This window comes from Rattus norvegicus, chromosome 9 (assembly GCF_036323735.1).
Source record: "Rattus norvegicus strain BN/NHsdMcwi chromosome 9, GRCr8, whole genome shotgun sequence".
NCBI lineage: Eukaryota > Metazoa > Chordata > Mammalia > Rodentia > Muridae > Rattus > Rattus norvegicus.
This window is the reverse complement of record NC_086027.1, coordinates 73,383,072-73,517,791: the sequence shown is the minus strand read 5'-3', so window position 1 is coordinate 73,517,791 and position 134,720 is coordinate 73,383,072. Positions and strand designations below refer to the sequence as shown.

The window sequence follows — 134,720 nt, the reverse complement described above, 5'->3', positions numbered from 1 at the left end:
ACAGGGTCTCTTTCTATAGCTTTGGCTGACCTGGAACTCACTATGTAGACCAGGCTGGCCTTGAATTCATAGAGATCCACCTGCCACTGCCTCCTGAGCGCTGTTAAAAGTGTAGGCCACTACATCCGGTCACGTTCGATTTTTAAGTTAAAAAAGTGAAAAATTCAATGCTAAAATAAAACTCTCTTATTCCACCTCTGCTGACGTGTTGATTATCATGGTTGCTTTTTGCTGTTTGTCCAAGTGTGTGTGATTGAACCATTGGAATTGGTATTTTAAGTTCCCAGTACATATTGCCCAATTATTTTGTAGCTTTATTCTAATTTAAACACATTAGCATCACTGAGTGAGAACGATTACCACAGTATCTTCAGATTCTTGCAAAAACTCGATTATCTTAAATTGAATTAAAAGAATAAAAGTGTTAGATAAAGAAGAGCCTCAAGTGAAAGCTGCAGCAGAGATGGAGGGAGCATCTCTTGTAATCTGGGTTTTTGTCTCTTTATTTCCCAAGTTCTCTCAAAGGGAAAACCCACAGCAAAATACACTGAGCACAGAGTATAGGGCAAAGCTCTCAGATCCCAATGACTTCTTAAATACTTAGGCGTTCTTTAGAACCACTGCCCATTTGGAGGGGTATACTCCATCAACAGGATCCAAAGACCGCCGAATGTTGAAGCTAATCTCATGAAACAGTTAATTCTTAGTTCTCTGACTGCCCTCCTAAGGCTTGCTGTGAAGACACACACGCCATGCATGACCAGGGTCACACTTATGAAAGAAAGCGTTTAACTGGGGGCTTGCTTACACTTTTTCTTAGAGGGTTAGTCTATGATCTTGGTGGGAAGTGGACAGGCGTGGCACTGGAGTAGTAGCTGAGAGCTTTATATCCTGATCCACAGGCAGCAGGCAAAGAGAGACACAGGGCCATGCGTGGGCTTTTGAAACCTCAAGACCCACCACCAGTGACACCTCTCTTCCAGCAAGGCCATACCTCCTGATCCTTCTCAAACAGTTTCACTCACTGGTGATAAAACATTCAAAATATGAGCGTATGGGGCCATTCTCCTTCAAACCACCACCAGCTCCCCAGCACTGATGTTTGTGCTGCCTTTGTTACTTTGGGTCTAAAAATTTTTAAGTAAATAATAACATGGATTAAATAACCAATGTGAATCATACACAGTAATACTGGGACTGCACTGTTGAGGGGGAAGGAAAATCACATTAATGGAATGTTGGTAGAGGCATAGAGTTCACAGCCCTTAGTAGGTTTCTCTTTCCTAGTGAAGGGGTGGCATGGTTAGTATGTGATATCAGCATGAAAGGCTAGCTCTGCTATCTCTAGATAACTGAGTGATAGCCCTGGGAGAAATGGAGCAAGCGTGGAGTGGAAATCCCTGGGTTGTGTTTCATGAACATCAGGGTGCGTGGGAACAAGTATAAAATTCCGTTAGATAACGATGCTGCCACTGGCGGTACTGTTCGAGAAGTGGAATTCCTTCATGCTGAATGCATTTGCTGGTCTCTGACTGTTACTTGTTCAGTAACAATCAATGCTGCATTGTTCTGAAGCCTTTGAGTTAAAATATGCATAAAAACCTTAGTAATGGCAGAGTGGAAATCAAAATCTCCTGACATTAAAGGTCTTAGATACCAGGTCGCTCGGTACCTTTGAAGCCTGATCCCTCCCCTAGGCAGAGCTTTGCTGCAGGGTAACTGGGTGTACAGCATTCCTTCCCATGGCCTTATGAGTGCATCTCAGCGATCTGTGGGTTAGGACAAATGAGTGATGTCTTGTAGCCACCACTACAGCTTCTTTAAAAGCATCTTCACCGACATCTGTAGCACATCAAGTCAATGCAGACTGCACATCTCCCACTGAATGAAATGGGATACACAGGCAGGCAACAAAGTCAGGGACAGTCCCCATTCTTGCTGTTGGGGAACCCACATGAAGACCAAACTGCACATCTGCCTATGTGCCTGGAGCCTTGGTCCAGACTGTGTATGTTCTTTAGTTGATAGCTCGGTCTCTGGGAGCCCCCAGGAGTCCAGGTTAGCTGACTCTGTTGGTCTTTTGAAGTCCCTATGCCCTCCAGGTCCCTCAATTCTTTCCCCTACTCTTCCATAAGACTCCCTGAGTTCCATCCAATGATCGGCTGTGGGTCTCTTCTGTGGTTGTTTCAGCCAGTTGCTGGGTGGAGCCTCTCAGAGGACAGTTATGCTAGGCCCCTGTCTGCAAGCATAGCAGAGTATCATTAATAGTGTCAGGGACTGGTTTTTGCCCATGGGATGGGTCTCAAGTTGTGCTGGTTACTGGTTGACTATTTCCTCAGTCTCTGCTTCGTCTTCATCCTTACACTTCTTAGAGCTGTGGGGGGCTCCCCCTTATCAGAGGAGAAGAGGTGGGGGAGGGGGCTATGTGAAGGGCCTGGGAGTAATGGGGGCTGCAACCAGGATGTAAAGTGAATAAAAACAAATTAATGGACACACACCCCAAAGTATTCTCTCTGTGCTGAAAATCTCTTGTAATCCCTAGTTGGTCTATCCCACCTACCTGTCACCTACCATTGGCAGCCATAGGTCTTTTTGCTGTATTCATAGTTTTCCCTTTTCTGGTATACCAAGTAGTAAAAACTTATACAGCACACATTCGTTTTAGATTGGCTTTCTCTCCTGCCAACCTCCTCTTCTGTGTGTGTGTTATGCATGTGTACATATACATGTATTAGGCACATGTACATGTACATGTGTTAAGCATGTGTGTATGTTTGTGAGTGTACATGTGTACATGTATATGTATTATGCATGTGTGTGTTCTTGAGTGTACATGTACTTGTGTTATGCGTGTATACATGTACATGTGTTATGCATGTGTATGTGTACATGTGTTATACATGTGTTCATGAACATGTGGTATGCATGTATACATGTACATGTGTTATGCACGTGTATGTGTACATGTGTTATACATGTGTTCATGTACATGTGTTATGCATGTATGAGTGTGGATGTGGGCTCATGTGGGGACTAGAGGTTGAGTTTAGGTGTCTTTCTTTATCATGCTCCACCTTAGCTCGAGGCACGGTTTCTCATTGTTCAGAGCTCATCAGTTAAGCAAGATTCACCTCGTGTGCTCCGAGGATCCTGTCTCCACTTCCTTAGCACCAGGGCAACAGGCTCAGACCTCCATGCCTGGAGAGCTTTTTACATTAATGCTGGAGATCTGATTTCCGATTCTCACACTTGGGCAGCAAACACTTACCAACTGAACTGTCTCCCAACTCAGGCTGGCTTCTTGCTCTCAGTAATAATATGAGGTTAATTTTTCAAGGCTTTAAAATATTGGTTCTGAATTTTATTCCACTGTCTGGTTACAATAGAGTTTGTTTATTAATTCACCCTCTGAAGATTGATTCCAAGCTCTGGCAATTCTGAGCTAGGCTGTGGGTTTGTGTAAACACATGCTTTTAGATCTCATGGAAAATTCCAGGGCATGTAATCATGGGATCATGGGATGAGTGTGTATGGATTTTGACATGTTATCAAATTGTCTACCGAGCTGACTGTCTTGTCATTTTACACCCTCAGCAGGAGTGTTAGCTCCTCTCTTAGCTTTTGTTATTGTCGTTGTTCAGAATTTTGAACATATCAGTAATGGTATCTTACTGTTTTAATTTATATTTACTTGTTTCTTATGCAGAATGAACTTTACGTGGGTACGTAGTCTCTTTGATGAGGTATTTGTCAAGGCTTTCAGCCTATTTTTCTGTTGGCTTGTCTGTTTCCTTATTATTTTTGTTTCTTAGATCCATGTAATCTCCAGCACCCCACCTCAGTGAATTAGAGTCAGCCTTATGTTCAAATAATCACTTGTCACGTGTGGGCTTTGAAAATACCCTCTGGAGCTGAGATGCAGCTCTGGCTTAGTGGTAGAACATTTCAGAGGCCCTGGGTTCGATACCTAGCACTGCAGGAGAAGAGAGTACTTCCCCCAGTCTGCCCTCTTGTTGTCTTCACACACATATTGTTAATGCTGATGAAGTCTAGCATGTCCACTGTCTTGTAGATTGTACTTTTGGTGTTTGTATAAACAGAACCATCACATTCAAGGCCGTCTAGCTTGTTTTGTGTCATCTCTAGGAGATTTATAGTGTCATGTTTTAAATTTTGGCATATGAATCATTTTGAGTGTTTTTTTTTGTTGTTTTTTTTTTTTTTTGTTTTGTTTTTGTCAAAGAGGTAAGGCCTGTGTCTAGGTTTTTTTCCTTTTCAGAGCGATGACGTTAATTGGTGATAGCACTACTTGTGAAAAATGACCTTTTTCCCCTTCTCCATTACATTGTCTTTGTTCATTTATCAAAATCCTCTGAGGACTGGGGATATGGAGCCACCAGTAAGGTGCTTGCCTTGTGGACAGAAGGACCTGCTTTGATTTCCAGACCACACAGAATGCCAGGTCAAGCCTGGAGTCATGCTTGTGGAGTGGGTGGAGACAGGAGGATCTCTGGGGCTTGCTGCCCAGACAGATTAGGTGTAGCCTAATCGACAAGCTTCAGGTCTGGTGTGGGGGGAGGCTCCCTCAAAGGAAGTCGGCAGTTTTCCTGGAAATAACAAGAGATACTATTCTCAGCTTCCACATGTACACACACACACACACACACACACACACACACACACACACACACACACACACACACACTTGCAAGCAGACTCATAAATGATCAGTTGACTATGTTTTTACTATATTGTTTCCGGTCCATTGACCTGATTTTCTAGTCTGGCACGTGTACTGTTGCTGCCTTGATTATGCAGCCTTACAGTAAGTCATGAGGCCAGGTAACGTCAGTCCTGTAGCATTTCAATATTGTGTTGACATTGCAAGTTCATCTGCTTCTCCTTGTGCATTAGTCTAGGATGTTCGTTATACCACGAAGTAACTTTCTAGATTTTGACTGGGGTCACACTGAATCCGTGAATCAAGTTGTGAGGAAATGACATACTGACCAATTTGTGTCTACCTGCCCATGAACATAGAATGCCTTTCCATTTATCAGATTCCTCTTTAAACCTTAATTTGTAAAGTTAATGCATATATTCTACCATAACATTCAATTCCTTTGGTGGATGTTTTTGACAATGGAAGCCGGCTTTAGACAATATGGATGTCAGAGTCCCCCAATTTGTTCCTGCACCTCTCTACTGGGTATTTGTTGTAGAGAAACGGCCATCTTGGCAGGGATAGCTCTCATGTAGACATGGCTGTGTGAGCTCCTGGTACCAGCAGAACTTAAAAAGGTAACCAGTGTCACTTCTGGGCGAGTATTCAGGGGATGGCCGTGTGATCTCATGCCCTCCAAGACAGGAGCTCGAGAGGGAGCTAGAGCACCACAAGGAGCTCATGTGCGAAACTTGCTGTCTTACTGGGAAGGCCTGAGAAGGCAGTAGTTGCTCCATTGAAGGGGGTGAAGTAAACCCTAAACCCCAACATTCTCTTTCTATGTGCACTAGAGCCCTTCCCTGACTAATACACCTCAAGGTCCCTTTAGTGCCTGTGCCATTTCATATAACGGGGGTCATGTGTTAAATCCCAATGGATGTTTGGTGACAATAAAGTAACTTTACTGAAGAAATATACTTTGAGCTTATATGGTAACACCAAAATAGTCTTTCTGCCCTATTTTCGAATAGTATCTCTGAAGGATAAAACCCTCCTCCTCCAAGTATGAAGTATTAAAGTCATTTACTTTGTAAGTACTTATATACTTTGAAATCAGTTGTCACTTCATTCTTGGCAAAGAAAAAATAAGATGTTTTGCAAATTGGCAGTCATTCTGGCAAATGTAGGTGCCAACACTTCTTCTGGCTATATAAGCCAGATGGTGTGACTCTGAGAAACAACGACGGGTGGAGGAAACTCCTCTTTGATTGTCAGACTTCCAGATGAGGCATAATTAGTAAACAGGGGCCCTTAGCCAACCAGCATTTCCAATCGGTTGTTCTTCGCAAACTGATGGTGTTTTCATTGCTGATATTAGTTCTGAGTTAAAGGAGGGTCTAAAGAGGAGAGCTAAGTGTTAGCCCCAAAGTATCCTCAGTCAAAAGAAGGTTGGCTCTTTAGTCCTTCAATTCCAGCTTTGGAATAATTCAGTATGGTTGAGCATTATTCTAGGCTACCAGGATCTAGGGCTGGGGAGATGGCTTCTGTTATAGAGGATCTCTTGGTCGCTAGCAGGATTACAAGTGTGAACCACAACACCTGGATCCTTTTTAAAAAATGTCTGATATGGGAATGGAACCCAGGACCTCATGCTTACGACAAAAGCATTCTGCCAAACAGCCTTCGTCTCTCCAGCCCCTAAGCCCAAATTTTTTGGTAGTAATCACACTGCCTTAGTTCCTTTTTCTTTTGCTGTGTTAAACCACTCTGACAAAAACAACTTATGGGAAGGAGAAGAGGTTTATTTTAGGTCCCACTTTCAAGTAGAGTGTATCATGGTGGAGTGAAGACAGTAGGAGTCTGAAGTGTTCAATCAGACAAGAGAGCGGTGAGTGCCTGTTACTGATGCTCAGGCCCCTCTCTGCTTACATAGTCTAGGATCTCTGGTCTAAGGCATGGTCCTGATCACAGTTAAGATGACTCTTTCCACTGCAATCAACATAATCAAGCATGCTCAGAGCCTCATGTCCCTGCCAAGACGACAGTAGTAACAATCACATGGCCCAGTGACGACTTGTACCTATTTGGAAAACTTACTAATGAATATTAAAACAAATTAATGTATTGAACCACAGCACACTTTCAGATTATCAGAGTATATTATAGAAGCAATATATAAGTTGGTAAATATTAATTCATGAGCCTTCCATTAATATTTAAATTACTCTTATAATACTAAGTTGCTCTAAAGCAGGCAAAGTAAAATACTTCTTAATGTGGGTAAAAAAAATTGAGAGTCATTAATTTGGCAAATATTTTTCTGGTTATTATTGAATTTATAATTTAACCATATTATTTGTATTTCTTAGAAAGTAAAGATAAAGGTCAAGTTTTTAGTAATTAGTATCATTCCTTAAAGTAAAAAGAAGATGTAGAGATAATTTCTCTTTGAAAGCATAGGCAAAACATTATGGTAAAATTATTTTACAGTGGAAACTTTGAAACCTGTTTCCTAAACCACAAGATTGATAATAAGGTTGTCATATATTTATTTGCCTGATTATTAACTTTAAAGATTTAATGCCTTGCTTTCTTCTTTTCCTCCTGGAGATTGAATTCAGAGCCTTGCATTCATGAGAGAATTCAGAGCCTCAAGCAGCTAAGCAAGCACCTTCTCACTGCGTTACATCTAAGTCTAAGGTTGACTCTTGAAAAAATAGCTTTAGTGACATAAAAGCAACATATTATAACATTCACCCAGAGGAAGGACACATTGGTTCTTAGCATGTTCACAGAACTACACAACCATCCTCTGAGAAAGAAATCTCATGCTCATGAGACAACGGCTCCTCATTCTCTGACATTCCACGCCCACCCGGCCAGTTCTTTCTTCTGTCTCTAGAGGTTTATCTGTCCTGAGCACTTCCACAAACATACATTATCAGATGTGTGCAGGTGCACATATGTGCCTGCAGTATTCAGAGGTTCACTAAGCATGCTGTTTTCAAGGTTAATCCATATTGTAATGGCCTTCTCTTCTGTGGATAAGTAAGCTATTCTATCATGATCCATCTAGATGAACTGTGTTCATCTATCAGCTTTGAGGGTATTGCCTACCTATCATCCCGGGAAAATACAGTATAAGAAACGGTGGCATACTTCCCAGGGCCCTTTGTCTGTTGTGTTTGGTTTTGTTTCTCCCTAAAGGAAATATGTCCATTCTGTTTCCCCTGCCTCACATGCTGGACTGAACTGTCACACTTCCCTGATTATTCAAGACTATTAGCATGACTATATTTTATAAACAGTTTCATTAAATACATGCTCCCATTTATTCCCTTAATGTGAATATTTTCTAGAGTCTCTCACAATATAACTTATGATGGCTACATGGTGATTTATAACTGCAAAGGAAACATTGATTTTGATCACCAGGTTGAATCCTACATTTCTGTATTATAAATAACACTTCAGTGACTATTAATACATTCTGAGAGACCACAAAACCTGTTTATTTTGTCCTTTAGTTTAGTTTTGTTTTTTTTTTTTGAGACAGGATTTCACTGCACACAGCCTTGTACACAGTCTTGGCTGTGCTAGAACTTGCTCTATAGACCAGGCTGCCCCAGAACTTAAAGAGATCTGCCTGCCTCTGCCTCCGAAGTACTGGCACTTTTCTTTCTCTCTTTCTCTCTTTCTTACTTTCTCTCTCTCTCTCTCTCTCTCTCTCTCTCTCTCTCTCTCTCTCTCTCTCTTTCTTTCTTTCTTTTATTGGATATTTTTTATTTACATTTTAAATGTTATTTCCTTTCCCGGTTTCCCGTCCATAAGTCCCCTATCCCATCCCCCTTCCCTTCTTCTATAAGGATGTTCTCCCTCCCCAACCACCCCCGAACATTCCCCTACACTGGGGTGTCCAGCCTTGGGAGGACCAAGGGCTTCTCCTCCCATTGGTGCCCCAAAAGGCCATGCTCTGCTACATATGCAGCTGGAGCCGTGGGTCTGTCCATGTATAGTCTTTGGGTAGTGGTTTAGTCCCTGGGAGCTCTGATTGGTTGGTATTGTTGTTCTTATGGAGTTGCAAGCCCCTTCAAGCTCTTTCAGTCCTTTCTCTGATTCCTTCAACGGGGAGCCTGTTCTCAGTTCAGTGGTTTCCTGCTATCCTTTGCCGCTATCATTTGCCTGTGTATTTGTCATGCTCGGACTGAGTCTTTCAGGAGACAGCTATATCAAGCTTCTGTCAGCATGCACTTCTTGGCTTCATCAATATTGTCTAGGTTTGGTGGCGCTATATATATATATATATGGGATGGATCCCCAGGTGAGGCAGACTCTGAATGGCCATTCCTTCTGTCTCTGCTCCAAAATTTATCTCCATATCCCCTCCTATGAGTATTTCTTTTCCTCCTTTGAAGAAGGAGTGAAGCATTTGCACTTTGGTCATCCTTCTTCTTGAGCTTCGTGTGGTCTGTGGATGGTATCTTGGGTAATTCGAGATTTTGGGCTAATATCCACTTATCAGTGAGTGCATACCATGTGTGTTATTTTGTGACTAGTTACCTCACTCAGGACGATATTTTCTAGTTCCATTCATTTGCCTAAGAATTTCATGAAGTCATTGTTTTCGATAGCTGAGTAGTACTCCATTGTGTAGATGTACCACATTTTCTGTATCCATTCCTCTGTTGAAGGACATCTGGGTTCTTTCCAGCTTTTGGCTATTATAAATAAGGCTGCTATGAACATAGTGGAGCATGTGTCTTTGTTGTATGTTGGGGCATCATTTGGGTATATGCCCAGGAGTGGTGGTATAGCTGGGTCCTCAGGTAATGCAATGTCCAATTTTCTGAGGAACCTCCAGACTGATTTCCAGAATGGTTGTACCAGTCTACAATCCCACCAACAATGGAGGAGTGTTCCTCTTTCTCCACATCCTCACCAGCATCTGCTGTCATCTGAGTTTTTGATCTTAGTCATTTTCACTGGTGTGAGGTGAGATCTCATGGTTGTTTTGATTTGCATTTCCCTGATGACTAAGGATACTGAACATTTCTTCAGGTGCTTCTCAGACATTCATTATTGGAGTACTGGGATAAAGGTCATGAACCAGCACTGCCACCCAGCTGATTTTGTCTTTTTGATATATTGTGTCGCATTATCATCGAGTAGAGTTTGTCTCACAAGAGACACCATATGTACAAAGTCAATGTGTTTGACTAAGAAGCTTTTAAGTATTTAAGTCTTTTTTTTAAAAGTCTTTATAAACTTGTGAAAAATCCCTAAAGAAAAAACTGATTGAGATTGATTTTGAACCCTCGCTCTGTATTTTCAAATTACCAAGATGTTTTGTTAATTTCCATCCTTACTAGATATACATGGGGATTCCTGGCCATTACTTCAAGCAAGTACTGATTTGTTTAAATATTTGGAATTGCTTGCTGAAGAAAGTGGTGTTTTTGCAGCTTACATGTTCAACGTCTTCTGTGGAACAAATGTGTTGAACTGAGATTTCCCCTGAGTTTCATCTCGCCCTGCAGAGCGTGTTGGTGTGGGAAGGAGAGAGTCTGGGGCCCCGGCCTGGTGCTGCTGAGGCGTAAAAGGGCCTCTCTGAAGAAACATCTAACAGGGTGGCTTAGCTCCACAGTGTAGAGCTGTACCCCAGCATTAGATTTTGCTTCATAGTGATCCAATTGAGTATCCATTATACAATATAAACATGTAGGTCGTTGAATAAGGGAAATGTATACAAAATAATGTAAGTACTTAAACTAAAATAGTTATATGACTTCTCCTGGAGAGATGGGAACAGATATAAGGGCCTTGATGACAGATCAAAGAAAGTCCGGCTTAGTGAACTAATGGGTTTATTGGAGGTTACTTTCAGAACCATATGGGAGGAATTGTTTACAAGGCACGAATGACTTAAAACTAGCCCAGCACGAGCAGTGATGCCAGGAAAGCTGTACCCCTGGAGAGCCTGTAGAACTCGAAGTCCGCTCTTCCCAGCAACTGTTACTGCCTAGACAGTGCTAGGGAGGGGGGCGTTTTGAGTCTTGTAATTCTTATATTTTTCCTGGGCCTCGTAAGGGGTATTATTTCCTGGATCTTACAAGCCAGGAAGGAATATTTGAATTTGGAGGAAACAACTATACGACAAAACTGATAAAAATAAGACACAATCCAGGTGTGGAGGTGCACACCTTTGACCCTACACTCAGGAGGTAGCAGGGAGAGATGAGTTCTAGGCCAGCCAGGGAAACTCCAACAGCTTTTTCCCATCTTTGAATCCTCTCCCAATTCTTAGGAGTTTCTCTTCATGAATTTCTCTTTCCTGTGATAGTTCTTGGTAAAGTTTTCTACTTGGCTTACTTCCACCTGAGTCCACACCTTTAACTCTCGTTGGCATGAGCTGTGAGCATAGGAACCGCTGTCCTGAGTCAATCTTTGATGACCATGAGTATCCATCCCATTTCCTAGGCTCTTGTGTGATATACAACTGGACCACGAAAGGCCCCGTCACTCTCAGAAACCTGGGATTGTCAGTGATCAGATTCAATGTGATAGCTTCATAATATAGGGAGTCTACTCATCCATGTTTTATGGAATAATTGTGGAGTAATTGCCTCCCAGTATCAGAGTAGTGATGGTGACAATTTGGACATGACAAAGAGAAGACAAAGGACTTCCTGTGAGATAGAGGACAACGGTAGTACAGATATTAAGAGACCATATTCTTGTGAATTTCATTAGAGCATGCTGTTATAATAATTGTTCTATTGTGTCTAATTCATGAATTCATCTTTGTTATACATATGCAAATACATACGGGGGAGGGAGAGAGAGAGAGAGAGAGAGAGAGAGAGAGAGAGAGAGAGAGAGAGAGAGAGAGGTAAGATTTAATACTTTCCAAAGTTCTAAGCATCTGCTGATCACAATGAAGCATGTTCCCTGATGGCTAGTGTGTGTGCGCGCGCGCGCTCGCGTGTGTGTGTGTGTGTGTGTGTGTGTGTGTGTGTGTGTGTCTGTGTCTGTGTGTGTGTGTGTCTGTGTAAGTGCCAGGGATCAAAACCCTGCTCTTGTACATAGTAGGGAAGTGCTGTAATCCTCCCTTCTTTCTGCCATTGCTGTCCTATCGTCACTGATAACATAGCTATCTCTCCCAGTGTCTTTAACTTGACAGAGATGGAGCTCTTGCCCTCAGCTCTAAGAAAGGACCTTGCTCTGTAACTCACACCTGCTTGAAACTTACTTTGGGATCCAAGGTGTCTCAAACTTGCAGTCAACTTCTCTCTGCCTCCCCTCCTGGGGGCTGCCTTTACAGGCATATGCCACTCTGCTTAGCACTAAAGGCAGTCTTAATGTTGAGATATGTCACTGAACAGTCTGAGCTCTTTGATCAGCTTCAAGCCCATAATGAAAGAAAGAGGGCATCTTCTGAGGAAGCCAGTGGAGAGAGCCTTAGCTCTTCTGTAATGTGACTGGCATTAAATCTGTCCTTGGCTCCAGAAGATGCTTTTCTTGGTTTTCACCTTTAATTATATGTCACTTTCCTGTTGTATAAATCCATATATTCAGCAAAACACATGCACTCCCACGAAAAAGCCTGTTTTGAGAGAAAGCTTCTCTATCCAGCTCTTTCTGTTCAAACCTTCTTTGCTCCTGATTCAGCCCTGTGAATGCAGGTTTATATTTAGCCCCACTTGGAGTCTCCATATGTTCCTTCTAAAAACATTTCCTATTAAGGAACTTCCAGTTTTGCTCTCTTAGAGAAATGCTGAGTGAACATGACCGAGGTGGGTCATGTGTTTGGTATCATGTCTGGCTGAAGCAGACATCAAGGAATACCTCACAGAAAGTTCTCCTGCCTGCCACATGAGTTCATCTTCCTGAGTACTTGTCTATTTCTTGTCTTTACCCAGAATCTGGGCACTACTCTGCTGTGAGGTGTGGAGAGGCCAGAGACCAGAAGACGTCACAACATGAGGGGAAACAGGAAGAGACAAATGAGCTCTTGTTGGTCTAGAGATGTTTGGGCTAACAGGGCAGAGTTAGCTTGGAGTTCTCTGGCAAAACCAAGCATCTAGCCTCCAAGCACTGGCCGTTTTGTTTCTTAATCTTCTCTCTTTTTCTTTTTAATTACTCAAAGCGATTTTATTGCTTGTGTACATAACATTTATGCCACTAGAGCAGAGGCTGTGGACGACTCATATTTCCAATTGGGTGGGGGAACCCACTTGGTCTTATAGTAGCGATCCAACTGGTGAATTCTGCTCTCTATCAGTAGAGACAGCCAGGACTCACCCTCAGCACAAGTCAGCAGGAGGAACTGGAGAAGTTCTTGGCCAACTTGTAAATTTGTTCCTTCATGTTATGAGACGTCAACTTCAACCACGTGGGGACGCTACCGCAGTAGGGCAGCGCTGACTGGGACAGGCCCTTCCTACTAACCCTTAAATGGCCCTTAATTTAGGTTGTCTCTCCTATATTCCCTTCCTTGACACTGTCTCCCACTGGAGCCTTCCGTTCCAGCTCCCTATACATTCCATCCATGACTATACTATTCTTCTTTCCTAGGAAGATCTATTTGTCCCCTCTAGTTCCTTACTATAACTAATCTCAGTGGTTCTATAGACTGTACTTGGTTATCAGTGACTCAACAGCTAATATCCACATATAAGCAAATGTCTAATATATTTGTCTTTCTGTATACATGTTGTCTCACTTAGAGTGACCTTTCCTAGTTCCCTCTATTTACTTGCAAAGTTCTATTTTTTTTAAACAGTTGAGTAATACTCCATTGTATAAACATGTCATAGTTTCTTTTATCACTTCTTCTGTTGATGAACATCTAGGCTGTTTCCAATTTTTGGCTATTATGATTAGAGCCAAAATAAATAAATATGGTTGAACAAGTGTCTCTGTGGTCAGATGAAGTGTCCTTTGGGTATATGCCTAAGAATGATATAGCTGGATCTTGAGGTACATGGACTCTCATCTTCCTGAGGAAACACCACACTGATTTCCACAATGGCTGGGCAAGTTTGCACTCTCATCAGCAATGGATGGGTGCTTCCTCTACCCCACATCTTCATCAGCATAGGCTGTTGCCTGTTTTATTTAATCTTAGCCATTCTGACAGGAGTAAAATGAAATCTCAAAGTAGCTTTGATTTGCATTTCACTGATGACTAATGTTGTCGAATGTTTCTTTAAGTGTTTCTCAGCCATTTGAGTTTCCTCTTTTAAGAATTATTCCCTGTTTAGATCTGCACTACATTTTTAATTGGGCTGTTGGCTTTCTTGATACCTAGGGTTTTTGGTTTTTTTTTTGAGTTCTCTTATATATTTTGGACATTAGTCCTCTATTGGTGGGGAGTTGATAAAAACCCTTGCCCATTCTGTAGGCTCCCACTTTGTCCAAATGGCAGTGTCCTTTGTCACTGTTTCTCAACTTCTCTTCATCAGGTTCAGTGTGTATAGTTTTATGTTGAGGTCTTTGATCCATTTGGAGTTGAGTTTGTGCAGGGTAGTAAGTGTGGTCTATTTGGGTTCTTCTACATGCAGCCATCCAGTGAGATCAGTACAATTTGTTGAAGATAATGTCTTTATTCCAGGTGTGTTTCTGGCTTCTTTATCAAAAGTCAGGTGTCCATTGGTGTGTGGATTGATGTCTGGGACATTGATTTCAAATCTGTCACTCAGTGTACCTGTTCTTGTGCCACTACCATGCTGTTTTTATTACTGTAGCTCTATGGGGGCTACAGTAAGGTTGGGGATAGCGATATCCCCTGCCACAGTTATTTTATTACTCAGGCTTCTTCTAGATTTTTGTTGTTTCCACATGAAGTTGAAAATTGTCCTTTTAAGGTCTGTGTAGATTTGTATTGGAATTTTGATGGGGATTGCATTCAATCTATAGATTTCTTTTGGTAGGATGGCCATTTTTACTGTGTTACTCCTACTGATCCATGAGCATGGGAGATCTTTCCATCTTCTGATTTCTTCTTCATTGTCTTTCTTCAGTGTCTTAAAGTTTTTATCACTTATGTCTTTCACATTATTGTAAAATTTCACATACCCCAAGATATTGTACATTATTTGAGGCAATCATGAAAGGTGTTGGATCCCTGATTTCTTTTTCAGCCCATTTGCCGTTTGTATATGGGAGAACTACTGATTTGTGTGAGTTAATTTTGTATCCAACTACTTTGCTGAAAGTGTCTCTCAGCTCCAGGAGTTTCCTGGTGGAATTTTTAGGGATGCTTATGTATGCTATCATATCTTCTTTCTTCCCAACTTGTTGGTCACCTTCACTTGCCTTATTGCCTTAGCTAAGGCTTCAGGTACTAACTGAATAGGCAGGAAGAGAGTGAACAACCTTGTCTTGTTCCTGATTATAGTAGAACGTACTTGCATTTCCCTTCATTAGAATTGGTGTTGGAGATTGGGAAAAGATCTTTACCAATCCTACAACAGATAGAGGCCTTATATCCAAAATATACAAAGAACTCAAGAAGTTAGACCGCAGGGAGACAAATAACCCTATTAAAAATGGGGTTCAGACCTTAGCCAGACTAACAAGAGGACACAGAGAGTGCGTCCAAATTAACAAAATCAGAAATGAAAAGGGAGACATAACAACAGATCCAGAGGAAATTCAAAAAATCATCAGATCTTACTATAAAAACCTATATTCAACAAAACTTGAAAATCTTCAGGAAATGGACAATTTCCTAGACAGATACCAGGTACCGAAGTTAAATCAGGAACAGATAAACCAGTTAAACAACCCCATAACTCCTAAGGAAATAGAAGCAGTCATTAAAGGTCTCCCAACCAAAAAGAGCCCAGGTCCAGACGGGTTTAGTGCAGAATTCTATCAAACCTTCATAGAAGACGTCATACCAATATTATCCAAACTATTCCACAAAATTGAAACAGATGGATCACTACCAAATACCTTCTACGAAGCCACAATTACTCTTATACCTAAACCACACAAAGACACAACAAAGAAAGAGAACTTCAGACCAATTTCCCTTATGAATATCGACGCAAAAATACTCAACAAAATTCTGGCAAACCGAATCCAAGAGCACATCAAAACAATCATCCACCATGACCAAGTAGGCTTCATCCCAGGCATGCAGGGATGGTTTAATATACGGAAAACCATCAACGTGATCCATTATATAAACAAACTGAAAGAACAAAACCACATGATCATTTCATTAGACGCTGAGAAAGCATTTGACAAAATTCAACACCCCTTCATGATAAAAGTCCTGGAAAGTATAGGAATTCAAGGCCCATACCTGAACATAGTAAAAGCCATATACAGCAAACCAGTTGCTAACATTAAACTAAATGGAGAGAAACTTGAAGCAATCCCACTAAAATCAGGGACTAGACAAGGCTGCCCACTCTCTCCCTACTTATTCAATATAGTTCTTGAAGTTCTAGCCAGAGCAATCAGACAACAAAAGGAGGTCAAGGGGATACAGATCGGAAAAGAAGAAGTCAAAATATCACTATTTGCAGATGATATGATAGTATATTTAAGTGATCCCAAAAGTTCCACCAGAGAACTACTAAAGCTGATAGACAACTTCAGCAAAGTGGCTGGGTATAAAATTAACTCAAATAAATCAGTTGCCTTCCTCTATACAAAAGAGAAACAAGCCAAGAAAGAAATTAGGGAAACGACACCCTTCATAATAGACCCAAATAATATAAAGTACCTCGGTGTGACTTTAACAAAGCAAGTAAAAGATCTGTACAATAAGAACTTCAAGACACTGAAGAAGGAAATTGAAGAAGACCTCAGAAGATGGAAAGATCTCCCATGCTCATGGATTGGCAGGATTAATATAGTAAAAATGGCCATTTTACCAAAGCAATCTACAGATTCAATGCAATCCCCATCAAAATACCAATCCAATTCTTCAAAGAGTTAGACAGAACAATTTGCAAATTCATCTGGAATAACAAAAAACCCAGGATAGCTAAAGCTATCCTCAACAATAAAAGGACTTCAGGGGGAATCACTATCCCTGAACTCAAGCAGTATTACAGAGCAATAGTGATAAAAACTGCATGGTATTGGTACAGAGACAGACAGATAGACCAATGGAATAGAATTGAAGACCCAGAAATGAACCCACACACCTATGGTCACTTGATTTTTGACAAAGGAGCCAAAACCATCAAATGGAAAAAAGATAGCATTTTCAGCAAATGGTGCTGGTTCAACTGGAGGTCAACATGTAGAAGAATGCAGATCGATCCATGCTTATCACCCTGTACAAAGCTTAAGTCCAAGTGGATCAAGGACCTCCACATCAAACCAGACACACTCAAACTAATAGAAGAAAAACTAGGGAAGCATCTGGAACACATGGGCACTGGAAAAATTTTCCTAAACAAAACACCAATGGCTTACGCTCTAAGATCAAGAATCGACAAATGGGATCTCATAAAACTGCAAAGCTTCTGTAAGGCAAAGGACACTGTGGTTAGGACAAAACGGCAACCAACAGATTGGGAAAAGATCTTTACCAATCCTACAACAGATAGAGGCCTTATATCCAAAATATACAAAGAACTCAAGAAGTTAGACCGCAGGGAAACAAATAACCCTATTAAAAAATGGGGTTCACCCAAAAGTACAACAATGTCAAGCAACCAGAGCTTCCAGGGACTAAACCACTACCTAAAGACTATACATGGACTGACCCTGAACTCTGTCCCCATAGGTAGCAATGAATATCCTAGTAAGAGCACCAGTGGAAGGGGAAGCCCTGGGTCCTGCTAAGACTGAACCCCCAGTGAACTAGACTATGCGGGGAGGGTGGCAATGGGGGGAGGTTTGGGAGGGGAACACCCACAAGGAAGGGGGGGGAGGGTGATGTCTGTTCGGAAACCGGGAAAGGGAATAACACTTGAAATGTATATAAGAAATACTCAAGATAATAAAAAAAATAAAATAAAATAAAAAAAATGGGGTTCAGAGCTAAACAAAGAATTCACAGCTGAGGAATGCCAAATGGCTGAGAAACACCTAAAGAAATGTTCAACAGCTTTAGTCATAAGGGAAATGCAAATCAAAACAACCCTGAGATTTCACCTCACACCAGTGAGAATGGCTATGATCAAAAACTCAGGGGACAACAGATGCTGGCGAGGATGTGGAGAAAGAGGAACACTCCTCCATTGTTGGTGGGATTGCAAACTGGTACAACCATTCTGGAAATCAGTCTGGAGGATCCTCAGAAAATTGGACATTGAACTGCCTGAGGATCCAGCTATACCTCTCTTGGGCATATACCCAAAAGATGCCCCAACATATAAAAGAGACACGTGCTCCACTATGTTCATCGCAGCCTTATTTATAATAACCAGAAGCTGGAAAGAACCCAGATGCCCTTCAACAGAGGAATGGATACAGAAAATGTGGTACATCTACACAATGGAATATTACTCAGCTATCAAAAACAACGACTTTATGAAATTCGTAGGCAAATGGTTGGAACTGGAAAACATCATCCTGAGTGAGCTAACCCAAACACAGAAAGACATACATGGTATGCACTCATTGATAAGTGGCTATTAGCCCAAATGCTTGAATTACCCTAGATGTCTAGAACAAATGAAACTCAAGATGGATGATCAAAATGTGAATGCTTCACTCCTTCTTTAAAAGGGGAACAAGAGGGGCTGGGGATTTAGCTCAGTGGTAGAGCGCTTACCTAGGAAGTGCAAGGCCCTGGGTTCGGTCCCCAGCTCCGAAAAAAAAGAACCAAAAAAAAAGGGGGGGGGGGATAAGAATACCCTTGGCAGGGAATAGAGAGGCAAAGATTAAAACAGACACAGAAGGAACACCCATTCAGAGCCTGCCCCACATGTGGCCCATACATATACAGCCATCCAATTAGACAAGATGGATGAAGCAAAGAAGTGCAGGCCGACAGGAGCCGGATGTAGATCGCTCCTGAGAGACACAGCCAGAATACAGCAAACACAGAGGCGAATGCCAGCAGCAAACCACTGAACTGAGAATAGGACCCCCGTTGAAGGAATCAGAGAAAGAACTGGAAGAGCTTGAAGAGGCTCGAGACCCCATATGTACAACAATGCCAAGCAACCAGAGCTTCCAGGGACTAAGCCACTACCTAAAGACTATACATGGACTGACCCTGGACTCTGACCTCATAGGTAGCAATGAATATCCTAGTAAGAGCACCAGGGGAAGGGGAAGTCCTGGGTCCTGCTAAGACTGAACCCCCAGTGAACTAGATTGTTGGGGGGAGGGCGGCAATGGGGGGAGGATGGGGAGGGGAGCACCGATAAGAAAGGGGAGGGGGGAGGGGGATGTTTGCCCGGAAACCGGGAAAGGGAATAACACTCGAAATGTATATAAGAAATACTCAAGTTAATAAAAAAAAAAAAAAGAATTGGTGTTGGCTACGGGCTTGTGGTAAACTGCCTTTATTGGATTAAGGTATAGCCCTTGTAATCCTAATCTCTGCATGATTTTTATCATGAAGAGAAGTTGGATTTTATCAACTGTGTTTGTACATCTAATGAAAATACTATGTGTCTTTTGTCTTTTAGTTTATTTTTAACTATGGTGTATTACATTTATCAATTTATATATGTTGACCTATCCCTGCATCTCCGAGATGAAGCCTATTTGATCATGGTGGATGATATCTTTGATTTAGTTTTGGATTGACTTTGCAAATATTTTATTGAGAATTTTGGGAAATTGGTCTGTAATTCTCTTTCTTTGTTGAAAGATGCCAGGATACCAAGGCCACTGTAGTCTTGTAAACCAAATTTGGCAATGTTTCTCCTGTTTCTCTTTTGTGGAATAATTTGAGAAGTATTGGCATTAATTCTTCTTTGAAAGTCTAGTAAAATTTTGTGCTAAAATTATCTGGCACTTGACTTTTTTATTTTTTTGGTTGAAATACATTTAATGGATGAGTCTATTTCACTAGGAGTTATAGGTCTATTGAAATTGTTTATCTGATTTTGACTTAATTTTGTTAAGTACAGTTCTTTGAAGTATATCCTTATGATTCTCAGGATTTTCTTGTGGTCTGTTGTTATGCCTTACTTTTCATTATTAACTTTGCTCTTTTTAAAATTTGGATAAAGGTTTGTCAATCTTACTGATTTTTCTCAAAGAACCAACCCTTTGTTTCCTTGATTCTGTATCTTTTTGCTTTTTTCTATTTTATTGATTTCAGCACTGAGTTTTATTATTATTCCCTCTTCTGTTATGGGTATGATCTATCTATCTTTTCTTTCTTTCTTTCTTTCTTTCTTTCTTTCTTTCTTTCTTTCTTCCTTTCTTTCTAAATAAGTCTTTTTAAAGACTTATTTATTTTATTTATATGAGTAATTTATTTTGAGTTCACTGTTGCTCTCTTCAGACACACCAGAAGAGGGCATTGGATCCCATTGCAGATAGTTCTGAGCCACCATGTGGTTGCTGGGAATTGAACTCAGGACTTCTGGAAGAGCGGTCAGTGCTCTTAACTGCTGAGCCACCCTTTTGTTCTAAGTGATCACATGTGCTGTCAAGTTACTGAGATTTCTTCATTTTTTTCATGTAGGCACTTAATGCTATGAACTCACCTCCGAGAACCACCTTCATTGTGTTCTATAAGTTTGGTATGTTGTGTATTCACTCTCATTCAACTCTAGAACGTCTTTCATTTGTTTCTTAATTTCTGTCTTGACCCAATTTTCATTCTGCAGTGCATTGTTCAGTTTCCATGAATTTGTAGCACATACAATTTTCTTGTATCTGTTGAGATTTGCTTCGTGTCCAAGTACGTGGTCAGTACTGGGGAATGTTCCATGAGGTGCTGAGAAGGTATATTTTTTTGTGTTTGGGTGGAATCGTCTGTAAATTAGGTCCATTTGGCTTATTTTTTTTAAAGGTTTCGTTTATTTTTTAATACGTGCATTACAAGAAACAAAACACAAGAGGGCAAGAACAAAGACACCCAGTCACAAGCAGCTCAGCTCGATGTGTCGTTCTAGATCCTGCAAGTGTACATACACTTGGGTAATGGAGATTATATACTATGTACCATGCTTTCCCCACATTGTGAATATTCACCAACTAAAAACCCCACGCTACACGAGGACTTTGATAACCAAGAATGCACCATGCCATCTCAATCTGTCAGACAAAATTGTAATCCTGTCTTCCTTGGCAAAAGAAATTTCATAGAAGACAAAAACGGCAGCAGGCCTCTCGATAGACGTACTGGCAAAGTTACAACTGAATTCTGCATTCGCTCAGTGCTCAGCTCACAAGGAAACACAAAGCAACAGACCACACTAAGTCTAGCATTCCTAAGCTCATCATCAGATCTAGACACTAACATATGCAGAAGGGGTGTTCCCCGATCAAGAAATGTATTCCTATGGAGCAGCTGGGAGATGCATCCACAGTGGGGGGCTCTCAGGATGTCTCCACACAGCTGCAGACCTCACCCCGAGAGCCTCTCTGCCCCTCCAGTCATCCTAGCAACATGAATTTCCCCACACTGTTCAGACATGGCCTAACAGTTCCATGTTCAAGAGGAACCCTCTTGTCAGTTCTGCCATATCACTAGCTGTACTTTTAGCCATGTATTCTCCTTTAGGACATAACGTTCAGATGACGAGGAATGAACTGTGCAGAACGAACACAAGTATTTTCCCGAGATGCACATAGGGCCCCTGGGTACAGACAGCTGTCTTTTGGATGTAGTAGACTACAGTCTCTCCCTCTCCCATCCTCTTCTCTGCACAACTCCTAAGCGCAGATGATGCTAGTGAGACATTAACAAAAGCCACGCCCAGACAGCCCTCCCCAAAGACCAGCCTGACTTTTAGTGACTCTTTTGCTACTGCTAACATCCTTTAGGCACTGGGACTATTTCTAATGTCTGGCAACTGATTAACTGAAATGCAAATCTAACCGATGGCTAGACAGCTTGAACCAACAGCTACGGTGCTTTTTTCTCAGCACTAGTCTTTGCCCTAGCCCACCTCACACCTGGTAACAGCATCTGCTCAAAGGCCAAGTTTAACCTCCACTTCCCCAGTGTGACCATTCCTATGAAATAAAACAATCCAAAAAGTGGTGTCAGCCCTCTTATTTTTACCATGGTGTGCAGTTTCACATTTATGCATTACTGTATGCATGCGTGCACACTGGCTAATCTTGCATTACCAAACTTACATTAGCATTGGGCCCTTCATTTCTCTTCTTTCTCCCTCCTCCCAAACCCTCGAAAGCAAGGCTACATTGGTCAGAAGTGGTTTTCTTTCTAGTTTCAAAAGACAGCATTTCATGAGTTTAAACAGGAGAAGCTACAACATGTGTTATTTACTATGTCTACTTTAACATACTTTGTGCACTTCTAAACACCTAGAAGGACTAGATGTTTCAGATGAGGACTTAAATTTGTCCCCTATATACATAATAGTGTTGAAACCACACACATGTAACTTGTTAGGTCTCAAAGTGTCTTCTGGTGAGAATATTCTGGTCTCCGACCTTTCTTCCCCTCCAGCCCCTCTCCTGTGTCCTGTGACACGGGCACCTGTCACTTGGATGATACACTTTCACAACTCTTCAGAAGACAACCTTGCTATGACTAACAGTATACAGAATGTGTGAGGTGACGAACTAGTTTTGTCATACATTGGCAACCTCTTTAATACCTAGAGACTAGACATCCTAGGACTCATTTGTCCAGTATGTACAATATATACAGTATACCAGTTACATGAGATGCACACAGTATACAGGGTGACGGGTAAGCTAGGAATGTCTAGCACTAATGGAATCTTTTTGCAGTTTCTTCCCTCCCACTTCCTCAATCCACTAAACAAGTACAGCCAGTACCCTGTTCTCAGAGGTGGGTTAACAATTCTATTTCTACACACACTATTTCTCCAGTTTTAAAAAACTATATACACAAAATATTTTACTACTTGTACTTTTAAATGTATCAAGCACTTTCAAATATCTGGATGCTTCATGTAAGAACTTATCTGCTACTCACATGGCATTGGTAAATAAAACTGTATGCAAAGCAATGGATATTATCTGAGGTATCTTCTAAATATAACCATTTGGGCTTCGACCCACTTTCTTCTCCCTTCTCTCTGCCTTCAAACCAGTAGACTAATATAGGCATGTATAATATCAGAAACAGCTGAACAAATTCTTAACCCCAAGCCATTTACAGAACAGTATTTTCTATGAATTCTAACCGGGCACACTATGTGCTAATTTTACTACCTTGTAAACCTCTTTAACATCTAAAGTCTAGATGTTGAAAACTTTAGACATATTTGTCCATTATATACAGTCTATATACAGCAAAACAAAATGCAAGTATATAGAAATGGCATCTGAAAAGGTCCCATAAACACTCACTGCTACATGACTGCTGTCACTGCCTCCCAGCACCTCCTCCAAACCGGAAAACAGTACTGGTCAGAGGGGCTCATCACTCCACTCCCAAAAGACGACGATTCATGAGTTTTTGCAAAAAGATATTTACAAAGTGGTATTTCACTACCTCTACATTTAACATACGTTGGGCACTTCTAAACATCTGGATGGACCAGATGTTTCAATAAGGACTGTTGTCCACTATGTACACAGCAGTCCAGTAAACAGCACACATGTAACAAGAGTAATTAAAAATTCTTTAACACAAAATGTAAAAAAAAAAAAAGTGCATTGTTCCACTAATTCTACTTTGTCCTACACTGGCAACCTCTTTAACATCTCGTGACTAGATGTTGTAAATTAGGACTCTTTTGTCCTTTACCCACACTATGTACAGAGCAAAGCCAAACAAAACGGGACAGTGGTTCCTTTTCCACCCACGGACCACAATGGCTTAGAACCTTTTGGATTTCCTTCTGGGAACCAGGGCAAACACAATGTAGTCAACTCAGGAGAGGTTGGGCTATTCCTCTCCAAACACTATTTCAAATGAACCCTAACTAAAAGGTATTTAAAGAAAATGTTTTACTACTACTTATAAAATATGTCAGGCACTTCAGAGCAGCTAGAAAAACATTTCCAAAAAAACTCGCATTCTCAAACACTCTCAAACACACACACACATACATAAACATGGTGGGGGGAGCGCGTAAGAAATGAGGAATAAAATGCATACACAATACAATAGGAGAGGGAGGGAGGGAGGGAGGGAGGGAGGGAGGGAGAGAGAGAGAGAGAGAGAGAGAGAGAGAGAGAGAGAGAGAGAGAGAGAGAGAGAGAGAGAGAGAGAGACCTTCACAGGACCAATCTCGCTCCGGACCTCCTCTTCCTCCTGCTGGGTCCTCTAAACTACTGAACAAACAGGAACCAGTGTCGCTCCTGGGTCTTTCTAGAGGCGGTCTCAACAATTCCATTTCAAAATCCCTTGTAGAAGACGAGTCGAGTCTCTGATCTTCTTTTTATGACGCCTGGGTACACGCGTGTATTTTTTTTTTTTTTTTTGGTTCTTTTTTTTCGGAGCTGGGGACCGAACCCAGGGCCTTGCGCTTCCTAGGTAAGTGCTCTACCACTGAGCTAAATCCCCAGCCCCGCGTGTATTCTACCTCTACCCTATGTCGTCAATCTCTACAGCTACATGTGCAGATTTAGCCAATAGTCTAAAAAGGGTCGGGGGAAAGGTTGAGAGCAGCTTTTCATATTATATACACAGGCCTTCTACGGCGGCAGGTAAGTCTTCACCAGCATTTCCGATTGGCCCCAGGCGATTGTCGCATCCCGGCTTCTCTTGGATGGAAGGAAGACCCGCGGCCCAACAATCGATCGTTCCTCTTGCCGCTATTCGGGGCCCTCTCACCTTCGTCCAGTCCAATCGAGGCCTCTGTCATCCAGGTCTGAGAGCTCGTTCAGGATCGGTCCCCTCCCAGGGATGGCCGAGTGTTCTTGGCGCAGACCCGCCGCCTCAGGCCGCAGAAGCCCTAAAGGGCTAGCCTTGGCTTTCAGGTGATAGCCATTCTCTTCCCGCCATGCCACGCTCCCCGTCACCCGGAGATGTCTTCGAAGGCCTAGCAGGAACTTCACTGTGGCCCGACCCTGGGGAGGAGGGGGCCGGTGGAGTAGTGCAGGCCGCGCGCAGAGGCCGCCGCCATCCAGGCGCATCTTTGGCTAAAGAGTCCCTGCAGAATCGCCGCGTGGACCGGCCCGTGGCTGCCGCGAGGGCGAGGGCTCCTAGGGTCTGCAGGACCAGGAATGAGGCACCCGGCACAGGCTGAGGCCATGGAGGGCCCGGGTGGAACCGAGCTCGACGTGCCCTATGCCGGAACTCCCATTTGGTTTATGATGTCAGTTGTCTCCAATATTTTTCTTGTAGTTCTTGTCTGGATGATCTGTTGGCTAAAATTGTGTATTGAAGTCTCCCATTACCACTGTGTGAGGATCAATCAGTTTGTGGTTTAAGCTGGGTAGTGTTTCTTTTATGAACTTGAGTACCCTTGTATTTGGTGCATAGATGTAAAGAATTGAAATGTCATTTTGGTGAATTTTTCTTGGTATGTAGTCTTCTTCCCTATCTCTTCTGATTAGTTCTGGTTCGAAGTCTATTTTGTCAGATATTAAAATGGCTACACAGCTTACTCATATCTGCTGGGAATGCCTTTTCCCATCTTTTTACCCTAAGGTGTTGTCCATTCTTAATGCCAAAATATGTTTCTTGGATTCCACAGAAGAATGGGTTCTGTTTTTGGATTCATTCTGTTATTCTGTGTTTTTGTTGGGGAATTGAGACCATTGATGTTGAGAAATATCAATGAGGCTTACTTGTTTATTCATGTTATTTAATTTTAAAACATTTATTTTATTTTATTTACATTGGTGTTTTGCCTGCATCTGTGTGAGGATGTCAGATTCCCTGGAAGAGGAGTTACAGACTGTTGTGAGCTGCTATGTGGGTGCTGGGAATTGAACCCAGGTCCTCTAGAAGAGCAAACAGTGCTCTTAACTCCTAAGCCATCTCTTCATCCTGATTCATGCTATTTGAAGTATTTTTGTGGGATGTATGCATGTGTGTGTGTGTGTGTGTGTGTGTGTGTGTGTGTGTGTGTGTGTGTGTCCTGTTTTGATTTGCTGGTCTCAGATTATTTATTCCTTTTGTTTTCTTGGGTGTGATCAATTCCTTTATGTTGGAGTTTTCATTGTAGTGTCTTTTGGAGGGCTGGATTTGTAGAGATATTGATCAAAATTTTTTTATCATGGATTGTTTTATTTTTTATTTTTATTTTTTTAAAATTCTTTTCGATCCGTTCTGACTAAGTTTTGCTGGGTATAGTAGTCTGGACTGGCATATGTGGTCTCTTAGGGTCTTCAGAACTCTGTTCAGGCCCTTGTGGTTTTTTGAGTTTCCATTGAGAAGTCAGGGTTATTCTAATAGGTCTGTCTTTATATGTTACTTGGTCTTTTTCTTTGCATCTTTTATTATCTCTTTGTTCTGTATGTTTAGTTGTTTTTCTGGTCCAGTCTATTTGGTGTATGCTTCTTACCTTGATAGGCATCTTCTTTAGGTTATGGGCATTTTCTTCTATGATTTTGCTGAAAATATTTTCTATGCCTTTGACCTGGGTTTTCTTCTTTTTCCTCTACTTTTATTATTCTTAGATTTGGTCTTTTTGTAGTATCTCAGATCTCCTGGACATTTCATGTCAGTATTTTTTTTTCTTTCAGATTTAACATTTTCTTTGGGCAATGTATCTGCTATATAGCTGAGAATGAGTGTTGAATTTGGAGACAGGAAGGGAGAGGTGGGGATCTGCAGTTAGTTTACCTGTGTCTCTGGTAGAGTGACTTGTGGATTCTCAGGGAGAGCCTGTTGTGGGCTAGGATAAAGTGATGAGAATGTGTATGGGAAGACTTGTGTGATCCAGCGGAGGCCAGAGCAGTGGAGGAGGGGAGGTCTCAGTATGTGTTCTACAGATTGGATTTGGAAGAGAGGAAGAAGAGAATAAAATCTGCAATTAGTTTACCAAGCAGGGAATCTTGGCCAGAGTGTGCTCTTTGTGTGTATGTGTGAGCGCGTGCGTGCACATGTGACTCTGCACTTGTGCACATGCATGTGGAGGCCAGAGCTCTACATCCGAGCTCTACATCTGTTTCCTTCTCTTTGCTTCCCAACTTATTGTCTTGAGACATTTCTCTCAAAGGACTTGAAGTTTGCCATTTAGGGTAGGATGGCTAGAAACTAGCTCTCAGAATTAGCCTGTCTCTGTTTCCCAATCTGGAGTTAAGCATGCATAGCAGTGCCATGGGTGCTGGAGATTCAAACCCAGTCACCATACTTGCAAAACAAGCCATCTCTCCATTCCCTACATATTAACTTTAAACTGAATAAATGGTTTATTGTTTTAAGTTTAACACTGCTGGTATAAAAAAATCTATAGTTATGACTCACATAAATAAAAGCCCGTTAGACTCCTCAATAATTTTACAATTTAGTGGATTCCTAGACCAAAGAGTAGAAGTGAAACATTTAAACAGTTACCTTAAATAATCTTTTTAAAAGGTTGATATCTCAATATATTTGTCTTTAACTTGAGATTACAGAATACTCTTTATCCTAACTACACTGCAGGCTACTGTCAATAAAGACACACCAATATCAGTAGCATGGATTATAATTCTGAAACACAGCAACTCAAGGACATGTCCTTACTTTCTGTGTATTGGAGATTCATAGCCTAGCCAGTTTCCTTTGGATTGCACTGAGGAAAGTTCACCACAGCCAGAATTTTTTGATAACAAAACTAATTTTGGATTCCATGCCATGTAAACAGTTCTTGAACTTTGACAGATGGTGTTTCTTGGTAAGTTTAAGGGGTTAGGGAGATAGCTCACTCGTCAGTAAAACACGAGCATTGCAAGTGTCAGGACCTAAGTTTGGTCCTCAGCATCCATAGAGAGCAATGGTATGGTAGTGTGCACTTGTGATCCCAGTGATGGGGGGGTGGGCTCAGAGCAGGACCCCTGGAACTCCATATCTGGTTAGCCTGGCCTCTGTGGAGAAGATCCAGGTCAATGAGAGACTGTCTCAAACAAAAGTGGAAAGTGCCTCAGGATTGCCACCTGGTCACCACATGCATATAGGGAAACTTGTGCATACACATAAGAACACGCACACATGCACATACACACATATACACACATACACACATTGGTGTAAGTAAAATTACTTTCTTCTATCCCACTGCAGTAACTTGCCACAGTAACATGATATTATCATGTGACCCTAACCTAAAAAGTAAGCTATGGGTGCAAAGTTTATAGTTTATAGAATTACAGCTGAGTTTTGCCCACATATACCACCATGCTTGATTTAGGGTTCACAAGGGGTTTATTTAAAGTATTCTAGTTTTTTCAAAGCTCTGATTCTAAGTGACAAATTAAAAACAAATAAAACAAAACAGAAAATGAGCATTATTATCCAATAATGCTATGACTTAATAATTACAGAGTCCAGGGGAATAAGTGACCATTGTGAGTAGTTGTTCCTTGTGGCAACTGACATGTTCTCATTCGTCATCACTCCCCAGTTCTTCAACGATGTAGATGTTACTATCTCAGCTTTTACATAGGTATAGAAGTGATCTTGACCATTTAAACTCAGATACTGTCCCATGTATTTGAACTCTGGCCCATGCCTGTTTCAGTATAAAGTTGTGGACTTTAAACTTCATAGTTTACAAATTCATAGTTTAAAAATATTTTCATTGAATTGTTGTCCTTATTTGTTTGTCTTAGCAGTTTGGGTTACTGGCTGTTTTGTCTCCCTGCCTCACAGAGATACTTGAAGTCCTAAGAACGTTATGTTTCTGTTGCTGTGATAAAATATCATGACCAAAGCAACTTATGAAAGAAGGATTATGTGGGCTTATGGTTCCAGAGGAAGAACCCATAATGGTAGGGGAAACATGGCCACTGGCAGCTAGAGAAGCTGACAGAGCATGACTCTATCATAGATAGGAAGTGGAGAGAGCAAACTGGGGGCAAGGCTATAAACTCTCTAAGCCAGCCCCCAGTGGCCTAGGGGACATATTTCCTCCAGCAAGGCTGATCCTCTTAACAGTTCCAATGCCTCCCCCAAACCGCATCACTAACTGGAGGCCAAGTTAAATGTCTGAACCTATAGGGAGCTTTTCTCATTCAAACCACCACACACTCAAATCTGTGAACAAGGCATTATCTACAAATACAGATATTTCATAATGTGTGGGGTTTGCTCCCTATATAAATCAGTCATAAGTTGAAAATGTTTTAAGTCAAACTGCATTGAAGAGATGACATGGTGGTACAGGCCTGGGGTCTCAGTAGCATGAGAGGCTGAGGGCACGAAGCTCAAGTACAAGGCCAGCCAGGCTTACAGAGTCAGTCTGAGGCTGACCTAGGCAACTCAGTGAGACGTCTCCACGTCCCCAAAAAGTAAAAAGAGGTCTGGAATACAGCCCAGCAGTGGAGTGCTTGCCTTAGTAAAGTACCCAACCTATGAACATCATAGCTTGCAGTACACACACAGTAGCATGTGCACTGTTTCTCCTTAAGTTCAAGATGTTGACTTCGAGACACTGGCCAGCATCGCAAGGTACTTACCAAATACAGTTAGCCTGGGAAAGGATGACTTGCCAATGGAAGTAGTTTCCACTGCATGCATGCTGCTGTCCCCACTGCTGTACCTGAATCATTGTAAGTCAGGGATCAGCTATACTTATCTGCAGATATAATCAAGTAAAAATGAGATAATATGGAGTTTGGGTGGGTCTGAAACCCAGTGACTGGTGTCCTATAAAAAGAGGGGGCTTTGGAGACAGATGCAGAGGGAGAACATGCATGTGAAATTAGAGATAGAGCCTGGGTTTCTCTTGCTACAGCCAAGGGACACATGGAAGGCCACCAGAGGCAAGGGAGAACCCTTTTCTGGAACCTATGGAGAAAACATGGCCCTGCTGATTGTGACATCCAAAATTCTTTGTGTGTACTTGTACATGTTTTAAGCTAACTAGTTTGTTGTCCTTTTTTTTCAAAGCAGCCCTGGAAATTCATACAGTGGCTTGCTATCCTGGAGCCCGCTGGACATAAGACCTAGGGAACATGGTCATGACCATTGGTGTCCTGCTGTGGCAGGATCAAGTAAGATCCTCTGGACCGATTGTCATGAAATGAACAGGAACTAGAATGAGCTGAACTCATAATCTGATACTGTATGGTTTTTCTGGGAAGATGTAAACACCCCAGATAGGGCACTGACAATAGATACCAAGAATGATTCCACCCAAGTTCAGGGTAGTGAGGCAGTGAGTTTTTTTGAGGTTACAGGAGTGTTGGTGACTCAAAGGCAGCTGCATCACTCGAAGGCCCACCCAAGCCTGAGTGGTGATTTATGAAAGCCATCTCCTTGGAGGTGGCTGTCCAGCTAGATGCAGCACCCTGCTGCTCTCCTAAGCAACTCTCGCTGCTTTTATTTTTATAACCTCGAGAAGGGGCCTTTACTAATTTTGTAAGTTTTGCTTGCTTTCTGGGTCTTACTAGGTCCCAGGAGGGAACTGGGAATGTCTCGTTTTGGAGGAAAGAGCTGCCTAGCATCTGGTCCTGACTGAGCAGATTTTAATGGTTTAGTTATGGAGTGAGGTCATTGAGACTCTTAAAACAGTAATGAGATACTGTATTGCCTCGGGTGTAAGGTAAAGAATGGTGTAGCAAGTTCTTAAATTTGAAAAGAACGTAGGGTTCCCCATTACACTCATGCTTGTTTTGTCAAAGGTTGCACAATGAGAAAAGGAGAGCCAGTTGTTTAAACGTGTTTCCCTAATTTTTACTTCTGGCGTGTGTTAGGATCAGTATGCGTTGTGCTGTCCGGCCGGCTTTCCTTACATTGCAAGATGGACCTCATCACCCACCATCCTTCCCAGATCAGGAGACAAGCTCAGGGAGCTATAGTGACTATTAGAGAACAGCGCAAGTTCAGGCCCTGTCACATCAAATTCCCTGCTCTTCCCAAGGCATCACTGGCTGCCGCAGAGGACTTGGGTTGCTTTAAGAGGTGCCTTTGAACAAACTGGATTCGGGATCACAGTAAGTGGCCAAGTTTGCAGGGCTGTAGGAAATAATGAAAAGCAAGCTTCCTGAGACCAGCAGTAGCCTAGGGAAAACCTAGTGGCAGCACCAAGGAAGCAGGAAAAAGACAACACCAGAGACAGCTGCTCCTGATGTCCTAGGAGGAAAACCATGAGGCCAGAAGGACCCCTTTAAGTGCTGTGGAAAAGTGTGAGGGACAGGGTGGGATGAGGCCATGTCAGGATCTGGGGGCTGGCTAGGTTTGGCATAGCATCAACCCCCCTCCGGCCCCCACACACAATCTGAACAGGGTTCGGAGAGCAGAAGACAGACTGCAGATCTGGGACCAGGCCGCAGAACTCTGAGGCAAGCCTGAGCCACTTACAATCCTGACCATGTGGGAAAGGAAAAGAGCACAGTAGAGAGAAGGTTGAGAGGAAGCTAGGGAGCCTGAAGGGGACAGGAAACAAGTTGGAGTGTATGCTTCCTCAGGACCAGGGAGGGGACAGGACCAAAGGGCATTTGTGCTGGTGTGCTATTGTGTCCTACGATGGACAGATGGAACAGGGATCGTGCTTCTATTCCACAAGTTCTTCTTCGAGACAGTCTCACTGTATAGATGAGATCTGACTGGCCTGGAACTCACTATGTAGGCAGAGATCTGCCTGCCTCTGCCTCCTGAGTGGTGGGATTAAAGGCGTGTGCACCACACCTGGCCTGCTGTTGCCATAAATTATTCACAGAGCCTTTCTAACTCTAGCCATTTGCTGATTTTGTGGTTGGAATAGGGTGTCTTTCTAACACCTATTCAGGACAGGGTTTTGGCAAATGTGATGTCCAGTTAGCATCACTAAATCACGTGTGAGGAACTGATGGAATGCTTATGTTCTATTTACACGATTTACTAAAAAAGAGCATAATTAACCGATTCATTTGGGTCCTGAGTAGTATGTATCAGACACTCAAGTAACATTAAGAAAAAAAAGGCACTTTATCCCATTACCCAAGGAGCCCCTGGGACCCAGGAGCCCACATTTATCCACATTTAGGACTAGAAATACCTAGCATCTGGCAGCTCTGCCCCTGGGTTTCTGTAAGCATCTGCTTCTCTGTTTGCACAGCACTCGGACAACAGCCCCTACAAGTGTGATTTTATATCTCATTGTTCAGTGTATAGGATTGTTTTCCTTCTGCAAAGAACACCACCAAAAACAACTCAAAGGACTTAATGTAATGAAAGAATTTAATGACTCACACAGGGGGAAATTCTAGGTTGGCTGGGTCCAGGTGGTCAGAGGTCACTAACAGAAGCTGCCTCTCCCTCTGTGAGGACGGAAAAAGTACCCTTTTTTGTTTAATGTTGCTTGAACATTTGATACATAACAACCCAGGATCCCAATGAATAGGTGAACTGTGTGGGTTTTTTTTTTTTTTTAAGTAAATCATGTAGACAGAACATAAACATTCTGAGTCCTCTAACCAGTTCTCTACTGGCTCCGCTCTCCTGGGATCAGGTAACTAACTGGTCCGATTCAAGGTTTTCTCCTTCGCCAACAGCCTGGTTTTCTGAGAGTGCCAAAAAGCCACAGAATGGGCTCTGGTCAAGCCTTGATTTAGCCACACTTTTCACTTCTAATCCATGTGGAGGCTGGGGATTTAGCTCAGTGGTAGAGCGCTTACCTAGGAAGGGCAAGGCCCTGGGTTCGGTCCCCAGCTCCGGAAAAAACAAAACAAAACAAAACAAAACAAACAAACAAACAAAAAAAAAACCAAAACCATGTGGATTTCAGATGGGAGGTTGTGCCCAGAGGCCAGGTCCGGGACCCACCTAGACCTGGGTCCTAGAATAGCACACCCCAAATACACAGCAGTTATAGCAACTGTTGTATGCTGTGAACTGTTTGGGGGAAGGAGTCTAAGTTCTTTCCTCACTTTATAATGGTCATCTCATTATCCTTATTTGACAGATGGGAAACTGAGCAGTAAATCCTCAAAACTAGTACAGTCTCCAACAACACTGACCTAACGACAGTGTAAAAATGACACACATTTAATAGAGACCGTACTTTGAGCTCGGGGCTTTTCCCAGCTGGTGATATATGCAGCAGGAACTTCCCTTGGATGCCGAATGGGGCAGCAAGCTGCAGCCTCCGTTGGGCAGCAGAGGCTCTGCGGCCGTCTGCGTGCTCGCTGTCCCTAAGTGCAGGGCATTCTGTGCATTCTCCACTCAGTGTTTCTCACCGGCAATGAGCTTATCTGGATGTAACCACTTTGTACATAGAGGGACATTTGTAAATTGTAGACTGGGCATGGATTCAGAACGTGGGCCCAAAAGCTGGGATTTTGACCATTAGCAGGAGAGAACTGCTCCAGGAAGATAGGAAATAGACTATGGGCAGGCAGGCAGCAAAAGTAGATGCCCACAGGAACTCAATCCTTCTCTATCAAGCCTTGGGTTGGGCTTCCAGCTTGATGGGAGGTGAGGAGAAGAGTAAGGAATCAGGTTGTAGCAAGGTGACTGCTGCTTCTGTGACCTCAAACATGGCCAAATTCCAGAAAACAGGAAGGACAGAAGTGCCCTTCTCTGCAATTCTTGAAGTTGCTACATGATGGCAGTAGGTAATTTTTGTTTTGTTGATAAAAATAAAAAGGTGTTACAGGGTAGGGCTGGGGGCAGGGATGGTTCAGTGGGTGAACCACTTGCCAAGTAAGAGTTGGGATCCCTGGGACCATTAAAGCCATGCAGCTATAACCTCAGTGTTCCTATAGTGAGCTAGGAGAAGGCAGGAGGACTTCCAAAGCTTGCAGGCCAGCTGACCCTGCATAGGCAGCTGTGGACAACAATGACATCCTGTCCCAAAGGAGGGCTACACCCAAGGTTTTCCTCTGAATTCTAGAGGTGGCATGGCACACATGCAGCTGTACACACACATACCCCACCCTCTCCTCCCCCGCCCCCCACATGCACACGCGCTCGCACACACGGGGGCGAGCAGCAAGTGAGCAGCCGGGAGGGAACTTCCCACTTATCTATATTTAATAATCGTGTCTTTGAACAAGCTGACAGTAGACTAACAAAAGAAAAGGCATTTTTATTCTATGCACGGGTGAACCAGAGGAAAGGAAAATGAATACCCCTAAGTCTTATGAGACCTGGAAACTTAAGAGAGGATCCTGGACTACGGAGAGTAACAGGAGCACAGGCCTCGTTGAGGGAGGAAGTGTTGAGGGCAAGCTGTGAGAGGGAGGAGGGAAAGCCTCTGGTAACCTCAGTAGAAAATACCATTCCCAGACTTTCCACTTTAATGAGGCATTCCCTGAACTCCTTCACTGTCAGATAACCACCTCTGGCCCGTTTGTATGTAGCCTACCCAGAGTGTGCAGGAAGACAGCCAGCCATCACTCTGTGAAAGTGCACAAGGAGGCTACATGTCTGGAGGGGGCACCAAGCTTGTTTCCTATCTGTTTTGTAATATCCAGGAAAGGACCACAGAAAGGAGCCTCTTTCTAGAAGGAAAAAGCATAATCATTATATTTAAATATACTTTAGAATCCTCCTCAGACAATTCGAAAAGTAGACCCTTCTGCATATCCTCAGCAAGACTGAAAGGAAGGCCAGGTAGGCTCACACATATAGTCTCACTCAGCAAGCTGAGGTAGGAGGATTGTCATGAATTCAAGACAAGGCCAGGCTATAGAGGGAGAACCTGCCTGAAAGAGAACTGAACAACCAAAATCAAAGGAAGCTGCTCACAAAACGTCCTCTCAGTCCTTAGAGCTCCACCGTGGTTAAGGAGCTGAGTCCTCATAGCTGACACTGACACTTGGGAGTCAAGAGGATAAGGAAGATCTTACAAGCTTTGAGGGTCTCCAAATATACCTTGCTAAGCAGCACAACACCTACACTAAAACATGTACCTCATTTAAACTTTTCTAATAATTTCTAATTTTGTATGACTTTTGAGTATACATATGTATGTGCACTGCTTGGTGCATACAGAGACCAGAAGAGGATATTGGGTCCCTGGAACTTAAGATGGAGTCTTGGATGTTGGCGAGGCATTATGTGGGTGCTGAACGTGCAACAGATGCTCTCCACCACCAAGCCGTCTCTCCAGCTCCTCTCCCTCGCATCGAAAGACTCTCAACTTGTTAGCACCCCTGTACGAGCGCCACCTAAGTAATGCTGCCACACGCCCGGTTCCCCATGATTACAAAGGTTTCTTTTCTCAATCCCTTTCAGTTGTGAAGCTCCAATTGGAGACCTGGTGCTAAAGAGCTCCTGAATGATGAGACACAAGTCTTCACTAGACTTGATGACACACACAACCTTTAATCTCAGCACTTGGGAGTCAGAGGCAGGTGGATCTGAGTTCGAAGTCGATGTAGTGAGTTCCAGGACAGCCAAGGCTGTGTAAAGAAGAGAGACCCTGTTTTAAAACAAAACAAAACAAAGTCCTGGAGTAGTGAGAAAGGAGCAACTGCACGGTTGTGAGAGGCTTTCACGCATGCTCTGATCGTCAGAGCGATTTGTACAGTTGAGTATGAACTAAGGATATGAGAATCCCTGAAAAGGGGCACTAAAGACAGGCACGTAGCAGGCTGAGCGCTTAAATATGTATTCTCACAAATGCTCATCCACCTCCCCACCCCAAGGATTAAATAAGTTTTTTTCTCACGTATTTAGAGGCTCACCAGTGGCTTCTGTTTGCATTCTCTTTAATGTCTACACTGCTATAGACGTTGATTTTCCTAAATGTACGTGTGCCTTTGCTGAGCAAGTCACTAATAATTACAACACTGGGAGCAAAAAGAATACTGTAAGTAATTGTAATATTGCAAATACTCTTGTTGGCAGTGTGCTGGAGAGCTTCGGGAAGTTTTAAATGTATGTAATCCTCTCCTGTGTGTGTATACATTTTCAGTGGAAAACTGGAGAGTAGGAAGACAGAATGGCTAGCTAGATCCCAGGAATCTGGGGAAGTCAACCCATTTAAATTTTTGAACGTTTTTCTGGCCTCAAAGCCTGCACTTTCTTGTGCCTAGTGTAGCCCCCCCCCCCCCAAAAAAAATGAGGCAGAAAATACACGGAAGAAAGGTATTTCTTCTTCTAGTAACTACATATCAATGGGCTGTGACCTTTTCACTTGTGCGTATTTACTGATGAAATCGGATTAACTCTACTGGTGCAAAAAAAGTGAGATTTTATAGGAAAAGGAAAAGAGGAAGCTGAGAGGCCGTGACAGCACAGATCCATGGAGCAAGTAAGGAGAAAACTTACTAAGGGAAAAATGGAGAGGAAGAAAAGACCCAAACACAAAACTCAGTAACTTGAGGAAGGGACTCTTACTGGTCTTCAGTTTACTGCAGGTCACCTGTCCCCAGTCTCCCGCAGCTGTGCTGGAATGCAGAGGACAGGCGCGCCCCCTGCCGGCTGGGAGAGGCGTGGGACCCGGGGGTCCATGGCCCGACACGCGGAGATCCTCGGGTGGCCAGGTCCGGGGGCGGGGGTTTGCAGCCAGGGCTGAAGGGCAGGGTTTAGAAAGGGGTTGGGGATTTAGCTCAGTGGTAGAGTGCTTGCCTAGCAAGCGCAAGGCCCTGGGTTCAGTCCTCAGCTCCGGGAAAAAAAAAAAAAAAAAAAAAAAAAGAAAGGTGGCCGCTTCCGCCGGCTGGGTGTGGGCGTGGAGCGACGCGAGCGCCGGAGTCGGCTGCACGTGGTTCGGTTCAAAACCCGGCCTGGGCGCCGCACGTCTACTCCCCACCCGCGCCTTGGTTAGAGATGCTCAGTGGTGATTTTCCCACTTCATGGCCACCGAACGCGGTGACTCCGCTTAGTACTCTACTTTGCTCCGCATCCGTGGGAGCCAACGTTGCCGGCTAACCGCAAGATCGAACCAAGAGCTCAGCCGGTGCAAGGCGGTGGCGTTTCTCCCTCGCAAGGCACCCACAACTCTGCGCACTCGCCCTCCCTGGCGCCCTACAGCTGTGGGGCCCTACGTAGACAGGAACCACCTGGCGTGGGTTAGGGGGAAGCAGCGCTTCTGGAAAAGCGGACCGGAAACCCGCGTCTCCCTTCCCGGACCAGCTTCCGCCTGCCTTCTGCCAATCTGGCCTTTAAGCGACGAGGTAAGGTTAGTGCGCTTGCGCGGCGCGCGTAACCTCTCGGAACCGTGAGCATCCATATTGGTGGCGCCGCTGGCTGGCCTGCGGGCTGTGTCGGCTCCGAGCGTCCACCCGAGGGTCCCCAAGGAGTCCCTGCGGAGTCCTGCTTCCACCTGCTCCGGGTTCTCGGGACTCTTTCGTGGGCATCAGGAAAGCACGCACCGAGGTGGCGTGCGGGACGGGGAGTCCCGCAACTGTGCTTTTTGTCCCGCGCGTTGTTGACCAGTATCGTCGACTCCGGTTCCCAAAATGACTCCACTCTGCCATAGGGAGCCATCTAGGGTTAAAAGGCAGGGCGAACCGTTAAGAGTTAGCCGAAGTATACATTTGACTCCTTTGTCCTAGCCGCACGTGGAGATGTAGGTTGGAGGACCAAACAAACAAAATAAAAAAATGTGGGAGCCGAGTCCGGACAGATCAGGTTCCCGGGGCCGTCACTGTCACTTTGTGTGCCTTTATGAGGCTCCTAACGGGTGCCTCAGGAGTTGGAGATGTCTAGGTGTTTCCCTCTCAGTTATTAATTAACACCAACTCAGAGCTAGTTTCACTTCCCATAGGACTCAGAGGAAAAGCTATTGAAGACATCGGACGCACCTCAACCTGTTTCTTACTTTGAACTTGCAATAGCTTCAGCAGCTTTTCAAGTTACTTAAGAGGCAGCCCAACTTCTGACTCGGGTGTCACTCAGGATTCTTTTTGCACGACAGGTCTCAGCAGAGTTAGAAGAAATGGCCCTGGTACCGTATGAGGAGAGCATGTCAATAGGGCTCCAGAAACTCCATAAGCCTCTTGCCACCTTCTCGTTTGCAAACCACACCATCCAGATCCGTCAGGACTGGGGGCGACTGGGAGTGGCTGCAGTGGTTTGGGATGCGGTAAGTCAGCACCACAGGGCCTTTGAAAACAAGACTGTATTCTAAAAAGAAAATCGATGGCTTTCTTGAGACATGATTCATATCTACTCTCCACCCATGTAAAGTCTGCAGAAACATTGGGTCGTTCAGCACATTCATGGTAGTTCATCCATTACGTCATTTACGTTATGACACTATGGCCCCTGCATGTCCTTGCCCACCAGTCGTCCCCTTTGCCCCCTTACAAACACTGCACTTTGCAGAGCTGAGGGAAGTGCGATGATCAGTAGTTAGATGCCCAATGAGGACCGGAAGACTGAAAAGAAAGCAGGGGCCTGATTGCACTGGGCACTCATTAGGATACCACGCACAGAATGTGTAGACAGCCCAAAACTGACGTCCCGTTTTCAGTTTTTCAGGATTTGAAAGGATGATTGCTTTTCTGCTTCTGATGAGGTCTGTCTTCAGCTGTTGAGTAATTGGCATAGACCTCAGTTATACTCCTAGGATATAGCTGTGGGGGGAGGGGCGTGAAATGATGAGATTGTAAGCAAATGCTCATTCATCGTGTGAATTCCAAAACTTTTGGTGAAAACCTACCTTCTGATGCCCAGGGACCGTGTGGGACAGCGACTCGCAGCTGTGAGCATTTTGATGCTTCTTTGTAGCATGCCTTAAGAACTTGAAAAAAATCCAAGATTTACGTTATTTCTTCCAGAATAGTTTTGTAAGCTTCATGGAAATGTGCTGTGATACAGTAGGAAATGAAGTTTCTTAGATGAAGCTGGCCCCTGGCTAGCTTGTCCTGTCCATTAGGGGCTTGGGGGCACACTCTGCCTATGTTTGCTCTGGTTTGTTACCTTGTAGCAGCAGCAGCAGCAGCAGCAGCAGCAGCAGCAGCAGCAGCAGCAGCAGCAGCAGCAGCAGCAGCAGCAGCAGCAGCTAAGTTCCTGTGTGTTGGGAATAGCACTTTTCAGGCAGCGAGGGAGGGAAGAGAGAAGAAAGGAGGGAGACTGAATATGTTGTTCACTGACCCTCGTGCCAGCATTTGGCGTTCTGAAGCACACAGCGCCTCACACCTGCTGACCTCAGTCCTGTTGACATTGTGTTTTGACTCAGGCCATTGTTCTTTCCACGTATCTGGAGATGGGTGCCGTGGAGCTCAGGGGCTGCTCTGCCGTGGAGCTGGGAGCTGGCACAGGGCTGGTGGGCATCGTGGCTGCGCTGCTGGGTAAGTGCGATAGTCTGGCTCTCCCTTAGTGAGCAGGACTCATCGAGAGGTACAGGTACTCGTGCTGTTTTCCTAGCAGAAGCCACGTGGTTGGGATTCCGCTTGCTGAGTTAGCTCCTGTGCTTGTGATTGTAGACAGTAACCCTTGTATACAGTTTCTGGTTTAAAGTGCTAGGTCCGTAGACTTACCAGACTCAGTCCCTGAGGTAAGAACGGACAGCCATAGTCCTTCATTGCTGAGGAAACAGCTGGTATTTTCCTCCTAGGGAGGGTGGGTCCCTCATGTGCCCCCCACTGACATTTTAAGAAATTATATTAATGGTCTATAACTCTTAGTTGATACCACTCTTATCTATCAGTGTTCATCTGATACAGGCATTGATTTTATTTTTCTTGCTGGAGATAGTGTCTTCCAGTGCTGGCCAGGCTGGCCTTGAGCTTGTGGTCCTCCTTTCTCAGCCTCCTGAGTAGCTGGGGTTACAGACATGCTGCACCACTGTGAGTGGCTGCTTTGAACATTGTAAATTTTCATTGTTTTTTTTTGTTGTTGTTGTTTGTTTGTTTACCCACTGTTGACATCTTTCTGCAACTTCTGACTCCTTGCTTAACTGTGTGCCTGGAATGACAGAGCCTTGAAGTATTTGTGCTGTAGCTGTGCTTTAGGCCCAACCGAAGCCTCTCTTGTCCACCCTTTTTTTTTCCTGATTCCTTTTCTGTTTCAGTGCCCTGTTCTGTGTTGTTTTGTTCAGTCTTGATGAGAGAGCGTTGGCAGGGATGGTGGACACAAGTGTCTTAGAGGCTGGAGAGATGGCTTAGTGGTTAAGAACACCTGGTTTGATGCTGTCACCCACATGGCTGCTCAGAAAAGCCTATAACTTCACTGCCAAGGGATCCAACGTCCTCTTCTGGCCATGTGAAAACTGTGCAAGAGGTACACAGGCGCACCTCCAGGCAAAACACCCACACACACACAAAACCAGGGTTAACCTTTTAAATGACACATTTGTACACTTCTGTCTAGAAGCAAACTAAGCCGTTGGCGAGGCTCTTGTTGGCTGCATGTCATTTTGATCCTCCAAAGGTCCTTATAAGCATTCCCATGGACGGCATACCTTATTTGTAATTCTGTGTTTCAACTGAAACTGCCATTTTGTGATATTAAGCCACATTTAGTGTCCTTGTCAGCAATGCTCCTGGACTCAAAGAAATGTCAGCTCAAACTGAGGTTCTTGGTATGCTAACTTCCCCCCGACCCCCGTTTCTACTGTAGACATAGGCTTCTTCCAAAAGTTTGTTGGCTGATAGAGAGACATGTTAATGCATAAATTTATAGTTGCAGTTATAATTAATTTTGACACCTTGTTTGTTCCATCTGTTTGACCTTGGGCACAATGTTAGCCTCTAAACACTGACTTTTCCATCTGTAAAATGGGGTAGTGATAGTGTTTGCTCCTCAGTGAGGCACAAGATGGGCTGGCTTCCATCTTTATGTAATCAGCTAGTTAGCTGCTTAGCTGACAAAAGCTGTGCTCAGCGTGTGTGTGTGTGTGTGTGTGTGTGTGTGTGTGTGTGTGTGTGTGCTGCATGTGTATGTGATGTGCGCGTGTATATATGTATGTATGTATGTATGTATATATGAGTAGCGTGTGTGTGTATGTATGCATGGTGTGTGTATTATATGTGATGTGTATAAGTGTGTGGTGTGTATGAGTGTGTGTATATGTATGTTGTGTGTGTATGTATGTGTATGTGTTTCTGTGTGTGGTATAGATTAAAAGATCCTTATATTCTGTATATGTTAATTAATGCTAGAAATGAATACAGTGGCAATTATTCCTTAACCAGCCTTTCCCCAAATAACCACACAGAGACCTTTTAATGTTTCCAAGCTTAGGTCTTAGCCGGCAGACTCTCAACCAGTCATCTAGGTTAACCCGTCCACCTAGCCCCATCCACCCACGTGGCAAGCCATACCTTCCAGGCCCATAGTCACATCCATTTCTCCTTGTCTCCTGGCAAAAAGACTTTCCTCCTCCTTTCCTGAGTTCCTTTCCCCCTCCTAGGAAGTCCTACCTTCCACTTCCTGCCCAGATAATTGTTCATCAGATTTTTATTACTGCTTTAGGTAGAGAAGGAAGAACAGATACAATTTCACACAGTGTATCCCAACAGTGTAGGGTAGATGAGTGTGTGTGTGTGTGTGTGTGTGTGTGTGTGTGTGTGTGTGTGTTGGTTGCTATTCTGGGTGCTTCTTTTTTTAATGAGAAGTTTAGAGCCGTGGGGTTAAAGAGGTCAGGATTAGGTTCTTCGGACACTATTTTAGAATGAAGGAGAGCAGTTGCTTCATGTGTCTGTGTCAGGTTGCAGCTCTTGAGAAATGAGACCATAACTCACTCTGTTGTCCTTGACTCTTGAACAGTACCAGCCACTCGCCTGGGATACCTGGGTGGTTTGGGAATTAGTCATGAACAAGCTAGGAGCTAGAGATGGCTCAGCAGTGCTGAGCATGTTGTGATCTTCTGCTCCTGCACGGGACCTCAGCTTGGTTCCCAAACTCCCACATCAGGTGACTGCCAATAAGTCCAGCTTCGCTTACACTCACGCATGCACACACACACACACACACACACACACACACACACACACACACACACAGAAAGTTTAAAACTTAAAAGGAAAAATGCACCAACCATATTGAATACTTTTTGGATATCTTTCTCTATAAAACTCTATTACAAAAATAATTATATTTGCAACAGGTGTCCTGTTTGCATTTTGATGTATTTCTTTTCATTTGCTTTTTCTGTCTGTATTTACAGTTGTCATTATGGCTATATATGTCTGTGTGTCTGTACATGTGTATGTATATCTTCTTATGCCTATCATAAGCATTTGTGTTGCCATGTTGCCACCGGACTTCCCTACTCAGTATGAAGTATTAGATTGGAGAAATTGTTAAAAATTGAAAGTAAGAAAGTTTTAAAAATAGAAACAGAACTAAAACATGTAGTGATTTTGAAGCATTGGAAAAGGGGTTGATCCCTTTTTAAAGTTCATGCTTTGGTGGTCTTAGTCTTTTGTTCCTGACTGCAGGAGTTACTTAGAAAGTTCCTGCTAGGTCAGTGTCGGTAGCATACAGTAAGCAGACAGACAGTCGTCTTGGGAAGCTTACTTCTGTTCTAAGTCTGCAGTGAAGAACAAGGTAAAGGAGGTTCATAGGAAGGTTAGATCAAGTAAGAGATGCTCTGCGGAATGTCAGTATTGGGTGTGAGGCTTTCCAAGTGAAGGAGCAGCTCCTGTGGGGGATGGGCTGTGTATTCAGGGTCATCAGAGTAGACCTGTGTCATAAGTAGGTTTGATCATGAGTTCTTAGGTGTTGCCAAATGGCTAGTAAGTCACCTCCCCAAGGTTGCAAAGCTATGAATCATGGTGAGACTTTGAATCTAGTCTTGACTTTCAAGCTCAGAGTTTTAGTTTAAAAATCCCCTGAACCTTTATGCTAATTGGGAACTGTTTCTAGGTGGGGGAAAAAATCCCACTTTTGAAGAAAGGATTTGGTAGGTTGGGTTGGGTCAGAGAATCTGCATTTTAAAAATCTGTAATTTGATGCCCAGTTAAATCTGGAGACCCTGTCCTAAAATACAATGCTTAGGAAGATGCCATCTGTTGACTAGCTGCCATTCTATTACAGCTCTCTGCTGAGCCTTGGACCTGTGCTTCTGAACATCATTGTCTAAGTAGTCACTCAGGAGTTGAGGTTCTTATAACAACCCTCTGTGACAAGTAGGCCTGATCGACTTACTGTTCTCTTCATGTGGTGTAATGAAGGGGACTACAGAGTTAATGGATTGTGGTTAGATTTCAAATTCAGACCCCTGGCCTCTGTGGAGTGAGTCTGTCTTCACTGTCTTTCTAGTGCTGACTTGAGTCTTCACTGTGTGTCCCATGCGTGACCATAGCCGCCTCCCACCTGGTCCTTCTGCTTTCTCAGACTCCGTTCCTGGAGTAGCTTCCAGATAGTCAGCTAAAGTGTGCGGTGAACTGGTGTTGGGGTCTGTGTGGAAACACTCCTTTCTGTTGCTGCGGACTCCATCCAGGGCTTGTTGGCAGGGCTGTGTAATCTCATTCTGTAGCACATCAGCTTCTCCATGTTTTGTGCAGTGCCCAGGACCACTTTGCTTACTCATGCCTAGTGCAGTTTTACCCAGAACGGCCTTTTCCTTTCCCAGCTCATGTGCCCTCAGATTACATGTGAGTTCAGGTTCTTCCTTTGGCCTCTCCCTCTCTTGAGGAGTTTCTGAACACTTGCTTTCTGGTGCGCTCGTGTTCCTGCTGCCCTGCCTCCCATTGCATCACAGCTATTCTTAGCTTTCTCTCACTCAGGAGATCCCTCCAGGTAAGGATTTTCTTGTTCAACTTTTTGTTTCTAGCATGTGGTATATGTCTGAATCTTTAATCAAAAGTAAAGCAGTATTTATAAATAAAAACTAAAAGTCATGGCAAAGGTTTATACATGGTTTTTCCATTCCTGAGTGACAGCCCATTGTGGTTTCACTAGGTTCATTCTCATTGTCATTTTGCTTATGAACTAAATTAGCTTGCTTTTCTACCAGCAGAACTTACCTTACAGGAAAACATTTCATCACTGTCTGCTTGTTTGGTCCAGCATCAGGCCCTTCCTTACCTTACCTTATTCATGAGACTGTAACCAACCTAGGTAAAATGTGGGTTCTCCTGCCAGGGCCTGTGCGGGGCCCGCTCTGTGGTGGAGTGAGCACTCTGCTGGTCTCTTGGCTGGTGGTGGTCACTTGCATGTTTGTAAACTGGTAGATGTAAGGTAATGTTCATTTGACATTACATCTTGTGTCAGCCCTGGAATACCTTGTAAGAGAGCAGTACCTAGTTTGTAGAGATCTGCTTGCTTTCCCACCCAGGGCAGGCACTAGAGAGTTATCAAAGTAAGGGCTGAGGTGAAGCTTAAATGAATAGAGTTGATTGCTCTGTGTCCTGCTAAGAACTACACAGATATAAGGGCACAGTCAAATCAGGAAGGCTGCCTGCAGTTTTCGTTATCAGAGACAGTCTTCTGCTTATTGGGCAACCCTGTCCGTGAGTCATGAGAGTGGTACAGGCCTAGGCTCGAAGACCCAGACGGCTGGAGCATTCATTTCCGTCTGGAGCTGTGAACCTCAGATTCAGTTGCTGCCGTCTTAGTGTTTTATCAAGATAAGAAGCTCCAGTGTGAGCTGCCCCTGGAAAGGAGCTGGGTCCTTTGGGAGATTAGAAAAGAATGTACGAAGGAAAGGTACAATTATGAAGGAATAGAACAATTGTAAGTTTCAGACCATCTGATGATAAAACTACACTTGACTCCACTTTTTAATGGTTCAGCCTTCTTTTACCCATATTTGTTGAAAAAAATAAATATTACAGTACATTGTTCAATAACCATAAAGACAGAGGAATAAAATACTGTACCATTAATTTCCTCATCTGCATGTAGAATAGCATTTGGAGAACATGAACTAGCCTTCTAAGATGTTACCTGGTGCACACTCTGTACACTAATTCAGAGGACAGGTTCTCATAAGTTACGGCTGTATCACACAGACAGCGCAGCCACTCTGGAATAACATGCTGGGCGTGGCCTGGAGTAACGTGCTGGGGGTGGCCTGGAAATTGGCAGTAAGCTGAGTTGTCCCTTGTGAGTCTGTTTTAACCTTAGTTCCTCTAGAACAGACTTTTTTGGTTTGTATTTGTATCTCTTTATCCTGATAGTCATATTGTGCTGTTTGATTTTCCTTTCTTGGATGGTATTTTACGATGAGCCCTACTACTGATTTGAAGGTTATGACCCAGTGAGTCAAGTTGAATGGTGACTATGCATGAAGGTTGGAGAATTCAGGAGCATTGGCTTGAGTTACTCTGACTGTACAATGTACTAGAACCACTTTGGCAAACAGCAGGTGTGCTACAGAAGCAAGCTGAATTTTCATTTTTAGTTACACAGCATAACGAGTTCTGCTCTGGTCTGGTTACCTGCCTGTGGAAGGGTGTAGTATTCTACACAACAAGTGGGCACTTAGAGAGTGCCCCATGTTAACTAGATAAGACTCCCTGTCTACGAGGGTTGTATGATATTCACCTTACTTTCTGTTTGTCCCACATTGTAGGTGCTCATGTGACTATCACGGACCGAAAAGTAGCGTTAGAATTTCTTAAGTCAAATGTTGAGGCCAACTTACCTCCCCATATCCAACCTAAGGTGGTTGTTAAGGAGCTGACTTGGGGACAAAATTTGGACAGTTTTTCACCTGGAGAATTTGATCTCATACTTGGAGCTGATATCATATACTTAGAAGATACCTTCACAGACCTTCTTCAAACACTGGGACATCTCTGTAGCAACAACTCTGTGATTCTTCTAGCTTGCCGAATCCGCTATGAACGGGATAATAACTTCTTAACAATGCTGGAGAGGCAGTTCACTGTGAGTAAGGTTCACTACGATCCTGAGAAGGATGTACACATTTACAAAGCACAGAAGAGAAAGCAGAGGGAGGACTTGTAGTGGGCAGTATTTTCTAAGAATCGAATGCATCAGTTAAGGTCTTACAGCTAGAACTCTTAGCGGTGTTAATGACGTAGCAGACTGCAAGTCATTCCTCTCAGAGCTGCTCAAGGAACAAAGCACGTGTGTACTTTGTAGACAATGCCTTGCCTCATTGCCGGAACTGTCAGTCAGATTGACTGTAGATGGACATGTGAAGTTTGGCTGGTGTTCTTTGCTTTGCCCTGTGTGCTCACTTGGTAAGCAATTTCCACTGATAAAGAATGATATGAAGGTGTCCCTAAACTGGTGAGTCAGTCATATATTCTGGGATGTATTTTGTCTTAGTTTCCTTGTCTGTTGAGTGTAAACAGACTTATTATATGTCTTCCCTGAAATGTTTGTACTGTTGCAGTCTCTTTTGTGTGTGTGTGTGTGTGTGTGTGTGTGTGTGTGTGTGTGTGTGTGTTAGATAAAGCCTTACTCTGTAGCCCTGGGTTGGTCTGAAACTGTAGACCAGGCTGACCTCAAGCTTGAAGTAATTCTCTTTCCTCCGCCTCCGAGTGCTGGGATTACCAGCGTGTGCCATGCCACCTGGCTATTTGGTTCTTAAGCACCTTGAGTTGAAGATGAGTTTTCTGGCTCTCATATCATACCTTCTTACCAGATTTCAGGGTTAAGTATATAAGCAAAGAAATAATAAAAATAAAAGTTTACATTTGAAATTACCTAAACTTGTAGGTTAAAAATTTCTTCCAGAACCATGCTTTTGTCTGTTGGTTTCAACTTTGCTGTTTCAGTGTTGCTCTATTTCTTAGAGTATTTTTTTTGTTTGTTTTTTGTTTTTTAGTATGTCAGTTTTAAAAAGTTAAATCTCATTTTATCACAAAGGTTAGCTCCTAAGGTGCAAACTCTATATTGTACCTATAATCACGCATTCGACTTAAGACTCCCTGGTGGGTTGCAAGCTGCTGGGAGGCCTCTTTCATTGTGCTTCCCTGGGTCAAGTAAAAAGTTATAACCAAGTAATCAAGGTGAATCCCAAGTATAGGTATAGGTATAGGTATAGGTACAGGTATAGGAATAGGTATAGGTACAGGTATAGGTATAGGTATAGGTATAGGTATAGGAATAGGAATAGGTATAGGAATAGGTATAGGTATAGGTATAGGAATAGGTATAGGTATAGGAATAGGTATAGGTATAGGAATAGGTATAGGAATAGGTATAGGTATAGGAATAGTTATAGGTATAGGAATAGGTATAGGAATAGGTATAGGTATAGGAATAGGAATAGGTATAGGAATAGGTATAGGTATAGGAATAGGTATAGGTATAGGTATAGGAATAGTATAGGTATAGGAATAGGTATAGGTATAGGTATAGGAATAGGAATAGGTATAGGTATAGGAATAGGTATAGATATAGGAATAGGTATAGGTATAGGAATAGGAATAGATATAGGTATAGGAATAGATATAGGAATAGGTATAGGTATAGATGTTTTGTGGTGCTAGGGATCAAACCAGGGTTTTGCAGACACTGGGCAAACACTAGCCCTGAGTTATTACATCCCCAGCCAGAAGGTACTAATGTTTTAGTTTTCTCTGGATAGACTTTATGAATAAAGTTATCAAGACAGGCTTCTCCTTTTACATTGAAGTCTAACTAAAAACTCAAGCAGTTTAGAGCATAGATATTATAACTGTACAGTGGCGTTTGGTAATAGAAATTTGTTGGAAAGACTATTCAAAGTAAGACCTCATTTTTCTTTTAAATATTTTGGATTTGAGAGTACCTGCCAATGTTGCCTTCTATATCTATTTAAAATGGTAATTGTATTATTGGTCATGGTTGTCTCTAGGCAAACAGAAGATTGTGTGTGTGTGTGTGTGTGTGTGTGTGTGTGTGTGTGTGTGTGTGCGCGCGCGTGTATTAGGGTTCAGAAAGTTTAAGTGGGAATACTCCCAAGATGATACCTCAAGAGGGAGAGAGAACAGCAGGCCTGGTATGGAGATTTTGGGCAGCAACCAGAAAAGTACTTTAATTCTTTAGAGCTGGGATTCTCTGATTGGCCTTTTACATCTTTGTGTTCTGGTCAGTAGCTGTTAAGGGCACAACCTGGGGCTAAAGAAAATACCCGTAGAGGGTTGCAACTGTCAGGAAATGTATTCCTTTACATAGAAATCAGATTTGTAATTCACTCAATTACAATGAATTGAATATTAGATTTTAAAAAATTGGTATTTTAATTATGTGTGCCTGTGTGCAAATATGTGCATACAGTGCATACAGAAGCTAGAGTTGTTGCAACCTGTGGAGCTAGAATTACAGGTCATGACCTGCCTGGGTGCTGGAAATTGAACTTAGTCCTCTGAAAGAGCACAAATGTTCCTTATCACTGCAGCTAACTCTAGGGCCTGAATGCTAGATTTGGGGGTAGAATCCTAACTGTTAACTATTTCAGACAGTCTAACCATGCTGCCTAGGCGGACCAGGAACAGCTCCTGCCATCACTCCCAGCTTGCCTGCAATCTTGTCTTAGCAGATAGTCTCTCCTGGAAACAGCATACACTGAGTTTTTAGGTGGTCATAAGAGGCAGCTCAGTAACACCGGTGCATTAAAAAAAAGGACATTATGGCCATCCAAATGTATAACATTGTGTCTTCCTTTCTCTCTAATTCAATCAGTCTCAAGAAATAGATTCTCAGGCTGTTAAAACAGGAAAGCATACCCTCAACAATGGAGTTACTTGAATGTATGTAAGACTATCAATCAAGAATCAATGCTATTTCACTACTATACTTTTCTTTGCCCTTTGAGACCTGGTCTCACTATGTCGTGCAGGATGATCTTAAATTGACCCTCCTGTCTCAGTCTCTTGCACTTTGCTATATATCCTTAGATAATTGCTATTCTTTATTGAAAGCGTTTTCTACCAGTTCTTTAACAGAACAATTTAGAGTGCTTAAGAAAAAAACAAAAAAACAAAAAAAAACCCCAAAACCTCCCCCCCAAAAACAAAAACAACCCAACACAGGATTGGTAAGTTTACTGGAGTCCAGCACCTGACTTGAGTTTTAAAAGACGTGAGTTTCTGTGTTACATGTAACCTTTCTACTCCTCATATCCATCCCATAGAAAAGAAGCATTCAAGTTCTTTACAGAATGGTGGGTGGGGTCCAGTGTAGTGAGAGGCTGTATTAGCAAGCTAGAGAAATGTTCTCACACTCCCACAAGCTGAATAATCTAGCAGTCTTCAGTTGTGCTTCAACATTTGAAGACTTGTCAAAGGTTCTTAATGCTGTAAAATTGTAAATACTGCTTGGCATAGCCAGGAAAGGGTTAAGTTTAAAAATCCTGAGACAGTTTCAGGCAAAAACAAAAACACCCCAACTAACCAACCAAACAACCAAACAAAAAACCTCAGTCAATGTGGGATGCTAATTATGGGAATAGAAGGGAAAATTAACAGACTAGTAAAGTCTATACACATCATAGCCTTGTGTAAAACTGGCTCTGCTAGTCCAGTTTTTCTTCCAAAACCAACAAAGAGACATAAAAGTAGTTAAGGGATGCAGATCAGTGTTAGGTTACTTGCTTAGCATGCTAGACAGAGCCCAGGGTTCAATCCCAGCATACTTGAAGATGTAGGCTATGGTAGAACACTGGACTAGTATGAACAGGTGCTGAGTTTAATCCCAGTGTGATAGAAACATATTTAATAAAAAAAAAAAAAGCTAGTCCTTCTCTAAAAGGGGAACAAGAATACCCTTGGCACGGAATAGAGAGGCAAAGTTTAGAACAGAGATAGAAGGAACACCCATTCAGAGCCTGCCCCATATGTGGCCCATACATATACAGTCACCCAATTAGACAAGATGGATGAAGCAAAGAAGTGCAGGCCGACAGGAGCCGGATGTAGATTGCTCCTGAGAGACACAGCCAGAATACAGCAAATACAGAGGCAAATGCCAGCAGCAAACCACTGAACTGAGAATAGGACCCCCGTTGAAGGAATCAGAGAAAGAACTGGAAGAGCTTGAAGAGGCTCGAGACCCCATATGTACAACAATGCCAATCAACCAGAGCTTCCAGGGACTAAGCCACTACCTAAAGACTATACATGGACTGACCCTGGACTCTGACCTCATAGGTAGCAATGAATATCCTAGTAAGATCACCAGTGGAAGGGGAAGCCCTTGGTCCTGCTAAGACTGAACCCCCAGTGAACGTGATTGTTGGGGGGAGGGCAGCAATGGGGGGAGGATGGGGAGGGTAACACCCATATAGAAGGGGAGGGGGAGGGGTTAGGGGGATGTTTGCCCGGAAACCGGGAAAGGGAATAACATTCGAAATATAAATAAGAAATACTCAAGTTAATAAAAAAAAAAAGCTAGACACAAAAGTTATACACACATTATGATTCCATTTATTTGAAATATTGAGTTGCTAAATTCACATAAAGCAGATTGTGGGTTGCCAGAGGAATTAAGAAAAGGGAAAGTTAACCATCTAGTAGGTATAGGATTTTACCTAGATTATGGAAATCTTCGTGGACTGCACAGGATTGGGATGCCCAATATGTGAATGCAAATGGTCCACTTTACAATTTTGTTAATTACATTATCAATTAAAAAATAAAAATATTCATTCCTGGAAATGAGCTGGCTTTTTACTTGATATTAGTCTTTATATGGAGAATGCTTAAAATGTGAAGAAAATTTAGTATCAGGCAAGGTGGCATGGATGAACAGTGCTTTCCTGGGCTTGACAGTCAACTTAATGGAATGTGGTGCCGTTCATGACATGGAAAATGCCAGAAGGGACAAATTTGGAGGAGAAATTTGTTGTTTGGGACCTGTGCATCCCTGTAAATGTAACACACAAAGATTAGAATTCATTTTAGAGGGAAGGGATTCCAACTATACAAAGTTGTATTCTTGGAGGAATGGTTTAGATTTTGAGAAGTACTTTTGTTACTCTAATTCCAATGTCCTCAAATGAAGGTCAAGTGACAGTCACACAAAGATAGGCATTGCGATCTTTCCAGAGGTCCAATAGCCTACAAGTAATATGATCACAGGACTAAACTGCTTGGCACAACTCTGGTTTATACCTCTTGTCCTCATAAAATCGACACCATCCTTTCGGGGTGTGTGTGTTAAGGGATCTCACTATGTAGCTCTGGCTGGCCATCCTTTCGGGGTGTGTGTGTGTTAAGAGATCTCACTATGTAGCTCTGGCTGGCCTGGAACTATGTAGACCAGGCTAGCCTCTGTCTCTCAAATCCTGGGACTAAAGGTGTGTGCCACCATGGTAGCTTCCATCCTTTCACTCTTAATTTGTCTCAGTAATTCAGTCAGGTGTGGTTGCTCTGCAGAAAGGAGAAAGGAAATTCACGTGACCTGAGCTTCTAGACACAGACAGCCCAACCTAGCCTGTTTCTGCCTTCTGTGTCCCTGAGTCTGGGATTACAAGGGCATGCTATCGTGCCCACCTTTTGCATTTTATATAATCACATAATTCAGAATAAAGGTGATCAGAGTTGTTATTGTTCATTCAGGGCATGCACACACTTCCTAACTGTAAGCTGCTGGACGTCTCCATTAGATACTCAATAGGAGAACAGTACTTGGGAGTTTTAGATCACTGCTCAACCTTACTGACAAAAAAAATTCAGTAAAATTGAGTGTTTAAATGTGTTGTGTAAATTATAGTTTTCTGTTGCTATGCATTACAAGCCTGTGATTATTTAATGCAATCTTTGCTCATTTGACAAAATAAACTCAAGTCCAAGAAAATGAGGGTAAACACATACTAGGCTTGGGGGGGGAGGGGTGTCCCATGCCCAAAAAAGAGACTTTACAGAGATTTTAAAAGCATGTTTATGTGACTGCACATAAATGTCTGTGTAAAAAGGGCATTATGACAGTTGATACCACAAAGATTACAGTAAGAAAAGCACTTTATGACAATATTTCACAAATTCACAAGGATCACTTTAATATACAAAGTAACTGCTACCATTCTGAACACAAAGCAGCCAGTATGTACATAGTGTTAATAAAATGCATGGTGTCTTGGTACTTTTATTCTTTACACATAAAGCACAAAAAGATTTAGGTAAAAAATTTAAACAGGGACGTTTCTAGATTGTGGGAACGTTATTAGAAATGTATGTCCCTTCTCATAGTTATTAGTATTCTTCTCCAATAGGAACATCAGAGTTAAAGCTCATACCCTGTTTTGTGCTAACAGTTCCGGGGAGGTATTTTCTACTCCAGTACTCAAGGAAAACCCAAAAAGCCAAACACCATTCTAGGACTTCCCTGGTTATTTTGTTTTTCAAAAGTTTCAAGTGACATGTCTAGGTTGGAAATGATCCCTTCCACTGGGGCATTATAACCGATGTGTACAGATCAGTTGAAGACAGCTTTACACAGAAAACTGCTAACTAGCACACTTCTTCACCATCCTAATAAATCTACACACACAGAAAAATGTTGACAAAATTTCCCACTTTTAATATAAATAATTTTATTACATACACATTGAAGTGGCACCTGGGTAAAAATACGTCTATAAAGCACTTACCAATTCAATTTTAAAAAACATAAGAAAATAAAACTTCCCAAATATAATAAATCATTTCATGTGGCCAACATAGATTATGATCTGCAGTGATCTTTCTTCTCTACTGATTTTTAACATCTCAGACTTACTCTCATCTCGAGATGTCCATTAGACAGAAGCTTAGAAATGCTATACTTCTATGGGCAAGTAGATCATGCCTGGGAAGTTTCCTACTGTTTGACCCTCTCGGATACTTCCTATAGATTATTACTCTTCTTCCTTTTTCTTGCTGGTAACAATTTAATATTTACCCAGCTGGCCCCCGCCCCACCAGAGTGGGACAGGCCGGCTCATCATCAGCGTCTGTTCTCACACTGACAACTCGCTTCCCAAACTTTGCTCTCTTATTTATTTTTTTTAATTTTTCTTTTTTTAAAAAATAAATTTCAAGCTAAAACACCTGAAATATAATTCCTCCATTCAAATGTTATCTGGTCCTTGTTAAAGTTTGTCTGCCCCTGAGGACACATACAAAGGCTTAAAACTACATTCACTAATCAGTAAGCGTACCATGAGCAGATGAGTCAGCCGGAACTTCAGCACCCTGTTTAATTTGTTTGAAATTCTTCCATACTGACTCAACTTCATGATACCTTCAACCCCTCAAGGATTATATGCCTCTCTTGGCCATTGATTCTAGAAAGTCAAGGAAACCAGTTCCTAGTACATAACAGTGACTGTTAACTTAAAAAGTCAACATTATTAACATTGAAAGTAATCAAGACACACACAAGCCACCCAAAACTCTAGTTGTGCTTTGTACATTTCAGTGAACAAGTTTATTCTAGAATGACTCACCTACAGGCCTAACAAAGCAGTCTTTACTCCCCTCAGTCAGAAACCAGTCAAGTTTAGGCAGCATTTCTCTCAAGTTAACAAAGCCAAATTAAAATGTTTTAGTAACAATGATTACATGGTTTTCCATGATGACAAATTGCTTTAACAAGGTTTGTAATCTTCTGAATTATTTTTTTTTTTTTGGCATACTCTACATAGATGGAGTGAGGATGAGATTTAAAATTATAAGTACTTATTTTTCCTTCAGTATTAGTCAAATCTAATTCCCAGATATTTAGCTTTTATAGCATGCTTAAGGCTATCTATGATATTGTAATCAATGAAAAGCTTCCATTAAGGAGTCATGATTTGAAGAGGAGGAAGACAAAAGGGTCAGCTGAGAACTCACGGATGAGGAATTTCCCAAGTTGCTGATACCCAAACTGGGTCTTTAAAAAAAGTGCAAGTTCCACTGAACATTTACAAAGAATTACTGTAAGTACAACCCCAAGTAAATATACAGCCTTTGTATTGGGCCCCGGGGAGTGATATGCCAATAGTTTTCAGTGTTACAAAGGCAAAACAAAAGCCTCTGGAAGGAACTGAAAATGAAGCAGCTATAGGGAGAGAAACCAACTTGCGTTACTAGCTGACTGGAGTCCACAGAGAATTAAAGCTTCCTAAATAGGAAAGACAACATTTAGATTGAAGTCACTTCAAGTAAGTAAAAGCATTCCGGGTTATATGAATGTTTGTTTCTGAGCCCCAATATTTGTATGAATCCATGTCACCTAAGTGGTTGAAAACAGTAGGGAGGAGTCCTGAGAGACAGAGACAAACGTCAGCCAAGAGGACTTTTGATTGGACAGCCTGCCTGACTGGTCTTGTGCTTCAGACACTAGCACTGTTTGCTGACCTACCATCGAAACTCGTCCTGACAAAAATCCCTGTTCAAATGAAACACCACAAGTTTTTGCCCAAAATGATTCTTGAAACAAGTCTCTTAAAAGCTATTATCAAAATGTTCTTACCAATTTATAGCTGCCGGAAACAAAGCAGGGGAAAGCGGCTTTGGGGTTTAGGAGTTTTCAAGTGACTGGTAACATACTCAAAGCATCAAGCCAAACAACAACAAAACCAAAAATTAATAAAAACTGGAAGAAAAGAGAAAACCCAGTTGTGAGTGCTGGAGTAATACAGTCACTGAAACACCAGAAGAGATGCAGGAGAATGCACAGAAGAGTGGAGTCTCATCTGACCTCAATATGCTATAATACTCAGCATTCCTGACATAACAGCTCTCAGAGCATTTAGATGATATACTGTATGTATGTATATATGTACACATATATTACAAAATGCCACTTCCCCACCCACTCTATAACATCTAAACAAGCAGCACCTAGGACAATATGATGGTTGCTAATATGGTACTTGCTTTCGATAAAGAACTTAAATTGTATCTCATATCAATTTTTTAAATATGAACATATTGGATCTAGCCCTTTCTAAACCATTTTTCAGTTAAACACTATCAAAGCTTGAAAACTCAGAAGAGTAATATATCAAAAATAAACCCCTCCCCATTTCATTTTTATTAGAGTTAATCTGTCCTATAGATAAAAGTGCCACTAATATATGCAAAGTGAGCAATACCAAACTTGCTATTTTCTAGGCAAATCAGTAGCATATGTACAGATTCCTATGACATTTTCATTCCCTTTTGGCCAATATGAAGAGAAAAACATTACTGGTAAGGTGGCCACATACAATCTTGGCTCTAAGAGTCTAAAAAATTATGTCATTTTCTTAATAAAGATTCTCCATGTAGCTCAAAAACAAGGTTTTTTTTTCTAATTCTCATGTTAAAAAAAATTCAGCTTGCATTAAAGCGGCTTGATTTCTTTCTGTATGAACTGAAATTTCAAACGCAGATTTCACAACACCACATATTTCTCACATGAAGTAACTGGAGTCAAACCAGTACAGTCATGCTTCAAGCATAAAGGCCCAGGCCTCTGTAAATTAATATCCATCCAATTAGGAAGTATGACTGAGGCTGCCTTGGTCTCTAAGGGTTAAGAGGACCATCCATTTCCTCACTATGTAGAAAACTTCAACTTTTGAAGACAGACACTTAGAGATTACAACGTCTACACCCTCCTCAAATTTTCCACTTGTGACATTTAAAATGCTCAATCTGACATTTTGACTTAATATCAAGTAATTCCAGTTTGTTGACAGATTTGTGATTCTGCTTCATTTTTTGTTTCACCAAGTTTAGCAAATGATACATCTACATGCTAGTACAGACAGTTTTTATGCTATCTCTTTCCCAGTAAGCTCAGCAGGACAAACATCAAACTTTAGTCGTTTGAAAGCCTTCTGGAGAATCTGGTGAACTGTCCAGACATAAGGATTATTACATCACTCAACTCTTAGAATGATGTTCCTTCACAAACTGTTCATCCTTGAAAAAAGACAATGGCTTGTTATAAACAACATACAACATTTACAGACAGCAACCTAAAGTCTTACTTTAAAAATGGGCCAAACATTTTACACTCTTAATATTCTGACATAAAGATCGTCTTTCTTAATATCCCAAAGCAAATATAAAACCTCCTTGTGAGTCTGAGTTCTTTCTCAAACATGACATAATCTAACATGCTGGCCTCCACTGTCCTCTTATTTGTCTTTTAAAGAGGTAACTCTTAGATTTTATCAGGCTTAATGAAAAAAAAAAAAGAATTATTAAGTCTTATCAGAAACAATGTTACATACAAATGTAGACTATGAGTTAAGATTTAAGTAGGGAGCATCTTTAGAAACAGACCAGCTTTTGGATAGTTAAAGCAGAACCACCTTTTTTTGGTAGAAAAAAAAGTGTTTTGCCAAATATTGTACCATAGCACACATTCCAATGCCTGAAGAAAATTACTTTTCTTGTGTGCATTTAACACAATGTTTTAGAATCACATCCTTGTAACTTCGAGTTAAAGAAAATTCCAAGAGATTTTCAGATAAAAATATGTGAATATAAGAAAAGTTGTCAATTTAGTACTTTCTGAGGGCAATCACTTTGCCTGGGCATCTTGAAAACGCTCCTGTTGGTTGCACAGTGTAAATGCCAGTGAATGAGAAATAGCTTTTCAGGTAAATGAGTGACAGTTAAGGAATTTGAAAGCAAGGACAAAAGTTTTTATTTATTAAAAACCTTATTATACCTCAAGGAGTTGCCTTCCTGGCCAGCACCTGTTCATTAAGATTTAGTACTAACCAAAATAAGCTTTATACTATGATTTTAACTGAACTCAAAATTCAATACCATATTTTCCACTCAGCTGGCTACTTCTTTTAATTCAAATGGCGAACACACAAGAACTGAAGAAGCAACAACTGCCCTATGGAAGAGCTGTAACTACCACCAAACGCTTCCCAGAACCAAGGACAGCGTGTTGTCAGTACTGAAGAGAGGAACATACATAGAATGTTTACTCCTCAACACCACACTAAGATCCTTATTTAAAGGATGTCTTTAATAGTTTTACATAATCCACAATGAAGTGTAAAAACATCAATTTGGCAATCAACACTTCTTCATTGCACCTTACTTACTTTCCTCATGTGTCCCACACATTACTTCAGCTCAGGAGGCTGGGTAATTGTCCCTAAGGCAATCACGGAGCTCAGCACAAACCTTGAAATCATTAAAAAGAAAACAAACAAAACAAACCTAAAACAAAAATAAGAAAGCCAAGATTTCATTTTCCTCATTTCCCCCAACAATTTACAAATAAGCAAATGATTACTTCTTGAGGGTGGTAGAGGTGAGGGCAGAGGTCTCCTCATGGTTCCTGGCGCTGCACATTTACTTCGTGAGGGCAGAAGTGGAAGCGGTTGTGGACATTCACAGTTTAACGCGAAAGCAGAAATGAGTGAGATTCTGTAGTTGCTTCCAGGCAGTTTTGCGCATAGAAAAAAGAAATGTTTAGAAAATAAATGTTTATTTGTCTTTCTGGTTGTGGCCAATCCAGTCCATTTTCCACCACAATAGGTGAAAATTTAAATCCCAAATTAATCTGACTTGTGGCAGTAAAGGTCCTTAAGTGCTTTTAGCTCCTCAATCAATGTTTTGTTTTGGTTTTCAAGCACTGCCACTCTGTTCTCTAAACATTTCACATATTCTTTCTTCTTTCTACGACATTCTCTTGCTGCTTCCCTAAAAATGAAAAACACAAAAACATTATGTTCATAAACTCCATTCCACTAATTTCAGAACAGAATGTTTCTAGAGAAACAGCTGAGATATGCAAAGGATATTATAATACAGTAAATGATGTTTAGGTTGCCCCTTGCTGCTTAGCTAAACACCCTGAGTTCAACCCCTGAATCCCGCATGGTTGAAGGTAAGAACCTACTTTTTTCCTTTACTTATCTGCTTGCATACATGTGCACACGCACTATGGAGAAAACATACTTTCAATTCCCTAAAACTGGCTTAGTAGGGAAAGTGCCAGATGCACTAGCAGTAGACTGGATTCATATGCCCTGCACCCTGATAAAAGCCAACAATGGGCTGGGACAGAGGCAGAGTGAATGGAATGGACTGGCCATAGAGCCTAGCTCAATCCTTGAGCTTCAGATTTAATGCAAGACTCTTATAAAGGAAGGTTATTGGGAAGTATGTAGGCCAACTGCAGATCTCCTTTTCCCCTCTGTTTCTCCAAATCTAATTCCCAGTCTCATTCCCAGCTTTGCAGCAGAACACCTGCAGAGGCTTCCTTCAAAGCCTGCTAACCTCTGCCTCCTGCCCCCAACTCATTGCCTTACCCCAGACCCTGACTCCACAGGAACTCCCCCTGGAATCCAGATGCCACTCTGACCAGGGCAACAAGGTAGACTAATTCCTGATCTTCACTTACATTTCCTCTAATCCAAATCCAATCCCTAGCTATGCAGATCATATAGAGGCCTCTGTGCCCCATTCCTGCACCCATCCTCAACTCTCCTTAAATTCCTCCAAGTCTAGTCCCCCAGTCACACACCCCTACCCTATAGAAGATTACTTGTGACTTCTCACTCTGACCCCATTCCCGGGGTCTAAGCAGATCTTGGTGGAACACCCTGCTTTGCTCCTCCCTGTGCACCCCAAGTCTAGGACCATCCTAGACGTGTCAGATCCCAGAAGAATTTCCTACTAGGCAACATAGAGCAACCACACTCGCCTAAGAATCAGAGGGCAACAGAAACCAAGGACTAAATCACCCTTAAAACAAACACAAGATCAGATTCCAGCACCCAGAATTTCATTCTTCTCAAACCAGATGCCTAGATGTCAGCATAAAACTAGTAATAGCCAGGACAATGTCTCCACTAGACCCCAGCAAACCCACCAGAGCAGGCCTGGAGTACTGTAACAGAGCTGAAACACAAGCAAAGACTTAAAAATAGCCTTCATCAATATGATAGAGGAAATGAAGAAATCCCTTAAAGACATCCATGAAGTCACAAACAAGGAGTGGAATGGAAGGGATAAAACAGTTCAAAACCTGAAAGTGGAAACAAGAGTCAATAAAGGAAACCCAAACTGGGAAAATCTGGAGATAAAACTTGGAACAGGAACTACAGAGTCAAGCCACACCAACAGAGAACAAAGATGATGAGAGAATCTCAGGTTTTGAAGACAGGACACAAGAAATGATCAAAGAAAATGTTAAATCTAAAAATTCCTGGCAAAAGACATCCTACAAACTGTGTGGAAACTGAACAACACACTCTGGAATGAAAGATGGGTCCACCCAGACAGTAAGAAACTAAAGACTTCCTAGAATTGGACGAAAACGAATACACAACATCCAAACTCATGGAACACTACCACGTTGGTTCTAAGAGGCAAGTTCATAGCTTTAAGTGCTTGCATGAAAAAAGACATTGCAGAGATCTCATACAAAGTAACTTGACAACATACACGAAAGCTCTAGAACAAAAAGCAGAAATACTTCTGGACTTTGGCTACGTTTGTAGGTTCTTTTTCTTCTACCCTTTCAACCCACTAACATTAGATAGGGGAGAAAAAAGCATAGAGGGGGAAGTAGACGTCATTATCTTCAGACTACTTCCTGCTGATTAGGGGCTCAAATTCCTCGGGGCAAGATTATCTTCACTCTCAGGGATTTCTTCTTTTTCTTGTTTCTTCTTTGCACACGACTAATTAACAAACCACCACCACCACCCAATAACCCACAACCCCTCTGGGCCTAGCCTTTCTGAACCCTCTGAAGTCACCAGAATTCCAAACATCACACCCTCCCAGAAACTATCACTAAGAAACCAGAGCACGAGGCAGATCAGAGCTGCTGTGGACGGTCTGAAGTAGCCCCATGTCTGCACTTTTTTTGGTCAAAGAAACCGAAAATCCCAAAATTCTCACTACACACCTCAAAGTAGTAGAGGGAAAGAAATAATAAAACTCAGGGCCCAAATCATTAAAATAGAAACAAAACAAAGAATCAATGAAACAGAGTTGGTCCTTTGAGAAAAATCATTAACATTAGCAAACCCTTATCCAAATTAACTAACAGGCAGAGAGGGAATATTCAAATTAACAAAATTAAAAAATGAAAAGTGTGGCACAACAACAGACCCAAGGAAATCCAGAGAACTACAAGGACATACTTAGAAACCATTATTCCACCAAATTGTAAAAATCTAAAAGAAATGGGTAATTTTTCTCAATAGGAAAACCAAGATCAGATAAACAGTTTAATTAGACCCACGACCTCTAATAAAGCAGTCATTAACTGTCTTCCCCCCAAAAATCAGGCCCAAGGCCAGATGATTTTAGCAAATACAATTCTACCAGACTTTCAAAGAATATTTAATGCCAATAATTCTCACAATACTCTACAAAACAGAATCATTGCCCAACTCTTTTTATGTGGGCCCTGATAGCCAAACCACATAAAGACCCAACAAAGAAAGAGAATTACAGACCAATTCCCCATTATGGACATAACTTCAAAAATTCTCAAGAAAAAACTTCCAAACTGAATTCATGAGCACATCAAAGAGATCATCAACCCTGATCAAGTAGGATTCATTCCAGAGATATAGGGATGGCTCAACATATGTAAATAGATAAATGTAATCTACCATATAAACAAACCAAAAGACAAAAAAAAAAAAATCACAAAATATTTTCATTAGTTGACAACACTTCTTCACAAAGTCCTGGAGAGATTAGGGTTACAAGGGACATACCTCAATAAAATAAAGGCAATCAACACTAAGCCTATACCCAGCATCAATTTAAATGGAGACAAACTCAAAGCAATACTACTAAATCAGGTACAAGACAAGGCTGTCCATTTGTTCTATATCTATTCAATACAGTACTTGAATTTAGCTAGAGCAATAAGATGACTGAAGGAGATCAAGGGGATACAAATAGGAAAGGAAAAGCCAACGTATCTTTACTTAGAGATGATATGATGTTATACATAAGTGAATCAAAAACTCCACCAGCAAACTCCTATAGCTGGGGGACAGTCAGCACAGCTGATGGCTACATAAATCAGTAACTCTTCTATGCAAATGACAAGTGGACTAAAATCAAGGATATAATTCCTTTCACAATAGCCTTAAATAATATAAAGTATTTTGGGATCATTCTATCTAAGTAATCGACAGACTTTATAATAAAAACTTTAAGACAATAAGAAAGAAATTGAAGATATCAGAAGATAGAAAGACTTTCCATGCTCATGGATCGGTAGGATTAATACAGTAAAAATGGCCATCCTAGCAAAAGTAATAAATATGCCCATCAAAATTCCAACACAAATCTCCAGGGAATTTGAAAGGACAATTTTCCGCTTCATATGGAAACATAAAAACCCCAGGATAGTTAAAACAATCCTGAATAAAAGGACTGCAGGAGATATTGCTAGCCCTGATGCCATCTTGTACTACAGAGCTATAGTAATAAAACGAGCATGGTAATGGCACAAGAAGAGACACACTAGTCAAAAACTCAAATTAAAGACCCAGACACAAATGCACCCAGACATCTATGGACACCTGATTACTGATAAATACATACTGAAACAGACATCATCTTCAACAAATGGTGCCAATAAAACTAGATCACTAGATGCGGAAGAATCCAAACAGATTTTCACCCTATACAAAACTCAACTTCACATGGATCACAGACTTTCACATAAAATCTGACAACAGAACCTGGTAAGGAGAAAGTGAAGGACAGTTTTGACAGGTAAAGACTTTCTGTACAGAAACACATGAGCAGTGACAGGTAGGTCCCTGAGGCTTGCCAGGTAGCTATTCTAGCTGTCAAGCTCCAGAAGCTCCAGGTTCATTGAGAAACATTTTTACAAAAAAATAAGGTGAAAACAAAGGGTTGCGCGCGCACACACACATACACACACGCACGTACAAAATTTTAGCACAGACTTAGATGATACACAGATAGACAATAGGCTCAATATCAATAACTAGGGGAATGCAAATCAGAACCACAAGATAGTACTTGACAACTATTAGGAGAGCTATACTAAAAATGACAATCAATACTATAAGAAATTATTAAATGAAAGTATTAAACGAAAGGATGTAAGAAGCTAGCACAGTTCTATCTACAATTGGGAATATAAAGTGCTATAGCTGAGCAAACCTGTAGAATGCATAGCATTTACAAATGGCCCAATTTCTGCCAAGGCTGACCAACAGAATGGTGTGTGTATGTGTGTAGAACACTATGAATAGAATTAAGCATACAATTCATCAATCTCATATATACACATATATGACAAATGGATGAAGAAAACAAGGTGCTTACATACAATAAACTGTTACTTGGCCTTTAAAATGAAGAACACCTTGGTATGTGCTATAATGTGAACCCTGCTTTGTGAAGTAAGCTAATCATAAAAGACGAAACTGTAGAATTCTGCTTCTAAGATTAACGCTTATTCATCTGCCAGAAGATAGGAATGGGGATAGTGGGGGTTTAATACAGAGAGGTTTGGGGTTCTTGTTTTGAGAGATCTTGCTCTACATCACAGATTAGCATGGAACTTACTGTGAACAGCATGGGTTGGTCTCAAATTCATAGCAAACCTACCTCAGTTACATGGGTAGTGCCCACACACATTATACTCATGACCATTAGGTTGAGTGTTTTGCAAGATAAAAATGTTCTGGAAATCTATTAAACCATGATGATAATATACATAGTACCCCTGAACTGTACGCTTAAAAATGGTCAAGATATTAAATTCTGCTGTTTTTTTTTTTTCTTCCAGGATTAAAAGGGAGGCTTGAAACATCTTAATAAATTAAGAGAATAAAAAAATGTATTCTTTCAGCAAGCTTCAAAACAAATTCATACATTCAAAAGATATATCTATTGTTCAATAATTCTAGCAGTAAAAAGTAAAAATATTCTAGTTTTGGAAAACATGAATTATTTGTAACAGAAGCATATATGTGCCTTGCAAATTATGTAAGGAAGAAGGTTACTAAAATTTAAGGAGATAAACACCTTATTTGGGATAGAGGCAACTAGATAACAGTAAACGTGTTTTGTCATTTCACTTTAAGTGCTATCTGCTGAGAAGGGTAGTTTTAACCTCTGTAGAGCATGGAGACTATAGAAATTTGCATGCTCTTGAATGCTTTCTTCTCTGGAAAGAATGCAGAGTCCTAACAATCTTCTGTGGTACAGATACAGGGGAAGGAGCACAGCTGAGTGGGAGGATCAAGAAATGGATGTGTTATGTGCACAACAGCCTGTGCTTCTGTCTCAGTCCTGCTGAGTAGACCTTGTTGTCCTCAAAATCTCAATCCTCTGGTCTGAGTGCTGGGACTACAGGAGCCCACCACACCCTGGCTGAGTAAGGGTTAAAGCAATTAAGGAAAGGGCAACCTTCCAGGCCTTACTCCAGCATTCACTATAGCTCTTAGAGAAAAGTTACATCATCTTGAGACTAAGAGAGAGATAGATGCCGGAGTCCGAGCCTTAATCAGAACAGATACTCCTGGAAAATAGCCCCAAATACAAACCCCTATGTGAGCCACAGTGTGGAAAAATGACACCAAAATAAATCAAACAGCTAATGCTCTGGAAAATGATCCTTACCCCCAAAACAAGCTAGTTCTCAACACTCTTGAAGCCTGTGGTTCAGCGACAGTGACCCTAACAGAACAGCCTAACTCCCCCCCTAGACAGTAGCAATGTCCTCCTTCCAAATAGGAGAAAAATGTTCCTATGTCGAGGCTTAAAAAAATGACCTGGCAGCTTCTGGTCTCCATCTCTGCCCAGAGCTAAGGCTGTTCCACAGCCCTGCAGATCCAAAGCCTGCCCGGAGAAAGCTGTCTCCCAGGAGTGCTCTCACTCCTAAGCCCACAAGTGAGACCCCACTTTCACTCCAATAACTGTCCAAAGAGGTACCTGCCAGGAGCACACAGGACACAAGAACCACAGAGCAGCCTGGGACAAGATCATTTTGGTCTTCATCTGCACCCATAGCTAAGGCTGTCCTACAGCCCTCTGTACCCAAAGCCTGCCTACAGAGAGCTGATCTCCCAGGAGTGCTCTTACGCCTAAGATCACAGGCTCACAGACCTAGAGGAGGGACAAGCTCTAGTCAGACACAGCAAGACCAGCTAACATCAGGGATGACCAGAGGGCAAGAGGCAAGCACAAGAAGCTAAGCAACAGAATAAGTAGCTAAGACTACTTGGCATCATCGGAACCCAGTCCTCCCACCCACCAAATACTAAATACCTTAACACACTGGAAAAGCAAAATTTGGATTTAAAAATCACATCTCATGATGATGTAGAGGACTTTAAGAAGGACATAAATAACTCCCTTAAAGAAATACAGGACAACACACGTAAACAAGTAGAAGCCCTTAAAGAAGAAACACAAAAATCCCTTAAAGAGTTACAGGAAAACACAACCAAACAGGTGAAGGAATTGAATAAAACCATCCAGGATCTAAAAACAGAAATAGAAAGAATAAAGAAATCACAAAGAGAGAGACAACCCTGGAGATAGAAAACCTAGGAAAGAGATCAGGAGTCATACATGCAAGCATCACCAACAGAATAAAAAAGATTGAAGAGAGAATCTCAAGGGCAAAAGATACACAGAAAACCCTGACACAATAGTCAAAAAAGTTGCAAAATGCCAGAAGCTCCTAACCCAAAACAACTAGGAAATCCAGGACTCAATGAGAAGATCAAACCTAAGGATAATAGGTATAGAAGAGAGCGAAGATTGGCAATTTAAAGGGCCAGTAAATACCTTAATTACCAAAATTATGGAAGTAAACTTCCTTAACCTAAAGAAAGATATGCCCATGAACATATAAGAAGCCCACAGAACTCCAAATACATTGGACCAGAAAAGAAATTCCTCCCGTCACATAATAGTCAATCAAAACACCAAATTCACAAAGCAAAGAATATTGAAAGCAGTAAGGGGAAAAGGTCAAGTAACATATAAAGGCAGACCTATCAGAATTACACCAGCCTTCTCACCAGAGACATCTGAAAGCCAGAAGATCCTGGGCAGATGTCACACAGACTCTACATGAATGCCAGCCCAGGTTACTATTATCCAGTAAAACTCTCAATTAACTTAGATGGAGAAACCAAGATATTCCATGACAAAATCAAATTTACACAGTATCTTTCCACAAATCCAGCTCTACATAAGAGATGGAGAACTACACAAAGAGAGAAACTACAACCTACAAAAAGAAAAAAAAATCAATCTTCTTTCAACAAACACAAGAAGGTAGCCGCACAAACATAATTCCACCTCTAACAACAAAACAACAATCACTATTCCTTAATATCTCTTAATATCAATGGATTCAATTCCCCAATAAAAAGGCATAGACTAACAGACTGCATACATAAACAGGACCCAGGTTTTTGCTGCATACAGGAAACAGACCTCAGGACAAAGACAGACACTACCACAGAGTAAAAGGCTGGAAAACAATTTTCCAAGCAAATGGTTCCAAAAAACAAGCTGGAGTAGCCATTCTAATATCGAGTAAAATCGACTTTCAACCAAAAGTCATCAAAAAAGATGGAGGACACTTCATATTTATCAAAGGAAAAATCCACCAAGATGAACGCTCAATCCTAAATATCTATGCTCCAAATACAAGGGCACCTACATACGTAAAAGAAACCTTACTAAAGCTCAAAACACACATTGCACCTCACACAATAATAGTAGGAGATTTCAACACCCCACTCTCATCAATGGACAGATCATGGAAACAGAAACTAAACAGAGACAAGGTGAGACTAACAGAAGTTATGAACCAAATAGATTAAACAGATATCTACAGAAACACTACCTTGTTTGTACTTTAATCATAATTCCTTTCTAAAGATTCTTTAAATATTATTTTTAAGTTGTTGGAATACTACATAATTGAATTCCCTGTGACACTGTCATCCTTTATATTGGGACTTTGCTCATGTTCTGCCATCCTCCTCTCTTCTCGTTGTTCCCTTTCCTCCCCCATTTCCTCTCATATGATCCTTCCCCACTCAAAATCTATGTTCTACATAGAAGATGAAACATGTTTCATGTCTTCCTGACTCTAGCTCAGTTATTTTGACAAAATCCTCAGTCCCATCCATTTTCCTGTACATTATATAGAACTACATGGTATCCATTTACTACTTTGTTTGTAATTGCTCATCCCTGAATGACATTGTGGCTATCAGGCATTCTGCTGTAGTGAACCTAGATGGGCAGAATTTCTTTGCTGGCTCCAATCTCTTTGGTTAGATTTTCAGGAGCTGAAGAACAGATCGAGCAGTAGTTACAATTTTGTTTTCTGAGGAAATTCCAAAATGATTCCAACAATACTTGGAACAGTTTATATTTCCCTAGCAGTAGATTTCACCCTTCTGCTACTGTTTCTAGCATTATTATTCTTTATTCTTGATGATAGCCATTTTGAAATAATATAGAATCCAGTATAATTTTCAGTTGGATTCAGCTAATTTGAATAGTGAAAAATTTTCATATAGTTATTGGATGTGTATCTGTCTTTCTTTGAGGACCATGATGTAATTCACTTTTCTATTTATTGACTAGACCAATTTCCTAAGTTTAAATTTTGAATTCTTTATAATTTTAGGTTTCAACCCTTTCTTAAATATGTAGTTGGCTATTTTTTTCCTATTCTGTAGTCTATATTTTCATCCTGCTGATTATTTCTTTTGCTGCAAAGGAACATTTTGATTTCATGTGTTTCAACTGAGTAAGTCCTGTGATAATCACCTGAGATCCTACAGTCCTTTTAGGAAAGCCACTGAATGCACCTATAGTTTTTCCTCATGGTTTGTGTTCTGAGTCTTACAATCACATCTTTAGTTCATTTTCAATTGATTGATGTACAACACACAAAGTAAGGATCCAGTTTCACCTCCTATATGTGAACTGACAAGATTTCCTGCATTATTTGTTGAAGAGCTTGTCTCTTTTTCAATGTATGGTTTCGATACCTTTGTCCACATCTAGTGTGTGCAGCTGCTCCGTTCTACTCTACTCTTAACCCTCCCTGACTTTGTGTCCATACCATGCACTCTTTGTCACTGGGGCTCTCTCAGATAATTTGAAATCTGGTGTTAAAATATTTAATGTTATTCTTTTGGCTTGGCATTGCTTTGAGAATTTGTGATCTTTTGTGTTTTAATGTGAACTTTATGAACTTTTTTACCATTACAAAGAACACCACTGTGGTTTTGATGGAGGTTGTTTTGAATTAGTACATCTCTTAAGAATGTAACAATTTAACATTTTAAATTTTGGTGATCTGTGAGCACTGTTTACTACATCATTTTGTATGTTCTTCAATTTATTTTGTCCTTTAACACCTCCCCCCCCCAAAAGCCATGGTTAAAAAACTTTTTTTGTCAACAAGGCATCAAGCTTCATCTCCAAGAATCCTGGTGACTGGGACTGTGCTAACTTCAATGGCTAATGTTTTTTAAAAAATTAATCTACAGTTTACTGTCATCTCCTGTGCTCAGAATTAAATATTACTTTAAATATTAAAAAAAAAATGACGTGGTATTTAAAGTCTTTTGCCTTGTGTTGGACTTTCAATTACTAGACAGATTTAAATAAGCAAACAAATTCATAAACTATGGCTCAGATGTTGGAAATATTTAATATAAAACACAGATAACTATAATAACATAGGCTAATGTCTCAGAAAGGATGCATGTTATGCATATCTGAGGGTCAGCTCAGCAGTAAAGTAGTACCTAATAGCAACAGGGATAAAAATAGAAGTGACAGAGCTGAAGAAAGCTCAGTGTGGCTAAAAACAGGCCACAAGAAGTTACATATACTGAAAAACAAGGGAAAAATTACCAAGGTCTGTCATAGTCTCAAACGTTCTAACATATGTGAAATGAAATCTCAGACAGAAAACTATCTGAAATGCTACTTAATGATTTATATATGCTTAGCCCAGGGAGTGGCACTGTTGGGAGGTGTGGCCTTGTTGGAGTAAGTCACTGTGGGTGACTTTGAGACCCTCATCCTAGCTCCCTGGGAGCCAGTATTCTGCTAGCAGCCTTCAGATGAAGATATAGAACTCTCAGCTCCTCCTGTACCATGCCTGCCTGGATGCTGCCATGTTCCCACCTTGATGATAATGGACTGAACCTCTGACCTATAAGCCAGCCTCAATTAAATGTTGTCCTTATAAGAATTGCATTGGTCGTGGTGTCTCTTCACAGCAGTAAAACCCTAAAACAGCTATTAAGACATTTTCAGAATTAATGATAAGGATAAATGTGGAAGGGATAAAAGAGTAGAGGAAGGGAAGAGAGATAACATAGTATTCTGGAAATCAAAAGTAAAACTGAGAACAGAAAAAGAGGGAGGCAAAACTATCTTAAATGTGATCAAGTATTTTCTCAAAGCTGGAAACAATTCACTGCCAATAAGTATGTATTTCTGAGAAATAAACGTAATTATTTTTAAAGGAAAAACAATACATCAGCCTAAACCATGATAAGGGGGGGGGGAGGTGAGGGGAGCACTAAAAGGTAAACATATTAAACTTTTCCAGTTGTTTTTAAATATTCTAAAACAGGTATCTGTCTAACCTCTGACCCATAGGCTGCTTGTGTCCCAGGGTAACTTTGAATGTAGACTTATACATCTGAATATTTGAACTGCCTGTCCCCACACCCACATAAAAGCTATGGGTGAGTGCACATATTGGTTTTTATAATCCTTATGCTGGGCAAGTGGAAACAGGCAGATCCTCCAAGCTCATTGGCCAGCCAGTCTAGCCAATCAATGAGCTCTGGGTCAGTAAGAGAACCTGTCTAAACACTAAGGTGAAGAATGTTAGAGGAAGACACCTGTTGTTGCCATGCTCTGGCCTTCACATTCATTTGTATACATATTTAAGCAGGACCTGTATACACACACACACACACCCCTTTTAAAAAGATAAATCAGAAGACAAAATTTTCTATAAAATACCAGATAGTAAATATGTTCCTTTGTTGCCATACCAACACATCAACAGGCACAGATAAACGAAACCGATTCTAAGCAAGATTTGATCCATGGTACAGAGTCTGCTAATTCCTAAAAAAAATTAGGCAATGTATTAATTATATGTTCTCTAGAGGATGTATATGTGAGGAACTAAAGGCTGGTGAAGGATACTCTAAATACTAATCAAAAGAAATCTGGGATAGAAAATTAATACCAGAAGAAGCATATCTAATCTTGACTGGATTTAGATTGGATTTACAAGATACCTAGGAAAGGTTAGTGTAGTGGCTATTCCTGGTTGTCAACTTGACTATATCTGGAATGAACTACAACCCAGAATTGGAAGGCTCACCTTTGATCCTGATCTTGAAGCTGACCTGGATTTTGGTATGAAGATCTTGAGGCAAAGTAGCTATGAATCCCAGGAGTTTAGGGCAAAGAGATCTGAGTTCAAGGTCACCTGGGACCAAGATCCAGATCCAGTTGTGGTGGTACACACCTTAATTTGGGCCACAACTTCTGCTGGAGACTTTCATAAGGACATTGGAAGAAGGAAGAGTCTCTTTTCGACTGACTACCTGCCTTGTTGGACTGAGCCACTGCTAGATCCTTGGACTTCCATTCACAGCTGCTGCTGATCATTGTTGGGGAGTTGGACAACAGGTTGTAAGTCATCAAACAATTCTCTTAGTATATAGAGAATACCTATATGTTCGGTGACTCTAAAGTACCCTGACTAAGACAAGGTGGTACCAGGAGTTGGATATTCCTGTAATAACTTGACCCTGTTTTAGGGAGGACAGTGGAAGGACTTTGGAACTTTGAGCTAGAAGAGCTATTGGGATGTTAAGAGCTCTGTGGGATGTTCTGTAGGAGCTTGGAAGATAATGTTGAGAACAGTGCAAAAGATGGAGGCCTGGCTTGTGAAATTTCAGAGGGAAGATAAAAGACTCTTATTAGGGCCATGTTGTTCGATTATTGTGAAGATTTTGTGGTTTTAGTTAGCTGGGGCTTAAGAATCAGCTGTGATTAACTAGATACCAGAACTACTAAAGCGAAACTTTTGCATTACTGGAACTATTGATGCTGGTCAGCTAGAGCTAATAAATTAGTGGCAATTAAGAGGAGACCAGTATCACTGAAGTGAAATCTTTTCGGAAGCGTTTTCTGAGAGCGCAAAGAGTCTGTGTTCCAGAGATACCCAAGGTTGTACCTCATGCTGTGGCTAGACTTGGTCACATGTAAGAATCACCCAGATGGTACTGATTTTGAAGGCACGAAGGGGTCATGAAGAACAGCTGAGGCTGGGCACTGTTAGAGGCCATGGAAGGCCATTAGTGAAGGTGCAGCTCCAGGTGAAATTGATGGCCCAGGACTGAAGGGATCATGCAGAGGAGTTGAGGCTTGACACCATGAAGAGAGCCTACGAGAGGCTATTAGTGAAGCCTAGTTGCAGCGGCGGACGGCAGTGTTTCAAAGATACCACTACCATGAGATGACCACCAAGAGCAGCAGCAGCAGAGAACAGGCAGCTGGAGCCTAGAAGATAAGGTGTATCCTACAAAGGGCAGAGCTGGAGAAGTGACCTAAGCCCTTGGGAGCTCAGAAGATCTCATGGGTGGATCCTAGATATTGGATGGTTACTTTTTGATTTTGTTTTTGAGTGTGACTGTGCCCTGCTATTTTTCCCTCTTGAAGGAAGAAAGTGTTTTAGTGGAACCCTAGTTAAGAGACTTAGACTTGTAAAAAGACTTTGAATTTTAAAAGAGATATTTTAAAGGGATTGAAATTTTAATATGAAAGAATTTGTAAAGACTGTGGGACTTTTAAAGTTATTTTGATCTTGGGGATGAATTAGAGCGTAAGGGTTGAGGCTTAATAGTGATGTGTGTGTATGTCAAGTTGACAAGGGGTCAATTATACTGGCTGGTTCTGTGTGTCAACTTGACACAAGCTGAAGTTATCACAGAGAAAGGAGCCTCAGCTGAGGAAATGCCTCCATGAGACCCAGCTATAAGGCTTTTTCTCAGCTTGTGATCAAGGTGGGGGAGGACCTAGCGCATTGTGGGTGATGCCATCCCTGTGCTGGAAGCCTTGGGTTCTATAAGAGAGCAAGCTGAGCAAGCCAGGGGAAGCAAGCCCCTCTATGGCCTGCCTCTGCATTAGCTTCTGCTTCCTGACCTGCTTGAGTTCCAGTCCTGACTTCCTTTGGTGATGAACAGCAATGTGGACAGTGTAATAAACCAACCCTTTTCTTCCCAACTTGCTTCTTGGTCATGATGTTTGTGCAGGTGTAGAAACCCTGACGAAGACAGTAAAGCATTCGTCCTTCTTATGGTGTTGTTTTGAAGACAGAGTCTCTCTATGTAATCCAGATCTTCTGCCCCTGTTTCCCCCACCTTGAAGTGCATTCATTATAGGCATGTACCATCATACCAGCTTGTTAGATAACATCTTATTTACTTACACAGCAACTGCCAATTGTGTACTGTTGCTGGTTTTATGGCACAAGGAGGAAGGTTTGCTATATCCTAACCATGTTCATCTGTCCGTGAAGATGTATCCAGAGATGATTAGAACACAAAGACTCAAGACTTAATGCTTTTACTCAAAGCATGTAGTTGGATTCAAACTACAGACTATGGCTTCATACAGACTACAGGGAGGTGGTGGGACTGTAGTATAGATGGAGGAAGTAGGTTTCTGGTGTGCCTCTGAAGGATATAACATAGACCTGACCCCTTCCTGTTACCTGCCGTGAGGTAAGCAGCTTCAGCCACATGTTTGTACTGACATAATATTTTGTATTACTTTAGGCCCAAAGCAATGGATCTAGTTGACAAGTCATTAAATCTCTAAATCCAAACCAAAGTCTACCTCCCTTTAAAATTTCCATAGGTATTTCTCAAAGCAACATAAAATACAAGGCATAAATTCCATTTTGTAAAGCAGGCCTCATATCTACATGGCACTACAACAAACACCTGCAGCCTATCTTCCCTGGTAGAATGGTATTAGCATGCACAGGTGGACAGCGCTACTGCCACAAGATGTGGGTTATTAAATGAAAATAATAACAGATCAGTGTGAGGAGACACCTCCTACAAGTTATTTGTCAGATAGACCTCAAAGTTTCCCAAGACAACACAGGCTACTGCCACTGCTTTTATTTCCTTAATGTAACTAGACAGTGTCACCCTACTTTTAAAAACAAAACATTTCAGTTGTTGGACACAGGGAAATCAAGCTGGAACTGATCTGGAAACTTCATCTCCGCTGCCTGCTTTGTACCAACCATGCTGATGGTGTTATGCTGATCACTGAGAAGAAAAATCTATACTGGGCTTACCAGGGTAGAACCTGCATGCTACAATACCATCCTGTAGTGAGAATTCTGGTTTCTTTAAAAGATAGAGAACTATTATAGAATGTGCTTTCATTTTACTCCCAGGTGTAGGGATGTGGAGCTGCTTTGGACTGTAGTAGCAGCTCACCATGATGTGACTCTTCCTCTAGCAGAGGTGTGTTTTTGAAAGCTGCAGATAACTTTTCAGAAGATGTATAAATGACAGGGCCCTGAGAGGTGTGGTTTGGTGGTCCTTCAGGGGAGCTGGTTTCGGTTTGCGGTTTGCTGGTAGTCATGTTCAAAGAAGAAACAAGAAATCAGATTCAGATCTCCCTCTCTCTTTTTCTCCCCTCTACTTTGCTTTTTCTCCTATCTAATGATGGGGGTGAAATGGAGGTAAGGGAGTGGGAAGGATAAAGGGCGGGAAAAAGAACACATAAAGTAGCAAACACCAGCCGCATCATCCTACTTGGCAAGATATGCCCAAGGTATGTGAAACAGTGGCGTTACTGCTATACAAGCGGGGAATAAACTGCTTTTTGATTGAACTCAAGGCTTGGTCCACAGGAGGAAATTCATGTCTGTTAATTTAAACATATTCGAATGCCCATGGACTGAAAGGATATAGTCCTTAGGCAGGTACTGGGGTATGAGTGACAACCTAGTACTGTTGTTTAACTGAACGGGCATATAGTACAAAACTGTCTTCCAAATATTTGTTTCTACCCATTGGCTAGTACTGTTCTCAACCTGAGTCTGAGAAGCTTTTTATGCAGTGTGCAGCAGTGAATACAGAGGCTCCAAACTGATCAAAGTGCTCTGAATAAGTGACTGTTTAGCGCCCTGCTCTAAATAAAACCTCTATAACAAGTCCCACAAAGCTCAGAAGAGGGGGCAGAAAGCCAGTCAGAGCTGGAGCATGGGGAAGAGTTCTGTGAAGTGCTGCTGTCCTGTATATAAGGAAGTGCTGCTCTTACTGAGCTCACAGCACTGCAGACACTTGCCTAAGACCTTCCTTAAGTCCGGCAGTGCAGTTCTTAGGCTTGACAACAAGCTCTGGCTATGCAGGGCTCGCTCAGGTGAGAGAAAACTGAAAGAAGGATATTTGGAACACAATTTTTGTTTTCTTTTCTTTCTATTTATTTAATAAATAATAATTTCTTTTATTTATTTATTTTTTTGGAGACAGGGTTTCTCTGTGTATCCCTGGCTGTTCTGAAACTGACTATGTAGATTATGCTGGCTTTGATCTTGGAGATCCTCCTACATTTACCTTCCAGTGCTAGGTTTGGATTTCAATTTTTCTCATTCTGTTATAAATCTAAAAGTACTTCAAATAAAAGATTAAAAATTATAAGCCAAAATGTATTTATGTACAGACACGTGCGCGCGCGCACGCACGCACGCACGCACGCACGCACACACACACACACACACACACACACACACACGGAGTGTGTGTGGGGGTAACTGAAGGATTTTAGTATTTTAGATGGGTCAGTTAGAGGCAATTAAAATTTTGCTTATGCTTTCTAAGTTATTTATAACAAGCATGCTTTACTTGCTTTTTTTACTTGTACTGACTTGGGAAAATTATAATACATACTCTGATTTTTCTCTACAAAGAAAATTTTAATCTCAATAAAAATAAGATATTTTAATTTTAATAGTGAATTGTATATATGAAATAGATGCACCTTAATATCAAATTCATAGTTTGAAATTTTTCATACTTTTTAACCATATTTATTTTCTGTAAAGCCTCCACTTCATATCCTTAACTCTAATCTGACATTGTTAAAAAACCCCAGTTTAATATTTACTTTGCTATTTTTCTTTTGTTCTTCACTTAAGTAAAGTTTTTAAATTTAATAAAGTGAAATGTATTTAACGGATTATTACTTCCATCTTTGAAAACCCTATCTAAACCCCTCCTCACTGTAGGCTACCTAACGGTAAGGGCAGTTAACTGTTTTGCTCTCCCAATCCTCCCCTCTCTGTGGAAAGAATCCCCATCCATAGCCCACTGCCTTTAGCTTGTCCTTCCCAGAGTTGTAGCCAGTGGACACCGATGGACATGGTTTTCACCAGAGCCAAAGCATATGATTTAAAAACCAACCAGTAGGCTGAGGAAATAGCTTAGGGCATAAAAGCACACGCTGAACAAGTCTAGCTATGTTCCATCCCACGCAGAAAGCTGGATCTGTACTACAGCACTCCTAACGCAGTGCAGTGGCAGAAATGAGAGACCATGCCTCAAAGCAAGGTAGAAGCAGAGCCAATTCCTGAAAAAATGTCTGATCTCTACACTCTAGCCTGTCCTTTCCCTATTGCCACGGAAAGGCTAGGTCTTGAAAGTGCTGCTCTCACTCATTAGAGATCTAGGAAGTAGCTGGCTATGAGGATGAGATATGAAGACAAGCTATGACAGGTGACTTGGAGCTGACACTGTACAACTTATGAGAGGAAGAGGTCGTGTTGTTCTAAGAAGCTGAAATTTTATGACGGTTGCTGTAGTAACACAAAATGTTTGCCAATTATCTTCACTTTGGAAAAATTGACAACTCACACACCATAGAGTTTTGGGGTTCCTCAACCTTTTTCTCCCCAGTTCGGTGTGAGATACGCTATGTTCAATACATACTAGAGAGTCGTTTATTCTAGTGAATGATGCTCTAATTTGCCTACAGAAGAACTTACAATAACAATGACACCAATATGGTGATTCTGGTGATATGGCTTAAAGCAACTGCTATAGTATTAATTTTTTTTGAGTTTATTTCCTCTTAAAACTGGAGTTTATTTCTCTTGACTCTGAGCAAAATGGATATCCCAGATAAGCATTCTACAGTTATTTCTTGGTGCTATGTATCCTGACACAGTGTGTTTTACCCTGCTTAGAGGCACAGCAGGATGAAACAAACACGAGGTTTGTCACCAGGCACAGGTTGCTTCAAATACAGGACATCTGACTACATATTTAGCTTTTCTCTGGTATTTACCTTCTTTCTCTTCTGCAAAGTGGAATAAGATCTTATCTGGCTATAAGAGATAGGTATGAAGGTTAGTGCCTAATATACACTGTAACTTAGAATAAACCAGAGAAGATTAGGGTATTGAGCATTGAAACGCTGGCTAACTGCAGAGGTAAAATTAAAGTACGCTAGGCTTGCCAGGTGTATGAAGAAGCCTGTACTTTTCTAGACACATGTAAGTGATATTCTAGGAGCCAGATTCTAGGAAGCTTAAAAAGTACCCTAGGAAGAGAACTACTTCAGAGTATGGAAAACTTCCCTTTGACAGAGAGTATAACTAAGTCTAAGCAGAAGTATCTTATTACAATTTCTGCTTTTAAATCAGGCAGCTTTGTAGATCTTATGTAGCAACTATCTTAAGAACTGCTCTCCTAACCTGGTGTGTGTTGGAGATAGTGACTGTAGTAGGGTGGATTATGGTTTCATTGGAATGCTCCTGAAAAGACTTGGCTCCTAATAAAAGCAATGTTCTGAGAAGTTACTCAATCATGAGGATCCTGACCTCATTTATAGATTAATCCACGAATAGGTTCATAATTGTATAGGAAGTTACGGGAAAACTTGGGAGGTAGAACTTAGCTGAAGAGAAATGGGTCATTAAGTTATGCCCCTGGAGGCTATGTATTAATTTCCAATCACTTAAAACAACTTACATTCCCTCATTCACATCAGTGTGGTATAAGCACATGTAATGTTTACATGTACATGTCTGTCAGGTACATGTGCTCATGGAAACCAGAGGTCAGTATGGGTATTGTTATCTCTCACTTCCTACATGATCACCCCTTTACATTTACTGATTTTGGGTGTGCAGGGGAGGTAACTGGGGGAATATATATTTGCCATGGCACACAGAAGGGGAACAGAGGACAATTTTGGGTAGTCACTTTCTATTGTGTGAGATTCACTACCGTCTCCAGACACATTTCTTTCTCTGCCTCTGGTCTGCTAAAACATGGGCCACTCTGTTCAACTGCAGGCTCCTGGCCATGATGTTTTGCCTCACCATGAGACCAAAATCAATGCTGCCAAGCAACCATGGACTGCTGAAACTGAGAGTCAAAATACATCTTTTCTTCTTTAAATTGATTTCTCAGGGACTCTGTCAGAGTGACTTTCAGAACTCTAATACTGAGAAATGGAGAAAAAGTGGTATTGTATTTATCTACTGGTTATAAACCTAACACGAGTTTGTAAGTGGGCAGTGCTCTGGGCAGCTAAGAAGACATAATGCTAGTAGGCTTGGCTGGCACCAGCTTGTAATCTCAGCTACTCAGGAAGCTGAGACAGAAAGACTGGAGAAAGTAGCCTGGCTACTTTCTTATTGAAACCAAGCTCTGCTCCAGGATCCGAGATGGGATCCTGGGTGTCATCGCATCGCAGAGTGAATTCACATCAGCCTGGGTAACAGTGAGACCGTCTGGAAGTTTTAAACGTTGTAAAAGGACTGGGTGGAGTATAAATCAGTGGTAGGGGGGCTTGTCTAACATGAACATGGCCCTCAGGACAATCCCCAGTACTGCATGGAAAGGAAAAAAGAAGCTGGTGCTGCCACCCCTAAACATGGTCCCACAGCCTCTCCTGTCTTTCTCTGTAAGAAGATGAACCTTTATTTTACAGAGCCAAATTACAAAGACAAAATCTCAAGTCCTTAAAAAAATTTCTGATTACTTGTCTCCTTAGAATTATTTTCTTTAGTAAGTGCTGCTGCCTTTAATTTTATAATTAGGTCTTTACTTGAGACTTCTTAATCACCATTGTTTCTTATTTTAGAAAAGGTCAACTATTTCTTAACAAATAGTTTAAAACTGAATAGATTAATGTGTAATTTAAATCGTATTTCCAAATACATTTAAATGAGAGTTAAAAGTACATTTCTATTATAATTTAACTACTTATAGCTGTTTGGTACACAACAAAGGTCACCAGGATTCTTTTCAAGTTTCCCCTAATATCTCAGAACGGCTTTGTCCTTTTTCATAGCTAGATATAATTTACTAAGACTGTGACATTAAGACTATTTTCAGGAACGATAATGCTGACCTACATGAAACTGTTTGAAGAGAAGGGGCAGTACAGATACTATGGGCTCTCTTACCTGACCCTGAGAGCTGAGCTTTGGGTGCAAGGAGGGATTTGATTTTACTCAAAGGTAGAAACCCAAGTTTAGAAAATTAATATGTGTTCTTCCAGAATCATAGCTAAAGGGTGAATGCAGGATTTGAAATTAGATCTTCTAAGTACAATTTCTGTTTCATTTACTTTAGCATAGTATTTAGACACTTGAGGTAAAAAGAATTTTGTCAATTTCGAAGAGTTGATATCTTTATATACCTCGATTCTCTTTTTGTCCCCCTCCCTCCCCCATCACTGCCCCTGGTATCCCCCATGTTTTTGTGTGTGAAGGGAAGGCTATCTTCCTCTCTTCCTCGACGTTGCTTTCAGCTTACTCTTGAGACATCGCTTTCTTAAACCCAGAGTTACAGACCAGCTTGCATGGGGAACCCCATCTCTGCCATCAGAGTGGGATTATAGGGCCCTACCAAGCATTTTATATGAGTTCTGGGGATCTGAACTCCACTGTTCTTGCTTGTGTGGTGAACACTCCAATGGCCTCCTCAGAGTATTTGTTTTGTTTTGACCATTTCCATATTAATAACTTCCATTTGTTTTTAGATACCAAACTGATCTAAAAGCAAATAAGTTTCTAAGAAAGGCTTTACCTATGTTTTATAGCTTCTCCTATGCAACACTTTAATTTCTGAAGACCAACATTAACTATGCATTAAGGCTTTGTCAGGAATACCATATTTTTAGAATTACTCTATTTTAAAAGCGTTTGGATGTTAAATTATTATTCTGAGTAAGAAAGTACATGCCTCCTAAGGCCAGGCATGGTAGCACAAACTTGTAATCCCAGCACTCAAAGAGGCAGGAGGATCAAGAGTTCGAGGCCACTTTGGCCCACAGAGCAAGATTCTGACCCCAAAACAAAGAACAAGACAGGTGGCTGTCACTCTGTCACTCTAGATCCAAGACATCTAATGCTTTCTTCTGCCCTTCATGGTATAAATGTGGGCATCCACACATATACATAAGACATGCATAATAAATCTTTAAGTGCATAAAAATGCAAAAGAAAGTATTCATTAAAACAAAAATGACTACCGTATATCTGTTACAAATAAATTTAATGCAAATAAACTATAGTCTAATGTTAGTATACATATGCACTTTGAGGAATATTACTTTTGAAAAAAATTTAATTAACCTACCCTATTGGCTAGAATAAAATACAAATTCATTAAAGCTATGCATTTTAAATCTCTTGTGGAAAAACTATGAAAAAAATTACTTTTTGATTGAAGATTGACCAAAAGTCCCATTAGCCACTTTATAAATGCAACTTAAAACAAAGAGGCATTAGCAAGATTCACCAGAAATCTATCAGAATTCTACCAGAAAAAGAAAGTCAATGCATAGAACCTACTATTAGCAGATATAAAGGTGTGCAGAGAAGCGTTCATACACATACTTGACCCATAGCATTTAAGTGTCTGGAATATCTATACCTGTTCTTCATTAGACGAACCTCTCTCTTTCGTGCTGCTTCTTCAGCAGGCTGTGTAGGAAGTGCTGGGGAGGACGCCATAACAACTCCAGGGGCAATGGTGCTAGTGGGTGCTGTGCGAATCTGGTATGTTTGTACATCACCAGAGGCAGCTGCAAAGAAGAGCGAACAAGTCATAAGACACAGAAACACAACAATTTAATTCAACTATGTCTCCAATCAATCTAAACATACTTAGATTAAAAGGGAAACAGGGAACATGATCCTAGCTAAAAAGAAGATCCCAATCTACTGTACTATTAGCACACGTACAGGTAAGGATGCCTTAGTGTCTCTGCTGGGTCTTATAGTTATGCTGTACTGAATGGAGATCTATTATGTGGTTTACATGCTTGTCAACCTTTAGTCTAGAAGGAAAACGGGGCCCAGCACAGATGATTCTTCTAGATAAAGGTCTCAGTGTTTTCCCTTGATTGGGATAAAGCCACATTAAAAATCTCAAGTAGACTCTTGCCACGACATAAAAACGACATGATTTTTCATAAAATAGCAAAACAGAAGAGAAAATGAGCATATGGTAAACTATTATAAATGTCTAATTCAAACAAAACTCAAAGTATGAAAAACTGGACATTTGATGCCAATCATGGTATATGTAAACATATCTTAATATAAGTGATAATAAATACGTAAGAGCTGGATATTTTTCTTTTCTGTTTTCTAAGATAGGGTCTTACTATGTAGCCTTGGCTGTCCTGGAACTTGCTATGTAGACCAGGCTGGCTTAGAACTCAGAGATCCACCTGCCTCTGTCTGTCTCTGCCTCCCAAGTGCTGGGATTAAAATGTGTTGTCACCTCACTCAGCTTTGGATTTTCCTAACCATACAATTTCCATATGTGAAAAAAAAATCATTTGTCCATTATTTGCTTCTAGAAACAGTGTGATAATATGTTCTAATAAGTACCCTAGCACTATGTGAGAGATCTTGAAGGTCTTCATAAAATCATTCGTATTAGTTTAAAATACCAATTGTATTGTTTGAGGGACAAAGATTTATATACTAAACATGTTACCATATTCAAACTGACGTTGAGAATTCAAAGTCACTGACATCCTGCTTTACAATTTTTTGAGTACCTGCATGTAAAGTGAAAAGGTGTTTTACTCCCACTAATAAGCAAATATTTTTTTTCAAATATCATTGGTCTAGTAACAAGATACATAATATAAATATATTAGAATTTATTAAACAAAAGATGTTTACTTGGTGTTTTGGTATGATCCAAAAGTAATATCCATGGTGAAGGGATACGACTCTCATTAACACACGCAATTAGTTATTATTAACAAAAATATTTTTAGAAGCAAAAATTTTCTTACTCTATAAATTTTTAATCCGGTATAAACTATGAACTGTTCAATGAATTAATGGAGAAGAGTTAGTACTCTCCACACTCCTGAAATTTTGGTAAAAAACCCCCAAAATCCTCTAGTCTGTCGAGGACTTAAGGACAACTTACTCTCCAATGAGCAAACTTGCATAATGACATATGCTCTTTTGAAATGTTTTTATCTGAAATCAAAACTGATGACTTGAGAAAATCTCTATATTCCTTTTAAGTAAAAATTAAAAAACAAAACAGATAAACAAAACAGAGAGCAGAATCCACTAAAGCTCTTCCATAGTGACCTGTAGCAAACAATGAGGTGGGAAAGGAAGAGGCCCAAGGAAGCTGGGCGTTACCTGAAGCCATGTAGCTTAGCCACAGCTTCCTCAGTTCTCTTCTAACGCATCCTGGTTCTCCCTCCCCTGACTACTGAAGGCACTGAAGACAGGTATCACCCTTTTAAAGCTAAAAGATAGTTGTTTTTATGCCATGACATTTTCGTCCAAGTGGGATAATGGAAAGTTTCATGAGGAATATTTATTTATGTATTAATATATACATATCTAAATTGTTAATATCTAAATCTATACTGAAGAAAACTATTTTAGTAGTGCTTTGCAATATACTTACTTTTCATGAGTATACACAGTAATTTTTAAAAGAATGTACCGTATGTATGAATTCTTAATTCTATTACCTTGAACAACAACTTGGTTGCTGGGCACTAGAATCTGCTGTCCATCAGTGGTCTGTGCATATTGTAGAATGGTAGTACCCGGCTGAGTGGCAGCTGCATTGGTCATGGTTAATGTCTGCAGGCCCTGTACCCCATCGGTACCATTGTTAGCCAGCTGTATTGCTCCTCCCTGGGTAATGGCAACTAAAACCCAATGAATTTTATTGTTACAAGTTTAATTAATACCACATAAAAATTTTAAAACACACTAAACCCATGCAATTAGCAAAGCATATTCTAGGAGAAATTACTCTAGAAAATAACACCACCAAGGAAGACTTGGTTTATTCAAATAACTGTGTACTCAGGAAACCATATCCAATTTCTGTGAGAAATAAAGTCTATGAACTGTACTACAATAAATAATGCATGGTAACAAACAACATAAAAAGTGAAACTCGGGGCTGGGGATTTAGCTCAGTAGTAGAGCGCTTACCTAGGAAGCGCAAGGCCCTGGGTTCGGTACCCAGCTCCGAAAAAAAGAACCAAAAAAAAAAAAAAAGTGAAACTCAAACTCTTTTTGAACTTATTTCAACTCCAAGGAGGTCCTGCTTTACAACAATACTTTCTTTACAGTACCGTCAACTCCCTCATATAATGGTTTACTACCTGCTGCTTTAATTGTAAATACATTTTTACAGGTAGAAAATTAATTAATATAAGAAGCACCCAATAAATGTTTGTTAAAAGTATGATTAATAAGGCCCTCTCTCAGTGAATTATATTTTCTAACTTTTAGAGCAATTTATAAACTTGTCAGTAGTGCACTTAGAAAGCCATGACACTTCTCAAGGAGCTAAGGCAAAAAAAAAAAAAAAAAAAAAAAAAAAAAAAAAAGTCACTTGAGCTACAAGTTTAAGACTAGCCTGGGAAAAATAGTAAGACATCATCTCAAAATAAATAAATGAAATTAGTAATATTTAAGGAAAGAAAAAGAAAAACCATTAATACATTAATATCCAAGGCCCTGGCTGGGTTCAGTCTCTAGCACCTACCTACTACCCATCATCCCCACCAAAAATCTCATCAATGAAAGATGTGAAATACCCTGGATCTCAGTTATTATGATTGTCTCATGAAGTTTAAAACTAGAGACAGGGGGTTGGGGATTTAGCTCAGTGGTAGAGCGCTTGCCTAGGAAGTGCAAGGCCCTGGGTTCGGTCCCCAGCTCCGAAAAAAAGAACCAAAAAAAAAAAAACTAGAGACAGACTCTCATTTAGATGCACCTTATCTAGTTCTAAGCTCCTTGTCTGGGTCTTCACAGAGCCTTCTATTGACTGCTGATGAAGAAGCACAATAGCTACTATCTGGCAAATGAAAATCACTCAGCACTCATCCAAGTCAACCTTACACAACAGTGCAAAGAAAAAGTTACTTGAAAGGTAAGTTCTTATCTTGTTTGAAATACATGATCTTTGGATACTGGAACTGAAAAATATGATTGACTCCTCAGATAAATCCAAGGATCAAGTTTTCAAAAAAAAAAAAAAACCTAAAAATTATAATTTTACCTGAGCAATTTCATAAATTGTGTGTGTGTGTGTGTGTGTGTGTGTGTGTTGGTGTGCACGCGCATATGATGGGCAAGTGCTGAGAATCAAACCTTCACACATGGTAGGAATACACCCTGTCAACTGAGGTTTGTTCCCAGCTCTTCATAATGGATTATAATTGCATTAAAAGGAAAGTTAAAAAAAAAATGTGGTACCAATGTACCTAATTAAGTTATTGTATAACAGAAGTAAATTAATTTAGGATTATCGGTGACCTCTGGGTAATTATACTATCCTGAGTGGTATGCGCACAGAAAATGGATAATTCACTGTTCAATCAAGAGCTATGAGTTCATGACTATTAGTCACTTTATCAAGGTGATAAATTTGTGGAAATTAACATACTAGCATATATAATGCTATGTTAGCTAATTCCAGATTTTACTATCTTAGATGTTAAAAAATGTCTATGAATTATTCTACGATTAACTTTGTAAGATTACTTGGAAAGGTCTGGAGATAGGGCTGCTCTCTCAGAGAACTTAGGTTCTATTCCCAGCATCAACAGGGAGGCTCACAGCCATGAGCAACTAGTTCTAGGGGACAGGACACCCTCTTCTGGCCTTTGCTGGTACTGCACACATCTGGTGCACAAAAACATCCATACACATAAAATAAAAATACACGAAGAGGGTCGGGGAACAAGGACTTTTAAAGAATCATAAGGTTATCAAAATCAAATCTTCATTTCTCCTGGAGTTAATTTGCAAATTCAAGTGTATTTAATTAACATTCTACTTTTTCTTGATTACACAGCAACAACCTCAAAGTGAATGGAAGGAAAAGATATGGGCTACTCTGTTAAGATCATTTGATTTTGTTATTTTTCCTGGAAATCTAAAAACATCTGCTCTTATGTAACAGATATAGTTGTTTTAAACAGTAAGGTCTCACACACACACACACACGACAATTCTTTGAAAATAAAAGTCTCATCTAAGATTTAAACATTTTTAACTGTGTAATATTTATTTGTACACTTGATTACTTTAAAAGTATAAGATAGTTCTGACAAAACCAAATTCATTAAAATAAATTCATTATCTCTAGGTATAATTAAATTGCTACCAAGAAATATGAACAAAGAAATATAATTATGTTAAATTTTAACTTAAATAATCTAAATACAATTAAATTGTAATAGCTGAGATTCTGTAAAGGACAGCTTTTGGAAAAAAGCAGAATGAAAAAGGAGGGATGAATACAAGTAGGAAAGAATGAGAAAGAGGTTTACACAGGACTGCAGAGATGACTTAAGAGGTTAAGAGCACTGACTACTCTTCCAAAAGACCCAAATTCAATTCCCAGCACCCACGTGGTGGCTAACAGCCACCTGTAACTTCAGTTTCAGGGGATCCAATGCTCTCTTCTAACCTTTACAGGCACCACATACATGTGCTGTTGATATACAATGCAAGCAAAGCACTCATACACATAAAACAAAAAAATTTTTTTTTAAATAAACAAGTTACAAAATAAGCAGTTTGCCATACATGTGAGTATTCAGTACTTTGTTTCTTAGTGGAAAAGAAAAGTCAAGAACATAATGCTAAATCACTTTCATCAAAGGCACACATGCATGTACAAAAGGATGGTATATAAGGTGAATAAAGCTTTAAGAAAACTCAAAGTACTAGTACGTTTAAACTGAAGCATCTAAGGGAATGGTAGGCAATCCATTCATCCTCCTCATCAGCTCCTGTGTGTCTTTCTTTCCTAATTCAAGCGAAACTCCCTAAGTAGTGAATTAGGACAGGGATAGGTTATACCCTCCGTGTGTTCATGCTGGAGGAGAAGTCTTGTACAATATCAGAGAAGAACCATCTTGAACACTTAAAATAATCTGGGTATGAAGCTATGTAAACACACACATACAGACACAGAGCCAGGCCAGGGTGGGGAAGATGTACCCCTTTACAGCTACCAATAGTTTAAGGAAAAAAGTCCATCTAAGTTTATTTAGCTCAGTTATCACAGACAGTAAAGACAATTTATCAAGAACACCACCCCTAGTGTTCAGACAGATGACCTAGTGGTTAAGAACGCTTAATCCTCTTGTAGAGGACTTAGGCTTGGTTCTTGGCACCCACATTAGGTGGCTCACAATTGTCTGTCACTCTATCTCCACAGGATCTGATCCAAAGGCTTCCCAGAACTGCTGCACACATGTGATGCATATAAACCCATGCAGGCACACACACACTCATAAATAAAACTAGCAAATATTAAAAAATTACCCTTCTTTATAAATAATACCAAAAGTTTCCGTGTTGGAAAAACTAAAAATTTTGCTTTAGGAATCCACTTTAAATACAGCTGGAATACAAATTACAGGCTGGCAAGCCAACACCATGCTAAAATTAAAAATAGTAATTTGTGTGTGAATCATGTAAGAAACATGGTGGAAGGCAGGAATGGGTAAAAGAAAAAAGAGAGTGACATTCCCATAAATGCCTTTTAACAATTCTTCAATAATGTCTGACAGTAGGGCAAACAATATTGCCAGCAAAAGCTTTGGCATTTATCATTTCCTTAAAGAGAACCTAACAGTTTTCCTTCTCACTTTTCATAATAGAAAAACGTATTACTCACTATACTGCCCACTGCTAGTTTGGTAAATCGGGGTTGGCACTGTTACAGTGGTGATGGCAGGGGCTGAAGTCTCTTCTTCTGATTTTTCTTCTTCAATCCTTGGCACCCCTGGTGCATCAGAAGATAAGTCATTCAAAATTTTCCTAGAAAAATAAGGAGCTATTTTAATTAAAAAAAAGTCACTAAGTACAAATTAAGATTAGAAACTGCTAATGTATAGGACAAAAATTCAAACACATGAATAAACTCCAAACAAAGTAGGAACTTTAAATGCAAGAATTGCGTGATGGTAATGGGGGTGGTGGTGGTGGATAATAAATAAAACTACATATGTTTTGTTTTTTTTTATCTTATGCGCTAGGGTGTTTTATTTGTACATGTTTAGTGCCTGCAGAATCCAAAGGAGGACACTGTATATCGTATGACTAGAGTTACAGATGGCTGTGAGATGCTGTATGTGTCCTGGGGATTGAATTTGAATCTTTTAGAAGACCCATCTCCCTCTACCCACTCCAAGCCGTGTGTGTGTGTGTGTGTGTGTGTGTGTGTGTGTGTCCCCGAGACAGGGTTTCTCTGTGTGGTCCTGGTATCTTGAAACTCACCCTGTCACTCTATTTAGATCAGGCTGGCCACAAACTCAAGAGATCTGCCTACCTCTGCTTCCTAAGTGCCAAGATTAAAGGCATGCATCGCCACCACCTGGCTTATTTTGGTTTTTAAGAAGGTGTCTTATTATGAATCTCAGGAAAATCACAATCCTCCTGCATTAGCCTCCCCAGTACTAGGATTACAGTTACACACCTTGCATGCCTGGTTCTCTCTATATATACTTATAGATAACTACATAAAATTGTAGCATGAAGAAATATTCCTTATTTAGGATTATGGTTGAAATTTAAACTATCAATTTAGTCTCCCAATCTAATCTAGTTCCCATTTGTATGAGAATCCAAATACACAGCTAAGACATTATTCACATTCTAGTTGTTTGCTCTAGAGCATACTGGTTAATGAGAAGAAATAACCTTTTTCAAACAAATTCTTCCATCAATAAATCCAGAGTCAGATATCTGAAAAGCTGGTTCATTTTACAAGCAGTTTGAATAGATTTCACAGTTATCACTACAGTCCTATTTCTTCAGCCCATTTCCTTTGCCTGTGTGATCTTTCAAGGTACTCGTGCTCCTAGAACCACGTCACTTTGTTAAGCCTTATGGTTCTATCATTTGCAAATCTGATATACATGACTTCTGTTTTTTCAGAACAATTACTGGTAAAAATATAAAACCACATGAGACCAAATGGAGCATCTTTTTGCTGTATACAAATTAACTGCTTTATAACAATAGGTTGTTCCAATAAAAACCTATTTTGTATAATCAATTTCATTTTTCTAACCTTGCAAGCATGCTATAAGTATCTTGCTATAAAGGTTACAATTCAGGAATTCATAAACTTCATATAAACAGTCTATCAGTGTGAAAATCTGACTATAAGGTAAGGTGGCATTATCCTTTATAACCCTCTCTGCATGATTTCTGAGGGCTTTCATTAGATTAGTAAAGCATGGTTGATTCAAATAATATCTGCTAGGATTTTGGCCAGAAAACTATTAAGGCAAACATAAAGCTGGTATTTTTGTGGGTTTTGTCTGTTTGACTGTTTTAAGTGTGAAGGTAGCAGGAGGTGTATGTGTGGAGTTGGTTCTTTCCTTTCATCTTTACGTGGACGTTTATCTGCTGGAGTCATCTGGCTGACTGGCAGTTATGATTTGCATAGGATTTAGGAGAAGTCATGTGACTTGTTTCTAATACTTTGTTGGATTTGCTTCAGGATCAAAGGTATTATATAATAACATGAGATATACTTCAATGTCTCAAACTCTAATACACGCTATATATATAAAAAACAAAAGAGAAGGGCTGGAGATACAGCCTCAACTCCCAGCAGCATGAGCAGCTCACACTGGAACTCCAGTACTAGAAGACCTGACATTTCCAGCCTCTGCAGGTACCTCATGCACATGATGCACAGAAATACAAACACTCACACACACAAAACAAAAACAAAATGAAATGATTATACATATAAATGCCCATGATATATATCCTACAACATAAAATTTCTTAAGATCTCAAAATTAATTCACTTATAATATTTAGAATTTATAGTTGGGTGAGGATAGAAAAAGAGCTTAGTGGTAACTCTAAGTACGTATGTAGAGAAAGGTAAGGAAAACATCAACTACCTTTAAAAAAAAAAAAAGGAGCAAGGCTAGAGAGAAGGCTCAGTGGTTAAGAGCACTGGTTGCTCTATTCTAAGACCTGTTTTGATTCCTAGAATCCAGAGTGACTCACAACCATGTGTAAGTCAGTTCTAGTGGATCCACCATCTTCTTCTGACCTCTGTTGGCATCATGCACACAGCTGAATACAGACATATGCAGAGAAAACACCCATATACATAGAACAAAATAAATCTAAAAATAAATAGGAATTTATATAGGCATAATTTAAACTAACAGAGAAGATAACTGTAGAATTCTGAAGTTTACTGAATTCTTAAGTAAGCATATGAGATTAGTAGGTATGTTGTTTCTCAATATACTTAATATGGAACCAATTGATATATGTACTAATTGTCTTTGACCTTCCTTCAAGGCAAGGCATAGACTAGGTAGGTAACATTACAGTTGAACTCAAACTAGAGGATGATAGCAAAGCGCTACCCTGAACTATCAAATCCAGCTCTTTGTTAAGGCCCATGACATAAAAACGGCCTGCAAATGTGTAGCTAAGCAGATCAACAGTGTACCTGAGCACAACGCTAACACTCAAAGGAATCCCGAGCAGCCCTCAGCATAGCTACAGAAACAGAACAAGGGAAATGCTGTGCTACAAATATTAGAGCAGTGCTTCTCAGCCTTCCTAACCCTTTAACATACCTCATATTGTGGTGACCTCAAACAGAAAATTATCTTCTGTTGTACTTCGTAACTGTAATTTTTCCATTATTAAGAATCATAATGAAATATCTGTTTTTTGAATGGTTTTCAGGGATTTACTAATTTAGAGTAAGTAGTCTTATTTTGTACTGCAAATGCCAGCTTATTTGAGATGTAACTCAAGAGAAATAATCTGCAAAGTACTTGCTGGAGCAGCTTTATCAGTGTCCTGACATTTCTATTGCCAAGTACTATGCCTTCCTGCGCTCTCTGACTCTATTACACCACATACCTGTAGGAAGGCCTCCTTGAAAGGATTTCCCTTCGTTTTTGGGAATCAGTTACACTATCCACAGACTCCTGTGAATCTTCACTTTCTGCAATAGTTGAAATCTGAAAACAAAGAATAACTTTATCTTGATTATCAAATTTATTTCCCATAAAATATTTAAGTCCAATACAAAGAATATATATATAAATCTTATACATATTTCAGTTTCTAATGGAGACAACCATACCACTAAAATTCATCTCCTACAGATTAAAATGATGCCATGGACACAGAAACATCTGTCCAGAAAATGTTTTTAACTTCTCCCAAGAAATCAATTCTGAATATATCATCATGGCAATGATTTCTTACAGTTGTTAGAATAGAACTGCCTAGCAAACTAAGTTTTCTGACACGAGTTAGCCCTAAGTCGATAATATGATTTCCTATAATTGTTGTACAAACAGATTTACAGTTGTTTAAGTCAGTGATTCTTTACCAAATAGTAGACTGCTGGCTATTTTTATGTCAACGTGACACAAGCTAGCGTCATCAGAGAGGAGGGAGCCTCAATTGAGAAAGATCTGGCTGCAGATAAGTCTGTAGGGCATTTTCTTATAGCAATTGACAGGGGAGGGCTCAGTCTATTGGGGGTGGTGCCATCCAGGGGTAGGTGGTCCTGGGTTTTGTAAGGAAGCAGGCTGAGCAGTCATGAGGAGCAAGCCAGTAAGCAGCACTTCCTCCATGGCCCCTGTATCAGCTCCTGCCTCAGGTTCCTGCCCTGTTTGAGTTCCTGCCCTGAATTTCCTTGATGATGAACAGTGATGTGAAAGTGTGAGCCAAATAAACCTTTTCCTCCAAGTTGCTTTGGTCGTGCTGATTCATCACAGCAATGATAGCTCTGACATAGACACTGCCTTTCCTCCAAGTCAGTAAACAATCTCTACTGTACATAAACATGCTTCAAAAGTTGGCATTCTTGAGTAAAACTTAAGGTAATGAATGAGCTATGCCTTTCCGTTAAGGGTCCTTAGACTGGGGTAAAGACTATGTGGGGTGGCAGAAACTAGAGTTTACCAATAACATTATGTGCCAAATTATATACTATCGCTTCCATGTAGTCCATTATTTCATACAGTAAACATCCAGTACCAGACGAGTCCTGGTCCTGTGTTCACTGAAGAAGACAGAGAGCTGAGGCACAAGCAGGACAGGCAATTCTATGGGCCACCAAGCTAAGGAGTGTGGCCCCCGCTTGCAGTCAGTACTTCCACTTCAGACTTCACAGGCATTAAAACCCTGGTGGCTCCAGTGTCAGTGCTGTCACAGCAACAAGCTCACAGGCCTTTACATTACTCTGGACTCAAAGTCTGTAAAACTTATATTACCAGGTTTTTCTAGTCTATACTACAGGGGCCTCGTGTGCTTTCCTCCATGTGACGCAATGCTGTCACACTGAGAAGTAGATTTAAACAAGACAAAAGGGCCTGTGCGTGCTAGCATCACCTCAAAACAGTCAACAGCAGCATACAAAACCATATTTGGACACATTTGAGAAATGCCAAAGGAATTTGGCATGCAGTCTAACTCATGTTGCTGACAGTGCTATATGATGCATATGCTCACTGCAGAGAGAAGTAAGGAATGCTCCAGCCATTAAACTCAGCCCACTCTAGTGTCTCTACACAAATGTTCTTATGGACAATGAGAAGATCAGAAACTGGGAAAAGAAAAAAAAACTTACAAGAAAAAGTCAATAGCCAATAAATATGTTCAGAGTGGATACTACTACGGCAAGTGTACTATGATACAGACAGACTCCCTAGCCCTGCTTCCCAATGCTGGCGCCTAGGTAGGTACTATCACACCTTAGGGATGTAGCTCAGGTGAAAGTGCTTGCATAACATGAACAAAACCCCGGGTTTGATCATCAGCACCATGTGAAAGTGAGTATGTGCCTTAGGCCTACAAACCTAGCAACTAGGAGGTGGAGACAAGAGGATCAGTAGTTCAAAGTTATACATACCATATAGCAAGTCCAAAGTCAACCAGGGCTCTGTGACTCAACAACAACAAAAATCAAAATATATAAACAAATAAACTAAGTATAGATGAGTATTGAAATAAAATTCTGCTTTTTTAGCTGTAACTTTGTTTCCTACACCAACTCAGTGGATTTTGTTGCCTTTCTCTAATCTAAAAGATTTTGTCATTTGGAACAGAAAGGATTAACTAAAACGGGAAAAACCCAAACCACATGGCTATAGAGCAAACCGACACTGACAGGCCTGTGTACCACCTCACACTCACTCGGGCTTGGACGGTTATGATGCAGCAGTGCTAACAAATACAGCATCTGGTATGTGGGGGTGTTAACATGGAGGCAGCTATGCATGTGGAGGCCATGAATACATGGGAAAACCCTGTAACTTTCAATTTTGCTGTGAATCAAGTTGCTCTTGAAAAGTAAAGCCTTACCAAAAAAAAAGTCAGAGGATATATGCTTTTTACACTAATAAAAATATCAAGATTCAATTTTATAACTATTCATAAATATAAGAAATTAAAAACAATTATTTAAAATTTAAAATCTAATACAGGTTTCATAATTACCACATTCCAGTAACAGAGTCCCCCTAGTGCCCTCACACCTCTTGCCATGTCCATGTCTGTCTCCCAAAGTCCTTAAAAAGGCTTTTACCTTTGGCTGTTTGTAACAGTCTGGACATTTCCAAAACCGAAACCATTACCTTTTTATAACTTAAAATTTTAAAAGAACTATACAGTGACTAGAAATTAAGAAATGATAAAGCATTATTAAAACCATACAATCCTTTGCAAACGTGTTTTGCTTGGCTGGGATTAAGACTTGTGGTTTAGATAACTTTTTACTCAATGGATCAAAAAAGACCAGATCTTAAAACGTGATCTGCTATCTCCCTTACAAATAAGAAAACTGGGGTTGGAGAAATGGCTCAGGTAAGAACAGCTGATCTTCCAAAAGACCTGGGCTCAGTCCCAGCACTGATATGGAAGCTCACACCATCCCTAATCCAGTCCTCAGGATGCCCCCCTCTGGCATCAGTAGGTACCAGGCACATCTTGTACAGGCAAACATGCAGACAAATAAGAAAATTTCTCATGGGCAAAAATGTCTAGTTGTAAATTTTAAATGTTATATATTTAAAAAGTTCTTAGGCTAGGCTAAATATTAAATAATTTATTCAAATAGAATTAAGTATTTTACTAACAGTAAGAACAACATCGTTAAATGTACTTCATTAGAAGATCACTAAGAGCCAGGCAGTGGTGACACACATCCCATCACTCAGGAGGTAAAGGTAGGTGTTATCTCTCTGGGCTAGGGGCCAGCCTGGTCTACAGAGCTAGTTCTGGGACAGCTAAGGCTACAGAGACTCTTGAAAGCCCAAAAGATCATTAACATCTTTCACCAGTGATTCAAGTCAAGAATGGAGGTGCATGCCTTTAATCCCAGCACTGAGGCAACGCCTTCGAGGCTGTCTTTACAGTAATACTTACCCTGCCCACCCAGGGCAGGCCTGCATTTTTGGAAATGTGGCTGGATATCTACCAATTTGTTTTTAACTCTAAATGTAAAGACTAACAAACTAAGTGCCTTTTAGCTGTGCTTAGAAAGTAATTATTTTAATTTTCATGTATCAATGAAGTGTCAATATATATCAATGTATTTTGATTGCTGGTCTATGATTATTGTACTGCACTCTAGCAAAAAGATACGGTTTTTTTCCTTTTTTGCAACAAGATATTACTATATAAACCTTCGGGTGGCCTGAAACTTGCCTTGTAGGACAGGCCAGCCTTTAACTCAGAGATCCAGCCCTGGTTCTCTCTCAGCTCTTCCTACCCTTGCCAGTGTTAAAGATGTGGTCACATGCCCAGCTAGTCTCAAATTTAACAGCAAAGTTCAGCAGCTCCTAAGGCTGGGAGAGTGGAAACAACTGAGGAAACTCTAAGTCTTTAAAGATTGAATTAAAAAGATAAACTGACACCGTTCACCATGAATGTTAAGAAAGCATTTTCCAATTTCTCCCCACAATTTCTTCTAAAAACTAATAATCCTTTCATTTATGGCTAAAGCCCCCTGCCCATAATGATAGCACAAAGGGACTTCTATTAGGTAAAATACCCCTTCAAAGTCCTTGTTTGCCATTACCAAGATCAGAAACTTTGGAACACTTGTCTTGGGCTAACAAAACAAAAACCAAATATCCTTCCCACCACCAAACCTACTACCCATTCCTAATTCAGACACAGAGATGCTATGTCTGTATGATAGCCAGAGAGGGGAACCACTGTGTTGTACAAGCCTTTACTGCTGTCTCCATCACATCAAAGTATTAAAGAGTCTATCGACACTGAGTCTCCATCACTGTCCTCCCCTTTCTCACTCACTTTACTTAGGGAACCAGCAGGAACATACTACTGTTTCAAATAACAAACACCCTCATTTCCACATCTTTAGTTTGGCTTAGCTGCCTCTCCGGCTATCTGGTTTCTGCTCACTGTGCTCCCCAACCACCTTGAATGAATTACAGCATACTTCCCTTTGCATCTTGCTCTACCCTTTCCCTTGTTTTATTAACTCTGCAGCACTTATCCTCACCTGACACATTTTATTTTCTCATAGTGTGTCTCTTCACTCAAGTGTGATCTTCATGAGAACAGAGATGTACTGTTTGCTCACTGCTGCCTTTCATAGCACCTAGAACAATGACTGGCACATAGCACGTGATCAATAAACATTTGTTGAAGAAATGGATGTCATAATTTACACTCATAAAATCTATGAATCTTTTCTGGTACATTTAGACAGCACTATATTGAAATGTGGTCCAAACTGGTAAGTGCCACTACTAACCCTGTATACACTGTGAAACTGCTGTAACTGCTGTCATTTTTGCAAGAATTCTCACATCATCTGTGAGATGTGGTTTATACATACAAGAATAAATTAAGGCAGTAAAGTGAAGCTGTACACAGAATATTAATTAATACAGCTCAGTCTCCAATATTATTATATTGAAATACATCAGCAGAAGTCCTACTATTCTTATTCTCTCACTAGGAGACACATACCTTGTATGTTTTGGAAACTTTATATATAACACTAACACTCTATCATCTGTAAGTCTGAAGGATACCTCACCCTGTTTAATAACCTCTTGTAAGCCACTACTTCCTAGTTATTAACACTAACCACTGGTAGCTGGCTCAAATAACCATGCAAGTTTAACACATTCTCCTGGTTTAGCATATTTCATGAAAAAGAAACACACATTACATCTCCATACAGTCCAGACTTTCAGGAGTCCAGGTTTCCTTTTTCAAACATGTATTTTTAAAGTTATAAGCATAGCTCACTGTGATAAAAATGTTATTCTTGAAAAGACAAACCCAGATTTCTATCAAAGTTAAGGACATTTAATACTTGAGTTTAAATTATTTTGCCCCAAGATAAGAATAAAAGTAAGAATAAAGGCACAATTAAATATCATATTCTATTAATTAAAAACTGTATTATGTATTTTGTAATAGCAAAAACTTTCTGTAAGTGAAAGAGAAGTAAGGGTGATTTGTGCTCAGCATCACTTGACCTATTACTATCCAAAATGGGTCTGGTCTCTAAAACTCTTGACTAGCAGGCCAAGCTCTAGAGAAGAATGCAGGTATGGAGTTAGTGCTGAGATCATATGGAGGATGGCAAGACTGTATTCCCTAAAATACAGGCTAAGTCACAGGACTACTTATCACTGTGGTTTCTCAAAACGAGGCTTTGACTTGGCTAATACTGTCACTGCTTGTTAGTAATGTCCATTCCTAGTATCTTCAGGAAATTCACCGGACAACAGTTCTCTACCCTGAAAGTGTTAAAGCAAACCAGAAGTACAAAGGGAAGAAAAAAGTAGAGGAGGTAACATCAACTCTACAGCTTGACATAATGCTGACGAAACCTGATGTGGGTTTAATGACAAGAACAGCCTGGTTCCAGGACAAAGGAGCAAGCACCTTTCCTCTTCGTGAAAATATCAGTCAGTTCTGGCTACCATACAAGAAAAACACAGCAGATCCACTCTAGAAAACAGCCAAGGCTGAGCAAGAGAAATTAAACATATACCATATAATAAATGCTGAAGAAAAATAGAAGCTTGTTGAATCTTGATATGTTTCTGTATAGTAGGAAGAGTGTGGGGAAAGAAGGGAAAGGAAGAAGTTTGACAGAAACAGTTAGATTTGCTTAGTTCCTGTGGTCAGCAGGTCCCCATTTTAGAAAGGCATTCTCTGTCTAACTACACAGTATTTCAGCAGTTAGGCTTCATGTCTAACTGTCCAGTCCTCAGGAGGTACAGCTTCCTTTTCACAAGGTGTTCGTGCATTCTGGGCTGGCTATCAGCTGGAGGAGAGCTGTTAGAGACCTGAGCAGTAACTAAGCAGTGAGCAGTGCAACAGAGGCGTACAGTTGGACTCAAACCCTGAAATTCCATGTTCACAGAGAAGGACAAAGACATACATAATTTCTCACCTTCCTTTCTAAAAGTAATTTTCTTCAAATCTAGTACCTAGGACTCACCTGAGTTCCGGAGAAAAGTCTTTTTAAGTCCTTACAGGAAGACTGTGAAGTAAAAAATATGAAACGGGAGGCTGGGGTTATGGCCTACTTGCATGAATGTTTAGTCTTTGCTCGCTTTTCCTTCAATTAGCTGATCTGCAAAGAATTGTCCTGTTACTGCTCTTGGGTCCCTAGACCTAAGTAGTCCTCTTCAGATGTCTAGAATGCCTTTATTCCCTTTACCCCAAAGGAGCAACCTCTCCAAAGAATCAGATATGTGATACAATCAATGACCCTCATGATGTACCTTCTAGATACTGTATTATTTCAGAGTTACATACTCTACCTAAAAGTTCAACAGACAATTCGATGTCTGATGTGATCTCTAGTACAAATCTTATCTCAGGTAAGACTATTAATTAATCTTTAGCAACCCTTTCCCCATACAAACTTCGTCTCATTTTAAGTTGATTATCCTTAATTTAGGTACATCAGTCTTACAGTGTTTCCCAACATTTCCACTTATCACATGTATTAATATCTATCTCTCTAAATAAATGCTTTTTCTTTTGAAGCTTAAAAAAAGTAATTTTCTTTAGATATGACTTGGCATATATAACTGAACTATGCAGATTCAACATACTCCTTTACTACCAAGCAAAATAAATCTAAACTAATGTGTCCTTATTTTCACAACTAATGAAAGGAGACAGAAATGGCTACAAACAAGTTATTGAAGTACATATAGAGCTTGTCGCACACATACCTGAACTGTTTGGACTTGTGGAGACTGAATAACTGATGGCTGGGCCGCCTGGATGACCCCATGGACCTGGACTGTCTGCCCATTGGGCAGCTGCACTAAGGTTACAGTGGGAGCAGATGACGTCGCATGAGCTGCTGGCATGGATACCTACAGAAAACACGGAAAGCAATGACCACCACAGCAACCTCTGTGGGACTACTCAGGTTTAACATAAAGTGACTTCTAATAAGCAAAACTATGACCTTCCTACTTAATACATATTTTAACAATGTGCAAGAAACCAACAATTTAAAACTCTTTCCTGCCTGCTTTTTATATTCAAGCTTTCTTTCTTTCTTTTTAAATTAAAGGCTGAGTAATAAGGATTATATTTACTTAAAGACAAAAATATGCCGAGACTGATTCACCCAATGTCAACAACAGACATGCTGGCCTTAAGCACACAAGTTTTCAGAACACCCTGATATTAAACCATGTTTTAAAATCTTAACTTTTCCAGTCTGGGCAATAAGAACTTACTAAGTTCAGAACAACACATTTAGACTAATTACAAATATGTTTTTAACAAGAAAGCAAATGCATTGTAATTAAAATTTTCAATTTCTCCTATTCATAAAAAACACTAATCTGGTAACAGGTGGATTTTAAGACATGTTTTCATTTTGGATGAATAAAGGAGCAGAGCTGAAAGAATATTAAAAAGAAACTAGTTTTTCTTGAAGTACAAAGAAGTCAATATTAATGATTCAATATCCAAATCTTAAAGGTTCTTAAATTGACTGACATGTCTATCGAATACCATTTATTATTCCTAAGCTCCAACATATTTACAATAGAACTTAGTAACTAGGACTCGTGTACCAAGAACAATGTTATAATAAAAAAGAGAAAGATATAGGACCCTGCTTTCAAAAAGTTAATGACCTGTGTGTGTGTTTGTGTACTTGTTTGTGTGTGTATGTGTGTGCATGCATGTAAGTATAGATGTGTTTGAGTGTGTGTATGTGTGGTGTGTGTGCATGCATGTGTGTGTGGATGTAAAATGGAGGAAAGACACACACTGCTGCTTATGTCATAAGTAGAGATAAAGAAACAGAGGCTCTAAAAGGCTTTAATGGTCTAGTTTTAAAAGCCTCTCTATATGGGGCTGGAGAGATGGTTCAGAGGTTAAGAGCACTGACTGCTTTTCCAGAGGTCCTGAGTTCAATTCCCAGCAACCACATGGTGGCTCACAACCATCTATAATGGGATATGATGCCCTCTTTTGGTGTGTCTGAAAGCAGTTACAGTGTACTCACACAAAATAAAACAAACAAACAAACAAAAAGACCCCACACCTCTCTATATGTCAGATTTAAAAAAGCTTTCAAGCCAGAACTACTGGGAGGCAGAGGTATCCAGATCTCTGTGAGTTTCAGGCATGTCTCAAACAAAAATCTTATATTTTAGTCAGTAAAAATGGCACATATTTGTAATTCCAATACTAAAGATATTGGTGCAGAAGGATTGTTGTAAAGTCCAACCAAATCCAGCCTGAGCCATTCAAGGCCATGTTTCAAACACAAAACTTCATTTATTCTGAAAATATAGGAAGAATTGTTGAAAGGCTTTTTGAAGTAAATAGCATGGTGAAGTTTGCATTCTAGATCAATCACTTTAGTGAATAACATACATACTTCAGAGGGAGAAAAGTGGAGGTGGTGTGCCATGAGAAAGCCTATATAGTTAGGGTAGGATGACGAGGGCCAGAAATAGGGTAGCAGGTGGTAAGGACAGGTCTGAGAGAAGCAACATGTATGAACATCTAGAGGCAGAGCAAGGGCTTTCTGAATGGGTATCTGAAGAGAGGAATTAAAGATGAGACAATGAAAGAGGGACAGGGTTTGGGAGAGCTGGGGTTGTGAAAGTGTAGCACTGAGTAGGAGTCCAAAGACATACCCAGCGAGACGCTTCACTGAAGCTCGGGGAAAGACCTCTTGAAGACAGGTAATCTTTAACACACAGATTCAAACTAGAAGTGTCTTTCCTTAGACAGTCACGAAATCCTTTTCTGGTCACTTTAGTCATGTTTCGTTTTACTGTATTCTATAAATGTGGTGAAAGGACTGTCTGCAGAGCCGTGCATGTTGTTCTGTTTAATGACAAATCTAGGAGGGAACTAAGGATCTGTCCCCTCGGGTTTGAAAGACTCAGCCACACCATAACATAAAGTTGTTATGAGCTGAGTGTGCCATCTGAAGTCCACAGGAGGAAGCTATCTGAGTATTTGAAGCCATTACAGACTCAGTGTTGTCTCCCATGCATCCTTTCAGGGTGCACAGAAGCTAATCCAGTGATCACAGAAGCTAATCCAGTGATTTCCACCCTACGTACTTATCAAGGCTCTTCACACTTAGGTTTACACAGACAGATGAACTAAACATAAAGTACTAAATACGCCCTCTTTCATGTATGTATGGGTAGGTAGCAGACAAGTAATCTAGCATGGAGTGTTATCACTGGTCAGTCCTCTTTTTTTCCAATCTTAAGACACTGACTCACTTGATTATCAGGGCAGATCTTGAGCTTATGATCCTCCTGCTCAGACTCTCAAGAAGCTGTTATCACAAGCCTGGCTGATAAGGCCTGGCTAAAAACCCTATATTTTCCTACTACCAGAACTACCAGGACACTGTTGCTGCGTTCTATTCTTGCATGCTATTTTTATTCTGTGCCATGGATTAAACTCAGGGCCTTGTGCCTACTAGGCAAGCACTCTCCTATCACAGGTGTCCTATCTTTTCATTGTAATATTGTCACTTACAAATGTGTTGGGCCATATTCACAACAACCTTGGGAAGTATGGCCTGGTTAAAAGTAAGACATGCTTAACAGATTTTTTTTTAAGACACACAGACACATTCAACTTTTACAACATACTACCATAAAACCTATTTTTTTTTTGGTTTTACAATATATTGTAAATATCTTTAGTCTTACTAAAATATGGCTACATAGTAGTTCATTATTTTTGTTTTAATTATTTATTGCTAAATAAAGCCCTACTATTACTTTTTGCTTAGATTTATTAAAATTTGACACTGTCGTCTGTGTGTGGTGCTAAACATCTGGGAGGCTGAGGAAGGACTACTCCACAAGTGAGCCCAGCCTACTTAATCATGCACTGTCCTAATGAACTAAAATGGTACATTCTCATGGTCAAAACCAAAGGTATTTTAAACCTGAAATTCTAAAAGTAAAATATGATGTATTTTTTTGTTGATTATCTTTCTTCCTTTATCTCTTGCTTTCTTCCCCCTCCTATTCATTGACAAATCATAATCATTTTGTCTTAGCTTTACAATGTTTTCCTAGTATTTAAAAACTGGCATTAAAATGTTATCTGGAGTCAGAATTAACAAGAGGTTGTGTCAACATCTATGATATAGACCTCCCTCAAGGCTCAGGGAACACTTTAAAAGAGGAGATGGAAGGAATATAAGTCAGAGGATGGGAAGGAATGTTGGGAAACTGAGTTCTTGGCATGACAGTGCTGTTACACTAGCAAACTGTTACTCACAACGACTGATTTCCTGAATAAAATATGTATAAGATGGGGTCTGTAACATTCTACCACGGATGGAGGTAGGACTTCATAAACTCCTGAGAAAATATTTAGCAGTTAATGGTTGCTGGAAGAGGGACAGATATTGTCTTATTGAGACAGCCACTGACAAGTTGTTATGTAACTCCCCACTCACATTCATGTAAGCATCCATTACACTCAGTGGGTGACAACCACCACCACCACCACCACCACCACCACCACCACCACCACCACCACCACCACCACCACCACCGGAAGAAGACAATAAAGTAGAAGGTATCTCGGAAAGAGTATGGCAGGAATAAAAGGGTACAGAGGTGATAAATATGACACAGATACATTATATATAAGTATCAGACTCTCAAAAATAAAATAATTTTTATAAGTATGGTGTTTTGTTAGGAACTTAGATGAATAACTAAAAAGTATAGTTGTAGCTGGACAAGAAGAAAAGAGAAAAGCTTTCTTAAAATTCACGGTCAACTACATATTCCATTCTACGTCTTCCATGCTGAAAGGCTGCCTAACAGTGAACTAAACATGCTCCCTTCTGAATTCTGAGTTATATTATGGTTCAATCATGGAGGAAGGAAAGGCTGCCTTGGACCACACAGATGCAGATGCTCGAGATCTCCAAAACTGTAAATGGAAGCATGAAGAGAAGGGCTGAAAATAAAGGGTGCATTGAAAGCTCTTTAAAAACAAATGAATCCGTTCTTAATCCTGAAGCAGAGAAGTCTGGCCTGCTATGAGAGAAGAGTGCAGAATTACAGTTAATGGGTCTTAAGTTCACTGAAAGTCACTATGACATCCTAGCCCTCTTCTTTCACTTGGCTCTCAGGCCCTTTATATATAAACAGAGTGTTAGTACCTGATCAAATTCAAGATCCAAGGTACAAAGAGTTAAGACCACCGCTGTCCTACAGTTAAGTTCCTGGTTTGGAGCTGTTGGCCTACAAATATATCCACAAAGCTTCCAAAGTAGCTTCTTAGTCATTTTATATTTGTTTATGAGCCACTTAACGTTGGGACATGAGCCCAGGGCTTTACATGTGCTAAGTACATGTTCTACCATTGAAGCTACAATCCTCTCCCTAGTCTCCCTCTACTTTAATCCTGAGCAGACATTCACAAAGATTTAAGAATTTGGTGAAAGCCTCAACCAGAAAGATGGAGATTAAAACAAATGTTAATGAGGATGATGAGGTATATGGCCACATGAGAAACAGAAACTCAAAATAACTACCAAATAAGGCAAAAACAACCCCCCAAATAAACCCCCTTTTGTGAGAATAAACAGGATACTATAAAACACAGGATACTATGAAAATACCAAGACTACCCAGGGAACAAACAGAACAACCTTGGAAACATGATAACAATTCAGCAGTCAGGTGCTGGGGAGATGGCTCAGAGGTTAAGAGCACTAGTTGCCCTTCCAGAGGTCCTGAGTTCAATTCCCAGCAACCACAAGCTGGTTCATAACCATCTGTAATGAGATCTGGTGTCCTCTCTGGGCTGCAAGGATTCGTGCAGTTAGAACACTATTACATAATAAAATAAATTCTAGAATACTATACACATAATATATTCTAGTATACTATATACATAATAAAATAAATTCTAGAATACTATATATATAATATATTTTAGAATACTATATACATAATAAAATAAATTCTAAAAAAAAGTTGCATGGCTTCTTAAAAAAAAACAAAACAAACCCATGTTTTGTAAATGAACTTTTTATTTAAAAAAAAAAATTCAGCAGGCAGGATGGAGTGAATACACTCCTAGGAAGTAGGGCAAAAAGATTAAAAATTTCGAGGAAAATGTAAGGAAAATGGAGAAACAAACAAAATCAAACCACTACAAAACCAGTCCCAGAAACATAGCATCTGGATCACAAGGATCCTGACAGACATGAAAAACAAAACCACCACCAACTAATTGAAAGAAATTTCCTAAAGCAGAGGTTGAGTTTCCACTATAAAAAGATCATTTAAATACAGAGGGGAACGATGAACTAATTTATTAGTACTCACTGTAAGGAGATCTAAGGTATTTTATAATGTATCAGATATAAGAAATGAAATTAAGTCTTCTAAAAATTTATAAGCAACACTAAGTGGACCATAGGAAACATCCAAAGAAAATGTCTTACCAAGAATTCTTACCCCAGTTAATCTTTTATTCTCAAGGTTATGTTACCTACATGTTCTACCTCACCAAGAATACAAATTCCCTAAGAAAAAGATATGAGAACAAAAAGATTTTCCAAGATGACTTTATAAAGTCAACACAGGGAACAAGCAAGCTGGATAGAATGTGGTCATCATCAAGGAGACTGCTCAGCTAAATGATCAGATGAGCCCCAGTTTCCCCGTGCCTGTTTTACTAAGCGTGCCCTGACTAAGTGTTGCCTCATCTGATACATGAACTTATCTCCATGCATATGTGGTGCCGTCTTATCCGAGATCTGCAGGGAAACCCTGTTCCTGTGAGAGAGGACAGTCAGCTTGCTCACTCTACTACTCCTCCTGGAGCTCCAGTATCCAACTCACGCCCACCCTGAGCCCAGCCGCGGTGAACCCTGAATTTCCCAGGACTTACTCTAATCAGCCACTTCCACTGGAGATTTTTAACTCCTGTAGAAACTGGAGATAAGCAGCAAAGCAAAGCTCTGCCAGGATTATTTTCCTTTGAGGCCCTTCACTTTAAAGTGAAACAGCCAGGCATGATACTACACACCTTTAATCTAGAGGACGGTGGGTCTCTGTGAGGTTGAGGCCACCCACGGCTATATACAGTGACATTCTGTGTCCAAAAATGAGAGAAGGAAATACCACATTCCTACCCTGGCAGGTTTAATATATATTTGGTTTTTTCTTAGGCACTGTTTTCACTACTATTTAAGCAAATATATGAATAATGAAGAACAGGTGAGAGCAATAAAGCAAGTACAGAGATGACAGCCTTAACGACAGGACACTTAAAACCAGACTAATGAATTTAAAATGCACAGGAAAGAACGACTGCTGTTGTTCTTAGGACTGATTCACACATCAATTTATTTGTTTATTCTGCTTTTTAGTATTAGAATTCTTAGCCTTCCAAACCATCTACACCTTCAGGTCCCAAAAATAAGTCTGTGTGGTATTTAAAACAAAACTAACAAAAACAAACAAACAACAAAAATCAGGGCAGCTGTCATTGCCAATTCATTTATTAATAAAAAAGTAATTATTTCTGAATCATGTTACTACACATACTATATTAATCTTTAATGATATATTTTATTAACATGTTAATTAATCATTACTTTCATTTCTAAACATAAGCTAATGCTAATACTGAACAGGAATTCTGACATTCTTAAGAAAATTTCCACTCATCTTATGTATATTTTTATTAAAAATTAAATTCTCTTAGAAACATATTACTCTTAGAAGAGATACAGCTTGGAATCTCTTCATGTATTTTATACCTGGGCTAATGTGGCAATCTGTGGCTGGGCTTGAACTGTCATTTGTTGACTTTCAGCTTCTGTTACAGCAGCATCTCCACTCTGCTGGTTGTCTGCTCCAGAGTCCATGGTCATCTAGTCACCTACAATAACACGGAAGAGCGTTACAAGCCCTACAGTGCTTTGTGCTTTCCTGATGTTATAAACAGGCTCTGTGGTGGCTGGGTTAGTAAATGCACTTAGAAATCTAGTTAGAACAGAATGCAGCTGACCTTTTAGTCAACTTGCTCAAATCTGCTTAGCTATAAACCCTAGTAACTTAAAATAGCAAAAACAATGAAGAAATACAAAGTCTTCTCTGGGTGTTTCTTCCTAATAGGAAGTGAGGAATGATCCCTCTCTTGATCCGTCCTTTACTAGCTAGGAGGCCAAAGGGGGCAGCAAAGCTGATTTTCCCAAGCTGCACCAGTCAGGTTCAGAAAGAAGGTAGAAAGCAGGAGTGATCAGGTCTGAGATTCTGGCTTCAGATCCCTCTAGGCATTTCATCCTGTCAGAGCAAGAGCAAGCTGCTCCCTAGTAGGTAACTGGTAACAGGACAAATCAAAAGCCCACATAGTGGGGCACAGAGGTAAAAACTAAAAAAGAAGTGACTAGAGCCTAATCAGAGACTTCTAACACTGAGACGGTCATGGTATTCCGCGCCTCGCTCACGGCAGAGTACAAGACACTACACATATACAGAAAACTAAAACAACTTTTTGTTTGATTGCAAAATTCTGGGTAAGTCAATATTGGATTCTAGCACTTTTTAGACTTTGTTTTGCATATCTGTGAAGTGTTCTAACACCTCACAGCAGCAAGAATCAAGAGAGAAGAGCTCCTAGGTGCAAAAATTATATGCAGATTTTGGTAAATTTTCAGATAACTGGGGAAGCAATCCTTTCTAAATAATTTTGGGGACAAGAAAAAAGGGATTACTTCTGGTGTGTGTGTCCCTCTCATAGCTCAATGCCTACATATTACCAGACAAAAATGGATCTATCATGAGTGATATCTATACTCATCTCTCATTTACCAGAGAAATCTCACTGCTTTACCAAACAACTCTAAAACTAATCAAATTCGTCCTTATGGTCACTATATACTATCAAAATGTATTTAACATGTCATTATAATACTTTAAATTGAAGATAAAATGCCATTTCACAAATTAATATAAAAGTTAAAATTACTAGTATCCATAAAACATAGATGGCAAAGTAAAAAAGATCACAAGACTTGACAACATGGTTATTTAAAACAGTCATAAAGTTCTTAAGGCATTGGGAGAAGTAACTGCCAAGACTACCACAGTATCATGCAAAATGCAACTATGAATCAATATGAAACTCTCAACAGTTAGTTTACAAAGTAGTTCAAGGTTTATAATTTTTTTTTAAATACCACAAAACTTCAAACACTATTTTTAGGAGGGTTATGAAAAGAATGCAGTAGCAACATCACGTGACTCAACATGGCGCTGGCCCCCTCTTACTTAGAAAATAAAACTTTCTCAGGCTGGAAATTTTCAATTTTTAGTGGATTCCTGCCCCATGTTGGATGCCACTTGTTGCAGTAAAACCTTTTATCCCACACTATCACCCGTGGGGCTGCATGGCATTGCGGGGTATCTTGTACTCTTTCTAATGACAGCACCCATGGGGCCATATGGCACTTGGTTCCAGCCACCCAGTAAATTCAAGACTCAACAAACTGTAAACCAACAATCAGATTTACATGTTAAATTCTCAATCCATAATACATCCACACAATAAACTCACAACCAATTGATAAAGACATAAACTACTCACCTAGATAAGATAAATTGACCTATAGAAATCCATCCCTTAAGAAATATTCGTTATCAACCTGTATCTATGTAGAGATGCAAGGTGGGGGTCGTTTACATCTGCCTCCATGTTGTCTCTTCCACTCTTCTGCTTCTCCCTGTCCTAAAACCTCTGTTCCCATCTCCCTTCCTTCTCATCCAATGACAGGCCTTATTTTATCTTGTGTCTGGCTTCACCTGCAAAATGACATCAACCTACACCTGTCTACAATATAATCACATTAAATACAGTGGAATGCCATTTATAATTAAAAAAACAAAGTGTGAAGGTGCGGTCATGAAAAGGGTGTGGGAAATTAAACATTAAGCTGGAAGTGGTATCTACACAATCTTTTATAGGACGGCAAGTCTGATCGTCTGGTATTCTTTTTACACACTTTAATATCGGTACTGGTTGGAGACTATTTTCCTTCTAGAGAACACATATTCAAGAGTGTTCATATAGTTTAAGAAATAACTCATCAATATCAAAAGTCATGAATACTATTTCTGAGCTACATGGAAAAGTGTATTTCAACAGTGATTTGGAGATATCCACTGACATCCAATCAAACCTAACTTAAAAAAATATTTTTATATGCATTGGTGTTTTGATAGAATGTCTGTGTGAGAGTGTCAGATCCCCTGGAACTGGAGTTACTGACAGTTGTAAGTTGCCATGTAGGTGCTGGGAATCGAACCTGGGTCCTCTGGAAGAACAGCTACTGCTCTTAACACTGAACTCTCTCTCCAGCCCCCTCACTTTTTTTTTTTTTAAGTGAAAGAAAGTGCTTATTTTGGTTGAACTAATTCTCTGAAGGAAAAACAGAAATAACCTAGTTATGAAAGCTTACAAAGTTATTATACCTGTTATACTAAAAAAAATTTTAAGAAAAACATAGTTCAAAAAAAAAAAAAAAAAAACCAAAAGCAACTAAATGATTGGCTATCCCAAAACATACCTAGACCTTTGACTTGAGTGAAAATGGCATGTGGAACAAAGTACTCATTTCAGGAGCAATAAATTATCCTTTGCAGATAAAATATACATGATCATTTTTTAAAAGACTTTCTTCCAATCACACCTTTTCAAATTTTTGTTTATTTACTTATTTATGCACATGTTGCCATCCACACATAGTTTCACTCTACCAATTGGTCAAAGGTAGTCCTTGTTTCTATTAAGAACAGCCTGAGACTACTTGCCTTTTTTGTTTTGTTTTGTTTTGTTTTTTTAAATTTAAGGTATAAGGCTTCTTGATGAGTTTTTGGTTCAGTAAATAAGATTACTAAATCATAATAAAAGAACGGAAAATTTAAGTAGTTATAGCTGCAGACAGTCAAAACAGGGCTATGATTTTCACATCCCCTCTCCACACTAGATACTATCCTCTCTCATTGGAGACTATGGTATTTCTAATAGCAACAAGTCTTCAACTAAACTGCTAGTATTTTATCACCACCTCAGGTGGTTACTGACCTTTACTCAGTGTAGGAAATCAGTTTTAAATGGTCAACTTTTAGCTTAAATAGATGCTAACCAAATGGGCAATGGCACAAATAGTGCCATTCCTAAGAAAACAGTGCTGGTAATAACTACTACGACAGATGAGAAGGTTCTTGGACTCAACTACAACACTTTTGGTTTTCACCTTGAAGGTCTTACAACACCATTCTGCCTGTTGGCCTGAGCTGACTTTTGAAGCAGGCACATTCCTGTCACACTTCAAAAGCTTCTACCTGTTTGTCTGCTAGTATGGGCTGAACAGACTCTGAGGCATTATGTGTAGGATCTTCAGTTTTTCTATTAACCCCAGTGTCGTATCCAGGTACAGAATTACCTATCAGAAACAATTTGTGGGCTCCTGAACAAATGAAAATAAAAAAATCAGTTCCTGGTGCTGAGGCAATGGCTCAGCAGGTAAAGGTGCTTACCATGTAATCCTGGCAACCCGAGTTTAATCCCTGGAAGGCCCCTCAATGGTAGAAGAGAAAACCAAACTGACATCACAAGGTCGTCCTCTAACCATCACTACCACACCCATCATGCACATAATTATATTTTTTAAAATCATAACTCTTGAAGTTACTGGACTTAGAATTTTTAAATTGCAATGGGCTAATTCACAAAATAATAATTTCCTTTACTAATATACTTTACTAACAAGTCTTAAATTTGATCAATCTACATTATATGCATTATGCTTCTAAATGCAAGCACTGTTCAAGCTATTGGGTGAAACTGTAAACAACTTTCTTTTATAGGGTTTGCATTCTGCTGTGCAGGAACAGGATAAAAGAACAGGAAAATAAAATGTTCACCAAGTCAGAGGGTGGGAGTGGGCAGGAAAATTAGCCAAGTACAAATAGTGGCAATATTATGTGCGGCTGTTATCCAGTATTATGAAGGCTGACCAGTGAACCTGTCTAACAGGCTAGCATTTAAGTCACCCTAGGTAGCACATACAAAGAAGTGTGCTGGATCAGAAAGACATTTGGCAGCACTACCTCCCTCCCTGTCTACAGCAAGTTAACACAAATTGTCATCAAACTGCAAAGTAAAGCTCATCAGAGAAAGCCAAACTGCCACTTCCACAATCAGTAAGTGAAAAGAGGTTGTATACCCCCGCTGCTTCTTCCTAAAATATTCTGACTTTCTTAAGAACCTCAGTCCTTAAGATCTTCGATACTCTACAAGTTTTTGAGAAATAAATCTATCTTCAGGGGCTAGATATGGTTCAGCAGTGTATCCTGTTCCTGCAGAACATACTGTTCCTACAGAGTACCTAAGTTTAGTTCCCAGCGCCCACCAGAGGTAGCTAACAATAAACTGAAACTCCAACCCCTGGATCCAATGCTATCTCCTGGCTTCTGCTAGCACCTGAACAAGCATGCCCAGTCTCACACATGTATACATATTTAAAAATGAAATAAATCTTAAAACAAATCCATCCACCTCATAACCTGGCTATTTTACTTAAGCCCTTAAATTCAAATTTAATTCTTTTAAAGATGTGAGATAAGATTTTGAATGCTTTTCTAACTAATGGAATATATGCTGTTTGTTATACTGAAGATAACCTGTTAGAAATGAGAAAGATTTTTCAGCATAAGAATAAGATCATAACTCATCCTCAACTCTTAAAATTCCAAGGATTTAAGGAAACCACATAAACAGAACTCAAGTTTCTAGGGCAACTTGAGCAAAAGGCGTATTTGAGCATGTAATTTACAAACTGACTAGGGTTAGAGAGATGTGTCAGCAGTCAGAGTGTGTGTTGCTCATTCGGAGGACCTGTGTTTGTTTCCAGCAGTCATGTAGTCATCATGTGTCTAGCAAGCAGCTCACTCTCAGCTATAATCCACCACCAGAAGGATCTGACACCTCGGCCTCAGCAGGTAGCACACAGACACACACAAGTTCTGCAGAAGCACACCCAGCCTTACACTGGGTACAATGATTTCTAGTTCTTTTGTTTTAGTTTTGTGAAGTTCAAAGGCCTTGTCAACTCATCCTTTCACCTCTGATATATGCTCCTTTGCCGAAGCGCCACCGACAAGTGGCCAAAGCTCGGGTTCTGTGTGACAGATGTTGTTTCATAGCCAATAACCTTGTGGCACAGCCTGTACTCCTCTACCTTATCTCCTTACACAGTTCTTTCTTGTTCACCTTGAAACGTTTGCCTTTAGACATTTTGTATGTCTAATCTATCAGAACTGAAACGTATGTAATCAACAGAAACTGAGCAATGTTCTAAGTTTCTGGGAGTAATAGTCTCCTGGTGGTAAATATAGCATCCCTTCATTGAAAGCAGGTAAGAAAACAGCATATTCAGTCATCATATACATACTACTTTACATATATACCCACCTTAATACTTATTAACCTCAACTGTCTAAACCTGAGATTAAGACTGATTCTGTTCTAACGAAAGGGAAGTGCTGTATGTATATTTTGAAAGAACAAAGCAAACAATGAGATCAACTAAATGTTAACTATACCAAGTTTATTACATCCTCTTCTCAAATTTTCTGAGCCCTTAATAAGGCCTTTTTCAAACAGAGAATGAATCTATACCTAAAGTCTCTTCTCTAGATAGCAAAGGCAAGAAACGGAATATGAAGGTGACTGTAATGTAATGACTAAAATTAATTCTAGTGGCTGGAGAGATAGCTCAGCAGTTAAAAGTGCTTGTTACTCTTCCATGATCAAACTTAGGTCCCAGGACCCACATCAGGTGGTTTACTAGTTTTTTTTTTTTTAAAGATTTATTCATTTATTATATATAAGTACACTGTAGCTGTCTTCAGACACACCAGAAGAGGGCATCAGATCTCTTTACAGATGGCTGTGAGCCACCATGTGGTTGCTGGGAATTGAACTCAGGACCTCTGGAAGAGCAGTCGGGTGCTCTTAACCGCTGAGCCATCTCTCCAGCCCCCTCATCAGGTGGTTTACAACTGCTTATTACTTCTGCTTCAGGAAAGCAGACACATTCTTCTCCCCTCTGCAGGCACCCAAATACGTGTCGTGCACACACAAATCCTTAAGTAAATTCCAGATGCAAAGGAAGACTTTTCAGTTTTCATACTTTCATAGACAATATATACCAACAGTAAACACCAGTGTAACCTAACCACTACTCCAAATGGAGACAGCAAATAGCAACACTGCAATGTTATTTAATAAATCCCCTGATTTATTTGCTTTACTCAGAGAAAGTTTATTTCAGTATTTAATGGTTTACTGTCGTTTTGTAATTACCAGGTTATTGGAATGCTGGTTTTAACAAATTTAACATGTAGCATAGCTTAAGAAAAAGACAGTTCTCAAAGCAAATATTCAGCGAGAGTAAACTAGGGAAATGTTATGTGATTTAATGTAAACGCTTGTAACTTATGACATTTATGAATATCTCGCACATATAGTTTCTTTCAACAAGAAAATTGTCAAACATTATCAAATCCAAGTTTCTGTGTTGTTTTTATAGTACTGAAAACATTTCTTTGCTTTGTTTTCTTTAAGATGAGACTACACATGGTTCTAGAAACAAGCTTTCTGCTACTTGGTAAGCCACTGCAACTATATAGCACTATACATACATCTTTTATGATGGTATTAGTGTCTTTTTTTTTTTAAGATTTATTTATCATGTGCATGTAGAGGGACTTCTGTAGTGGATTCTTACCTTCTGCCATGCAGGTTCCTGGGGCTAAGTCAGGTCATCCAGCTTGGCAGCAAGCACTTTTACCCAACAAGCCACGGCACTGGTCTTTTTTGGCAATATCTTTATCCAACCTCTTTGCAGTGAACTCCACCTCACACAGTTCTTTACACTGAGCCTTTTTTGGAAAACCGACCCTTTAAGCAATGTCTATATGTACAGTGCTACACAACGAACCATAAAGCTCATTTTTAAAATGTTTTATTTATGAATGAGTATTCTGTAAGTATCTATGGTGCTGGCCAGAAGAGAGCATCAGATCTCGTTATAGCTGGTTGTGAAGCACCATGTGGTTGCTGGAAACTGAATTCTGAATACTGGAAGAGCATCCAGTACTCTAAGCTGATGAACCATCTCTTCAGCCCTAGAAGCTCATTTCTTAAAAATAAAAAGCACTATACACCTTCGACGAGTAGTTACTTTTATAAAAGAAGTTTTCACACTGAAAGAGAGCAAAACTGTTAAGTTCTGCTTTATAAACTAGTTCAACTAAACTGTAAGGAACCCAAAGTTATGCACAACCTGCAGTTTAATATTTAGTATTCTATCCTAAACGACTGTGTGAGACTGCATTCAATGGACATTAAATGCCTACGTGTTTTGATTTTATTGATGTTTTTTTTTTTTTAAAGAAGAGGCCTGTAAGTTTAAGCAGTAATGTTAGTGATTTTTAACTAAGTCTTGAAATTCTTGATGAAATATTTACAGGTCAGATATGGAACAGTGAAATTCAGCTCCTAGAGGTAGGGCTGCATGATAGGGCAAGGATCAGAGGACGCACATTCTGGCTTTAACCAGACAATTGGAGATGTTGAGAGGTCTGTAAGGATAGCTTCAGGGCTATCTTCACTGTCTTCAATATTATTAAAGTAGAGAACTATCTGTTTAGTCAACAATGAAGCTCTACAGAATAGAAAGAAATATTTAAGTCATTTTAATATGTTGCTTACCAGTCAGTCAGGAAATGAAAAAAACGTAAGATATAGCAGACAATATTTAAACAGACCATGGATATTCTATCTGGTATGCTGATAAATAGCATGTAAACAATGATACAAACTTTATGCATTTTTATTGTATTTATTTTTGACATCATGGTTTATTCTTGGTGGTACACACTGAATCAGGACAAATATATAATGATATGCATCCACTATTATAGTATCAGACCAAATATTTTTCTTTATGTATAGTTTTGATATAAGACTTATTTTAAGTTCAGTGTTTTTATCTTTGGTCTTGAAATAATCAACATCAAGTCCAACCTTCAGGGAGGCATACTTCTTACTACCATGACACTTGATTTCTCAAGAAGTTATTTTGATCAACACAATCTCAGCATGATGCTTAGGCTTTAGAGGAAGATACCACTGTGGAAAGCATAAGGATTAATGAAAATCCAAAGAACAAAAGACTTAAGCTACAAAAATAAACTTCCTCTTTATCTTAAAAAAAAATAAACAAAACACAAAACCCGTAATTAAGCTGGGCCTGGTGTCTCGCACCTAAATCCCAGCACATGGGAGGCAGAGGCAGACTCATCTCTGAGTTCAAGGCCAGAACTACACAGAGAAAGCCTGTCTCAGGGAAAGAAAAATCAACAAGTACAGTAAACATGTTTTGTCTGCTTCCTCTAATCTGTATAACTCTAAAAGAATACTGCTAATCCTTTCTTTCAAAATTATGGCCCTAAAAAGAAATGTTCTGTGTTTCCTGCACAATGGACGTCCAGGAAGTAACAGATTAAAACACATAAGAACAGCCTCTCCCAGAGCTAACAACCTAGTTAGAGATGAAACACTGTATCAAAAGAGACGAGTATAATGTAATAGTTATGACCTGGGTACCTATAAATATTCCCTCTAAACAACCATTACTATTTGGTAAGTTGTTGAAAAGCATCCATTTGGAAATGACTGGGACACAAGAAAGTGGGGGTTGGGGGCATGACCTCTCTCCTGATAAAGAGCTGATTAATAAAATAAGGAAATTAATGCATTTTCCATGATCTATACTAGAATATTTACTTCAAGTGAGCTATTTATAAACTAAAGTTGATACTGCTTAGGGTCAAACTTTCGGAGTTATTAATAAAACAAGAGCTTTCAAAACTTTTTCCACAGAGATAATGCAACAACAACAAAAAAACAAAAACAAAAACAAAAACAAGCACTCTCCTATGACAGTGAGTACATCATTTACACTCCACAGGGCCAGTGTCGTCTTCTTTAAACAAAGGTATGTGTGTGTGTATGTGTGTGTGTGTGTGTGTGTGTGTGTGTGTGTGCGCGTGCGTGCGCGCGCACGCTCCAAGTAGTTTAAAATACACTATACCTACTCTGACATAAATTTACCAAAAAATTTAGCCAATTATTATGTTATGTTCAAAATTGCCACTTCTTGGTTTTTCATCTTCATTTTCTTATATAAGTCACTCCAAAAAAAAGGCATAAGGACACAGATTAATGGAGAAAAACAGAAGAAAGTAGAACATAGTCCTGCACCCATTCAGCTAGCTGTTTTTCATTAAGCAATGTTGTTTGCTGGGCATTCAGTTACTTGGGAAAAATGTGACATTTAGAAAAAGATCTAAAGGTACAAGCAATAGAAGAAAAATAACATTGATGAACTAGAAATAAAAATGAAAAATTTTATGGCTCAAGTGTGGTGGTACACACTTTTAATCCTAGAACTTGGGAGGTGGAGGCAGGTAGATCTCTGTAAGTTTGAGGCAAGCATAGTCTACAGAGCAAGTTCAAGGCCAGCCAGAGCTATATGGTGAGAACTTGTCTGGAAAAAAAAAAACAAAACGAAACAAAAAATGAAATAACAATAGATAAAATGGGAGAAAAATATAAATCATGTACCTGGTAAAGCAAAGTTATCTAAATAAATATAATTTTCAAAGATATATACCACTAGGAAAATACAAATCAAAACCACTGTGACTATCACAGATATAATGGCAAAGACAGATGACAGCAGTGTTAGCGGGGGCATGGAGACATTAAGACCCTTGTACACTGCTCATAAAATATGCGCAGTAGCTTAGAAAACAGCTGTAACAGGGTCAGCACACAACCCAACGCTTCCCTGGATACCTACCTATACCAGAGAATGACAATGGTTACATAGCATAACTCAGTCAGAGAACTGTGTTCATGAACTAATGAGTAAAAGACTGAGTACAATATGGACTACTATTTGGCAACAAAAATTAATACTAATAGATATTACATAGATGAACTTTGAAAACATTATGCTAAGAAGTTCACCATGATAATACATTGTATGCTTTTATTCATATGAAATGTTCAAAAACAAATTAATAAAGCACAAAGCAGATTAGCAGTTGTCTTGGGATGCTGTGTGGGAAAATTAAGGGGTAATGGTTTCTTTCTAAGGTGGTGAATGTGTCCTAGGGCTAACTGTCACAGTAGATGCACAATTGGCTAACAACACTAAAAATCATGGAACTGTACCTACCAAACGGGAAGATTATATATAACATTTCAAAAAAGTTGACAGAGAAGCTATGGTGTCCTTGATAGTACAACACACTGGAAGTAAAAAAAAATTAATTTTAAGACAGTCATTGTATATGTTCACATACATATATATGTATAATACACAGACACACACATACACACACACTTGCTTCTTATCTAAAACTTAAACTTGTGCCATGTGGATTCACATTCAGGATTCCTTAAAATGTCAATCTGTAGTTAATCTAACATTCTCTTCACCAATTTGTGTATATATCAAGTTCATTCTACTTCAGTGTCCTCCTTTGGTTATCCTTTTGTATCCTATACAAAATTTTCAACATTCCATTCAAATGCTACCTGCCCATCAAGATTTCCCGTGTGAACTCTTTTCTAAACTCTATAGCTCTTCCTGATAGCAGAGACTTATCCTTGCATCCCCACACCCTACAGTACCGTACTGCAAATTCTTTATGGGTAGGAGACATACTGGGACTTTTTTACTTATAGCATCTAAACATCCTCAATTATCCAGGAATTATTTTCTTAACTTCCTGAATAAATTTTCTTGTGATTGTTCTACCAACTATGAATTGATGATCATCAAAGTCCATGAACAGATTAGGTTGACAAACAGCAACACACAACAGCAGGATATTACTATTATTATTTGCAGCAAACTACAGGCTTCTATTGATTCAAGAAAATGATACCACTTTTAACTCCAGCACAGAAGTAGGTAGATATCTTGAGTCTAAGGTCAACCTAGTCCACAAAGTGTCCAGGACAGCCAAGCTACAAAGGAAGATTTCTCTCTCAAAACCAACAAACAAAATCACGCAAAAAAGAAAAACCCTAAGAAGAATAAAAATGCTTCAAATAAGCAAAAATTATCACTTTGGAAATGAAAAATAACAGACTTTCAAGTCTTTTTGTCAACTGCTAAAACAAGCAGAAATAAATTTCTGGAAAATGTTTCATTATATGCTGGCTGAATTAAACATTGTTTGTTACATATATATCATAAGTACAATCAGATTCTCACATGCAAATAATCAGGTTGTTAGGGTACAACTAAAACTGATGGACTAAATCTTACATTTCAAAAGGGACCCATTGATGCTTGGGAAAGAAATGTCCATCACTACTGGTATTAGTCAGCATTAAGATACACCTTTATCTATTTTATCTTCCCACTCAGCTCACTCTTCTTGAACTAAGTATCTTTTCTCCTTTTAGAAAAAAAAATTCTCTATTAATCCCTTAGATCACCTCCTCGACAAACCTTGCTTTGATCTATTTAAATAAACCCAGGGCCTGCCTCGTTCACAATAGGCAAGTGCGCTCACTAAGTCACATGACCAGTCCCAACTACTGCTCTGATTTTTGTGTAAATAGCCTCAAGAATTGAGTACTTACAAGGTTGAGTACTTAGGGGATTTAGCTCAGTGGTAGAGCGTTTGCCTAGTAAGCGCAAGGCCCTGGGTTCGGTCCCCAGCTCCGGAAAAAAAAAAAAAAAAGAAAGAAAAAGAAAAAGAAAAGAATTGTACTTAGTTCTGGACAATTTTCCATGGCTAGACTATCTAATACGTGCAGAAATTATAGGTAAGTTTATCTCCTAAAATGAAGGAGACTATGAAAGACAGTTTAGGTACTTCACTAGACAATCAAAAATCTAGATAAAATAATAATAAAATATATTTTAAATGAACTTCTCTGGAAGAATTAAGAAAAGAGAACATAAGCTAAACAAAATCAGAACCTGAGACAAGCATGTGCTCAAATTAAGGGAAAAAATACATTTTGAGTGATGGGGAAAACAAAATGGCTATCCTCATTCAAACTTTAAAACCTGCATTTATAGATAAAGTAAGTTTACATTTACTTTATTTGAAAAAATAAACTCAGCATCTGTGTGTATTAAACAGTTATTCTATTATCAGTCATGCCTTTAATCCCAACATCTGGGAAGCAGAAACAAGTGAACCTATGAGTTCAAGGCCAGCCTGTTCTATATACAGCACAAGTTTCAGGACAGTTAGGGCTACACAGAGAAGCCCAGTCTGGGATAAAAAACAAAACAAAACAAAACAAAAACCAATGATTCAAACAGAAATATTAAACTGAAGGAAGACCTAAAGACACCAAGAAACCATCTACCTCACTGAGAGCTTGCAGATACCCTCCAGTCACCTGCCTTTCTAAACGTCAATCATCTACCCTATTCTTACCAAATCCATACAAACACTTTGTGCACGCCTTAATTATGCAGCAGGTAAAAGTAGCATGTTAATATTTTATAATACTAAGAAAACCTTTCAAATAACGGTAAAAGTAGTCTTGTAAAACTGTAGCCTGCATGACCCACAACACTGTCATTCTCAGCTTAAGCCTTTAACCATACAAATAACTCCATCATGACAGCTTTATTTAATAACTAAAAGAAAACAGTGGGACACATTGTTTAGAAAATCTGTAATATGTATACTTAAAACCTACTATATCTTTAAGCTGCTCTAAAGAGCCAAGAAGGAAACAAAGAGCTACTGAGACTTGTTATGTGCTGGGGTTGAAATGCATTTTACATAGTCCAGCTGACTAAGGGCTTTCAACAATTAAAAAAGCAGTACAGTGTGAGTGTGATTCCCAGGAGACAGATGTGCGTCAATCTACTTGTTTCCTATTTAAGCAAGAAATACAAAATTCACTGATTAATTACACCAAGAAATGTTTTTTAAAAAATACTGTAATACCAGCACATAAAAGGCTACACGCTAAGGCAGAATGACTTCAAGTCTGAGGCCAGCCTAAGCTACATGAGTTCTAGGATAGTCTAGACTACACAAGACCCTCCTCAAACCACCAAAATAAACAGAAAAGAACCATTCTCCATTTCAAACAAAACAAAACACTGAACTAAATTAAACATTTTTTTTAAACCATCAGAGAAAATTTCCAATACTTTTTTGGTCAAAATAGTTAAGTGAAAGTTCAGGATGGTAAAAATTTTAATGAAGCAATGTCAGTCTAAATTCATAGCTTGCTTGTCCCTATATACATCTTAATCTTTTAACTAAAGCTTTTATAAAGTGGAGCTAAAAATAAAGCAGTTTAAATTAAACCTCAATTTCCTCTCATAAACTACTCCATTACTTTTCACTTAAATGAGTGTTACTTAAATAATGTTTGTGTTTGAGACCATGTTTCAGGATGCAGCCCTTGCTGGAACTTACTTTACAGACAAAGCTGGCCTTGAATTCAGAGATCCAGTAGCTTTTGCCCCAAGTGCTGGGATTAAAGGCATGAACTAATACCAAGCTTGGTAGCATTACAATTTAAAAGGTCGTGCATGACCTAGAAATAGAATCAGCTTACTAAAAGGTTAATAAATTTAAGTATATCCCTATGTACATGCTTCTCTACTGTTGGAGAGACAGTCCAGTGGTTAAGATTATAGTGCTCTTGCAGAGGACCCATGTTTAGTTCCAACATCCACATGCTGGCTCACAACTGTGGTTCCAGGGGATCTGATGTCCTCTTCTGATCATCTTGGGCTCCTATACAGACACTATACCCATTCATACATTCAAACATACACATATACACATACAATTTAAAGATCTTTTTAAAAAGGTCTTTACATGCTTATACAAACCAACTGCTGAGTCATTATATGTAGCCTGGTAAATGAGTGTCAAACAGGTAAGGGAGGAGAGCATGCTATTATTGGTATAAAGAGGGAGATACACATATATGTTTACTTGTTTATGGACAGAGCATCTCGGAAAACACGTGGGCAACACTGGATAGCACAGAATATAGGATATTTTGCTATACCTTGTTTTGTATTATAACCATCTGAATAATTAAACAAAACTGAAACTACAAAGACTACTTTTCAGCTCACTGAGAGCGTTCTCTTTCCTTTGATTGTTTTCTAATGACAAATATCTGATCCCAATGGTTCCCTGATCATAAAGATAGTAAAATTCCTCATTGGATTTGTTGGTCTTTCTGGCCAACTATATTAAACACAACGTTTGGAGAAATTATGACACCTGTAGGAAGCCCAAATGGTAAAAGGTAAAAGCTAATATGACATTAAACCCACCTTAGGAAAAGTGCTTTCTACTTATCTCAAAACTTCCAGGAGTATATGCTACTATTTTAACTTTACAAATGAAGAAATTGAGGCAGAGAAAGCAGACAGTATCCCATGATCACAAAATTCCCCAAGTGCAGGCATGTGACAGGACTGGCAGTGTTAGGATTCAAACCCACACTCGTGGGGCTGGGGATTTAGCTCAGTGGTAGAGCGCTTACCTAGGAAGCGCAAGGCCCTGGGTTCGGTCCCCAGCTCCGAAAAAAAAAGAACCAAAAAAAAAAAAAAAAAAAAAAAAACCCACACTCGTGATTTCCCAAACTAGACAGATGCTCTTTCACTGTAGTGCCTATCACTGTAAGTGTTAAATATTCATACACCAGTGACTACTGTCAAGTGTTCAGCAGGGCAGTCAAGTTCACACATGCACTAGGAATAAACTGCTGTAATTATCTATTTTCTGATTATCTATTATATGCTTAAGCTCAAGATTTGAGCTCTACCTATTCAAAATAATGAGGCTACCACTGGAAGTAATACAGCAAGAAAGATGTTGGCAGGAATGTATAACAGGGGAGTTTATATGGCTGTTATCTGCCAACCTATCTGTTTATAATTAACATTTTACTTTTTACTGACATAGTGTAAGCACTGTCACAAGTGAACAATGTTTCAAGAAAACATACTAACAAATAAGATCAAGGGCTTGAAAGTGACAAAACTACTTCTCTTCTCTAAGAAAACGAAAATCTCTAATTTCAGACCTGATAAATGGGTGTCTGAAAGTAGAAAAAAAGATTATTATGGATTAGGTCTGTTTCTTCGGGCCCTTGTGTGAAATTCTGTTCAAAAGTGTTTAATATTAGTTTTAAACTCCAAAAGAAACGCTCATTTAGTATCCATTAGGTGAGTTATTTTAAATAATTCATTAGCTTTCTAAATGCACAGGTCCATCAAAAAAAATGAATAACTAAAAGAAAGAAGGAAGAGGAGGAAAGCACATGGTGCCATAACTTTCACTGACCTCTGCAAGAGAGAATTATTTAGTGCCGGGTTCCAGGTGAACGCTTGTAAATGAACACAAAAAGTGCTCCGAGTTTCACTTGCAGTTGCTGAGAATCAATTTGATTCTCCAAAAAAAAAAAAAAAAAAAAAAAAAAAAAAAAAAAAAAGCAAGCCCATAAATAAAATATCTTTTGGTCAACACTGATGAAAGGACACATAAGGAAAAATTCTTTTTATTCTCACATGGGAAGAATCATCTTCATGTATCACCTCTATTGGCTTGTAGGAAATCTTTTGAAAAAACTATTTTATCATCATCATTACCATGTATAACCTCTTCACTGTGTGGAAATAAAGTCATCTCCCCAATCCTATGGAACCATTCCTTCTATTGAACCTTAATTTTCTTTGCAATGGCAAATTGATGTGCTAAAGGCTAGCAAAGTAACCATTAAGTTTGAGTCCTGAAACAGAAAAATCGAGCACAATGGTCTATTACCAATCAATATTTATTCCTAATCAAAAGCTCTGTATGGACCGATCACGATTCAATTGTACAGTAACTGGTTGTTTAAAAAAAAAGAAAGAAACTGTGCACCTTTCAAATCAACTAAAATTTGGGGCTTTGCTTTTCAATTGGGAAATTGAAATGGATCATGAAGGTACAAGATTTCAATAGATGGCCCAAAGGTATCTTACGTTAGATCTTTAGAAGGCAGATGTGATGTAAACTGGGCTAGGATCAAACTCTTAACTTTGAGAAGATAATGCAGGTTTAAATAGGTCAGACTGCAATGCCCTTTAAAAGTGTCTTTTGATCTTTAAGGTGTCAATGACTTTTGACAGTCCCCTTTGCAGATGTTCTAGGTGAAGGGAAAAAAGGAACAAAACCTGTGCTAGCTTAAACTGCCATCAACCTCAGACTGGGATTACCCACTGCAATAAACAGATAATGGATAGTTTCGATGACTATTTTCAGAGTGCGAATTTTATCAATCCTCCATTAAAGTTCAGACAGAAGCGTGTGAGAAGCATGGTAGTGAGTGAGCAAGGCTAGGAGGAGATCCGGATGACTCAAAAAAGCTTGGCAAGGCTGCCTCCCCTCAAATGATATAAAACGAAAAGTATCTCCGCTAATATTCGTTTCTAAGAAGGCTTTCAGAATGATTGACCTCAAGTGATTATTATCTTATTGGAAAGGGTTAAAACCGAAACTGTTTTCAAACACCAGCTTCCCTTTTACAAGATCCCAACAGTTTCTGCAAAAAGTTATTACAAATGTTTTCTTAGCACCTCTTTCCTTCCCAAAAGAATGCATTCCCATGTCTACTGAGTCGTTCTTCATCTTCAAAACCGAGGAATGAGGAAAATAGTAAAAAAACAAAAACAAACAACCCCCCCCCAAACCCTTAAAACAGCCTAGGGCAGAAAACAGCATTTTCTCCAACCGCGTGGGAGCAAGGGAGAGGGGCAAGAATAAAATACAGCACCAGAGAAAACCTTGGGTTTCGAACTTTATTGCACAAAGAGCGGAGAGAAAAGCAGGTCGGACGTTGCGGCTCGCCGAGCGGGCACCGCCGCGAAGGCGGCAGCACCTTCACCTCCTCTGCCCTCAACTGTCTCCTTCTTCTTCCTCCTCCTCCTCCACCCCCCACGGGCACCCAGGCGGCGGCCCGGGCGGCCAGCCCGGCACAACCAGAGCGAGCGAGCGAGCGAGCAGGCGGGCGGCTGCGGCGAGGAACGGGGGGCGGCGGCGGGCGGCCTCCCCCGGGGCGGCTCCGCTCCGCTCCGGCTCCGCGCCCGGCCCGGCCCGGCGGCGGGAACGCGGGCGCCAGCTTGCCGCGGCCGGCCGCCCGCTCGCTCGCACCCCGCCCCGGCCGCCCCCCGCCATGAGCGCCGCCGCTGGCTGCAGGCAGAGTCGCTGCCGCCCGGCCGCCGCTGGCTCCACTCCGCCGCCATTATTCTTTGTTCGCTGCGAGCGGCGGCGGTGTAGTGGGGCTCGGGCGGAGGCTCCATCTTTACCGCGGCCCCTCCTGCGAGGGGAAGGCCCCGAGCGCGGGTGTCCGGCGCCTCCCCGGCCCCCCTCCGTCCCCCCGGCTCTCTCCGGCTCCTGCCTCCTCCTCCTGCTCCTCTTACCGGTGGTACAAGCTCCTCCGTCACTGCTTTCGTTCGCGGCCCGGATCTCGCTGGAGTTTTATTCTCTCCCCCACGTAACACACCGCGTCAAACTACACCTCCGCCGCGTCACTCACCAACACTCGGCTTCTCCCAGCCGCCCGGGCCACAGGCAGCAGCAGCCGCCGCCGACTGAGGAGCCGCAGCCAGGGAGCCAGCCAGCGCCGCCCAGTGCCGAGTGCGCAGCGGCCACTCACGGAAACAGCCGAGCTCGACCCGGAGCCGCTCGAGAGGCCCCGCCCCCGCGCTACTTGCGGAACCTACCGAAAGCCTTCGGCTTCTTCCGGGCACTGCGAAGGGGTTGGTTGGGGAAGGCGGGAGAAGGCGGATTAAGACCCGTTCTGGAGGAACGGTCCTATCCTCGCTATGGCGGGTGGAGGCTTCGAACGCCCGCTGAGGAGATTTGGAGGAAGCGGGGTTTGTGTGTGGCCAGATGGGGGGATTCCCCGGGGTGGCGGGGACTTGCTGGAAACCCCCGCGCGGTCTGATCCTGCAGCGGAAGCAGGCCGCCCGGGAACTTTGACGCGCCGCCTGGGCCCAGAACCCTGCGGACGGCGTTGGAAGGTTGCAAACGCCGGCCGCCGGCCAGGGGAATATGCCGAGAACTATCAGCACGGGGCCAAGCTGGTTCTATCTGGGAAGAAAGCTATGGCACACGTGGCACATGGGATTCAGCTCTACTTTGGAGATAGCCCCTGGGTACGTTGTCTTCCCTCTGAAGCCAGAGAAATGATCAACTCTGGCCCATGGTGCTGTTAACACTTGAAATATACCCTCACTCCACCTGCCCGCCACATCCTGTGTTGCCTTTTCTCGGCCCTTGCTGCAGCGGCGCAGGTTCCACCTTTTGCACCCTCGAACTTGACTGTGACTTCCGTAGCCCCAAATCTACCGCAACCGCTCTCTGAGTCGCCCCTAACCACCAGCTCTTCAACCCTCTTCCTATAGTTTTGTTCCTGTTGGACTCCGGCCTTTATTGACGTTTTTGTAACACTGAGTTTGCCTTCATTCTGTGTGTCCTATCTGTTCCTGCTTTCCCACGGACATTGCACTGAAGAGTAGTTTGACTTTCCTTTTGTTTCTAACCAGAACCGTTAGCATGCTAATGCCTCTTCCTCTCTTTAAAAAGACTTCTGTAGCACTGGTGAGAAGGATAAAGGCCCTTGCCACCAAGCCAGATAATCTAAGGTCAACTGCCAGAATCCACGTGGTAGAAGGAGAGAACCAGCTCCCACAAGTTGCCCTTTGACCTCAGCACTTACATCACAGTAAGCAGTGTGTGTGGCTAATACATAAAATAGAGAAACTTCCTCCTTAAGCCCCTCTCCAAGTTCCACCCGTCTCTTGTCATCCCTCTCCATCTGCAGTGGCTCTGAACTGTCACATTCTTGTCTGTGTAGTTTTGCGTCTTGCATTTACAAGTCCATCTTAGAGCATTTGATGCTGTTTGACTCTTCCAAACACACTCTCCCCTCTTCTCTTGCCAGTCTTCCTTTTAACCCTAAACCCCAACAACTAGATTCTCCTTTCTCTAACTCCTGTGCTGGAATCGTCTGAGCCCTGATCCTCCACAATCCTACCGTAGTCTCTTCCCCTAAGTGGTCTCATCCTCTTCTACTTGCTTCAAATGCCTTCTCCCAGACTCTCCAGTCTTAGGCCTCACCCTCAGACTCTAAAGTCCTCTTCCCAGCAGCCTCTGGTCCATGTGGCTGGATGATGAGAGTATGGAGTCCTACTCACCTTGAGTTTTCATATCCCCTCCTACCCTTCCTCCCACGCTCCTTCGCTCAGTAAAGAACGTCTATTCAGATACGCTAGAAACCGAGCCCACTTCTGATACCAGTTAGTATCCCCTAGATTGTCTGCTTCCTGAAATGCTGGTGGCGTTCGCTGTGTCCACATGCGTTCTCCACCACTCTTAAGCTGCCTTCATCTCTGGCTTGGAGTCCTCTAAACCTGTCCCCGCCTCACTCCAGTCTGTTTGCCAGTTTGCTGTCAAATGAATTGTAGTGACACAGATCCATCCAGTCAGGTCACTGAGCTTCCTAAAGCCCTGCAAGTGGTTTCTTTTTGCTTCATAAACACAGGCTAAAGCTCCATTCTCTGGACTTGCCTCTCATATCTCCTCCATCTGTCTCCTTAACATTAGATAAGTCTTTAAGGATATTCTACTGGCTAGTTAGTTCTTGTCAATTCGACACAAACCTAGATATACATACCTAAGAGACTCTCAACTGAGTGATTGCCTCAATCAGACTGCTCTGTAGGCATGTTTTTAAGGATATTCTTAATTGATGATTGATGTGGGGGTGCCCAACGTACTGTGGGTGGTTCCACTTCTGGGCAGATAGTAATATGCTGTATAAGAAAGCAAGCTAAGCAATATGTTGGTGGGTAAGATGTCAGTGTAGACGATTTGTCGTACTAGTCCAGCCATTAGCTAATGACTCTGCGTAAATAGTTTGCTCTTGTGACTCTGTCTCCCCATCCGTAAAATAAAGTAGCACCTATGTCCTAATGCTGTTGTGAGGATGAGAGATGGTAATCCAGACGTACTAAGCACAGTGTTTCACGTGTCTTGAATGCATAGACATGCTGGCTACTACTAATTTTCTTTGGCTCTCTTGTCCTTCTGTCAAACATTGTTTTAAGCATTTGTGTTTGTTGTCATCCTGCTATTTTTCTTACTCTGGCCTTCTATATAATGCTAACATCTTACAACTTTCTGTCCATGTCATATATCACCCTCTGGGACCATTTTTTGTTGTCAGCTTGACACAAGCTAGGATCATCTGGGAAGAAAAAACCTCAACTGAGAAAATGGCTCTATCAGATTGTCCTATAGGCAAGCTAGTGCAACATTTTCATGATTAATGATTGATGGGAAGGGGATGTGGCAGTTCACTGTGGACAGTGTCACCCCCTACTCAGATAGCCCTGGAAAATATATATATATATATATATATATATATATATATATATATATATATATATATATGCAACCTTAAGCCATGGAAAGCAAGCCATTAAACAACATTCCTCTATGGTCTGAGCTTCAGTTCCTGCCATGAGTTCCTGCCTTCTCTTTGTTGAACTGTTGATCTGGGAGTTGTACACTGAAATAAACCCTTTCTGTTCCACGTTGGTTTGGGTGGGGGCAGTGTTTATTACAGCAGTAGAAAGCAAACTAAGACATCCTCCAAACTTTCAACCCTGCCTTTATGTGCACCTTTCCCTTTTATTCACATTGACCTTTATTTAGGCCTTGGTTTTTCCCACCTTTGTCAAACACAGTCTAGTGCAGGCCTGTCCGGTCTTTTCCACCTGCACCATACTGTCAGACCAAGAGGACCTAAACACTTTAGTTATATTGTTTTCTGTCTCTGTACCCAGGTGAACTCATTCACCCAAGGCAAGTTGTTCTGCTGTACTTTTGGGCACAATCTAAGTTTGAAATCTGGTCTTCTCATGTATACCCTGCTTAAGCTTCAGTCTGTATACCATATACATAAACCAGGAATGCTAAACTTTCAAACATACAATTTGTGTTTCTGGGACTTGAAGTCACCCCTATTTTTCAGGACTCTTAGAAGATAAGGTCCCTTATTAGGGGTGAAGAAAGGATGAAAGTAGGCCACGTGGATATAACTTGACACAGTAAAAGATGCAGTGTCTTCAAAGAGGTGCAGGAGGGGAACATCCCATGCGATGACTATGAAAGGCTTCAGGCAGAGAGTGTACTTGAGAGCTTTTCTCTAACCACAGCTCCCTTTTGCTGTTATTTCCCTCTCTTGCTTCTGCTGAGAGGAATTTTCACCTTCATGGGGTTCAAGTTTTTTGAACCTGCCTATTCCAGTCCATCACTCCAATGGCTTGATTTTCTTTCCTTTCTAACCCCGAAACCAGGATGATCTATTTTATTCAACTTAAAATTCTCTGTTGAACACCAACTTTGTGCCATGCACTTTTCTAGAAAATGGAGGGGCAGCAGTAAATAGAACTTACTGTCTCTGCTCTTACAGGGACCAAAGTAGTCAAACTGTCTGCTTGTTCATTCCTTTGTATCCTCAGTCTCATGATGGTACCCACCGACCTTCATGTCTACCAGGTGCCTATATTAACAACACTTATGTTTCCATCTTTCTAAATCGATCTCCCAAACTGTGACTCATTTAAACAACCCAACCCCAACATGACTATCCACTTAGATATTGTCTTAGCCTATGATCTCCCAGGAGGCAGAACCTGAGGCAAAGGCCTCTGTACTATTTTCTTAGAGAGCAGAATCTCAGGAAATTGGAGAAAAGGACAGGCCAGGATTCAGTCAAAGGCATGCTAACACCACTCTCCCTCCATCTCAGGAACGCACGCAAACTTCTATTTTGTGTGGATGTCCAACTCTTTGAAGATGTGTTGCCTGGGCACAAGGCAGTGTTATTGGGTCTACTGCCAGAGGTCAGTTGTCCAGCAGCAGGACAGTAGCCAAAGGCCCCAAAGAACCACAAGCAAGGCTGTGACCATCTAAGGTACAGTAAGTGTCTACTATACCAGACTTTAGTCAGTCTGTTCAAAATAGAGGGGTAGTTCCCATCGGGGGGCCTCCGCCTTTCCTATCTTAATTAGTGAGGTTAAAATGTTGGCTGCTTGGTACAACCTATCTTTGTTCCACATCTCTTCCAAAAGGGAACCTCACTGGTACCCTAAAAATATATCCCCAGATATATTTGTGCACTGACACTTCCCAGTGCACATGAGTCCGGTCCATACCAACCTTCATCTCTTTCCTGGATTGTTACAAAGCATCCTGAGAAAACTGCCATGACATCCTTTACTTCCTGCTTCAGGCACATTAAACTCTTCCTTTATACTGAAAAGGTTTGTTTTCAGAGAGCCTACACTCATCCTTCCGATCTTTCCACCAAGTGAGTCTGATGTTTTACTGAGGCTTTTCTCATACAGCTTCAAGTTCAACCTGACACCATACAATATCAGTTTTCTGGAATCCCTTTGCCTTGTCCCCAACCAATCTACCCACTCTCTCCCTCCTGCCTGCCCTGGCATCAAGCCTTCACTGAACCAAGGGCCTCTCCTCCCATTGATGCCCAACAAGGCCATTCTCTGCTGCATATGCAGCTGGAGCCATGGGTCATTCTATGTGTACTTTTTGGTTGGTGGTTTAGCCCCTGGGAACTCTGGGGACTCTTGTTGGTTGATATTGTTCTTCCTATGGGGTTGCAAACCTGTCAGCTCCTTCAGTCCTTTCTCTAACTCCTCCATTGGAGACCCTGTTCTCTGTCCAATGGTTGTCTGCGAGCATCTGCTTCTGTATTTGTCAGGCTCTGGTAGAGCCTCTCAGGAGACCGCTATATTAGGCTCCTGTCAGCAGGCACTGCTTGGCATCAGTCATAGTGCCTGGGTTTGGTGACTGAATATAGGATGGATCCCCAGGTGTAGCAGTCTCTGGATGGCCTTTCCTTCAGTCTCTGACCCACACTTTGTCTCTTTATTTCCTCCTGTGAGTATTTTGTTTCCCCTTCTAAGAAGAACTGAAGTATCCATACTTTGGTCTTCCTTCTTGAGCTTCATGTGGTCTGTAAAATGTATTCTTGGGTATTCTTTTGAGGTAATATCAACTTATCAGTGAGTGCATGGTAATGTGTGTTCTTTTGTGATTGGGTTACCTCACTCAGGATGATATTTTTAGTTCACTCCATTTGCCTATGAATTTCATGAAGTCACTGTTTTTAATAGCTGAGTAGTATTTCATTGTGTAGATGTACCATATTTTCTGTATCCATTCCTCTGATGAAGGACACCTGGGTTCTTTCCAGCTTCCGGCTTTTATAAATAAGGCTGCTATGAACATAGTGGAGCATGTGTCCTTGGTATATGTTGGAGCATCTTTTGGGTATATGCCCAGGAGTGGTATAGCGAGGTCCTCAGGTAGTACTATGTCCAATTTTCTGAGGAACCGCCAGACTGATTCCCAGAGTGGTTGTATCAGTCTGCAATCCCACCAACAATGGAGGAATATTCCTCATTCTCTACATCCTTACCAGCATCTGCTATCACCTGAGTTTTTGATCTTAGCCATTCTGACTGATGTGAGGTGGAATCTTAGAGTTGTTTTGGTTTGCAAGTTGACCAAGGCAACTCTTATAAGGACAACATTTAATTGGGGCTGGCTTAGAGGTTCAGAGTTCAGTCCATTATCTTCAAGGTGGGAGCATGGTAGCATCCAGGCAGGCATGGTGCAGGAGATGCTGACAGTTCTACATCTTGTTCTGAAGGCAAACAAAAGACTGGCTTCTAGGTAGCTTGGATGAGGGTCTTAAAAAGCCCATGCTCACAGTGACACACCTACTCCAATGAGGTCACTCCTACTCCAACAAGGCCACATTTCCAAATAGTGCCATTTCCTGGGCCAAGCATATGTGAACTACAATACCTACTTATGCCCTGCCACCTCCAGAGGGTCAGTGTTTGCACTGGATATGAGTCTTTTCATTTCACCCTCAAGACAATCCTGTGATGTCAGTGCAATCATTTCTCCTTTGAGGAAAATTTAGACATCTTCTGTATGTTCTAGGTGATCTTTGTACTTTTAAAAAATATATCTGTTTTTTAATAGAACAAATCATATTACAAGTTTGGTTTCAAATCACCTCATTGAAGTTAATATTCTATAAAGCAAATTCCATACTGTGTTTTTATTTCCAAGTGCAAGTAACAGTCATGTTTACACAACAAGTGTGTCAATTCACTGTGTCTAAAAATAAAAAATGGACATACCTTTAGTGATTAGTCTTGATTGATGGAATCTAAAATGAACACTAGGCATGGCCATGAGGAATTCTCTAGATTAGGTTAGCTGAGTTGAAAAGGCCTGCCCTAAATGTGGGCTGTTCCTTCCTCTGGGCCAGGGTCCTAGACTGAGTAAAGAGGAGAAAGTGGGCTGAGCACCTTTGTTCCTCTCTCTCTGCTTCCTGACTGTGATTGCAGCACGACGTGCCACCTTCTGCTCCTACTGCCCTCCAGACCATCTCTCCGAGCTTGTGGACTGAACTTCTAGCCGTGAACCAAAATAAACCTCCCTCCCTTGAGTTGCTGTGGCCAGGATGGTTTTTTCCTCACAGAAAGCCAAGTAATTAGTATAATACATTAATTTTAAAGTAGTTCACTGTTCAAAATCGCTGATCATCCTATGAGTCTTTATCGAGTAGTAATCGTTTTTGCTGGTAGAAGGTTTTGCCTGGATATTGAAGGCTGCTGACCGATAAGTTGGTCGCTGAAAGTTGGGTGAATACAGAAATTTCTTCAAATGAGACGTTAGTAAAGCCTGGAAAAATATTAACTCTCCCTTTCACAAACTACTTCTGTAGTCTATAAGGTTGTTTAATAGCATTTGTTTGTTGATTCTTCCAAATAACCCAAGCCGGCCTTGAACTGAGGAACAGCTGAGGGTAACATTGAACCCCTGATTGTCCTGCTCATCTTTCAAGTGCTGGAATTACAGGAGAGTACCACCATAGCTGGATGTGTATGTGTATAATTATATATTATAATATGTAAATCTATAATATAGTTTATATGGAATTCTTAAATATAAAATAAATATAAAACTATATATGTAATCTTAATCACTCATAATTTTTTCAAAGTAAAAGCCAATATTGTCAAACCCTATCACTGCTCTCCCAACTGAGGTTATGCAATATTCAACATAGCTCTCAACATCTTCACCAGAAATAGGCTTTAAATTTTGTTTTAATTCAATTTATTCTCTTTACATCTAGATTGCTGCCCCCACTTCTAGTGACCCCCTTCCAAAACCCCTCCCCTCTTCCCCCAGGAATAAACTTCTGGAGATAATAAACCTCTTGAGACTATTTTCTTTGGTCATCTGTAAGAAACAGCCCATCCATGATAGTTACACCATGAGATTGCAGCCACCCGGGTCCATTTCCAGGCTCTGTGCTTTGGCTGCTATTTCTGATACACCTGTAGTGACTGCCTCCCCTGAAAGTTCAACTGCTTCACAGCCATCTGTGAGGACTTTCCTCATGTTGATGGAATAAAGTCACGCTAATATTGATTTTATTTTCATTGGCTCTTTATTTTAGACCTCATAACTTACTGCTTCATCGTGTTAACACTGACAAATGTATAGTCGGTGTCTCTGACACTATTAGTTGGTTTTGACGACAACATAGAAGAAACAGTGTACATGGATGTATATACTCCCTCCATGAATAAATACAAATGAAATACCCAAGGTATTTCTATTCTTCATAAGAGGCATGTGTGTTCCGTAGATTTGTGGCCCTTTATTTTCACATTTGTGTGCCACAAAGAGTAGCAAAATATAGCAACCCTCTTTTATTGTATAAATTTTACATGAATAAGTAGGCATAAAGGGTTTTCAATTGCTATCACCTAGATCCATCAGAGTAATTACTGTCTATGTATTTGATATGTTTCTTAAATAATAAAACCAGAAATCAAAATTATTCCTAGATTTATGGCTACAGAATAACTGTTGCGTTAGCAGACATAAAAGCATCGTGGACCTCTGTGTACCTCTCCATCTGTGGCTGGAGTTACAGGCGGTCGAGAGGCGTCTGATGTGGGTGCTGGGAACCGAGCCTGAGCAAACGCTCTTACTGCTCCTCTCTGGCCTAAAACAAACCAACTCGAGGTAAGTTCAAACTTTCCCTCTGCAGCTTCCTCACTTCTCTCTGCCTTTGAAGAACTGAAGAGGGGTCCAGTCTTGCTGTGGATCATCTTGGCTAGGAGACTATTGGACTGGCTCCATTGTGTATCTACTACTTGGCCGTTTGGTGCAAGAGGCCTAACTCAGCCTCCCCTGACTTTTCTACCTGCTGTCCTCCCACACTTAACAGTTTCCAAGTTTTGATTTAAAGCAAGAGATACAGCATTAATTGTCCTTTCCGTAGAACACCTTCAGGGTATTGGAGGGCAACTAACTGGTATGATTTCAAGGTTGCGATGTCTCAGGGACTAGGGAGGCTGGAGGAGAGGAGGGTATGGGGGAATGGCTGATCTTTGAAACAGTCTGAACACAATGTTTATTGATTTGAGTTGACCAATATGAATAAGGTTCATGACCCCAAAACAACTCCGATGGTCACATCAAGGATCCCTGGCAGAAGTTCATCATAACAGGTAAGATAATAATGAAGTCTGAAATGCTGTGACTCAGAGCCAAAAAATGAGCTGCTGGGAAGATGGCTTGGGTGCATTTGCTCCACACAGGGTTGCCACATACCTTCAACTTGAGGGATCTTCAAAGCACAATCAAATAGGAGTAGTACACTGAACTGAGGTAGCCTTGGGATTCCTGACCTTTCAGAATCCTGAGAACAAATCCTTAGTGAGGGCCTTCCCTGCCCCCACATCTGTCACCCCACATCTGGATGCTCTCTCTACTTGTCAGCCTCTCCTGTCTCCAATGGTTTTCCTCCCCTCCACTCAGGCCGATAAACAGAGAAAAGCTCTATTAGGGCCAAAGGGGGTATTGAGACTAAAATAATGAATAAAACCTTGCTCCTGGCTTTGAGGTACTTACAGATTACGGGTTAGAAAATGTGAATGGGTAACAGTGAACATACATGACGGATGCCCTGCCTCTGTGCTGCAGCAGGTTCTGACATGGAAGGGACAACCAAGAACAGGCAAGCCCTGAGGGAAAGAGATGGGACTTTTAAATTCTTTTTGGCTTCACCTTGTATTGTGGATCTGGGCTGGCTAGATTTATGTCAACTTGATACAAGTTGTAGTCATCTGAGAGCAGGAACCCTCAGTTGAGAAGATGCCTCCATAAGACTGGGCAGTGGGCAATCCTGTAGAACGTTTTCTTAATTGGTGATTGATCCTGGAAGACAGAGTCCATTGTGAGGGGTACCCATACCTGGGTGCTGGTCCTGGATTCTATAAGAAAGCAGGCTGAATAAGTCATGAGAAGCAGCAAGACAGGAAGCAGCACTCCTTCATGGCCTCTGTATCAGCTCCTGCCTCCAGGTTTCTGCCCTGTTTGAGCTCCTGTCCTGACTTCCTCAGTGATGAGCTACAGTGTGAAAATGTAAGTCCAATAAACCTTTTCCTCCTGAACTTTTTGGTCATGGTGTTTTGTCACAGCAATGAAAACTAACTAAGAGAGAATCTTTCCAGTAAGACTCCCTGGCTGTGGCGACCCACTTAGGGAGTGTTTCAGTTATAGCTTTTCACATCTCCTATGATGTAGGCCACCAGAGCATATGGTATTTATTTAATCTTGAACTAAAGATGGTAGACCAGGTTATATAAAAGTTCTGAAGATGATTCAGTTCCAGCTTCCTGTGAAAGGCACAAGAAATTCTGATACACAGTTACAAAGGCATTCTACTAGTCCAGCTCAAAGCCTCAGCTAAAAAACAAAATGCCAACACCATGCCATTGACCACAGAGGAGACAGTAACCTTTACAGAGCATTAGGCAGGAATGTATTTGCACGTTTGGCTCATGGACAGTCTAATCCAAAGGATCACAGATCTGTTAGGAAGGCTGTTAATCACCTTCATATTTAAGAATATGAGTGCCAAAGGGTCTCTTATAAGGACCTCAGAACTGAGGATGTGTCTGTTCCAACCAGTACTTGTGATTGAACAGACTTTTTAAAACATTTGTTTGCTTGTTTGGGGTCATGAGCCAACAGTGAATGTGACAGACGGAGGACAAGTCTATGGACTCAATTGTCTTCTTCCACTACTCGGACCGTGAGGTTTGAATTAGGTTTAGGCTTGACAGCAGGTGCTTTCACGGACTGAGCTTTCTCATGAGAAGCGTTTTGCTCTGATTCCCAAGTGTGAGCCCTTATACAGAGGAGGCATAGCCATACCCGCTCTCTACATCTGGTTGTTAAGAAGACATTTCCCAGAAGAGGAGACATTGTAGTTTACACAACATATATAAACACATGTACCAAATCACTGTCATTTTAGACAAGCTTCTTTTACAGAATATACCAAACAACAGAACATAAAAAAATCCCAGTAAGCAGATTAAGGAAAATCTGCACAGAAAAGGCACATTTACACTCAAGACTCTGTGGTTAGTGGTCCTTACTCTTACTTGTAGGAAAGTGGGCAGATTAAATATGCTTCTCAGTCCTAGGAACGTTTTGTGCAGCACGGTGACTGGAATTAGTAATAATGTACCATACACTGCAGAGTGATTCTTAACTGTTATCACCACATTGTTTTTAAAAAAGAATGTTTGACAATGGAAATGCTAACAGCTTATTGAATCAATTCGTATACGTCAAAACATCAGTCTCTGCTTTATAAATATACACAAACTTTACTCGTCAGTTATCCCCCCTTACGGGGGGAAATACCAAAAAAGATGTAATACTTTAGAATTTTACTATCAATGGAAATAAAGTTTCAAAGTAGAAACAAAATAATGTATTATTGTCACTTCCTATTGTCACTATACAGAAATGAAAAATGTCTCTTAAGTTTCTGCAAAAGGGAGCGTGAGGAAGAAACGAGTCGTGGTAGCAGGAGTTAAAATCTCTCCTTTACTCTGTTCATAGAAGCCACTGGTGCATGTGTATCAGAAAATGAAAACCCGAGAAAGCCCCTCTAAGTGTCTGAACACAAAAGTTAGATACCTCAATATGGTTAATTAGAGGAAACCCTGGAATTCAACACTGCAGGCTAAGCATAATGTTACCCATTTCAAATGCAGAGCCAAGCTTTGTCTCCCTTACATGGTATCCCATACCTGTGTTTGGCTCACGGGCATTCCTGCTAGGGAATGAATCTACCATAACCTGTCTTTCCAGTGTTACCAAAACATCTCTCATGACAACAAACCCTCGCACAGAACAGTTTTATCTGAATGCACGTGAACTCCTGTGCTAAGACTGAGTTATTGCCTGTGGTGATTTGAATAGTTATGGCTCCCATAGACTCATGTGTTTGAGTGCTTGGCCCCCAGGGACTGGTACTATTAATAGGTGTGGCCTTGTTAGAGGAAGTGTGCCACCATGGGGGTGAGTCTCCTATGCTCAAGAAATGTCCAACCCCTGCACATGTGTAGCAGATGAGCAGCTTGGTCTTCGTGTGGGTTCCAAACAGCTGGAGCAGGGGCTATCTGTCCCTGAGCCTGTTACCTGACTGCCTGCCTATGGATCCCATACCCACAAAGGGACAACCCTATCTGGTCTCAATGGGAGAGGATGTGTGGAGTCCTGCAACAACTTGATGTGCAGGGTGGGGAGTTGGGGGATGGGAATGGGGGGTTGACACCCTGGGGGCTTCTCCTTCTAAGGGGAGTGGGGGGAGGACTTCTGTGAAGGGGTACTGGGAGGAAAGGAAGGGCTGATGTGGAAGGGTTGCAAAGTGAATAAATAATTTTAAAAAGGTATGTCTAGTGCTCGAGTCTCCTGATGTCTTAGCAAAGGGACAGGGCAGAGGAAGAGAAGTAAACAACTGTACTATGTGGCTGGTGAGATGAAAATTCATTTAATGAGAAGGAAAGCTGACTGGAAAATGGCCATCTCCTACTTCACCCTCCTCTTGTCTTTCCAGTGCCCACCAGAAAGGCAGCCGTGTGCATACAAGCTGTGCCCAGCAGCAGACTTGTAGACAGGAGTATTGCATCTCTGAAATCCCACAATTCCCACTCCATGCCAAGTCCTTTCTGAACCTGTTACACAGATGCCCGGCTAGTTCTTCCTTTTTTCCCTGCAAGAACTGCCTTTGAGATTGACTATAACAAAATACATGTAAAAGCACGTAACCATTTCTCTCTTCGTGTGAATCACATTTTCTCTTCCGTATTGGACTTGCTCTTGCGTTTTATGTCTCTGTCTAGTGGAACTCAGAAGTGACCATGTGATTTGCTTAGAGAGAGATCATATAATTTATCTCTTTCTCTTCACAAAAATTAGCATTGCCTTAGACCAAGGCAAGATCCATTGGCCTGGATTCCATTATGAGAACAACAAAGAAGAGAATTACCTACATGACAGACACGTTGGGTAAGAAATAAACCTGTAACATGAGTCACGGAATATTTGTGTAATTTGTTACCGAATGATAGCCTAGGGTGACAGATTCAAGCCTTGTTTCATGGATCTTTTCTCAATTTACTCCCTGCTTTGGGGTTGCAAAGTTCCTAGTAACTTCATAAAAGGAAGTTTATAATCAGCAAGACCTCACTGTCTGAAAGTAACAGAATGTTAGACTTGAGATAATATTTGAAATCAATGGTTATTTCTCCTATTTCCCAATGCTTCTATTAAAAACTCCAGTTATTTTTTTTGGCGGGGGATACACAACTTCTTCTGGTTTCTATAGGTACACACGCACGCGCGCGCACACACACACACACACACACACACACACACACACACACAAATACTTAATTAAAAAGTCTTTTTTGAGGGGGAGTAAGGTTGAGCTGGAGAGACGGCTTAGTGTTAAGAACACTTGTTCTCGTTGGGGATTTAGCTCAGTGGTAGAGCGCTTGCCTAGCAAGCGCAAGGCCCTGGGTTCGGTCCCCAGCTCTGAAAAAACAAAAAACAAAAAACAAAACAAAACAAAAACAAAAACAAACAAACAAAAAAGAACACTTGTTCTCTTGCAAAGGACCAGGGTACTGTCTCTAGCACTCAAATGGTGACCCACGACTATCTCTAACTTGTTTCAGGGACTCTAAAGCTCTCTTCTCACCTCTAGAAGAGGCACTACATACACATACTGCACTTACATACACACAGACAAAACATTCATACACATAAAATAAAAATAAACAAAAGTTAAAGCTAATTAAATAAGAAAGAACAAGTCACTGAAGTCACCCAGTGGTGTACATAACCAGGACTTTACAACTGGGTATCACTGAAGGAAAACTGGGAAGTGTGCAGAAGCTTCGAGTGGAAAACCTTTCTTGTGCCTCTCTTACAGCAGGAGAGAGCATGTCCACCATCAGGACTTTACTAGCTGAATTCACAACTTTCAAGTAAATGGTCCTTCCCCATCCTTGGGTGCTGCTTTCCTGAATCCAGGAGTAGTTTGATGAAGGTGTGGTCAGGCACCGGCTTTCTACTCTGCCCGGTCTGCTGTGTTTCCTCCATCCACTTCCTATCTCAGCGACTCTTAGCTCCTTTCCTGCCCCCGTGTTAATGGGAGTGGGGTTTGTATTATTTTCTAACTGACAGTGTAACTAATTAACACCAACTTAATGCTTAAAAACAAAACACGTTTATTACTTGTTCTGGAGTGTTGAAGTTCAAAATGCATCTCATTATGCTAAAACCAAGATAGTAGTAGGCAGGTCTGCCCACCTTCTGGAATTCTACCAGACACTGTTTCTAATGGCTGTTATGGCCCTTGGAAGCTGTCTGAGTTTCTTGATTT

The 134,720-nt window shown here is 40.6% G+C and overlaps 2 protein-coding genes across 18 annotated transcripts; one reads left to right on the top strand and one right to left on the bottom strand.

The window, feature by feature from the left end:
• The first annotated feature begins 33,114 nt into the window (after positions 1 to 33,114).
• Positions 33,115 to 117,569, top strand: Mettl21a (methyltransferase 21A, HSPA lysine). 9 transcript variants are annotated; one of them, XM_063266522.1, is made up of 5 exons: positions 36,927 to 37,112; positions 37,654 to 37,821; positions 38,671 to 38,752; positions 38,920 to 39,031; positions 45,205 to 45,979. In XM_063266522.1, the coding sequence occupies exons 2-5, from the start codon at positions 37,675 to 37,677 to the stop codon at positions 45,251 to 45,253; spliced, it is 390 nt and encodes a 129-aa protein (XP_063122592.1). In that variant the 5' UTR covers positions 36,927 to 37,112; positions 37,654 to 37,674; the 3' UTR covers positions 45,254 to 45,979. The 9 variants fall into 9 exon arrangements, 8 of the variants coding, with proteins under 8 accessions (XP_063122593.1, NP_001386380.1, XP_063122592.1 ...); XM_063266521.1 differs by having other exon boundaries at positions 36,928 to 37,112; positions 38,668 to 38,752; XR_010054552.1 differs by lacking the exons at positions 38,671 to 38,752; positions 45,205 to 45,979 and adding exons at positions 81,927 to 82,044; positions 95,318 to 117,569 and having other exon boundaries at positions 36,929 to 37,112.
• Positions 51,453 to 120,459, bottom strand: Creb1 (cAMP responsive element binding protein 1). 9 transcript variants are annotated; one of them, XR_005488972.2, is made up of 9 exons: positions 102,451 to 102,577; positions 95,378 to 95,524; positions 94,633 to 94,674; positions 88,044 to 88,144; positions 84,808 to 84,950; positions 80,624 to 80,806; positions 78,538 to 78,688; positions 56,808 to 57,217; positions 51,453 to 55,465 (listed from the first exon to the last, which is right to left on the bottom strand). XR_005488972.2 is itself a non-coding variant. In XM_039084245.2 (9 exons), exons 2-9 carry the CDS (start codon positions 102,562 to 102,564, stop codon positions 57,073 to 57,075), a joined length of 1,026 nt encoding a protein of 341 aa, XP_038940173.1. In that variant the 5' UTR covers positions 102,565 to 102,572; positions 120,369 to 120,459; the 3' UTR covers positions 51,453 to 57,072. The 9 variants fall into 9 exon arrangements, 7 of the variants coding, with proteins under 7 accessions (XP_038940173.1, XP_063123840.1, XP_063123841.1 ...); XM_039084245.2 differs by adding an exon at positions 120,369 to 120,459 and having other exon boundaries at positions 51,453 to 57,217; positions 102,451 to 102,572; NM_031017.2 differs by lacking the exon at positions 51,453 to 55,465 and adding an exon at positions 120,253 to 120,283 and having other exon boundaries at positions 57,012 to 57,217; positions 102,451 to 102,572.
• Between the last annotated feature and the right edge of the window lie 14,261 nt (positions 120,460 to 134,720).

What these genes read in the sequence shown, in the direction of transcription:
- Creb1 (XM_039084245.2), bottom strand. Translation starts at nt 102,564, where the DNA reads ATGACCATGGACTCTGGAGCAGACAACCAGCAGAGTGGAGATGCTGCT. An exon ending in CACAAGTCCAAACAGTTCAG is followed by an intron (nt 94,675 to 95,377) that starts GTATGTGTGCGA and finishes TTTACTTCACAG; the next exon opens with TCTTCCTGTAAGGACTTAAA. An exon ending in TCAAGGAGGCCTTCCTACAG is followed by an intron (nt 84,951 to 88,043) that starts GTATGTGGTGTA and finishes TTATTTTTCTAG; the next exon opens with GAAAATTTTGAATGACTTAT.
- Mettl21a (XM_063266524.1), top strand. Translation starts at nt 37,675, where the DNA reads ATGGCCCTGGTACCGTATGAGGAGAGCATGTCAATAGGGCTCCAGAAA. An exon ending in CTGCAGTGGTTTGGGATGCG is followed by an intron (nt 37,822 to 38,919) that starts GTAAGTCAGCAC and finishes GTTTTGACTCAG; the next exon opens with GCCATTGTTCTTTCCACGTA. An exon ending in TGGGTAAGTGCGATAGTCTG is followed by an intron (nt 39,049 to 45,143) that starts GCTCTCCCTTAG and finishes TAACTAGATAAG; the next exon opens with ACTCCCTGTCTACGAGGGTT.